Source organism: the organism of the source record quoted next, unplaced genomic scaffold (genome assembly GCF_019419815.1).
Source record: "Pyrus x bretschneideri cultivar Hongxiangsu unplaced genomic scaffold, Pyrus_bretschneideri_v1 Contig7, whole genome shotgun sequence".
NCBI classification, from domain to species: Eukaryota; Viridiplantae; Streptophyta; class Magnoliopsida; order Rosales; family Rosaceae; genus Pyrus; species Pyrus x bretschneideri.
Window position 1 is genome coordinate 7,866,740 of NW_025999809.1, and position 125,242 is coordinate 7,991,981.

Genomic DNA, 125,242 nt, shown 5'->3' on the forward strand with positions numbered 1-125,242 from the left:
CCGCCGAGGCACGGCCACACGCGCCGGCCATGCGCAGGCACGTGCCTGGCACGCTGACGGCGTCAACTGACGCTGTTAGGAATATTCCGTCAGTTTTGACAGATTCCGTCAACGGCGTCAGGAATATTCCGTCAAACTTGACGGAATATTTCGTCTTCTTCCCCGACGAGACTCCGGCGACGTCGCCGGCGCCGGAAAATCGTGAAAACTTTAAACTTCAATATCTCCGTCGTTTCTCAACCAAATTCCACGATTTAGATACCAAATTGAAACCTAGAACTAGAAGAACACAACCATACAACTTTTAAGGGCTAAAAACCACGAAATCTCACCTGCAAAATCGAACCAACTCCGGCCAACTTCGAAACCAACGATCCCGACATCCAATTCCTTCAAACGAACTACTCCGAGCCTCCTTGGGACCTCACCAAGCTATCTACACGCTTCATTTTCCCTAAAACGTGAGAAATCACGTGTGCATGAATAGTACCCCAAATCGGACATTGTGAAATCGATGTGAAAACGTTGGAGTTCTTACCTGAAAATGGTATGGTTGGACTCGTACGAGTCTCACGAGCTCGAATATGTACTTAGTTCCTTCGATAGGTGGAGGTTTAGTGTGCTTGTGTGTGTGTCCGTACGTTTTCGAAGAAAAAAGGAAGGAATGGGGCTCGGGACAGGTGCAGAGAAACAGGGAGAAAGGTTGTGGTGTGTGGGAAGGTGTGTGTGGCACCAAACATGCCAACAAAACCCCAAAACAAACAATAAACGTAACGAAATCGAGTTAGGGGCAAAACTGTCTTTTCACGCGTACGTTTTTGATATTTTCGGGACGGGCTGTCACATCGAATGTAACACCCTGAATATTTTAAAAATGATGTGGATATTCATTTTATTGTTTATGTGGAGGAAAAAAAAAAGATTGATTTTTGGTTATGAAATTCGAATGGGGAAAAATGTGAAATTCCGCTTCCAGCTTAAGAATTAATTATGTCATATAATTTTTCATTAAGTGAGGAATGACGAAAATGCCCTATTTGGTTGGCGTACTTATACGCGGACGTATTGTATCCTCATATAATTTATTGTAATTCTTGAAATATTTGAATAGAGGATGACCTTACTAGCGCATAGGTTCAAATGGATCTTAATTTTGAGTTAGAACAGAGAAGTTACGAGCCTCAGAAGTGGTGAGAACTTTAGACATGTTGACTTACTATTAGTAGTAAGTCTCTAAATTTGGTCAGAAAAATTAGGAAGTTTCCAGGGGAGGAAACTGACCCAAAAAGGCCCAGAAACTCCAACCCAGTTCGTGACCCAGTTGACCCTCGTGACATCCCATTTTCTAACGCTGATTCCGACCAACTCTGGTGAAGTTTTTCAACTCCACCACCACTATCTTGAAGCTTTTACTCCCGTCTACAAAATCCAACCAAGAACCACCTTAATTAACCACTGTATGTGGCAATGTGAGGCGATAAAAATCGATGAAAACCAATGGTGCTCCGGCCACCCTTTTCATTTTTCCGGTGAATCAGTAAAGCGATGGCCGATGCCACCACTTGGGTTTTGTAGCCTATCATCCTAGGAGTAAATCCCGACCAGATTTGATCTCGTTAGACCACCGTGGGCGACGAATCGACACTGGGAAGCTTTAGGCACCCACTGGCTTTATCAGCGGACTTGACCCTGTTCCATCCACTTTTGGACTTCGTGATAGGTAGAAAACTTGTTCCTCTTGTTGAGCTCTATCTTTTTGTAAATTTTGGTAGAATTTGGAGTTAGATGAAAAAGTGGGTTTCTGATCGCCGAAAACCACCACGTGCGGCAGCACGTGGGGGAGAATCTGTTTTCATAGATTTTGGACAACAGGACATCCTTGATGTCCTGAGCCCATATCCAAAGTCCGTTCATTGAAATTTGATACGATGATTCGAATATTCAAATTTTTTTCGAATAATTGTATCGTCGTACGATTTTTCATAATTGATGACAATTTAACCGTTGGATCGTCACCAAACTTTGAGACATTATAGTACATAATACTTGAGGACCTTAGGAACTTATGGATCGGAAATCTGACTTATGGATCTTCCCGAATTGGATTTGCAAGTTAGTAAATTAAAATGTTGACCCCCACTTGAATGTTATGATTGGCGGAGATCTGACCGTTGGATTGAAATGAAATTTTAGTATGTTGTTCTAGAAGCGTAAGGTGAACTACGAATGGCTTGATCCCTTCGTTTTGGGGTATGTAGGCAATCTAACGAGAAGGTTAGATGCAACCATAAATTAAACAAAATGATTATTATTTTTAGTGTGGTTAGTTAGAATTATAATTAACCATTATTTTATTGTGGCCTACCTATGTGTTTGGCTTCCGAATTAGAAATTTCGGATCGTTACATAATGTAATTTCATGGTTTTGGAAGATAACGTCTAATAAAATAATCCTTTTGCCCTCAATGATAGTAATTTGTGCCTCTTAAATTGGAGAAAAACTTGTGTAAAACTTAGCTTGCCACTAATTTTTTTGAGTGACACTCCACCACCACTCGGAACTTGCCATAAACTAAAATCGAAAAAAAGTAAAAGATTTATTATCTCAAACTCACCTCCTCCCTCTCTCCTTCCATCCCTTCTAAATAATAAACGGAAAACCATTATGAAAGGGGAGAGACTAAGCACGGTTGTTGTAGAGGGAGTGAGAATAAAAATTCACTTATGGAGCTAATCTTTGACTGATGGATCCTCAGTAGTGAGTGTGCCGATGGAGATGGATTCATTTTTGCATCTTTTAGTTTTTATATATTTTAATATTTTGAAACTTTTCAAATAAAGATTAAATTTAATGTTTAACAAACGGCACATACATTTTTCTCCTCCAACATCATTAGCAAAAACAAAAGAGGAAAGCCACCAAAATTTCACACAATCTCTTTTTAGACTTAAGCTAATAGTCAATAGAACTCAATAACAACTAAAAAATAAATCGTATTTAGTCAAACAATTTTTTTTTAAATGTAATTAACCCTTATACATTACACCACACACATAAAATTCCGACTTTGTCTCTTAAAAGTGCCAAAAAGACTAGTAAAGACCATTTTCACTTTTTAATGCCTATTAACTACAAAAAAAGACTGATTTTGTCCAAAAAAAATTGAATAAATCAGTCCTTGTAGAACCAAAACCAGAGAAAATCCCTAGTTTCCGACGCAACCAGTAGGCGGATGACGGTGACCACCAGAGAAGACGACGAATATTCTGTCAGACTTGACGGAATATTCTAACGACGTCAGGTTCCATTAACTGTGTAGTCGAATATTCCGTCAAATCTGACGGAATATTCCTATCTTCTGTCAGATTCTGCTTGGCGCGTGCCTGCGCGTGTGGCCGAGGGTTGGACGGCGCGTGACGGCGCATCCGGCCTCCGGCCGGCGAATGGTTGACTCATGCGGGTTCGTGACTTCAAGTAGAACATTTTCGTATATTCAAACCTTCCATTTGAGCAAACTATGGGGAGTTATTCATAGCTTTTAGTGTATGTCCTTATTATCTTATTATTATTAGTTGTTTCATATATATGGGAGCCTTACCTTGAGGACATACGAGGGCAAGCGAGGTTAGGGGGCTACGATCCATCAACATATCAGTGAGTGGGCATTTTGTTTATATATATATTGTATAGTTTCCACAAATGCTTTTAAATTGGTTTATGCACATTATGCCATGATTTATTTAATTCTAAAAATACTGTTATGTGGTTGAGATATATATGTTGTCATGGCATATTCATATAGGTTTTACTTGCTTATCTATTGATGCGAGTTTTATACGCGCACAATTTAAACCTTCTTTTTGTCAATTGTAGTAAGTACGTAAGTAGGGATCGTTCTGGACCGGGGATTAGGAGGGATTGTTAATCACTTGGAAAAAACGTAAAAACAAGTTTAAAACACTAATTAATGCGAAGAAAACAAAACTAAAAGTAAGAAAGACTTAGACTAAAACTTAAACAAAATAAAGGGGGATTGAATTTGGACGAAAATTGAAATAAAATGGATACTTGGAAACAAAATAGATTGTAAAGATGAATGTGACGGAAATGAATGGATGGGAAGCTAGCTAAGGGGTTCATCTCCACACATGTTATACTTGCATACAAAACGATTTCTAATTGCTTTTCAATAAACCATGAATTCTTAACGCCCCGGGTTAATTAGGTCCGCTTTAATTAACCGTCAAGTTTTCCTTAAGTTAATGAAATGATTGCATACGACAACCCAAAGCATTCCTCACAAGTTCCCTACATGAATTGCATAATAGAGATACAAGCAAGAATCATTAAGCATCATGAAAACTATAAGTGTTGACGAGGCATTCGTTACTATGATTGCATGAAACTTATGCCAAGAATTTGTTTAACGCGATTGTTTATAAGCAACCTCCACTACTTGTGAATATAAGTTCATAACTATTACGTGAAACTCACTTATATTCTAGCGTCAAATTCATGCATGAAAATTAAGCGTTCATTCTTAATAAACATACATAAATAGGATATCAATCAAATAGTTAAACGAATTGAATTCACAACTTATGAAACGTAATTAAAAGTAATCAAATCATATTGCAAGCATAAACATATATTTCGAATCACCCCCTAGCTAAGGGGGGTTTAGTTCCTCATACGTACAAAACAAAGAGAATTGAAATTAAACATTGAAATCAAAGAAACGCCTAAACATTCCAACAACTCAAACTTGAATTGTATGAACGTTTAGGCCCTCTTCTCTTCCTCTTCGTTGTAGCATAAGGTCTAGGGATAGTTGGTTGGGGGGATGGAAGTGTGGAATTATGGAATTGAAAGGATGGTGTTTGGATTGTAAGGGAGAAAAACTCACGGCTAGGAAGAAGAATGGATGTGTTTGAGGGGTGTTGTGTTGTGAATGAGATCATGAATGAATGAATGAATGCAAGGGTATTTATAGGAGTAATGGAAGGAACATGACAGCTAGGAGGTGGGTGGAAATGTGGCTGCATGTTTGGTGAATGATTATGAATGAATGCATGTGACTTGGCTAGGTTGGAAAGCTGGAAATCTGAAAATGCAAATGGGAATGCTGAAATGCAAAGGTGGCCACGGTTTTGAGTGTGTTTTGTGTTGGAAATGCATGTGAATGCATGTGAATGTTGTTTGTGTGAAGTGTGTGTGGGTTAAAGAGTGAATGGTGGCCGAAATAATGATGGAAAACAGCTAGGAGAAGTATGGAATGCATGTGAAATGTAAAGGGAAAAGCTGGAATTGCTAGGATGGTCGCGGCATAGACTTCTTTGGTGCAGAAATGGGTGTTGTTTGCATGTGAATTGAAGTTTAGGGTGAATGATGATGAATGTATGTGGATTAAAGAATGAATGGTGGTGTAATGATGAAGTGTGATGGCTGAAAATGTCAAGGGAAATGCATGTGATTGCACGGCAAAGAATTTCAGGATGCATGTGTGTTGGTGTGTTGTGTGATTGTTTTGTGGTTGAATGATTAAGTGGCTGAATTAAAGAATGGGAGTGCATGTGGCTTAGGTGGTGTAATGATGAAGTGGGAATTGAAAGAATGTGGTTGGAAAGTGGAAGGGAAGGCACGGCACAAAGGGGGAAGTGTTGGAAATGCATGTGATGCATGGCAATGTTGTCTTTTGGTGCATGTGTGTGTTGAATGGTGTCCTTTAATTATGGACGGTTTAGGGCTGTTAAGGGGAGAGAAATGGGAGTGAATGTGGCTTAATGATGAAGGGGGAAAGCTTGGAAAGCATGTGGCAAGGTTGGTTGCATGATGATGATGCATGTGATGATTTAAAGAATAGGTATGCATGTGAATTAGGTTGGAAAGAGGTGGGTGTGCATGTGAGTTGAAATGCATATGTTTAAATGGTTGAAATGTGTAGATGATTATGAGTATGATAAGTGATAAGTGTATGGTTATGATAAGTGATAAGTGAATGATATGTTAAGTGATAAATGAATGATATGTTAAGTGATAAATGAATGATATGTTAAGTGATAAATGAATGATATGTGGTGAGTGATAAGTGAATGGAAGTGATAAGTGAATGGTTTGATAAGTGATCTTCAATTTCGTCCATCTACTTGGCTCCATGGATAAGCTATCCAATCCATGCACAAAAATGCTCCAAATAGCCTCAATATGCACTTTCTTGCTCCCTAAGCCCTTAGAACCTGAAAACACACAAAAGAAGCATAAATGACTAAAATAACGAGAGAAACATAACGTAAATGCACGAGAACAAGCCATTTAAGTCGCATGAATATGCTCCTATCATCTATGTTATGTTGTTGTGAAATGCTAAAATAACCCTACGGGATGCGCAGGTAATTTTAGGTAAGTTTATTATGTTGTTTGGAATTGTTGAATCATTATGGCATGCTCATATTCATATAGTCTGCTCATCATTGCTACACCCAAGTGTTAGTGCTTAGCCCAGGGCCAGGCTAGTCTTTCACGTGTTGTTCACATTAGCACCGCACGTTCGCCTTGGATCCATGTAGGTGCTAGTCCTGTCGTACAAATTGCAATAGGCAATTTCGACTCGTATATGATAGTGCATAACACTAGTCTTTACTTGATTGTAGCACTAGAGCATATATTATTACACATAGTCTTGTCGTACAGGTCGCATTAGGCGACTCTGACTTGTGTGGTAGCATATATTGATGAGCAATATGTGCAGTTGTACAGGTCGCATTAGGCGACTCTGACTTGCGTGCTAGTATAGATTGTTGAGCACATGATTATATTTGTATTGTTGTTGAGTTATTATGTTGTGGCATATTTCTAGATTTTACTGTTGGCATGTATTTGATTTTATACCTATACGTAGTATGATTTTCTAGAAATTATACTTGTTTTACAATGAGGAGTTAGTATGTTTAGAAAATAAATGAATTTTACAAATCTTTATTTTTGTGCCCACTCACCTTTCAGTTTTTTGCCTCTCCAGGTCCTAAATAGCCAAATCACTCTGTGGCGTGCGAGAATTAGCCGGCGATTATGACATATCTTCATTTTTAACGTAGGAACTTATCCCATTTGTGTAATAAGTAGTTCTGTGGTTCGACTGCTTGACCCTTATATTATCTATGCTCTGAACATTTGTAGTTTATGGGTTCTACCCACTACTGCGCACTCACTTTAGAAGTTTAATTAAGTTCTTGTTACGGTTTTAATTTATTCACATTCTTACATCACTTACACTTTTGGTTACATCACCTTCGGGTGACGGCCAACATGGCTCAACTCTGGTCGGGGTGTGTCAGCTAGTGGCGGAGACATTAAGAGACTAGTGGAGGCATGAGGCCCTCTCACTTTTTTTTCTTAACACATGTGTTAAATAGTTAATTGTTTTGTGAGAAAAAAATAGGTAGGGATCAAACTCGCACCATGGTTTCTTATTTAGAAAATAAAGTATTTCAATTGTTTGAATACAAAGCTAAATATTCTAATGCCTCATAATTTAAGTTTTTAACTCTGCCCTTGCTTCATCCTTATATATGTGTGTATATATATATATATATTTTTTTTTTTTTTTGGAACAAACGATATTAGTTACACTAGGAGAGGGGTGTGATTAGCCTCGTAATGAGTTAGCAATAATGTGGTTCAAATTCGCCTTTGGCGAGAATCGAACCTAAGATCTCTCACTTACAAGTGAAGAGGAATACCACCAAACCGTAGTACTAAGTGGCCATTTTTATATTAAGCTCTTGCATTTTATATATGTTATATAAGGAATAAACAAATACAAGTTTACCTAAAATAGAAAAAAAATATAAAGGGTTTTTTAATGTTGAGTTTTCAAGCGACAGGAAAACAACTAAGCTCATTTTATTTGCGAGTAATGCTAGAGATACCACATATCTATATTACATTCTTTTATTTATTTTATGTGGCATAAAATCAATAATCAATTAGATAAATTCGTTAATTAACATGACATGTACACATCACTTATCACGTGAAATGGTACACAAATATGATACAAAAATATAGTCAACATAACATTCTCCTTTATTAATTTGCAGCAGCCCACGAGGGACTTTACCATTTTTATTTCTCATGAGCCCTCGATTGCATGCGTGTGCACTAGATTATAAATAGAAATATAAATACAATATTTAGAACATCCAAATTTTGTAGACAAAGAAACAACAAAATTAATTGGGTAAAGTACAAAAAATTACATCAACTATGGGTCGAACGACACTATCATTCCTCATTTTTTAAAATGACAATGTCATACCTCATCTTACAAATTTGTGACAATGTCATACCGTCCGTCAGTTTGTCTATCAATTACTCCGTTAAATAGTGACGTGGCTTAAAAAAATTAATTAAATATTAAAAACTAAAATTATAAAATCATTTAACAATTTTTTTTATATGGAGACCCACCCCTTATCCCCCTCACCTTTCCTCCCTCCTCCCGTCTTCCCCTAACCCACCCCCCAAACTCATCACCCTAAACCTTCTTCTCCACCTGTCTCCCTCGAACTCATCACCCTCACCCTTCTTCCCTATTTCAGTCCCCAATTTTTAATTTACTCAAACAATTCAAACTGAATTGGAATTTCGCAAATTGGGTGTGCTCTGTTGCTACCCCTTTGACACCTATACCTCGTGTATCCATCTTTTTCTTTCTCCCCTGTTCAAATCCCAATTGGAATTTCGCAAATTGCGTGTGCGCCGTGACGGCGTGCTCTTGCGTCCATGGATCGTTGCACTGCAGTAGAGGAATTAGAGCGAGAAAGACGCCAGACTCGCCGATCAAGGCACAATTATCAACCCGATTCTTCGCTAAAGCCCGAGCTTGGTCATTGTAGATTGCTTCATGGCAAACAATAGTGATTAAAGGCCGTCGACGCAGATCTTGGTCGTCAGCTGAAGATCCTCTGGTGAAATGCTCTCGATGATCTCGGTCGAGATGTTCTCCATCTGCAAAAACCCTTGGCATGGCTCTGGTTCTAGCATAGCCTCGGATAATTCAGAGGTTAGCGCGTTTTCCAGCGGCGGTAAGCTTGCGAGCTATTTTAATTCTCTTGACATGTCGCTGCTGCAGGCGGAGAAATCATTGAAGGCTTGGGATAGCTGGAGGTACTCCTCGTCGAAAGACGCAGATTTGCAGGCATAACTATGAGTGCGAAGGGCGAGCTCGCCGAGGCTCATGTCAACGACTAAATTGGTCATGTTCTCGGAGACAAAAGGCTCTCGGTGTGGGTGCGAGGACGAGGTTCGCGAAGTCTAGGGCTTGGAGCTTGCGGATGATGGCACCAACGAAGCTGCTGTTGCAGTGTGAAAGGAAGAGAGAATACGGAAGGAAAGGGAGAGAGAGGGGAGGGATGGTGGTTCTGGGCACGGCGAGGGAGAGTGAAGTGGGGAAATTAGGGTGGGGACTGAAATGGGGAAGGAGGGTGATGGTGATGAGTTTGGGGGAGACAGGTGGGGAGAAGGTTAGGGGTGATGAGTTTGCGGGGTGGGTTAAGGGAAGACGGGAGAGGGTGGGATCTGCGTTTGGGGTGAGGGAAGGCAGGAGGAGAGAAGAAAGGTGAGGGGGATAAGGGGTGGGTCCCCATGTAAAAAAATTGTTAAATGATTTTATAATTTTAGTTTTTAATATTTAATTAATTTTTTTAATATTTTTAAGCCACGTCACTATTTAACGGAATAATTAACAGACAAACTGACGGAAGGTATGACATTGTCACAAATTCGTAAGATGAGGTATGACATTGTCATTTTAAAAAATAAGGTATGATAGTGTCGTTCGACCTATAATTAAGGTAATTTTTTGTACTTTACCCAAATTAATTAGAAAACCATATACATAACCACCATAACATGAACTGAATGGTCTTAGACTGTCTAGGAGTGAAAAAGTCAACGAAAAAAAGAAGTTAAAACACTAATTAACCAAACATGAACTCCTACTAGTACACTTACACACTGCACTATATATGAATTCATTTACACAAGAAACGCCGTCGGATCAAAAGCAAGCTGTTGTACGACTGATCTAAGCTCATCCCAATTTTCATTCAAAAGATCGTCCTCAAGATCTTGAAACGAAAAATTTGAGAACGTTTCCATGTACGGATGCGTTGAATCAGGCTGCTGCATGTTGGAGCTCAACTGGCCTACTGCATGCGGATGCAATTGGTGATTTCCATTAATTATGTTGTTAGTATTGTTGGTATGATTTACAACAGGCTTCTTCTCCTCGTAGCAAATATCTGGAGCACCGAAACTGATGTAAGTGTTAGATTGATCGAGATGATCTTGTTGATTGGTAGCGAAATTTTTGGAGTTTGCGGTGTCCGTTGGATGACGTTTAGCTGCAGATAGATATGTCCAATCCGGGGTGTACTTTTTGTATGAAACGTTTCTCTTGAATATCCGACACAGTGTCCATATTTCCTGATACAAGTGAAACCATGACATTCATCAAAACATAAGCCTTTATATATGATCAAATGGAAAGGGAAAAATGAAATTTTTATTTTTAGATTCAGGGTTTGTCACATATATGTCTATTAATTAATCTTCTTTGTCAACTAAAAGATGATGAAAAGACTACTTAATCTTTATTACACAAAAAAAATGATGGGTAATAATGTAATTTCACAGGTTCAAATTTTATTGTCTTTTATTGAAGTCTCACCTTAAATAATATTATATATATAATCTTCCACACCCCCACGTTCTCTCTCTCTCTCTCTTTCTCTCCTTTTCATTTTCTAAAAAAATAGGTTCATACACATAAAGTGTGTAGACAAATACTAGTATGGACTTAACTAATTACTGGTTTATTACTAAGGTTCATTTCAGAAATTTTCTTGAACTCACTTGTAATTATATATAGTTAGTAAAAATATCATAATTAAACTGTGAATCTGAACTATTGAGCATGTTGATTTTTGCCTAAATTCTACGGTTCATGTTTGCAGTCTGAGAATACTAGTCTCGAGAGAAAGTGTTTCCCAGCATGAACAAAATTTTAAGTACTTTGTAAATGAAAAAGGGTCGAAAAAATTACAACTATTCAGATTTTCACTTACAGCTTCTTGTTGAGGATCAGTATTCATATTCTTAGTGTTAGAGCTTCGGTTCTTGTATTCATTCGAACTGGAGGGATTAGGAAGGCGAAACTCATGCATCATCCAATCGGTTTTGCTGCCTTTGCCTGCACTTCCACGGTAGTAAACCAATGTTTTCTTTAGGCCAATGCAGTCATGGCCTTCTCCTCCGTGGGAATGTATCGGCTTGTCGATTCCAGTTGCCTTCCAAAATCCAGAGCCTGTTACTCTGTTGGGTCTGATGCTGTTCTTGTACTTTCTCCCTCTTTTGCAGAAGAAGTACCATTCCTTATCTCCTGCGGCTTTTGCACACATAAATACTAACGTTAATTACAAATTACAGTTCACCCATATATATTTGTATACGAAAAATATTTATGATTGAAGCTAGCTAGCTGCCCTTAGTAAAGTTAAGCTTACATGTAAACTAAAGTATTACAGAAATTTTTTGCCGATCATAAACTATTAGTAACAATTTTTTATAGTGTAACTGTAGTAGTTAAATTAAAGAACTAGTACTGGGAAATAGTGCAACCAATATATTATAGGCCACTTTTGCTCGGCGTCTTTTGAGCTTATGGAGCAATTTAACCCAAGCCAACTTCTTCTCTTCTACTTTCTTTTCCAAGTACGAGAGATTTAAAGAGAAAATAGCAAAAATTAACTAGAACTTTATCAAAAATCAATTAATCAGGGCATATATATGTTCATACTTGGAAGATCCCAAGGATCATGCTTGTAGATATCAATTGATTTGATGAGCTCTAAGCTTATCTGTTTCTTCTGAATCTTCCGACGAAGATAGAAGTCTACAAGTTCTTCATCTGTTGGGTGAAACCGAAATCCTGGTAGTTGGACATCATCTTCATCATCAGTATACTGGTGATCATCCTTATTGCTAGGACTATAATATGTGCTATCCATATCGATATATCGATCCTCTTCAAGCTCGATCTACCTCTACCTCTACCTCAACCTCAACCGACCGGTAGTTAATTAATCAACGGTGTGTTTTTCCCTCTTTCCCAGTGCAGGAATCAAACGATGATATAACTGTTTGAAATATGGTGCACAAGAAACTTCGATGGTTTAGGATGAAGACTCATGGGCATAGCTTTCTGGATATTTATAAGCTTAAGAAAGTCATCGCAAATGGTTTCACTAGGTCAAGTCTTGAATTTTGACTCTGGCTTAAACCAAAATCCTCGCAATATTTTGTCTTAAGGTCACCATTTGAGACCAAATCCTCATATACACTACTGAACAAAGTTTGGCTACCAATGATGAGTAAGAACTCTTACTTAAAATTTTTAGTGTTCGAATTACATAGTTTTGTGCTTATGATCAGAACCGTTCATATTATGAATCACTCCGTAAAGATCATCTCTACTAAAGGTAAAAAATAAGGTCGTTTAGTCAATCAATTGTAATAAATACATAGACGATATGTAATACTGTTTTCAATTCCGTTCATCTGTTTTTTTACAGTGCGATGACTAAACAACTTTGGTTTTAATTGATTTTTTGTAGATACAATCTTATAATACAAACGGTTTTGATTATAAACACAAAATTTTATAAATCGACAACGAATAATTTTGAGTAGAAATTCTAATCATCTTTTTAAGAGCCAAATATTATTCTATATCACTTTTGGGGAAATTGAATGTACAGTCAGTGCTATATGCATGAATGCATCCACTTCTCTCACTCCCATATCATGGCATGTTCATAACAAAGTCGGCTTAGAGAAAAAATAATTAAAAGATTGTAGCTAGTGGTACTTAACTAATGCTGCAACATGCATCGATCTACAATGTTTTTTCTTTTTTAGGCGAAAATTTGATCTGTGTTGTAGAGGCTAGGGCCCATAAACTTATGGAGATTACATCAGTTTCTCGTCTTTTTCTGTATAAATAGTCTATGATAATTCAATGAAATGTTTATTGTTTATTTTTGTTGGCTAAAAAACAAGATTTCAAGGACCTTAAAATGCATCTACAATGTCACAACAAAGTTATATACGACCAACAATTAGTCATTATGGAACTCATCACACACACATATATGCACATATATATATATATATATATATATATATATATGCATACACACACACACACATATAAACACACATATATATTGAAAATTTGACATTACTCCTTGAAACTATATTTTTCTTAACTAAAACTCATCTCTTTTTATTTTCTTGACTAAAGCCCATTGACTAGGCTCTAACTAAATAAATTCTTTAATTAAATTTGACTTTTCAAATTGTGTATTTTTCGAATGCCTAAACTACCCTTATTAATACTTGGATTGGGTTTTTGGATCTGTTACTTGTTATATCCATTTAATTAATTATATTTATTTTACAAAATATTTCATGCCATTCATTGTATATTCAATTTATTAACTTTCAAATTGTTATAAGGTGCCGATTGGAAAATAATAATACTAATTTTGTGCATTAAATATACATGTTAATTTACCTGCAAACACAACAATAGACCTAAACCAACTTCGATTATTGCATATATACTCCAATCCCTAATGCACAAAACAAAAGCTATATGTTCCACACAAACAAAATAGTCTAATTTACCTATATGATTTATGTGCATTAGATTTCAAGTTTATTTAATTGCCTACAAGCACAAAGCCACAACATTCAAACATTATCTAATATCACTAAATTTTTATTTTGGAATAGGTGAATTAAAGTAGGTAAATTAGTATAATATTTTATGTCACATCCCAACTCCGTTGTAGCACAATATTGTCCGTTTTGGGCTACAATCTCATGAATTTGTTCTTAGGTTTCCACCCAAAACGCGTTATGCTAGGAAGAGAAGGGCATGTACATATAAGGCCAAGGACCAACCCCCACCCCGCCGATGTGGGATACTACATTTTATAAGTAGGTATATTAATTTATATGTAGGTAATTACATGATTCAAACAATATTATTTTTTTTTCGTACGAGATATGTCTATTTTTTTTAATATGATAAATTAATATATATATATATGTTACTAATATTTATGGTACAAGAAAGGTAAATATCTATATGGGTTTAATTGCTCATCATAATTAGGATGAGTAATAACATTTATTCACCAAATTAGGATTTTGTGGCATAAGCTGTAAATGTGTTGTAATAGTTGGTTACGTATTTGTCTACATGGCAGTTTATTTGAAATTTAAGTTTTATTTGAATATTTAAAATTAGGTGGGTTTTTGTTTGAAAAATAGGAGTTTCAAGGGCCTATGTCAAAAGATATATGTATGTATGTCTAATGTCTTTGCTATATATGTGAGCGGAAACTTAGGCCCTCCAAATAAGCAACGAACAATGCCGTTAAATTAAAGACTTTTTAACAATTGCTAAATAATCTGATGAGACAAGGGATATGAATTACATGCACACGTACATACATCTGCATGAACTACTTGTGCAGCTCTGTCATTCCAGTGAATGCATCACAGTATTATCTAGGTTGCATGGCTTAATTTTCCAAAATATGTATGGTGTGTGTGTGTGTGTGTGTCTATATATGTATACATATCCAGATTCTTTTGACTTTCTTCCTTACCGAAGAGATGAACTATATCCAATCTGTCCTCCTTCTATTTAATGTAAAATGAATTTTGTTTTTAACAAACAAGGTGGGAGAGTGGGCTAAGCCTTACAATGAGTTATCAATAATGTGATTTAAATTCGTTTTTGATGAGAATTAAATCTAAGACTTCTCACTTACAAGTGAACAAAAATACCACTAAACTGTAATAATAATAAATGGCAAAAATACCAAATATGAGCAAGTAGGGAGTCGAAGCTTCTACGAATTATGGATGGAAGAGATCAAAGTCCATAAAGGCAAAAACGAGAGCCACACTCCAGGTCAGGTTTTTATATAAGATGGGGAAAGTGCATAATTGGAAGGGCATGTTTGGATATTCTAGTTAGATTAATAATGCATTATTAATTTAGGAATTCTGGAGGTACGTACAAAATAGCAGTCAACTAGTTGAGACAGGCATAATTGAGAACTTGAGATCCATAAAATTGTTACAATGTTTACTTGCATAATATGGGTATCCATAAAATTGTTACAATGCTTACTTGCATAGTATGGGTATGATAAGGAATGGGAATAAGAGGAATGGAATAAGAAGAATTAGAGATAAGGAAGATCCAGTATGAGATAAACATCTCTATCATAATAGGATACCTTGAATTATCAGGTGTGCCATACGAAAATTCATGTGAATCCCACTTTTTATTCATTCATCAGGGTTTAGTAACTAAGTACTCATTCTTTACAAGTAAACTTGCCTTAAAGAACGGTAATTACGAATCCAATCATCAACAACCACATTATATGGTCATACTTGAATTTACGTGAGTTTTTGTTTGCGTTTTGAAAGTTGGTGGGAAACCCTGCCTCGGTAGACCTCGCATTCGCCATGTCAGGATTTAACTTGATCCTGACAACAAGTTGTACTGATGTACGATATTGGTATGGAAACTGGAGTGGTTGTATGAAATTAAAAAATTGGAAGATGTTGTTTGTCTTGAAATTAGGCTAAAAATTGAGGGGGAAAATATAATTTGTTCTTTTTATTACAATAACATGTTTTTTCTCACTATCTCTATTAATTAATTCAATAACAACAACAAAAAGTGTGGGACAAACTTGTTTCATAAAATTTGTTGGAGAACAAAGTTGTGAAGAAGCAAATTTTACTTTCTAAATTGCCACGTAAATTAACAAACTTGTATCTAAAAATTACATTTGTGGAGGCTTTTGAAAATGCTCTAACGATATTGCTAGAACGATATTAATATCCTCATTTTCTTTTAGATACTTGATATTTTGGATCACAATACATCAACTTTCATCAACTTAATGACAAAAATTTTGTTGAAACTCTTTGCCCCACCTTTGGTTGTATCGTAAGGTCCAAGTTCCCAAGTTGTAGAACAAGTGGAAAAAGAAGAAAAAATGACAAAATAGATGGACTCACTCAACTCAGCACGTGCTTTTGAATCAGAAGAAGGGGATCATAATTTACTAATAAAATATTATTGCTAATCTAAAGTATTTACAGATAAACCTATCCATGATAAGCCCTACTTCCCTTGTCATCAGGGTATCGAATGGACCTTATTCTTTTCTTTTTTCTGTTCAAATAAACACGAGCAATATTTCTAAAAGCATAGAAAAGACATTCTAGAAGAGTAGAAGGTGATTTACATTTGACCATTACAAGAAAAATGGAAGTCATTACTTCTTCATCAAACCCACCATTATTTGTAAAAATCCCCGTTTTCAGAGGGATGAAAACCAAAAGATATCCTAAATTCTGGTCCAACATACCAAAATTAATGTTCAAACCTTTCTGCCGGGTAGGTATTAGGGCATTGTCAAAAGAATTGTCCAAATTATTACTAACAATCAAAAAGGGTAGTAACAACATTTTTTAATTGAAAAAGCAATTTTTATGTGACATGACATGGATTGATAGCTCTCACCTTTGTTGCCAAAATTGACAACAACTTCAAATCTATTTTTAATTGATGAGTGAATTTTATTAATTTTACTATTGTTTTAAAACATTTACTATAATAGTTTAATGTAATAAAATGATAGTGGTTTAAAACCTAGTAAATTTTTTAGAGTTGTATACGAAAAAGTTCTTGGAGTCGTGGAGGTGATTAAGTGTGATAAATAGGCAAGTTTATATTAATAATCATTTAGTCTAATAATATTCAGTCACTACTTTATTAAATTACATAAACATTATGTATTGATTTTCAGTCTTCAATTTGGGATGATATAGATTTTGAACTCATTAATAACAATTGTTGGCTAAAAAAATACAGTTTACAGTATTTAATTTGACCTTTCCACAAGAAAAGATTGTCTGACCTTAATACTTTTGACTTGAAATCGTGAAGCCGAGCTAGACTTTAAGACATTAATTAGACATAACTTCAATCAAAGATATAATATAGAAACCTAACCAGCCGCCGGGTGGTGGCAGTGAGACATCTGGTCCTACAATTCAGGAATCATTGGACTAGACCCACAATTTTTTTTTTAAATTATTATTATTGAGAGCATGACGGAAGTTTGAAACTATTATAATAATTTAAGAAATGAGGGAGTTTTGAATTTGGATTGCATAGGTGAAGACTCAACATCCAATCTACTAAGATATCGGATCACATATGATTAGACCCACAAATCGTAAATGATATGAGTTCAAAAATGAATTTATATATGGATGCTAAGAATCGTAATATACTGCTTATAATAATAAAATTGTAGAGAATCGTAATATTATTTTATAAGCTAAACATTTGTATAATTAATTATTTTGAATCTATCTTTTTCAAGTATGACAGAGATGTAGTCTTTCTTCTTTGTAAGGACACAAAAACTGTCTTTGTCATGTATAATAATGCTTTGATTCTAAATTCTGAAGGCTACATATTATGATAAGGGTGTGATGTAATTTTCCCCAAACTAAGTGATGGCTTTTATAATTTAATCCACCAAAATCACTTTCTCATATTTTATAAAATTCAAAGATATAGAAAATTTGTGATAGAATCTAAAGGTTGCAATGGTTCGGTGGAAAGTTTTTTAATACATTCGATATTGGAGGAGATGACTAAACCTCACAATGGGTTAGTTATGATAATTTGGTTCAAATCGCCTTGACGAGAATCATACATATATAAGACATCTCATTTACAAGTGAAAAAGAATACTACTATACCGTAATATTAAATGACTAATTCGATGGTGGAAGGCATGCGAAATTAAATACTGTTGTGTGTTTTCATTTACCTTGAACTGTACATGCACTTACATTACGTTTGGATGAGGGAAATAAACTTGGAATTTTGGCAAAAGTTAGATTTATAAATTAACATGCACTAATTTCCTTTTTTGGGTTCATAAATATAGAAATTTAAAATTTCCGTGTGGAAAAAAAAAAACTTGGAATTTGAGAGCTCCAATTCCAAGTTTAAATTTTATGTAAATAGGTGACATTTCCAAATTTTCTATGAGGTGAGAGTTTAAAATAACAAATTCTGTATTCAAATTCCATTTTTAATTTCTTTTTGGCTTTTGAATAAAACGGCATTAGATTTCATTGAATGAGCCATAATAGGCTAGACAGTACAAGAATAGGATTCTTTATCTACAATAAGATCACTAATTAATAATAGAGGGAGGATTATCAATCCAAGCACAGTCAACAACGGAGTGGAGAACAAATCAAGATAGACGATGACCTATGGAATTGACTTGGCGACGGATATGGGAAGCAAAATTTGGACCATTTTTCAATTTATGCGTGTCATCCTTGCGCAGGAGCCATGCAAATCTTCTTTGTCTCGTTTCAATTTTATCGGATGTCCTCGAAGGTACTTCAAATTTCATCGTTCTTCTATGTTAACCAAACAAGAAAATTCACAAATTTTAGAAAATAAAATCCCGTCATTTTAAATTTTTTTAGTAATCTCAAATTTTCTCATCCAAACAGAGTGTTAGGGTTTCTACTTTCTACCAAATTCCTTTTAACCTGAACTTCTATTTAATATATTTTTTCTTCTTCTTTTGATGTAAAGCTTTCTATTCCAATTTATTTATTATATTCTACACACTGAAAAGGGATAATTTGGAGGTCCCTGAAAAAATTAGGAAAAAGAGTTGGATTGTGAAGCAGTTTTCGTTATAAACATGAGATGGTTTTACTAGGGAGACTAAATTTGGTGACAAAATTTGTAAACTAAGTGACTTCAAAATTGATGATTAAGTTATTACTTAAGCATGAATGAACATGCTCATTTCTATTGGTGACATATCATTTAATTTTGTCTATACATTTAGTCTTCCTAGCATTACTGTTTAGTAAACCCTATATATATAAATTGCATGAACTAACTATAACTAGGTTTGTTTAATTTACACATTTATTATTGATTAATTTTATGTTCCCTCTCAAAAAAAAAAAAAACCATAGAAAAAAAGTAAAGAATCAGCACATACGTGTGTGTGTTAGGAATTAAATTTATTTAGATTTTTTGAAATTATATTTCTAGCCTATATTTCTTATTCATGTTATGCTTTAATTAGAGGGTTAAACTGGTAATTTCATAGGATTTTGATTGACAATGAGTGTTTTATTAATGAGTAGAAATATACACGTCGCAGAATGAATATCATGCAATTATTAAATCATGGCTGCACCTGTGCAACTTACCAAAAGAAGAAAAAAAAAATATATATATATATATATATATAGCTTGTGAGGCCATCTCCAATCGAGGGCTGCCCAGAGGGCTCGTTTTAGCCCTCTGGCCCTCCCATAAATTAATATTTTATTGAACAGTACATGACCATATTTGCCTCCTTCTCCAACCGAGGACCAAAGGGCCATAGGGCTCGTTTTAGCCCTGTCACAAAAAACCGACTCCAACCGAGGGCCAAAGGGCCATAAGACCGAACATAATTTATTATTTAAAAATTACAACTTAAATTCAAATCCAACGGCTAAGTGACGTCAACTAGCCGTTGGATTTGAATTTTTCTTTTGCTATAAATAGGGTGGATATTGGGCTATAATTCACAAAACTTTGAATTTAATCTATTTCAATTCAAGTTTACAATGAATTCTAACTTTGGATCCTTTTTGAATTCCAACTGGGGGTCCTCATCCAATTCCAAATTGGAAGCAAAATGGGCGCAAATGAGACTAGAAGATGAGGAGTCTGATGAAGAAGTTCAAGTAAGGCGCAATAAACAAAACAAAGCAGCAGCCGTGGCTGCGGCCATGGTGTGTCAGCCAACTGAGGAACAACCTCAATGGGGTGGCTCTATTGTTGGTCGCTCTTACAAACCATGAAACAGAGTGATGTTGTATGCCAATTTGATGAACAACTACTTTAACCCCAACTAGGTGTACACAGAAGAAGATTTCAAACGTCGCTTCCAGATGAGGTGTCATGTCTTTGAGCGTTTACTTCGTGATGTCCAGCACGTCAATCTATACTTACGACAGAAGCGGGACAGAGCAGGGCGCCCTGATTTCTCACTTTATCAGAAGGTTACTGTTGTACTTCGAATGATGGCCTATGGCTCCCCAGCTGATTTGATAGATGAAACCCATGGTATGTCTAAGTCTACATGCCTTGATACTCTTGAATAATTATGTGACACAATTGTTCAGGTTTACAAAGATGAGTACCTCCGCGAGCCAAATCAAGAAGATCTGAATCGGCTAATTCGCAAAGCTGAAGACCATGGGTTTTCGGGCATGATAGGGTCATTAGACTGCATGCATTGGGATTGGAAGAACTGTCCCACCTGATGGCAAGGAGGCTTCAGCGGAAGGTCGAGAAAGCTAACTGTTGTGTTAGAGGCAGATGCCTCATATGACATATGGATCTGGCATGCTTTCTTTGGAGTCCTTGGATCCCAAAATGACATTACAGTTCTTGGGCGTTCACCCCTCTTCAATAACTTGACGAAAGGTAAAGCACCTCAACTTGACTACTACATCAACAACCGTCAATATAATATGGGGTATTACTTGGCATATGACATCTACCCAAAGCGGGCGACATTTGTCCAAACAATTTCAAACCCTAGGAATGACAGAGAAAAGTTGTTTACCTTACACCAAGAGACATACCGGAAAGATGTTGAGAGAGCTTTCGGTATTCTACAACCATGGTGGAAGATCATTAGCGAACCGGCAAAAGGGTAGAGTCGAGAAAATTTGGACTTCATCATGATGTCTTGCATCATATTACACAATATGATAGTGGAGGATGAACGAGATGGGTATATTGATGGAGAGTTCGATGACGACCAAGAAGATCAAGAAGGGCTTGTGCAAAAATATATGATGGGCCTAATTTGTCTTTCAATCCAAGAACTGGTAGTATCTCTATAAATGAGTACATGAGGCGCTATAGAATGATACGTTCTCGTGCCACAACAAGTACCTACAACAAGATCTTGTTGCACATCTTTGGGCCAAAAGAAGTATGAAGTAGACGTTTAAGTTTTATGTTGTTAAATGTTTTTAAAAATATTGTTTAAGTTTCATATTTTTAAATGTTTTTTTTATGTTGTATAATTTGTATGTTGGTTAATGTTATTTAATGTTGTTTCATATTGTATAATGTTGTTTTATGTTACTTAATTTAATTTAATGTTGTATAATGGCTTAGGAAGTTATAGGAAAAAAATATATATAATTAAAAAAAATATGAAACAAATTTTGTGAAATAGAAGTTATAGGAAAAACATAGAATTTAAAATAAAATGAAACAAATTTTGTGAAATAGAAGTTATAAGAAAAATTTTGTAAATAAAAAATAATAATAAATCTGTAAAAAAAAAAAAAAAATCAAATGCAACGACTAGCTGACGTTAGCTAGCTGTTGCATTTGAATTTTAGCTTAAGGATTCTTGTCGGTTATAACCGACAGGAATAATGATTTTTTTGGCCAGCCCTCTAGCCCTTTCAGATTCTGTGGGGCCCTCTCAGATTCCACGAGCATAGCCCTCGGTTGGAGACAATTTTCTGACTATTTTCGATCCTCTGGCCATTTGGACCGAAGATGACCTGAGTAAGATAATGCCAGAAATCAAATCATGGCTGCACCTGTACAACTTACCAAAAGAAAGAAGAAAAAAAAAATTTTGGTAAGAAGATAAAAAAAAAAAAAAAAAAAAATATATATATATATATATATATATATATATATATAGCTTGTGAGTAAGACAATGCCAGAAATCAAATGGAATCAAGCCAGAACGAGCAGTCAGTGTAGCCATCGACATGGATCAACTTAAACACTTAAACTAATTAGTTAAGATTAACAAAAGGAATTACTGTTTTAGAGGGTGTGGAATATATCTGTGTGTGTCTATAGAGAGAGAGAGAGAGAGAGAGAGCAGCAGCAGCCAGGAGGAATAAAATAAAGAAATCCATGCGGTTAGACAAGACAAGTTAGTAGTTGGAGAGTAGTCTACTCCTAGTGGCTTAATTACCAGGTCAACCAGACAAATTTAGTTTTGTATTATTGATTCTTAATTGATGTTTGAAAAATTGCATGGAATTCAAGGGAACTGGTGAGACTTTGTAGAGAGAGAGAGCCACAAACCATGTCAAAACTCAAAAGGAAGCAAAACTTGTGACTGCCGGTCGTCTAAAGTCTACAACAATCTTTATCTTAGCTTTGATCATGAACCGTTGATTTCAAATAAGGAGGAATATGCAGACCAAATTGTCAGACAAGTCGGCTGCTTCAACTGGCACATTTCAATCATATATTCATATTTTTTAACTTTTTTTTTCTTTTAAAAACAGTAAAAGAGTGGTTAAAAACTTACATACGACAGATATACCAAATATAGAACATAAAAACTAAGCAATACATGCTAAAAGAAAATATAATATACCCCTAGCTATGAAGAATCCACATCGGTAAAGACAACACAAGGGAAAATATTGCACCATCCTCTAATAATCTTGAAATTCTCGTTAAAGAAGCATTATTATGTGTCACCTCCAACTAACGTCAAGTTTTCTCCTTGTAGTCATTTACCAAGTGAATGAACCACAAAAAACCTTCGGCTCGTATCTTAAACAACAGCCACCTTACACTCTTAAGATCCTTGACCAAAAACCCATAATTACTACAAAGGCTTTCCTTTGTAGAGTGAGATCACAACCACAAACATGAAGGCTATCTTTGACAAAGCAAAAAAAGAAACTACAACCAGAGCTGGAGATTGTTAGAAGTAAGGTAAACATGAAAGGGAAGAAAGATAAGACAACAAGAGGGGCTGCCACCAACCCCAAACAAACCACAATGGCGGTGGTTTTTTCTCCTTTTCCTTAATTGCGGCCACATATTTTAAGAAAGATTGATCTGGGTATAAGTGAATGAGTCGAGTCCTAGTATAATAAGGAATCTCAATGGAATGAGGATGTTCAGATTTGAGAAATGAATGTGGCAAGATAAAGAGTGTGGTTTAAAGTCCTAATGGAGGTAGAATTGGCCGAGACCTGGTTAGATTTGGATAAAGAATCCTAATTCGAGTATAGTTGTGGTTTGGCCATGACGAGATTGGCTACTATAAATAAGAAAGGAGTGCATCATTCTAACCCCTCTAATTCAACACACAAACTGCTCTGTGCAAACTCTCGCTCTATGCGAAACCTCTCAACAACCTTGAGATTTTTTATTTTCTTTTTTTGCCAACACATCTTCAGTTTGGATAAACAGCACTGTGAAGGCAACCGGTGACATCTTTAATTTGGATAAACATCACTGTTGCTGTAGAATCAGCCGACCGCGGAGCACCTTCAGTTTGGATAAACAGCACTGCGTTGAGGCCGACTGGTTATCTATCCAATTCTCGGTCGAGAAGGATTTTCGAATCCTTAGTGGCAGAGGTTATCTTATTAGCCTTCTCAACGAAGTGAGGTGTTACAAGTTACTACATTCAGCACATTGAAAGCTGAATTTGATATTGAACTTCGCAGAACTAGCAACATTGTCTTTAGGCTTTAGAACTCGAAGGCTGAGACGTGTTCCTTCCTTGGTCGCAGTCGTAAGATCAAGAAGTCAATAGTATGCCCAACGCCACATCAACATATTTTAATCCTTGGTCGAGATCGGCCGACGAATTGGCACGCCCCGCACACAACCGAAGGACATAGTTAACTTATTAATTACTCGACCTGCGCGCCACGTAGGCTTGGTAATTTTTAGGGTCAACAATATGTTAATTACATGAACTAACTATAACTAGGTTTGTTTAATTTACACATTTATTATTGATTAATTTTATGTTCCCTCTCGAAAAAAAAACATAGAAAAAAGTAAAGAATTAGCACATGCATGTGTGTGTTCGGAATTAAATTTATTTACATTTTTTTGAATTACATTTCTACCTCATATTTCTTATTCATGTTCTGTTTTAATTAGAAGATTAAACTGGTAATTTTATAAGATTTTAATTGACAATAAATATTTTATTATTTAGTAGAGATATACACGTTGCAGAATGAAAATCAGGCAAAATGTGTTGTTAAATCATGGCTGCACCTGTACAACTTAATTACCAAAAGAAAAAAATATATATATATATATATAGCTTGTGAGTAAGACAATGCCAGAAATCAAATCATGGCTGCACCTGTACAACTTACCAAAAGAAAGAAAGAAAATATATATATATATATATATATATATATATAAATGTGTTGTTAAATCATGACTGCACCTGTACAACTTAATTACCAGAAGAAAAAATATATATATAGCTTGTGAATAAGACAAGGCCAGAAATCTAATCATGGCTGCACCTGTACAACTTACCAAAAGAAAGAAAATATATATATATATATATATATATGTGTGTGTGTGTGTGTGTATAGCTTTTGAGTAAGACAATGCCAGAAATCCAATGGAATCAAACCAGAACGAGCAGTCAGCGTAGCCATCGACATGGATCAACTTAAACACTTAAAACTAATTAGTTAAGATTAACCAAAGGAATTACTGGTTTAGAGGGTGTGAAATATATGTCTGTGTGTGTCTATATATATATATATATAGAGAGAGAGAGAGAGAGAGAGAGAGAGCAACAGCAGCCAGGAGGAATAAAATAAAGAAGTCATGCGGTTAGACAAGACAAAACATTGAACACCAAGACAAGTTAGTAGTTGGAGAGTAGTCTACTCCTAGTGGCTTAATTACCAGGTCAACCAAGACAAATTTAGTTTTGTATTATTGATTCTTAATTGATGTTTGAAAAATTGCATGGAATTCAAGGGAACTGGTGAGACTTTGTAGAGAGAGAGAGCCACAAACCATGTCAAAACTCAAAAGGAAGCAAAACTTGTGACTGCCGGTCGTCTAAAGTCTACAACAATCTTTATCTTAGCTTTGGTCATGAACCGTTGATTTTCAATATAGACCAAATTGTCAGACACGTCGGCTACTTCGACTGGCACATTTCAATCATATTTTCATATTTTTTAACTTTTTTCTTTTAAAATAATAAAAGAACAATTAAAAACTTACATACGACAGATATACCAAACATAGAACATAAAAAATAAGCAATACATGCTAAAAGAAAATATAATATACCCTAACTACGAAGAATCCACATCGGACCCATATGAAAGATAACGCTCTAGAAGGTTCAAACCTTGCAAGCCAAAGAACTACGTCTGCAAAGGCATCACAAGGAAAAATATTGCACCATCCTCTAATAATCTTGAAATGCTCATTAAAGAAGCATTATTATGCGTCACCTTCAACTAACGTCAAGTTTTCTCTTTGTAGTCACTTACCAAGTGAATGAACCACAAAAAACCTTCGGCTCGTATCTTAAACAACAGCCACCTTACACTCTTAAGATCCTTGACCAAAAACCCATAATTGCTACAAAGGCTCTCCTTTGTAGAGTGAGATCACAACCACAACCATGAAGGCTATCTTTGACAAAGCAAAAAAAAGAAACTACAACCAGAGCTGGAGATTGTTAGAAGTAAGATAAACATGAAAGGGAAGAAAGATAAGAGACCAAGAGGGGCTGCCACCGACCCCAAACAAACCACAATGGCGGTGGTTTTTTCTCTTTTTCCTTAATTGCGGCCACATATTTTCCCCCGAAGTTTCCAGATATAATACTGACTTCGACTCGTGGAGGACATCTTGTATTTTTTAATAGACCATATGCAGTGGAGTCTACTTAGCTTTTCCTCGGCTGCTATACTACATTAATATGATAGATTTTAGGTTTTTGTTAACTCTCCAGTTTTGGCTGCCTGAAAATAGAGAGTCGAAACCTAAAAACCGTTCTCCATAGTTTATTGTCTCAAGTGTCGACTTGGACGAGACTGATGCCTTAATTGTCCCGGCTTCCAAATGGGACGAGACAGGTGACTCATTCCGACTTCCGACTGGACGAGATCGGTGCCTCGTCCCAACTTTAACATCGAGAGAGAGTACAATAAACGATTTCTACAGTTAAATATTTTTAACTCCATCTTTGGTCAATCAAATTGTTTTGTAAATCCGAAAGTCTGCTGTGTTTGATCCTCCTTTTGCTAACTACACGAGAAAGTTTTGAGTACACGGCCCACATGCAGGCTGTGAAAGCTTCCTTATATTGCAGCCTCGCTCAAGAATCTCTCCAAATACACGGCGCAATTAATACAAAGTTCAGATTGCAATACAAACAGGAATGAAATGAATCAAATGGTGCAAACAGGCATCTATCACACCGGTCACTCAAAAGGATGATCAACTATATTATACAGAAAATTTCTCCGAAATTGCTTTTTTAAAGAGACAAATTGAGTTGCTAATGAAACAGAAAACCTGATCATATGTCAACTATTACGTTGTTGCTTTTCATTAGCAGGACATCTTAGCTAGAATAGACAAACCCTATGTTTCTAAGGATTGCCGAATCCGATTGGATAAAGCAATGTTGTATACATTAGTACATTTATGCGTACACACGAGTAAATTGACATTGAATCCCAATTTTCCTGGAGGCCTTATCTGTATATGGAACGTATGAAATCAGTTGAATGCTTCTATAGAAGACCATTGCCAAGTTCTTGCATCAGACCGCTATGCATTTAATACTTGTTAGATATCGCCTGAGGCTGCTCCACACACATGCCATGAATCTACAAGATATTCGGACGTACATCTTGTCCCACTTGAAGCCACAAATCATCTTCCCTACCTACAACTTCACTTCTTTCGTATTTCAGAAGTATCCCAAAGAAAATCTTTCCCCGCATCCGTAAAAATTTGATTTGATTTGGTTTGGTTTGTGAATTATGAAAATAATAATTAAATAAACATCACTTTCAAAAAACAATCACGGATGACCTTCACTCTCCTATACGTCGCCAGAGTATAGCCAAAGGTTCATTTGACTTCTGCACTTGTCCAGCTTCATGAACAATGTTGATCATTTGGCAACGATTACATCCACCCAAAGGCTAGGAAACAAAACATAAATAAATTAATGAGACAAAAAGAAAGGAAAGCCATCCATCTTAAAAGAAAAAAAACTTTAAGTAATAACTTACTGCGAAGTATTTATTCCCAATTTTTAGATTTCCCATCCATCTTCATATGGTTCACCCCCCGATAAGACGAGGTTGGGCCGAAATCTCATTGGATTGATTTGACCTGCTGCTCCACGAGCACCCTTTTGTACCTCTTCTGCCATCAATAACTGATTGCATGAAATTTCAAATATCAAGGAAAAAGGAAATTTTTACGCACCAAATGACCACAAAATTGAAAAGAGCATAGACATTATTAATTGTTTCGTATGAAGAAACATTTCTGTACGTGCTAACTTGGCCTCAGTTAGATGGGAATATGTAGTTAGCTAGCTAGCTCATGGAGGGGTTTAACCACAAATCAAAACTGACACCTTGCATGCCTTTTACTGTACAGTAAGAGGTGTTGGAGAACAATTTAGAAACAATAAAATAACAGAAATATAGAACCGAAATACTTATACTTTATTATTCAAAAATACTTGCAATACAGAATGCAATTATGTTATAGTAACTTGAATGAATTGAATGAATTGAAGGTAGAGGCTAGCGCAAACGCTATGTCATTCGAACAGTATTTCCGTCCCACTTGTGTGCTTGTGGTTCTACAACGTCTGCTAAACCAGGATACAACTACCAAATTCTACAACCCGCACTGGATTATAGAACTCTAGCGAATTGCTTTGTGTGTTTACTCTCTGGAAATTTTGTACGGAAGACAAGGAGGAAGAAACAGATTATTTTTTATGGAACTAAGGACTTTAGTTATATAGGCTCTTTCATACCTCTTCAAACACATTTTGGATGTATCTGAAGCTATACAACTCTTTCCAAAGAGTAGTGTCTGTTAATCAAAACGTTTTTAATTAATTTAATTAAAAACTTAATTCGAACAATTAGTGGCCCAAATCACAAATTAACATTAATATTATAGTATAATCATCAAGCCTAATCCACACAATTAGTGGCCCAAACCTCAATCCTCATTCCAAATGGCCCAAGTTATAATTACTCAGAAGAAGGAATAAGCCTATATAAAGGCTAGTGAAAAACCACTGTTGCCGGATGTGGGACAATAGGGGTCTCAAAACTCCTACAAGAGGTTCCATTACTACGTAAGAACATACTTGTGCTTACTCTCTGGTTGAGGTCAGATACGCTTTCCTCGGATATCAATAAGAACCGAGCTTCATTCGAAAAATTCAACATGTCCTGCGCCTCTCTGCACATGCTCATACTTTCGCTCTTATTCAGGCAATGGTTGTAATTCGAACTAAAACAGCGTAATAAAGTGCATGGTCGGCCAATGGCATTGCTGAACCAATTATTGGCTCCATTGTCGTAACACTGTACTTCATATCTAAGGGGAGAAAACCGACATAATAACTTCAAAAGCGTTGCAAAATGAAGACGATAACTGAAAACTCAAGGTAACTTTCTAAACTTCATAAGTATGTTGCATGAAAATCATTGCAATAATAATTACTCACAAAAATAAGTAATAATTTGACCTTTCAATAGTATACTACCCAGATGTGCCAATATAAACAAGAAGGTATACTAGGATGAGCATAAACGACGCTGTCTAACAGAGAAGCAATCAAAGAGTGATCATCAGCAAAGATTCTACAAAAAACGAATTTATTATACTTATCTTCCAGGAAAACCTCCACCAAAATAAAAAAAGACCGGATGATAGAAAAAGAGGCTCAGAGGATAAATATATATCACATTCTGAACTTCAAATATGTATTCTACAAACGTCCATAAAGGATTGATAAGCGTAATATGAACTGATCGTCATAATTCTAATAGTAAATTAAATGAAATCAAATTCCCGTACGTTATCATGAATTCTCAAGAAAATATCAGTATGCAAGACTGTTGTTTATAAGAGTTTATAAGAGAACATAACCCTCTATATATCTAATATATCGATATATGCATCTATATATGCATATGAAGCAACTCAGAAAGGAAAGACACACAGCCAGTGCGTGCATGTGTGTGTCTTACAAAAACAGAGACGTAGAGAGAAATAGCTTAATTTGGAACGACCCAGGAAGTATATAAATAAAGCTTTTGTATGGGTTCAAACAATCCTCATAGGTCATGTTCCAACTGACTTATTTTGCAACAGATATCCAATGAGAGATTGCCATAATCTTGAATGTCATGAGGACTAAATGTGAAAAAATTCAGCCAAACTGTTTGGACCCCCTCTTTCTCTTCCAAAGATGAGTGTTCGAATACATATCATTCAAAGGTGCTTGGAAGATGTGCGGCGGTAAAGTTCAAGTCAATTTCCTGTCAATATCTACAGTGTCCACTTAGAAATACCCGTTGGTTCTCCCTTGATGCAGTAAATTACTATTTTGACCCTTAAGTATTAGCTGTCATTTTTATTTACCATCTGTCATTTCCATTTACTATGCCATGCTGCTGCGCAGCATTGAATCATAGTTGCAGTAGCACCCAATTACTAGGGTTTTCCCATCTGATCCACGATATAGTGCAATGGTTCTGCCTCATGAAGGGATATGATATATGAAAGCCTCTTCTTTTTTAATTTCTTTTCTCTTTTATAAAAATTAACGCACCAAATTGGCCTCAGAGCCAGGTTGATAGGATGGCACTTTCTTAAAAAAACAATAGATTTCGTTATGGATGGAAAAATATACCACCTATAGGGACACACTTCATTTAATGCTGCTTTAGTGGATTCTTCCACTATGATGAAGCTCATTCAACAAGAAAAGATGGGTGCTATTGCTCAATTGGTAGTGATTCGTGATGATAGACGACCTGCAACTACTATACCCACAGAAATCCAAGCTCTTCTGAGTCAATTTGAGGAGTTATTTCTAGCTCCAACGAGCCTCCCTCAAAAAAGGCCAGTCGATCATCGGATTTCCTTGACCCCTGGCACTGCTCCCGTAAATGTGTGACCATACAGGAATGCTCATTTTCAAAAAAATGAAATTGATAGTATCATTCAAGAAATGTTGGATGCAGGTATAGTTCGATCAAGCAATAACCCATTTTCTTCTCCAGTTCTTTTGGTGATGAAAAAAGATGGCACCTGGCGTCTGTGCATCGACTTCCGAGCCCTAAACGCTGCAACGGTGAAAGACCGGTATCCAATTCCAGTGATTGATGAGTTGTTAGATGAGTTGCACGGTACCACCATTTTTTCCAAGTTAGATTTGTGCTCAGGGTATCATTAAATCAGAATGCAAACGGATGACCCTCGAAAACTGCCTTTTGCACTCACAAAGGCCATTATGAGTTCCTCGTAATGCCTTTTGGGCTGACCAATGCCCCTACAACCTTTCAATCCTTGATGAATGAAGTATTTCGCCCCTTGCTACGTGAGTATGTCCTCGTATTTTTTGACGACATCCTTATCTATAATAGAAATTTGTCAGATCATTTACTCCATCTCACCGAGGTAATTAAACTACTTTGTCCTAATGAACTGAAGTTAAAAAAGTCTAAATGTTTATTTGGCCAGTATAGTGTAGAGTATCTGGGCCATGTTATTACAGCACAAGGAGTAGCAGTGGATCCAAAAAAAAATTCAATGCATTAAGGAATGGTCTCATCCTAAAAAATGTGAAAGGTTTAAGAGGATTCTTGGGTTTGGCAGGATATCATCGCAAGTTTGTGCGCGATTTTGGTAAAATAGCTCATCCGCTGACTGACATGCTTAAAAAAGATTGTTTCAAGTGGACAGAGGCTTTGATAACAGCTTTTGAGCAAATATAGGTTGCCTTGTCATCTACACCTGTGTTAACTTTGCCGGACTTCAACAAACAATTTACAGTTGAGTGATGTTTTCGGTACAGGTATTGGGGCTGTTCTTTCTCAAGATAAACACCCAATTGCTTATCTAAGCAAGCCATTTTCTGCTGCTAACTTGGAATTTGTCCGTCTATGACAAAGAGATGCTTGCGATTGTGTATGCTGTGCAAAAATGGAGACCGTACTTATTAGGCCAGCATTTCAAAATCATCACAGACCACCAGACAATCCGCCACTTTTTGGATCAAAGAATAGCAACCCCTACACAACAACACTGGCTCTCTAAGTTGCTTGGCTATTATAAGGCAGGTCCCCAGAACATAGTCCCTGATGCCCTATCCCGCAAAGAAGAGATACATCAGGCATTCAAGCCATACATCAGGCATGCACAAAAGATCCTGAAGCTTCTAATATCATGGTCAAAATTCAGCAAAACCAACCTCATCCCAAGCATTATCCTCTTCATAATGGGTTTTTGTATTACGAGAATCACATGTTTGTACCTCAATGTTCACAGTGGCGTCACACCTTATTACAAGAATTTCATGTGTCGCTTACTGCAGGTCACTCGGGTTATTTAGCCACTTATACCATCTCCAATGTTTAGGCTAAAAGCCAAATTTTTAGCCCGGAAAATTTAGCTTTTAGCACAGAAACAGTTTTTTTACTCCAACTATTCTAGTCTAAAATTTTAGCCGGGAATTATTAAAGATGAACTTAAGCTATTTTTTTTGTTCAATTAAATTTTTTTTAAATAAATGTGTAGACTATCGTAAATTAATTTTATGAACATTTTAATCTAAAACAATTTAAATTCCGATAAATATTGGGTGGAGTCCACTCCGATTTCAGAGCTAAATTTTGGGGGGAATTTGTCATTGGCTTAGCATTTAGCATTTAATCCAAAATTTCCCCTTAGGTTGGCGTGGGTTTGGAGGGAAATTTTGGACGATAATTTGGCTTTTAGCCCATCATTGGAGTTGGTCTAAGCGAATTTCCCTCAACTTCATGTGGCCTGGAATCAGTAAGGATATCAAAAACTTTGTTGCCACTTGTGATACTTGTCAACGACAGTAGTATGAGGCAATCAAACCCCCAGGTCTTCTGCAACTTCTACCCATTCCTCAGGATGCTTGGCAGGACATCTCTCTGGATTTTGTGGAAGGGTTGCCAGCATCTAATCACAAAAATGCTATCCTGTTGGTCGTGGACAGATTTACTAAATATGGACATTTCATACCTGTCTCTCACCCTTACATAGCGGTCAAAATATGCTTCGATTGATTGTGATTCATCGTGATTCCACTTTCCTTAGCCAGTTTTGGGATGCCTTTTTCAAGTTTCAGGGTTCAATATTGTGTCGAAGCTCTGCTTACCATCCTCAATCAGATGGCCAAACTGAGGTACTGAATAGGACATTGGAGCATTATCTTCGTTGTTTTGTGGGAGACAAACCTTCTTCGTGGACCTCTTATTTCACATGGGCAGAGTGGTGGTACAACACTTCTTTTCACTTTTCAATCCAAATGTCCCCTTTTGAAGCCCTTTATGGCAGACCTCCACCCACTATCAGCTCCTATACTCGTAGATCAACTGCTGTTCATCAGGTTGATGTGGCCTTGAGGACAAGAGATGAGTTACTTTCTCAACTACGCCACAACGTACTATTGCCTCCAAATCGAATGAAGCAAAAAGCGGACAAGAACAGAACAGAACGTGAATTCAATGAGGGAGACATGGTATTTTTGAAGTTACAACCTTACCGCTAAGCTTCCATTGAATTTCGCCATAACCACAAATTGTCACCAAAGTTTTTTGGACCTTATAAAGTGTTGGCCCGTGTGGGAAAAGCGGCATATCGATTGCAGTTACCACCAATTTCTTGCATTCACCCTGTGTTTCATGTTTCATTCTTAAAGAAACAAGTGGGAAATTCCAGCCTTCGCACTTCTGTGCTGCCTTCCTGGAACTATTGATATTTCACATGAACCATATAAATACAGAAAATTCTATTTTAATCCTTGTCTAAGATTACTTTTTGAATAAAACCTTGTCTAAAATTAAAAATTAATTCTAATCCTTGACATTTAATTGTAATTTTTGAATATTAAATAGGTTGTGATAATTATTGAGTTTTTTGTTTGCAGGTTATACATTGATCTCCCATAAATAATAAAAATGTTATTTATCACATATTTTCATATATTTTTCATTGTGCGTAAATTTCTCCATATTTTTGTATATGCATATTACGTACATATGTATGTTTAGATACTATAGTTATGTATCGATACATTTGTACCGACACATTTATACCGAAGGTTATGTACTAATACATTTGTACTGAAACTTACATACTTATACTTCTATGCCTATGAGTAAAATAAGGTACCTAAAGTTATGTACTGATATATTCGTACCGAAACTTATGTACCGATATTTCCGTATCTATGAATAAAATAAGGTACCAAAAGTTATGTATAAATTGTTTTTATTTTGTTGTTGAATTTTTTCAATAATAAGAATTTGAATTTTTATTAAATTTGTATCTATTAATATGATTGGAGCACAAAAAAAATACATTTATTATGGATGGGTAAAGAATTTTGAATGGTAACATAAATAATAGATGTGTTATAATTACTTATATAGTAAGTTTTAAAAATAAGATCTTATATTAGATTTTGAAAGTTATTCAGGTTAAAATTTAAAAACAGTCTTTTGACGAAAAAAAAAAAAAAAATCTAAAAACAATCTTATTGAAGCTCTAAAATCTAAAAACCCTATTGGGGGTGTATTCAATTGGGGGATTTTGAGGGATTTTAGTTCTTTTAATGAATCCAGGGGTATTCAATTAGGATTTTAAGTGATTATTTGAAATTCTATGTATATTTAATCAAGATTTTAAGATAGTTTATTAAAATCATTAGAAATCCGGTTGTATTCAATTAGAATTTTAAAGAAGTTTATAACAGTCCAGGTGTATTCAATTAGAATTTGAATTTAAAGAATTTGGTAAAGTTGAGGAATTAGAGGGAAATTAGAGAAATTTTGTAATGTATTCTAAGCATCCATAAATCTCACCTCTCCTTATGAGATTTCGAGAGAATTAAATCAAAATTTTATATGGAATCTCTACAAATCAATTAAACTCTATAAAAATTCATGAATTTATAAACATATTAAAATTTCTCAAATTTTCGATTGAATACACCTCCCTAAACATCACTCACGAACACAATTCAGAACAACAATTAGCAATCACAACATTTCTTAATCTATCTAAATACTTTAAAAGATCAGAAAAAGATTGAACCTTCGAAAATACGATAAATTGGGAAAACTAACACGAAAGCAGCTAGAGAGTATACCCGTTGCTGGGCTTCCCTTACGATGTCACTCGTAGCAGAACCAGTATCACTTTGACTATCTACATACACATTACGGAACTTAACGAAAAAACAATAAGATTATACGAAAACTCGATTTCAACTACAAGGAAAACAAGATTATATTCCATATTCTGTTCCAGCAACTACATAACGATTTCTGACACCGAAATCAATCATTTTACATGTAATAGGATACGTGGGTTTCCATATGCATTGGAAGTGAAATCTTTGAAGATGCTTCCATCTGCAACTCAGAATACATAGTTGCACCAGCATGATCCAAGTACACAAGTCCTACATTTTCCAAACCCAACAGCATCAATAACCAAAACCAAATAATAGTTCAGTTCAAAGTTTGAATATTTTCACTTGGGTCAACTTAAAGGATTGAATAGTAACAAGTTTTAATCTCAGAAGCTCTGTTGTATCATTTTCCAGCTCAATTTTATAGGGAAACAAGCGGAAAGTAAAAGGAGGGGAACATAGAAGGGAATTAAAGAGATGCAGAACATCTAATCGTTTGAATTCGGTAGCTAGGATTTTGTCACTGGTTTTGGGACCCTTGGGGTATCCGTACTGCTCTCCAAACTCTTACTGATACGCTTCCTTGCTTGCCTCCATGCTCGATTCAACAGAGACTAAACGGTAAGAGAAATGCTAAGCAATCTCTCTCAAAGTGGATTTTTTATGGACTTGGCATCAAGTTTTATAATATTATCACCGAAATTGTGTTGAAAACACGAAGTTTTAAATCAAAATTTATAAACTAAATGATGTGGTTGTAAAATTATCAGAGACACGGGCCAAATACTCACTTCCTACAACACCGTTATTGTCTCCAACTTGGTAATTAATACCTGCACAATCCATCAGGTGTGGGGGTTTGTCACAAAAGGTGTTAGAATATTTAAACTCTTAGTTTCTTAGAAATACGGCCGATGTGAGAGATATCAACATCCCCCCTCCCCAATGTGTGATTCAATTAGTGTGTCACACGTGAGAGATCCACACATCGACAATCATGTGGAGCCAAGGGCCAAGGAACCCACCCTCATCGCACAGGGTCAAGGGGATCCACTCATCACGTGGCAGTATGAGCGTGCTCCCTAACTCTTATACCATGGAGAATTATCTAAGAGTCGAGGCAAATGCCCACTTCCAACAACACCGATATTGTCTCCAACTTGGTAATTACATTCTGCATAACTCGTCAGGTGTGAAGTTTTATCACAAAAGACCCTGGTGGTAGTTAGAGTGGTGAGGATATTGAAACTCTTCTTTTCTCAGAGATATGGTCGATATGGGATATATCAACAGTGGTTGTTGATGATTGGATTGTTACTTAAGTGTTGATTAACGTACTTATTTTCTATTTAAAAACATCATTTTGGTTTGCAAATTTGGTCTCTTTAGCATTATACTTTCTCAAACAGTTTTTGTGCTTTCAAGAGAGTTTTGTTTTTATTTTTTTGTTTTTGTTTTTTTTTGTTTTTGTTTTTTTTTTTTAACAAAAAATATTGTCTACACTAAGGGAAAGAGAGGGCGGGCTTAACTTCATAATGAGCTACTAATAATGGAATTGGATCCCCTCTGGATCCAAAGGAACTGAGCCCACTAATCAATGCATCTGTGCCATTAAAATTTGATCCAACGACGGCAAATAGGGGGCCCTCTAAAGTTATAATAATTGTACCCGTTGGATCAAATTTCAATGGGCCGAATTTATTGATCAGTGGGCTCAGTTCCCTTGGATCCAGTTCCAGTATAATCTAAGACCTCTTACTTATAAGTGAAGATGAATACTATTACACCGTAGTACTAAGTAATCTTTCAAAAGTTTTTGAGTGGTCTTGAAAAAGTTAAAAAAGTAAAAAGCTTAATTAGTTTACGCCACCTCAACAACATGTCCATTCAATCCAACCATTAGTGTGTCAAAAATACGATTCAATACATTAATTATTATAATATAAATGACTAGATACTTAAAAAACAATTTAACTAGTTATATTATAACTTTAGTATCACTGAAGCATATTCAATAATAGGGAAAAAGATCCTCGATCCTCTTTGTGGGGATTCGAGGGATCAATCAATCATGTTCGTTCATTGTATATCGTGTGGTCAGAAATCATTTAAAATTTAAAATTGAATATAAATAGTATTTAACAAAAACCGATTGCATAATGTACGATGAACGAATGTGATTGATTGATCATCCGGATTCTCACAAAGAGGATGCAGAGAGGATCATTTTCCCAATAATAGTGGTCAAACCCGTGGAAATTCATAAGTAAGCATAGCTAAGTTAGCTATGATTCAATAAATGTGGCCGCAGATTATTGTACTTTTCAATTACCTTAACTTCAAACTTTTTTTTGTCACTTGGACTAGATTAAAAATTTAATAAGCAGAAAATCATGTCATGTTGTTTAATGTTGGCTTGCATCTTTTTGTGTTTGTGTTGAATATCAGACCTATTCACTTAATTTTTTAAACTTGTTTAATCTATTCACTCGTTGTAATATTTTTGATGTGAAATACTATTCTTCAACACCTATACATGTCATAACTTATTAGCTTAAAAATATAAACGTTCTTAGTAACTATGTATAGTAATTGATTAAGTGAATTTCTCTGACTCTCCATCGACAAAATAAAAGATAATCAAGACAACTGAAATAACAAACAGTCAAAAAAAAGATAATCAAGGTAAATGAAAGTACAAAGATAAATATAAACCCTCCTTGTTATATGGATCAAAGGAGTAAACTTAATTTTGAATTGCACAGTCACTTAATGTGTTTAACATTACTGGATATCTTTTGCATGATCAAATGGTGGCATAATCAAGAGACTTCTTCCCGTCATGTGCATTGCTAAAGAAGTTATTCATATAATCCTCAAACACCACCTCACGATAACGAGCAACTCCATCACTTTCCACCACCTCAGGCAATGGCCCAATTCTTTCTGTTGCCTTTGGGATGGTAAATATTGGGACACTCTTGATTGGCCGCTTGTAGTTCGCACTCTGTGTTCAGCACTTTAGTACCTTCCATTACTTAGTATATACAACAAAACAATGTCACAAGTGATGAGATGGTTAAATCCATAATAATGAGCTTTTCTAGCCACACTCGTCAACCACAAGCAAGTGTAAGTTATTTTCTGCCAACTAAATCTCATATTCAATTAATTTTCAAAGTCATTTACACGTATGCAGTCGATTAAGATTAACATTTTTCATCATTTTTGACGATGAATTTCTACAAATATATAAAGTATATTCGAACATTCACAAGCTTTTTCAAGCAAAACAAAAGGCCATAATCTAATTAAATTAACTTTGCACGTCGAAGAAATATATTTTCCATGAAACAAACATATACAAAGCTTAATCTAATGAATTTTGTGGTTAACTAACCTGTAATGTATCACCAATGTTGATGACCAGAGCACCAGGGCCAGGAGTGATCTCAATCCACTCTCCTTTCTTTCCAGCATCCAAGTCTTCTTCAATTTTCACATACAAACCTCCAATTCCATATTGCAGCAGCACAGTTAGGGTGCCCATGTCTGAGTGACGCCCGACGCCGACAGTGAGCTCAGGATCAGGGCATTTTGGGTAATAATTCATGTTAACCCTCCTTAACCCAATGAGTGCCTCAAGTTTTGAGTCTTCTAGTATCACTCCAAGCTTTGTAATCAAGACTTTCACTATTTTCTTTACCATATCTATTGAGGTTTTTAGGTACTCAAGTGCAACTTCCCTGTAAATTTCATATCAATCATAAATTCATAATACGCTTAATCAAGTTGGAATTTTAATTTGTCAATTGTTAGAATTTGGGTACTATTTAAGAGGAAAATATTTTAGTCCGTGACAAATTATATGTTGTCAAAAGTGAATATAAACAAACTATTGATTAAATGAATTCTTATTTGAATTTGTGGTTCAAATTGGCAGCATATATATAAAAATAATAAGATCTTACTTGCATTCATTAGGCCAATAATTGAGAGCATCAGCATCAGTGGTATATAGCATGCTCAAATAGTCCTTCCACTCCAATGCCTTTTCCTTCTCCGGCACAAAGCTTGTCCCGTACTTCACATATGGGCTAGGGCTCACACCCTTCCGATACGCAGCCTTCTTCTCCGGTTCTTGTCCAAAGAAATCATTAGCAGAACTTTTAAGGGACTCTAGCGACTCGAGAGGCATGCCATGGTTCAAAACTTGGAAGAACCCAAGAACCTCAGCAGCATTGGCAATGTCATTTACCACTTGGTCATGATCGGGCCCATCCAGCTTTGACAAATCAATTGGTGGGAGCTCATGAACCGGTGCATTAAGCTTCACTATGCGCTCATGTGGTGGTTGTATGTATTGCTCAGGGACTTTGGACAAGCCTAAGTCCACCATGCCCTTCACACAATTGCCATCTTGAACAACAAAATTGAATAGTGATTTTCCGTCTTCAAAACTTGGAGCCATTGATTTTTTGTGTGTGTATTTGATGGTATAGGTGGAGAACTAGAGAGATGAATATTTGATGAAATGGATGGGCAAAGGGTGACATTAAATACTAGCTAGAAGATCATATGCTTTAGCCATCTGTCAGCTGGTTGACTTAAAATTTAATTTTTAGTATGCAGAAGGCAAGGTTCATGGCTTTCTGATTCCGATTAGGTTTGCATTTTTCTTTCTTTTTAGAAAATATAATTTCATTACGCTAAGATAATACAAACATAACATTGTTTAGAGTAGATTCAGGCACCGAGAAATGTCTTCTATTTCAAATTTCCAATTCACAAGTATTACAATAGAGAGAAAGTTGAATTAAACATGATAAAATACCAAAAATATATATGACAATATTTGAGGATTTCTTGTATATTCATTAATCTTCGAAGTGGAGTATATATAGGAGTTACAATTCGTATTACATACGCACTTCGTCAATGTGGGACAACGGAGTACTATTTATACTTTAAAATTTATAAATATATATAAATTGCAACACTTCCCCTCAAGTTGGTGCAAAGATGTCACGCATGCCCAACTTGTCAAGCGAGTTGGAAAACACACTATTAGACACAACTTTAGTAAGCATATCAGTAAGTTGATCTTAAGATCCCACAAAAGAAAAATTAATAATTCCAGCATCCAATTTTTCCTTGATGAAATGTCGATCAATCTCCATATGTTTTGTTCGATCATGTTGCATTGGATTATGAACAATCTCAATAGCAGCCTTTTTATCACAATGAAGTTTCATAGCACCCTTGGGTTTAAATCCAAGATCTCTCAACAATTTTTTTCAACCATAACAACTCACATACACCATGAGACATACCACGAAACTCAGCTTCAGCACTTGACCTAGCCACCACTTTTTGTTTCTTGCTTCTCCAAGTAACTAGATTACCACCCACAAAAGTGAAGTATCCAAATGTAGATCGCCGGTCAGTGATATAACCAGCCCGATCTGCATCTATATACCCTTCTACATTCAAATGACCATTTTTGGAGAAAACCAAGCCTCTGCGAGGAGACATCTTCAAGTACCTCAAAATACAGATTACTGCATCCATATGAGCCTAGGTGAATGCATAAACTGACTTACCACACTAACTGCATAAGTAATGTCAGGGCGAGTGTGAGACAAATAAATTAATCTCCCCACAAGCCTTGAAACTGTTCTTTATGAGTAGGAACTTGATCCAAAAATAAGCCCAGATGACGATTCTGCTCAATCGGAGTATCAACATGTTTGCAATCTAACATACTTGTTTCAGCTAATAAATCAAGAATATACTTCCGTTGAGACAGAAAAATACTATGCTTGGATTGTGCAACCTCGATTCCAAGAAAATACTTCAATTTACCTAATTCTTTCATCTCAAATTCAGTAGCTAGGTACTTTTGAAGGCGTTGTACCTCCTCCTGATCATCACCAATCACTATCATGCCATCAACATAAATAATCAATACAGTTAGCTTACCATTTCGTCGCTTTAGAAACAAAGTATGATCTGAATGACTTTGAAAATACCCAAACTTCTTTATTGAACTTGTAAACCTCCCAAACCACACTCTAGGAGATTGTTTCAAACCATACAAAGTCTTTCACAGTCTGCACATAACACCTTTTTGAGGAGATATACCAATACCAGGTAGGAGATCCATATAAACTTCCTCCTTAAGATCACCATGAAGGAAAAAATTTTAACATTAAACTGCAATAAGGGCCAATCCTAGTTTACTGCTAAGGACAGAAGAACACGAATATTGTTAAGTTTGGCAGCAGGAGCAAAAGTCTCCTAATAGTCCACAACATAGGTTTGAGTATAACTCTTAGCAACTAATCTAGTTTTGTACCGGTCAATAGAACCATCTGCTTTATGCTTAATAATGAACATCCATCTACATCCAACAACTTTCTTCCTGTTTGGCAACTAAACCAAATTCCAAGTGGAATTCCTTTCCTAAGCTTCCATCTCAACATTCATGACATTAACCCACTTAGGGTCAGACAAAGCATCCTACAATTTTTTTGAATCAATAAACTACATAGCTAACATTTGTAAGATGCATATGGTTTGGACAAACGATGAGTAAACACATAGTTTTTTTTTATAGGATACTTAGCTTTAGCATGCATTTTCGGCTTATATTGTACTTTAGGTTTTCCACGATTAACTCGTGGAGGCAACTAATAAGTAGAAGAATCATTAGAATTTACCTCATATGTGTCACCATCTTGTAGCAGCAGGCAATTGGACATCAAAAGGAAATTTGTCAGATATACCAACAACAGACAACTCGTTGGGCACATCCGACGAGTCATCAGTAGAAATAGTCTTGAGAATGACAGTTGACCGATCGCCATCTACAGCCGACTGGTCAATATCACACAGCATAACAGGTTTTGTCCCTAACGTTGCCTATAACACATCATCCTTACCATCTCTTTGAATCTGTACTTCTTACCCCCTTTCCCCCTGAAGTGGACAGTTGGAAAAGGGCTTCACAAAATACGGAACTTCCTCATGGAATGTGGCATCCATGGTAATATAAGTTCTCTAAGTCGGAGGATGATAACACTTATAGCTTTCTGATTGTTATCATATCCAATAAAAAAACATCGGAGAACACATGTATCAAGTTTACTCTGCTAATGAGAGTAGACATGCATATACACCACACACCCAAATACCTTCAAAAGAAGTTTGGATACAGAAACAAGAGAAACATGTTTTTTGTAGCACATCAAACGATGTTTGAAAATCAAGAACCCTACTTGGAATACGATTTAACAAGTACACAGCAGCCAAAATAGCATGCCCCCACAAATGATTAGGAATATATTTATCCAACATTAAGGAGTGAGCAACCTCCATCATTTGACGCTTCATCTATTTGGACACATAATTTTGTTGAGGTGTAAACAGAGTAGTCGTCTGGTGAATAATACCATGATCACAGAAAAAGCATGTCAAAGTGTGATTCACATATTCTCTTCCGTTATCAGACCTGAAGACCTTAACTTTGGTCTGAAATGGAGTAAACACCATTGCACAAAATTCTTGAAGAAGTAAATGGACATCACTCTTATGCTTCATTAAGAACACCCAAGTTAATCGAGTACAATCATCAATAAAAGTAACAAACCAACAAAATCCATTAGAAATAACCTTCGCCGAACCCCACACATCAGAATGTATCAAATCAAATGGCAAAGTAGCTTTAGAATCACTTATGGGAAAGGAAGCACGATGACTCTTAGCCATGACACATGTTTCGCACTTGAACTCTGAATCACTACAAGTACTATAAACAAAGAAGGAAATAAAATTGAATGATGGATGTCCCAAACAACAATGCCACAACCAAATTTGATGTTTATCATCCACTTTAGCACTTAAAACTTGATGATTATTTGAACTTGAAGCAACAATATCCTTCATAGTCAAGATGTACAAACCTCCAATTCTTTTACCACGACTAATTATCTTTTGAGTTTGAATGTCTTGAAAATAACAATACGTGGGGTAGGAGTGAGTGAAACAATATAAGGTATCATGTAGTTTTCCTACCTACAAAAGATTGCACTTAACATCATGAACAAGTAAAGCATGGACCAGTGATAAGGTCGGGGTGATAGAGATAGTGCTTTCACCCTTCACAGGGGAAGATGCTCCATTTTCACTAGTAATGTATGGATCACAAACATAGTCACGTAACTCATCAAACACTTTAGGGTCACTAGTCACATGATCAGTGGCCTCAGTATCAATTATCCATATATTTGTTCCACCAAGATGCATACTAACATTATGATTATATTGAGTCATTTAGCTAAAACACGAAAAATAAAGGCACAAAAGATACGCAGTGGAATTAAGACAATTTACCAAAACATTGTAGCAGAATCACTGTTTCGGCATTGTAGTAATGCATTGTTCATGACAATGTAGCAAGGTACTATTCTCGGTACTGTAGCATGGCACTGTTCACTTTTTCTTTTCTTTTATTTTTTGTTTTTTTTGTTTATTTATTTTTTTTTGGGGCACAATACTAAGAAAAATGGGCACAAAATTAAAGCACACAAGTCACCAAGAGCGAACTGCTTTGATGCCAAGTTGAATTAAACGTGATAAAATACCAAAAATATGTATGACAATATTTGAAAATTTCTTGTATATTCATTAATCTCCAAAGTAAATTATATATAGGAGTTACAATTGGTATTACATATGCACTTTGTCAATGTGAGACAACAGACTAATATTCACACTTTAACTAATATATAAATATATATCCCGTAACAGATTAAAATTAGCTAGGCTATGAACTATTCTATTACAATGTCTTGGTGATGGTTGCGTTTAAATTAACGAAACTGCCACAACATTCCTTTAGCTTCATCCACAAGGTGCGCATTATTTTATAAATCCTTCTCTAAACATAAAAGTTAATGTATGACATTTTGAGAATCGAATCCTGCTACAATAATGAAGGAGAATCCAATTCAATCTCATTTTAGCCAAGTGAAGTCGACAAAATTTCATGTTAGGAAGAAGTGGTAATGCCAAGGGAAGGGCAATGAAACAGATAAGAATGTAGGTAACATGAAAAGAACTAGCCCGTGGCACACACTCAAGCATGTAGTTACAAATTCCCAAATTCACATATGTAGGTTAACCTTAAAATATAGGCTTAAAAACAATCAAAACTCAAACAAAAAAAAAAAATGGAATTAGAAAAGAAGAGAAGAAGGTAGGATGTCATGAATTTTGGAGATGTGACACAATACATTTATGTAGTCAGTATGATAACTAAATAACAGTCAGAGATACTGTAATGACATCCAACGACCATATATAACCTGACAAGTGATTGTATTAAGTACTTCAATGTAGTCTAGCTACTCCAGATTTTGGTGGAAATCTTGAAATAGAAGATGAAAATTTTCAATCTAGTGAGGGGGAGAAATGGTAGGTTTTGCTATATGGTTATTGCGTCCTCGATTTCACAAAAAAAGAGGCAAGTAATGATTAGTTTAACGGGTTGCTTCTCATCATATTTGTTGCAGGAGTGAAAAATGCTTCCAAATAATTCCCATGGTTGTTTACCCCTGATATGTAGAATTAGTGTTACAAACATCAGGCGGTTTTTGGATTGTAGAATTGACATTTTTTGGACTTTAGAAAATGAAGAATCAAAGAAACCCCAGCTTTCGCTAAACCTCTAAAGATAATTAAAAGAAACCCCACACTTTCAACCCTTCTTTGTCCTGCTCCTCTTCCTTCCCAGCCCCTGCGATGGCCCAGATTCTCTACAGGGAACAGTGGAGCAACCCACCTTTATGGGTGGTGTGAATGGTGTCTTCGGGCAATTTGTTCATTGTTCAAGATATTACGCCTCTAATTTGGGGCTTCTTACTCAAACTCTCCCATAGTTTCGAATCAACCCTCCAACTCCTTACACTCGTCATTGCCATCCCTCCAAATTTAGCGAATCCCATCTCAACACTAGTACGCTGCTTCATTCACGCTTCTCTCCGATCGGAAACAATTATATGTTGTCACCTTACAAAGGTGACTTGGTGTTTACAGCACCAAACTTTTTTTTTGTTTCTGCGGCTGAGAAGGTGACAGGTAAATCTCCCTTTAGGGTTTTTAGGTTTTTCTGTGTGGTTATTGTGGATGCAAATTTCTTCCTTCTTATTCTTGGACAAAATTGCACATGCAAAACAAATAACACCTTAGATCAAGGCTAAAAGCCTCATGCGCCCACGATAATTTTTGGGGTTGGGGGGGGAGCTTTGGCCGAAGAACCTTTGATGCCAAAGTTAGAATTTTGAGGGAAAAGTGTTTGGAGAATTTAGCTAGAGGATTCAACTTAGGTTTTTGGAGAAAATGAGGTGATATTTATAGGGGTGACTTTGGGAGAGATGGGGACCGGCCACTTGGGTGGTTTTTTGGGTGCGATTCATAATTTATTAGCTAACTAATAAATTAATTGGGTAATAAATAAATTAATTAGCTGATTAATATAATTTGAAAGGAATGATTTGAGGGTTACCTTGCGGAGAAAATTTGATGAGGATGGATGAAATATGTGTTGAATAATTACCTATTTTGAGCACTTTTGACCTTGATTGAGTCATGATTGTCCACTGCTCACGCGCAAGAGTTCTGGTACTTGTCAAGGGTAATTTTGTCCTTTTTACCCTAGAATCCATGTGTCGCTTTCATATTTTTCTCGATTATTTTTGGCTTCACAAATGCCCCCACACCTGCTGGGCTGCTCGCAAGAAAATGCAGCAGGTCTAGAGATTTTCTTGCTTTAGGAAACATAGGATTGTTTTCTATTTTGATGTAGATTCCCTCTTTAATTGTAAATTAGATCCTTCTAGGAAAAGGAAATAATTTTTTCTCAAAGCCTATTTAAGTCCACCTTAAGTGGATTATTAAATCAACTTTAGAGAGCGATCTATTTTTCCTGCAAGAGAGAGAAAGATTAGAGGATATTTGTTCCCCCTCCTTTAGCAATCTTTTACATCTTGCTTGAGCAAAGGATCGTCTTTTGTTGCTTGCTTAGACTTCACATTGCTTCAAGGTAAGAAAAAATTAATTTCCCTTGTCTTCTCAATTTCTGGGAGCCTCGGGGCTTGAAATTTAGCTCAACGGGGGTCGAGGATGTCTGAAAAGAGTTTGGAAAGGTTGTAGCATAAGGGTTGCTATGGGGTAGCCTTGTGGTTTGGTGCAGCTCCTATCTCGGCTTGGGCTGAGAGTTGACCTGGATAGGGTGTTGTGGTCTGGGCTTGGTGTGGGCCAAGCTGGTGTCGAGCTGAGGAGTAAGGCGTGGGCCTTTTTATTTTTATTTTTTATTTTTAAGTTGGCTTGGGCCCGTGCTTGAGTAAGAAGAGGAGAGCAGCGAGATACAAGGCTTGGCTCGCCTAGTTCGGCTGAAGTCTTGAGCCTGTGTTCGAGAGGGGAGAGAGAGACAGAGAGCTTGGGTGGTGAGGCTTGTTTGTGTCGAGCCCATTTTCTTCCCTTTTTTTTTTTATTTAACAGGCAGCCGTCTAACGAATTCCCTTACGTTTTTGTAGGATTTCTTTAAGCATGTCTTCCTCGAACCATAAGAATGATGATGGTGTGCCGCCATTGCATCATCAAGGTGGGTCTTTGAGCAAGGTTGGCTATATCAAGGCTGATCACTTTAAAATTAGCTCTGATGACTCGTTTAAAGACTTCCTTGAGGCATAATGGATTGCCATTCCATTAGGAGTACGTGTGAAGCATGTCAAGAATGGTAGCAGCCGTGAGCCATGCAGTAGGGCTCGGAGGGCCATTAAGTTCCACCCCTACTACTTTGTGTTGGGATTTACTTTTCCCATGCCTTGTTTCTTCCAGGAAATACTTTTCTCTATGAAGTGTGCTGCCGTTCAATGTTCTCCGAACGCAGTCCGTGTGATGGTGGGGTTTCATAACCTAAGTCAGTTCTTTGACTTGGATCCGACTGTCAACGAGTTTTGGGACTTCTTTGACATAGGCTACATTAAGGAAGTTGGACAGCTGCGATCTGCCATAGGCTTTTTGACAATTTGAGCAAGAGAGATCATGGCTTAGTCAAGGCGACTTTGGAGATAAGTGGAGAATATGAGTCTGATTTTTCCCCAGAGCTGCATGTTCCAACGGTTTTCATATTTGGTAAGTAAGCTGCTTAATCTCTTAATTGCTATGTATTTTACGCTAAGCTGCTCTCTAATTTTCTGATTGTCTCTTGCTGCTTTTGTAGATTCAAAATTTGGCTCAACTCCTAAGACTTCTCCGGACATGAAGAAGGTGCATGTCATTCTAGGTATCTCTTCCGAATACCATGAGTGGTGTTGGCTACTCAGTCCTCTTCGTCGGGAGAAAAGTCGGTTACCCCCGAGAGATGAGGTAAAAAGAATCAAGGTAGAAGCGTTGGCTTACACGATCACCGTTATGGAGCATGCTGCAAATGAAGGTGGGAAAAAGATATCTTCCTTACCTGCCCAAAAGATGCTAGCTAAGAAAAAACCTAAGACTTTTTCCGCTGCTCGTAAAGATTTGTCGACTGCTCCTAAATCATCAGCTGCGCCCAAGCTCGTGATTAACTTGACTTCCTCCAAGGGCGAGAAAGAGGAGGTTGCTAGATCTGTGAGTGCGACGCCTGCTGTTCCGAAGGCTACTAGTTCAATTACTGACATAATTGCTCAGTGTAGAAATTCCTCCATGCCTTTAGTGCCGAAATTTGTACCAAAACGTTTGTCAGAGGCTAAGTCTGGTTCACCTTTGGAGAGGTTTACTACTATGAAGAGTGACAAGGTGCCCTCGCCTGCTAAAATGGCGCCAAAACCTGTTCTTTCTGTTGCTGAGACCGACTCGTTTGCTGAGAAGAAGGAGACTGCTTGTGCAAGCAGCTGTGAGAAATCCACCAAGTCTGTTTCTGGGGAAGCTGTTGAAATTTGCACGTTTTTTAGACCAAATTTGCTCGAGGACATGGATGTGTGTACCAAGTTTATTGATGGTACTAAAGGGGTTGTTGGCCCAAGTTTCTTCGCGAAGCATATGACCGAGTATAGGATGACTACTCTGCTGGCCATGATGCAGAAAATGACGATTGTGGCAGCCAAGTCTATGTTCCTTGATCAACAGGATACCAAGGTTGCCAAGAAGGTGTCAAGAACTGTGGCAGTTGAAGCTTACTCCTCAGCTGAGAAAATCAAGAAGTTGGAATCTGAGCTTGTTGCTTTGAAGGGTTCTAATATTTCTGCCTCCACTTCTCTGTAGCTTGAGATCGCTTGCCAAAAGATCGTGGATTTGAAGACTAGGCTTGATGAAATCCAAGTAAAGTATGAAAGTGCAGAAAAGGAGATCAGGTGTTACATACTTCATATTCAAAACCTTGAGCGTACTGTCTCTGAGCTTCGCTCCACTGCTTACATAAAGGATGAAGAACTGATCGCTACTTACAACTAAGTGATCCACTTTAAGAAGGTTGTTGATAGGCTTGAGCCTCAAGTGTTGGAACTTCAAGGTGCTTTGAAGATTAACGACAGTTTGAAGAAAGAAGTGGAGGAGCTGCAGCCAGTCTGTGTTTTTCTGCTCGAGGAGAATAATTAGTTGAATGGTGAGAAGTTTGGGTTCAAGGCTTCGCTTACTCAGAGTCAAGCCGATTTCTACAAGCTGGGTTACGTAGACTATCTCTTTGGGCAACCGTCTGACTTTGGGTTTTCCAGTAAAGACTTCAAAACCTTCTTTATTTCTCTGAAAGACTTACTCGCCTTTACTTTTGAATCTTCTATTGATTAAGTAGTCGGAGAGGTTGGTACCCAGGCTAGGGCAGCTGGGGGTGAAACGCCGGATGATGCCGCTGCTGAGAGCGTCGTGACTACTGAAGGTGTGGTGTCCGAGTAGTTGTGGGATGTCCAAGCTACTGAAGATTAAACTTCTAGGTAGCCTTTAGGATTTTCTATGTTTTCCTTATTGCTTTTGCTTTGCTTAAACTCCTTCGGTCTTTGCTAGTTGTTTATCAATTTTGCTATAAAATTTAATAAACTTGTTCCCTACGCTTTTTCCATCTTTGCTTCTTTTGTTCATGCCCTAACCTTTAGACTTTATAGACCAGTGGCATGCATGCTACTTTTCTATAAGCAGATAAGCCTGTGTAGGCTACGCAGCAGTATGTGTTGGTGTAGAACTTTGCAAAGTTGTTAACCCTAAGGTTGGCAGCTGGATACCTTATTTATAGAAACAGACAAGTCTGTGTACCCACTATGCTATTAGCCTTGGCCTTCTCCAATTTCGTAGGTTATGTGGCATGTATCACAACACTTTAGGATTTGGTGTAGATCGTTCTGTGCTTGGCAGAGGTGAAGCTTATCGACTACATAGCATGTCAGCAGTGGATAAGGCTTCGTATATGCACGCTAGCTTGTTTAACTTTTCACAAGAATGTGCGGTTGTATAAGTCTAACGTGGCTTCATTGCTCGAAGGGCAAGCCGTAAAAAGTATTCTAGAAACCGCAAGCACCTTAGTGCACTCAATAGTAGCTTTAGGGTTCTAGAACAGCTGTCTATTGGGCAGCTGCTTTATGTCCGCCCTCTGTCTTTAGGGCCCAGTTCCTTCAGATTAGGCCAAGAGACCCAAAGTCCTTCAGTTAGCTAAGCCTTGACAAAAAGCATTGTGGCTACTTCTAGGAATCCCGGTGCAAGCCATCGTGCATTTAGTTATACTAGGGCAACCCAGCTTATCCACGTCTGGATATTCGAAGTGTAGAGTTTATCATCTTGCTTTGGAGAGCAGACACATGTGGATATCAGGGAATTGGTTTACCTTCTCGCATTAGAGAGCATGATGGGTCCCTCGTAGGGTGTAATTCCAATTATGAGTCCTTAAGAAGGGTGCAGTCTTCTTTTGAAGTGTAGGGGTAATCAGTTGTTGTAAACATATAGTCAAACCAAGTTCTAAATTACTTCTGAATTCCTCATTGAAAAATAAGTGAAACAGACGAAAACTTAGTTGTAAAGTAGAGACTGCATAACAACTGGATAATCTTCATCTCACAAAGTGATGCCCGTTGAGCTGTTTGAGTTTTTCGGGGTTTGATATAGCAAGAGGTCACGTATGGTACTTTCTCATATTGTAGTTGTTCCAGTGCTTTTCGATCTTTTTGTCGTTCATGGTGGCGATAGTGTAATCACCCTTACCGCCTACTCTGTTGATCTTGTACGAACCTTCCCAGATAGGATCCATCTTTTTGGAGCCTTTTCTGTGGGCAATGATGAAGGATTTTCTTAGGACTCTATCTCTGGGTTGGAACTGCTGGATCTTGACCTTTTTATTATAGCTAGAGAGAAGTTGCTACTAATAGGCTGTGATGTGGGTGATGGTCTACTCGCATTTATCCTCTGCTAAATCTAAGCTTGCGGTTATCTCCTTACAATTATGCTCAATGATTGGCAATAGAATGCTGATACTTGGCACATTGACATTGGGAGGAATGATTGCTTCTGAACCTTGCTCGTCTCTTGGTGGTGCGATATGCCTATAGGCATTCGGGGAGTTCATTTGGCCATTTTCCCTTATTGTCAAAGAGGATTTCTTGGGTTAATTAAGGATCGTCTTGTTGGATGCTTCGGCTTGCCCATTACCTTAAGGATATATTGGCGTGTACATGTGCTGCTTAATACCATACTTTTGGACAAGCTTTGCCAAATCTTTACCCACGAATTACAGGTCATTATCGATAACAGTAGACTGAGGGATGCTAACTGGCAGATGATGTTCCTCCATATGAAGCGTTCTATGTCTGTTTGAGTTGTGGTTGTCATGAGTTATGCTTTTACCCATTTGGTGAAGTAATCGGTTGCCACGATCATCATGCCTCTACCTTTAGTAGCGAGCAACATTGGCCTTACCAAGTCGATTGCCCACTACATGAACAGCCAATGACTCGTCTGCGGGTGAAGTTCGTTGGCAGGCAGCGCTGGTACCGGCTTGTAGCTTTGGCAACAGTCGCACTCTTGTACTAATTCCTTAGCATCTTAGTGCATGGTAGGCTAGTAGAAGCCTACGTTAAGAGCCTTCTATGTTAAGGATAAGCCTTCGAAGTGATTTCCAAAAACGCATTTATGGATTGAGCTTAGAACCTTTAGGTTATTAGGAGGCGTTAAGCACTGGATATGTGGTCTAGTGTAGGATCTTCGGACGAGATGTCGTTCCACAAGTAGTAGCATGTTGCCTTTTATTTGGAGCTTTCTAGACTCCAATTTTTCCGTGGGGAGTGTGCCATTGACCAGGTAGTCTACAATAGAACTTTGCCAGTTGAGAGTTATATTAACATGTGACACTTCAGCTACCGGCTCCACCTCTATGATTGGCTTGTCTAAATACTCCACCGGAATAGAGCGTTTGAGTTGATGATCTAGGGCGGAGCCTAGGCCGGCTACCGCGCCTGCGTGGGTGTTATCTGCCTACGGAACTTGAGTGAGAGTGTAAGTTTGAAATACCTCAAGTTGATTGCGTACCTTATCTAGGTATTGCACCATCCTCCGATGTTTTTCCATGTACTCCTCAGTAGTCTAGTTGGGGATTAGCTGGGAATCAGAATGAATTGCGAGCTTTTTCACCACCAAGTCTTTTGCCATTCTGAGGCCTGCTAGTAGGGCCTCGTACTTTGCTTCGTTGTTGGATGCTTTAAAGCCTAAAGTGATTGCCTGCTCGAGCATTAAATTGTTTAGGGTGACAAAAACCATGCCTGCTCCCAAGCCATTGTAATTGGATGCGCCCTCGACATGCAAATGCTAGAAGTTTCATGTTGGCTGGAGCAGGCGCGGCTAAGGTGTGCTAGGCTACTTCTGGGGCGTCGTTGGGCTGCTCTGTTGTGTCGCCTAGGGTAGGCATAAATTCTGCTATGAAGTCTGCTAAAGCTTGGGCCTTTATTGCTGTACGAGGCAAGAAAACTAAATCGTATTGGCCAAGTTCCAATGCCCATTTCATCACTCGTTGTGAAACATTTGGACCACGTAGGATTGATCGTAGAGGATACTGAGTCATGACGATGATTGTATGAGCTTGAAAGTATGGTCTAACATTTAGAGCCAAAATTAATTTTTCAATCTTTGGGTATCTAGTTTCCGCATCAAGAAGAGCTTTAGAATTGTAGAATACCGGCAGTTGGGCCCCTAGCTCTTCTCGTATGAGGGCATGAGCTCATTGCTATTTCTGAGACTGCCAAGTAGATGTATAAGTCCTCCGCTGCCTCCGGCTTGGATAATAAGGGAGATGATGTGAGATATTTCTTCAGGTCTTAGAAGCTCTTTCGCACTCTTCATCCTATTTGTCTCGTTGTGCCCTCTTTATGGCATCATACTTAGTTATACTTATTTATTAAATGTGATTTATATTGAATTTTTTTATTTTTTTTTTTTTGCCATTGATTTGTGTTTGTTAATTGTGATTTGATTGTAGCTTGGAAACGTTTATGAAATGTGGGTTAATTCGTATGATTGATTAAGGTATGTTATGCCTTTTGGCATATAAACGAAATGTGTTATGGGTTAAGTTGTTTTGAAAGGTAAACTACGAATGACTTGATCCCTATTAAGGGTACATAGGTAGTTTAACGAGAAGTTTAATGCAGCCATAAATTAAACGAGATTAAATTTTTTTGTGGAAAATTGTTTGAGAAAGAAAGGAAGGTTAGTGTGGTTAATAATATAAAGGGTAACTAGTACACTTTTGGCCTACCACCAAATACAAATTCTCGGGTTGGGGCATTACAGCTTCTCTCAGTCCGTTGTGTTGCCTACTTTCGATGTGATGTGAAAGATGCTTCTTGCAGGCCTAGCCGCGAATCAACACTTCGCCTGGAAAGTTGCTCATGTTGATTATCAGAGTGTGACTCCAATCGTGAGTGTATACTTATCCGTGGGTTTAGTCTAGAGTGCATGCTCTTCTGCGTGCTAAGACGGGAGTATACACTATATCGGGGGCCTAATTGAGAATGTACACTACCTGAATGCTCGATTCATGGCTGGTTGAGTGGCTGCTTGCTGGGATGCTGCTGGAGAGTTTCTTTGTTTGCCCTTGTCCTACTTCGGGACACCTCATCTAGGGCGCGTTGGATTTCAGTGCGTTGCAAGAGTTAATTCACCAAGGTCGTCTATTGTGCAAGGGCGCTTGTCAACTCTATGACTTGTCGAGACAAGTGTTGTTCGCCATTCCGATTAGAAGAGCTTGGAAAGAATGCATCTCTTTGAGCAGTTGAAGTGCAGTAGGCTCTGGGTGGGAGATTTGAATTGGAGATTGTCAGATCCGCGGAGAAGCATGGTGAGAATGCTCCGGATTCAATCGTGGGCCCAGAAATTTGAAGTCGGGATGGTTGGAATAATCTTGGACTAATATGGGCTGCTTAGAGAGCCACGAGAGCAAGTTGGGTCACAAAAACAGGCTAGGGCATAAGGGTGGGTTGCTCGGCGTGTAGTGCACGCTGGTGCGAGGCTTGGGCTTGGCTTAGCAACACGTTGGGTTTGGACGGCAAGGGCCGGCTCGATTAAGGCTTGGGCCCTTGAAGGTTGAAGTGGCACGGCTTGGGCCGTGGCCTTGGCGCTGTGGTTAGCCACCATGGTGGTTGCCACGGTGGTGCCTCATGAGGGTGGTGCTGCTCCACTCATCATTGTGTTGAGCCTTGTAGATCGTCGCGGTCTTAATCCTTGAACGTTAGAATTTCTGTTCATCAAGGTTTTCCGAATCTCTTGGCATTATACTTTTCTTTTATGCAAAGGAATTTTAGAAATAAAAATTCCAAGAATAAGAACGTATGAAAGATCTACAAATAAGCAAGGAAACAAAAAACCTTAGATGCAAGAGTCTTCTACGAGTGTGTGGCTCAACTCTCAATGAAAGCACCAATTTGTGGATGCAAATGTCTTCCTTCTTGTTCTTGGACAAAACTGCACTTACAAAACAAATAACACCTTAGGTCAAAAAGCCTCACGCGCCCACGATGAAAGGGGGGCTTTGGTCGAAGAACCTCCAATGCTAAAGTTAAAATTTTGAGGAAAAAGTGTTTTTTTTTTTTTTTTTTTTTTTGTTTGGTAAACTTAGGTTTTTGGAGAAAATGAGGTGATATTTATAGGGGTATGGCTAGCCCCTTTGGGAGAGATGGGGACCAGCCACTTGGATGGTTTTTTGGGTGTGATTCACAATTTATTAGCTAATTAATATATTAATTGGGTAATAAATCAATTAATTAGCTAATTAATATAATTTGAAATGAATGATTTGGGGATTACATTGTAGAGAAGATTTGATGAGGATGGATGAAATAGGTTTTGAATAATTACCTATTTTAAGCACTTTTGACCTTGATTGAGTCATGATTGTCCACTACTCGCACATAGGAGTTCCGATATTCCTCGAGGGTAATTTTGTCCTTTTAACCCTAGAATCCACGTGTCGCCTCTACATTTTTCTCGATTATTTTTTGCTCCACAATCACTTTTGAGCCTTTTGTGTGGGTCTTAGCTTTTGGGCTGAAACACATTATGTGTAATTTTTTGTTTTGGATATGGATAAGAACTTTTAGTCATGCGTTGAATGCAAAAATGACGTCCTGTTTGTACTTTAGTCAATTTGCAAGGCGGTTGTTATTTTTCTCACCTACATCTACGAAGTCTTTGTACTATGGCCCTTTTGGACTTTGATCTAAAAATTCCCATTAACAAAAAAATAATAAATAAATAAATAAATAAAAGCTTAGCGCGTTGATGCAAATTAAGCTTTCGGTGGAGTGAGACAGCAAAGGCGCAGAGGAGTTGAAGGCATATGCACCACTCCCCACAGACAAAGCTGCATATATATGATGCGATGTGACAAGGCTCTTGAAAGAAACTCACATTTTATCTGTCATCATAAGATGTGCATTTAATTACCACTAAAATTAAATAATTCTTTCTTTAATTTAAAGCATTTAAATAGTCTGCTTTGAATCTTTAATGTGATTCAACAAATCAAACGTGTGACATAAACCAACCATGCATTATATTAAGAAGTTAACAACAAGACCTTAACTTTGTTTAGTTTTGCTTGAGAGGAAAGAAAACCACCGAATAATGCAACCTGCAGTACTTCAAAGTCAAGTTGATGTGCAATATCTAGTACAAAGTCAAATCCATGCAAGTCTAGATTCATCCCACAGAAGTAACCATCAAACGCATGAAGCTGATTAAGATCATTGGATGAAATACATTGGGTAATTACTAATTAGGGTTAGTAAATCGTGACTAGAACGTATGTGGAGGAATTTATCTTTGATCATATTGCACTAATAGTATAGTTTATCAGAATTTTCATTTTCATCCTTATAATGGTTACTTTTGTTATATTTTTGTCCTTTTAGTTTCGTTCTTTTTTCATTTTATCCAATCTGTCAACTAAAGTCAGTTTTCCATCTTTTTTGTGCACAAATTCTCATTTGAAAGAGCCAATTTGTGTTAATGCTAAAAACTGGGTGGTTAACAAATACCAATATGGTTGGCCCTTTGTAGGCTCGAGACTAAAAACTATGATAATTACTTGACAACCAAGATTAGGCGGTTCACCCTTAAAAACTTGGTTATGTTCACTATAGTGCTTGTATATATATTGAAACTTGGTTACAAGAAGTCTTCGATAGTAATTAATCTCTTTTCCTCTCTTGTGTTTGGCCATTTATAAGAGGTACTTACCCTTACTCAGTGAGCCTAAAAGGTCTTAGGCTCAAGTACTCCACTCTTCGCATTTAATGAACCAAGTACGTAGACATGACTTGCTAGCTGCTCCTCCATTCTTTAGCTGACACGTGGTCACGGGAGTGACATTTGTTTAGCTCTAAACGCATGTTTTTCTTGGGCCAACACATATTGAGCTCCTTACTTGGCTTTGATGAATCAACAGTACCATGTCCCAAGCGCTTAATCTAACAACCTTTACATCCCTTCATAGGCTTTTACCCTTTACTGATGATCAACACGTGGTTTGAGGTTGGTGCCCGAATAGGCATGCCCTTAGGGTTTCCTACTAGAAAGTTGCCAGTTTGCCAACTTGCCGCCAACGGTCGGAAAGTACTTTATGAGGCAGTGCTGGACTTCTTTGCTAGTTGGTATACCAAACCATTGAGTGGTTGTTCGTAGCGCTCGGAGTTGCCATTTTTAGTTCCATCGGCCTTGGTTTTCTTTCAGTTCTTTGGGTATTGGTCTTCTTTTCCATCTTTGGGCATTTACTGGGCCTTTCTCAAGTCTGTATGATTTTAGAAGTCGAAAAGGACTATGCGTTAACAACTTGAAATATTGTATTTTTAGTTCATTTGACGAATTGGAAAAACAATGCTAATGAAATAAACTATATTGGGACGAAAATGCAACAAAATAAAAAAACATGAATGAAAGGTGAAAATTTAAGTAAACTACATGTAGGGACTATCAGAGCAATTTAGCCATGCTCTTTGCTTTACATTTATGGTAAATATATAATTGATAAATTACTTACTAGTATTTAGTACTATCACCATCTAAGGATTATATATACGCCTTGGATGCCATTACAACATATCTGATAGTTAAATAATAATACTACTAAATACTTAAGTATCGTAACCAAATTCACATATTGCAAGTGTTAAAATATGAAACATGAGAGCTTGTGTACACCTGCCGCAGGGTGACTCTCACAAATTTGGATTAAAAACCACAAATTAGCTATGTCGCAAGTTAAGGGAAATTTTTCTAGCAGTGAAACACTTCAATATCATAAACCCTGGCTGAATCCTAAACAATGGGTCACATTTTCATTCCATTAATTAAATAGAGCCTCACATTAAGAATATTTGGTGTATTATTGAACCAATAATTCTATTTAAAAAAAATGAATTACTCCTGTATGTGTTAAATCAATGAAAGTTAGCTCTCCAGTTGTCAATTTTCAATATATATATGATTTTCTTGACCATTATTGGCTCATGATTGCTTACTAATATATGCAGATGCGCTAATTCGCTCCACTCCATATATGTCCACCTACACGTGCAGGTTGGTAAATTAACATTCCGGACTCCATAACCCAGTTATTCAGTACGCAATCTCCCCCTTGAAAGCAATAAAAATTAGGCAAGTTCATCGATTCCATGGTGGGCTCGTAGTTAGATTTGTATCGTACACATATTTTTTTCTATATATTATTTAAAGCTACACCTGATAATCATCTGTATGTTTTCACAAGCGTCTAATTCAGATTATTAGCTGATGAATCATATTAGGATTTGTTTAAGACTGCAGCACTAATTATTTGACTAATTCAATATCTTAAATTTGAAGACCTTTTAGTATTGCAGGATTGCCGTGGAAACTAGATAAAAAACACTTGGTGTCAAAGCACTCGCTCTCACATTGATGTTACTTGCCTGGAAAAATTATTCTATATTGATGAGATCAGCAAAGCATATTATAAAATAATGATGTTTGGCTAAAAAATTCCCACTAATCAAAGTGTTAGTTTGTGTGTTGCATTTGCAAATTTGATTCCCATCTTGTCATCCATATCTTATCAGTTGGAATTTAGTATTAGGGTTTTTATTAGCTTTCTGTAAAACCAAATAAGATCCCTGTACTATTTGTATGTAAAGCTCCTGGCAAGATCTTGCAATGGGTCACTAAGAATTATTATGACTCTACGAGGCAATTATAATAAGATTAATAGGAGACACCCACCTCTAGAGATACAGCTATAGCTTAGTTACGAATCAAGTTAAGACTAAGCTACCCAAAGCACAATCAACATGTATAAATATATATTTCTCCTATCATCATGATTAATATTTACGCAAGTTCTTTTCATCAAACATATAAGCTGCTATTCACACTTTTAATTTGTCATTTTTACTCTTAGAATGAGACTAAGGAGATAACATTTAGAATGAGAGAATAACATTGTCCAAAAATTATATAGTAAGGAGTCAAGCTGTGTCCGTACTTAAATATGATTATAGACAAATTACACAACATGAACATATCTTGAGCCATATGTCTTTTTGGGGATAGGAAGGGACCCTTTCTCAACCGTATTGAGAGCAAGTCCAGCGGTAGCAAATGCCTGGTGGACCGAGGACCTTTTCAACCCAATCCCCTCCCTTCCTTGCTCCAGCCCATGCAGGCGATTTGGCTAAGGGGGGCCCGTGTGATAGGGGAGTTGCAAATCCAAGGCCCGAGCACTTGAGGGCAAGCTGATGTAGGGCTGACATCAAGATGACGTCAGCCATATTATAAAATTAATAAAAATGTAAAAAAATTAATAAAAAATGTAAAAAATTTATAAAAAAAAATGTAAACAATTAATAAAAAAATCCGAAAAAATTAAAAAAAAAGTTGATTTAATTTTTCTATAAATATCTTATCATTATCTTTCACTTTACACCACAATTTTATATTTTCTCAAGTATTTTGGGTTGTAATTTCTTATTTAATGAAATGTGATACAACGAAACGATTAAAAATTCTATCCAAAATTAAAAATAAAATTATTTTTTTATTATTTTATAAAATAAAAAATACTAATATTTTATTGTCTATTGTTATGATTATTCAGTTTAAGGATAGAAATGCAAAAAACAATTACTGTTCATTAAAGATAGTTATTATTCACTGGAAGGGATTTAATAGGCAGTTGCCCTAAGGGCCTTCCAACACTGGAAGTGATCTGAAGTGTATGTGTCCTTATATATATGTTACTTGTTAGTTAAGACTATTAGTAGTTGTCCAACTATTAAAATTTACGAATTTATATAGTAGGACGACGAGGGATCATCATGATATGATGACTCGGACTGACTGTATATCATGTAACCAATGTTGACCTCATGCATGCAGTGGCGCAGTTTTCTATTATGCCCTTTCTTTCTGATCACCTCCTTCTCACATTTAGTAGAATTTACAATATTGCATGCTTTCACCTACTTCGGTGGAAAGAACCAGTCGAACCAGAAACAAAAGATAAAGATAAAACGAGCCAGGGTTAAAATAAATTCGACTTGTCTGTGTTGGTTGTAGTAGATAAGGTCACTTTTGATTAAGCTTTCACCTAAATTCATTCCCTTCCCGCCGAGAAGCCAAATGACTAAATTAATCAACCTTCAGCGCACCATAGGCCTTCACTGTTTCTTTTGTCCTGATCATTATCTAGCTTTCATCCTTGCCAAGAGTTAAGAGACCGGAACTGCATTTTCAGATTACATTACTGTGATTAATAAGACAGTGCGGAAGTTTGATGTATTTAGAGGAACTGCACTCCATATTGATTAAAACATGTTTGTTGACAATATCATGTAAGTCTTGGAGTAAGGAGACATATTGTCTTTTGTTAATCGAACGCAATCATCCTTTTCAATTTATTTTTTAGGGTAATTTTCATTTTACTACCTTAAAGTATCGTGATTTTTAAACTTTCATACATTAAGTTTTTTTCATCCCAATGTCATACCTAAAGTTACGTTTCTTTCCTAAATTCATAGTTCCGTTAGGTTGGCCGTTTAGAACTCTGTTAAAACTTGGACATGGTGCACACATGGACGATGACTGTGCATCCACGTGCCACTGTCGCCCCGCGTGGATAATTAAAAATTAAAAAAAAATTGGCAAAATAATAATATAAAAAAATCCCATCGTCTTCCCTTGTTGTATCACTCATTCTCCCTCTGCCTGACCCTAGCTAGGCCCACAGCGTGGCCAACAGCTCATCAACTTCTCTAAGCCTGAACCGTGCTTCTCCAAATTTGTCGCGAGATCAAATCTTCCGCAACATTGATAACCCCAATGTCGTCAAGTGCCACACAGTTCAGGGCAATTGGGCAAGGCGATTAGGTCATTTTTTGTTCTAGGTGGGATGGCAAAGCTATTGGGCAATGGTGATGGGACCTAGAAAAGCTTGTAGCCATGGAACTTGGAAAATAAGGGTTGGGCTTCAAAGATGACGATGAAATCAATGAGAGCAACCGACGACGACGACTCCTCACTCCTTCTCCCAACTCGCACCCATCATTCCCTCACCATCACCTCCCAACCCGACCCATCTCCCTCCTCTGATCCTTTCATACACAACCGGGATCTGGGTGATAGGCGACGAGTCGAGCAGCAACATGTGCGGGTCGTGGTGGTTCGAGATTGGTTGGGTGATTTAGGTAGAAAAGAAACAAGATGAGATTTGGGCTGTCAAGTTATAGCTTCCAGGTTCGTACTTCAAAGTGGTGAGCAGACAAGTCCGTAAAAATGGGCGTGGTGGTTTCAGCGGATTCCATGGACTCTCCAACAAGCAAGGTAGCAACAAAAGCATGGGATTTTTGGGATTTTAATTTTTTTTTTCAATGTCCACGTGGGCAAGGAGACAGGCAACCATGGACGTTTTCATGGTGGCCATGGTTTTGGGGAGAGAAAAGAGGATGGGGAAGCCATCTCGGATTTTGCAATGGCATATATCTCTTTTTAGCCAACACCTTCTTTAAGAAGAGAGAAGAACGTGTGATCACCTACAAAAGTAGGTCATCAAAAACACAAACAGATTTTCTTCTAATAAGGAAAGAGGATCGTATAACTTGTAAGGATTGCAAAGTTATACCATGAGAAAGCTTGGCTAATCAACATCGCTTATTAGTGATGGATGTACATATCAAAAGAGAGAGAAAAAAGAACAAGACTTAGAAGTGCCCAAGGACTAGATGGTGGAATCTAAAAGGAGAAAAACAAACCATTTTCAAAGAGAAAGTAATCACCTAATGCATGTGGGATAGAGAGGGGGAAGCTAGCCAAAGGTGGGATTCCATGGCTAGTTGTATTCGAAAAGTAGCAAAAAAGGTATTAGGAGAGTCTAAGGGCTTTGCTCCACACCAAAAGGAATCTTGGTGGTGGAATGAAGAGGTACAAACAAAGGTGAAGGCTAAGAAGGAATGTTGTAAAGCCTTATACAAGGATATGACCGATAAAAATGGTGAAAGGTATAGAATAGCGAAGCAGGAGGTGAAGAAAGTTGTGAGAGAAGCTAAGCTAGCGGCTTATGACGATATGTATAAGTGACTAGATACCAAAGAATGAGAGTTAGATATCTATAAACTAGCTAGAGCAAAGGAAAAGAAGACAATGGACCTAAACCAAGTGAGGTGCATCAAAGATGAGGATGGAAAGGTTCTTGCTACAGAGAACATGGTCAAAGACAGATGGAGAGGTTATTTTCATAATCTTTTCAATGAAGAACATGAAAGGAGTACTTCTTTAGGGGAGTTAAGTAACTCAAAAGAGTGTAGAAACTACTCATTTTACCGCCGAAACAGCAAGGAAGAAGTGGTTGTAGCTTTGAAAAAGATGAAGCATAGAAAAGCAGTGGGTCTAGATGATATACCAATCAAAGTGTGGAAAGCCTTGGGAGAGACGGGTATAGCATGGCTCACAGACTTTTTCAATAGGATTTTGAAAACGAAGAAGATGCCAAATAAGTGGCGAAATAGCACTTTGGTGCCTATCTACAAGAATAAGGGCGACGTACAAAATTGCATGAACTATATGGGCATTATGCTAATGAGTCATACAATGAAGCTCTGAGAAAGAGTAATTGAGCATAGAATGAGGCAAGAGACATGGGTTTCGAACAGCTAATTTGGGTTCATGCCAGGGTGCTTGACCATGAAGGCAATTTATCTCTTACGAAGATTGATGGAAAGATATAGAGATAGGAAAAAGCATTTACACTGGTCTTTATAGATTTGGAAAAAACGTATGATAGAGTCCCAAGAGACATTCTTTGGATGATTTTAGACAAGAAAGGAGTACGAGTAGCATATATCCAAGCTATAAAAGATATGTATGATGGAGCAAAGACTACTGTAAGAACTCATGAAGGATAAACTGAAAGCTTCCACATAACTGTAGGGTTACATCAAGGCTCATCCTTAAGTCTTTACATTTTTGCATTGGTAATGAATGAGTTAACGAGACATATTCAAGATGATATTCCTTGGTGTATGCTTTTCGCAGATGATATAGTGTTGATAGATGAAACTTAGGAAGAGGTAAATGCAAAGCTTAACCTTTGGAGATAAGTGTTGGACTCTAAAGGTCTTCGCTTAAGCCGATCAAAGACATAATATATGGAGTGCAAGTTCAATGAAAATGGAGGCCAAAATGAGTTAGGAGTGAGGATCGGAGATCAGGAAGTACCAAAGAGCGACCACTTTCACTACCTAGGATCTATCTTGCAAAAGAACGGAGAATTAGATAGAGACCTCAACCATAGAATACAAGCTGGATGGATGAAGTGGAAGAGTGCATCTGGCATGTTATGTGACCGTCATATGCCACTAAAGCTCAAGGGAAAATTTTATAGGATGGCAATAAGGCCAGCGATGCTGTATGGCACGAAATGTTGGACGGTGAAGCATCAACACGTACATAAAATGGGTGTAGCGGAGATGAAGATGCTTTGTTAGATGTGTGGGCACACGAGAAATGATAAGATTAGAAATGAGGGTATCCAAGTTAAAAGTAGGAGTAGCCGAAATTAAAGGAAAGATGAGAGAAAATTGGTTACGGTGGTTTGGACATGTGCAAAAAAGGCCTACTGATGCTCCGGTTAGAAGATGCGATTACGGGACAGAGGTTCAGGGCTGAAGGGATAGATGAAGGCCTAGGAAAACTTTGGAAGAGACTCTAAGAAAAGACTTAGAGTACTTGGATCTAACGGAGGACATAACACAGAACCGAGCGCAATGACGTTCTAGGATTCATATAGCCAACTCTACTTAGTAGGAAAAGGCTTTGTTATTGTTGTAATGTCCACGTGGGGCTAGATTGACATGTGGCACCTATTCATTGTCCACATGCATGCCACATCACAGGTTAATGAAGGTTCTCACGAAAAACTTAACAGATGTAAGTATCACACAAAACTCACTTTAGGTATGACACTGGGATGAAAAAACTTATATATGAAAATTTGAAAATCGTGATACTTTAAGGTAGTAAACTAAAATTACCCTTTTTTTTTAAACCAAGTTGTTGGGGTGCTAACAACATCATATATAATAAATTGTTATACATATTTTTTTACTATTGTAGGCATAATTTACTGAACAATTATGGAAGCCATAGAGAGAATGGGGGTGCGGCACACATAGAGAAGAGAGAGATGTGTAATTGTGAGGTGCATTCTATTCCACCTGATTGTGCCCTTGTTTATAGTAGCAGGGAAGGTTAATTCCTTACCCTAATAGGATTACAACTCTAATAGGATAATATCTAGTCTAAAAGATATGGTAGAATCTCATAAGGATATTCTAAATATGTTAGGATTTACATAGTCACATTCCTAATCTAATAGGATTGCAACATTCCTCATTAAGTGTGTAAATACTCAAACAAATGGTGTATCAGGTCTTCAGCGATGAAGTAAGTACAATTGATGAAGTCGTCGGCACAATGAGCGAATGTGAGTCTCAGATCAACGGAAGAATGCATAAAAGGTAAAACTCATAAAACCTTGCTATGGTAAAACCCAAGGTGGGAGAAAAACCCATAGGCTAAGGAGAAAAGTAAGAAGTTGCATTAAGTCAAAACTATACGTCTTTTGGACACAAGTAAAAAAGCTCACAAAGGTATGATCAGCCCAAGATGGGTGCCTCATCAAAACCTAATTAGGTAGCAAAATTCCAGTGGGAAAAATGCTTCTAATCGTAGGGAAAAAGAGTACATTAAGATCAAGTGAGTATACTTTTGGATACTCCTCTTGCGTTTGACAGAACTTCTAAATGAGAACTACAAGTATTGCATACAAATAATTAGGCATACCAATTCCTCGTTCAAACTTCTGGAAGGTTGACTTCGGCAGTGATGTCGTGTAAAGGTCAACAAGGTTGTCTGGGATTGACTTGCATGACTTCAATCTCCTGATGCTTTACTGATGTAGACGCAATATGTCTTGTCGTTGACTTTGTTGATGTATCACGTCTTGGTCGAGTGGATACATACGACATAGTTTTCATGGATCGTCGTTAGTACTCAACGATGGATGAAAAACAACAACTACTTCGAATATGCTCAACAAGAACTCCTAACCATGTCTCACGTGTGGTGTAGTGAAGTGAGGTGAGTCTTAGAATGATTCGAAGGTTTCTCAACTAAGGTCATATCGTGGACCTCCAAGATTTTGTGATATCCATAAAGGTAAAAACATAACCATTCAGGGTTGTGCCTTGTGTGGGTTTGATAAGTAACTAGCGTCAGCATGACAAACAAGGCAAGCATCATCTGAGGATCAAAGGGGTTGAATCTACTCAGGATGTGTTGGGATTAGCCCAAATTCGTAGTACTTTTAGGGTGGTGAAAAAATGTCTTTAATACCAATCAGTGGTTGCATGTAGGCGAATGCTGCATCTTTACCAATAGATCAACAGCGAAGGAGATGTCCTGTCTAATACAATAAGCTAAGTACAACGAAGTGCAAAGTTGAACTCAAATATGGAATTTCAAGTTTAATAACCTCTTCAAGGGTTTCATTTGCATATAGCATTTGGAAGATCATAGGTATACTCAAAGGTAACATCTTTAGGGTGTAGTTTGACTGGTAGACCAAAATGCCGTCAAAACAACACTTGAACTTTAGGTCAAGGTATAAATGAGTTCTCCCAAGATCCTTTCTCTCAAATTCCTTTTTCAGGTGCAGTTTTGTCAAGCTCTTTTAGAGTCTTAGTGAGATTCATGTCATTTATCATAAACTGTAACACTAACAATTCAGAATAAGACTTCATAGTTTAACACACAAGGGCATTTATTCATATCTCTGACTGCTCAAATAATCACTTAGATGGGTATACCACATCCGTTGGATTGTTTCAATCTATAAGTGACCGCCTCAAACGAGTTGAGAGGGTATTCCATTGTTTAAAACTATTTGAACTAGTCCATGTAATTCTTGAGGAACTTACATGTAAATCTCTGTACCTATATCCCCATGGAGAAACACTAACCATATTTCATAATGCTATTATCAATCATAAGGCGTTTGAGAAAAACCTTGCACCATAAGGCGTGCATCATATTGCACTATTTCATTCATCTCATTGTGCTTCCTTTCCCTTTTGTAACATAACAAGGTTGCCTTGTGCAGTGTAGGAATGATAGGTCCAAAACACACTTTGGTAAGGAATTTAAACCTAGATTGTGATTTTGGTTGTCCAATAAGTTCTACGTTGTCACCAATCAACGGAACACGATTCGATATCGTCGTTTTTCATTTATGTCGGTAACTACCATACAAGTGAAAACATCATCGATGATAATCTTATTTCAATTCCATTATCTCATCTAAACTAGTATACTGGACCAAGAACTTCAAGTCTCAAGAGTAATCCAGATAATCTCATGAGATAGAAATGATTAGAGACAACGATTAGTATGGATTCATTGTTGTGTCGTGACCTTCATCTTCTAGGGAAGTGAATCCTATAAACCAAGTGATATGTCGTGCTTTAGGTTAAGACAAATTGATTGGCTATCCGTCGGTGTACCAGACTGTTCAACAGGGATGGCACATCCTTCGGGGATGTTGACTCGACGTTCGTTAAGTAAGTCTATCCTTGCAGGCATGTTTGCAACTGGTATAAGATCTCGTCACTTTAGCTAGATCAGAGGAATGCGTCTAGAGCAACATTCTGAAAGCTAGAATTCATCACACTTTCTTTTCACACTTGAACGATACGGGGATCAAGATGTATGTGGACGAACATCGATGATGTTTGTCAATTCATCAACCAAAACCATAACTATTTATATTTTCCGTACTTTGGTTGGATTAGTCCACATATATTCCCCTGATTCCACTGTGAAAAAAGGTGATTTTGTATCTTGCGAGGGATGATGTAGAAAATGAAATTCTCCAACGAGCAGGCTTGGCAAATTGTGCTTGTAAGCACAAGATCCTTACTTCGTAACATCATTGTTCAACCTAAGTGTCCCAAATGGTCATGCCAAAGCAAGTAAATTGCTCAACCACCAAGTTTTTAGATCGGCCATATGTGGTGTGTTCTTAACTAGGAGACAACCTATTGCCCTAAATCAAAGCTTCAGGCTCATTTTTGGAGGTGGTGCAAAGATATTCCACTCTATTTTCTTCAATGGTTTCATTCATGATCATTGTTCTCTCAAATATCCTTAAGACTCAACGACGTTCTTCCAAAACAGGGAGAATATAAGGTCTCTTAAATGGTAATGCACTACCATTCATACAACGAGGAGCGTGCCAATGCTCTTAATCAGGTTAGATAGACCTGAAGTCGTTGATAGAGATGTGATTTTAGGTACAAAGTTAGTGTGCATAGTATCACATTCATCCAAACTATTAACTTTCCCACATTCATACAAGAAACATGATTCAATTAACTCATATTGGAGGACAATATCGATAAGATTATCCATAACTAAAACAAACACCAAACGTGAATCCAAGAACATAGAAAAATGTTCACAAAGTAAAAGGTTACTAAGGTGGATTCGACCAACATGGACATTCATGTCAAAATTTTGATTTTCTAACGGTGTTTGGTGGAGCAAAATTAGTCTCACATATTGTCTACTAGAATGGTACTCCTTAAGAACATTGGTAGGGGCACGAACAGGTGCATAACCAATGATCTATTCCATTGAGATGGCAGTAGATGCTGCAGGGTTGAAGTTCGGGAACAATATCCCTTATTCTTGAAGTTTTTTATGTCTTAGGTGCCAAGGATCACACGTCGAACATGATGCCACACCATGACAAGCCCTGATTATACCATATGTTGTAAAAAACAAACTCAAAATTGGATTGTGAGAGAGACAAATCCAACCTTAGGCTCAGTAGGCTTCAGCCGAAGCTAAAGGGGTCTGTTCGGTAGTCCTCTGCAGAAGCAGAACAATACCGTTCGATGGGCCCCAGCTGAAATTGGGAATCACCATTCGGTAGGCCTTGACCGAACTAGGTCAAGCCATTAGGTAGACTCCAGCCGAGCTGGGTTTATACCGTTTGGTAGACTATAGCCGAAGCTGGGTCTATACCTTTTTTTCTAATATTTATAGTAGTAATCAAATCCAAGAATTTGGTAAACTTTCGTTCTCTACACTATTGCTTCAGGAGTGAGTTAAAAACTTGGAAGGACAAGAAAAGTACCAGTCAAAATTCGATCAGATTTATAAACTTCAAAATCGTACTCATTCATGGACGTAATCATGGTTTGCTTCAGGCAATGTCTTACATGATCAGACAAATCGTATGAGCGAGCCAATGAGCCATGGAATCCTCGTTTGAGAGGTACTTCCGTTTATAATGTTTCAGGCATAAGTCTTCGAATGAAGAGCATGACGGAGGCTTATTCAGCTTTTCTATACCATTGTTGGCTTCAATGGTTTCTCAGCTTCTTGATAGTTAAGTGGAGATTTACATCTTGTACCTCACATAAAGTGGTTTATATTAGAAACGTCCAAATCAGGAAAATCAAACTTGTGACGGTTCGACAATCCACTGAATGGAGGGAATAAGATTGTGAATAGTGCTATAAGAAATAAAATATCCATAAGCATCAAAGTTAGATCATTCGAGTTCTAAGACATGGTTTTCATGAAAAAAAAAACGTCTGGTTTTCATGGGTGTATTTGTTTTATGAAAACTTCGGGTTCAAAGGCACTAAATTTGAAACTACAGGTTCAATTTAGTTTATGAACGTTTAGTTCATAAAAAGAGGGGTATCTGCAAGAACATAGAAGACAATAAACAATAAAGTGTAGTGAATTTGTGGATTACTTCAAGAACCCAAGTGTGAGTGCATCGGGATTATGAAAGATAGTCAACGATTCAAAGAAACAAAATAATTTATTAAATTGTTAATTGCCAAAAAGTGAACTTTAGGTCAATAATTTTGGATTAATTATCAGATTAATGGATAACTGGTCACTTTAATTAATTCAATAGATCGTAACCATTCAGGTTTAATCATAGAAGCAAAAATAATAATAACATTTGAGTTAAAACTATAGCCCAATTTGATGGGCTTAGGCACCATGTGGGGGGTAAGGCCCCAAAAGGGGTTTAATGGGTTACGGGTTGGCTGCAGAGCAACCCAATCATGGATGCAAGCCATAGGCTGTGTGTATGGGACAGGCCCAGTAGCAGAGCTGCTGGTGTGTGGGCCACAAAAGGCGCGGGTACATAGGCCTAACATGGAGCTGGCCTAGGATGAGTGTGTGCAAAGCCCAGCGAGGGCTGGCTTCGTTGTGGGCTGGTTGTAGGCAAGCCCAGCCACATAGGCTGGCTTTGGTGATCGCAGGCCAAGACAGATGGCGAGCCCAACAAGCAAAGGTTGCTGTAAACCAGTCGGGTCGCGTGTAGGCAAAGCCCAACAAGAAAAACTTGATGGCTTGATGGGCTGAGACAAGGACAGAGCACAACAAAGGCTTGTTGGCCTGCTTGAGTGGTCAGGGCTTTGGACCCGTGCATAAACCAACCCAGGCCGAGGCCTGGTTGCAATGCAATGATAGCAAGCCCATGGGACTGCTACGAGAGGTCCATGGCGTCAAAATGGCACTGTCCTAGCTATGGCGTGGCTTGGCAGTGTGGCATAAAGCCACGGCTCAGCCGTGAAAAATCCTAGGTTTTTTTTTTAATTCTAGGGTTAAAAACCCTAATCGCTTCTAAATTAATTTCGATACTTTGACTCACAAATTTCACATAACATAATTGCACATTGCATGAACAAATATATATATATTGACAAAATATATGAACACATATGCAATATCAATATATATATATATATATATATAATTGAAAGGAAAATATAAATATAGGGGCTTCATGCATCATGAGGAATGTTTTCATGCTTCAAGGTCATTTCAAATATCTTAATTTATTTTAAAAGAACCTAATTGGCAGAAAATAATTGAAAGCCTTAGTTGTAGAAGAAAGCTTCCTTCACAATCCTTCAGTTCCTTAACTTCTGGCAAGAGCATGCTGATAAGGTATTAAAGGCATAATTTACTGAACAATTATGGAGGCCATAAAGAGAGAGAGAGGGTGCAACACATATAAAGAATCATGATACTTAAAAGCATTTAAAATAAACAAAAATTACAAAATATGCCAATACAGCTGGTACCCACTTCAACTAACACTCAATTTCTCATAATTTCATATTTTGAAATAAATCAATACGGATCAAACACTGCGTTGCAGTCTCCATTTATTGATTTCGTTTTTTCCATCACTCACACGCTTCCTGCATGTTCCTTTGTACATTTGGATTCAGACACTACAAAGTAGTGTCCGTTTCCTAGTTCAATTTTTTACTTTTGGATTCAGGTGCGCTACAATGTTCTTTTCCTAGCTAGTTATATTTTTCCATCACTCACACGTGACCTACACTTCATATCTCGCTCGACTCCTAATTTTTACATTTAGATTCAAACACTATAATACAATGTTTGTTTCTTGGCTCTATTTTTTACATTTAGACTCAAACACTATAATGCAGTGTCAGTTTCCTAGTTCTATTTTTTACATTTGGATTCAGGCATTGCAATGTAGTGTCGTTTCTTGTTTTTTTTTTTTTTTTTTCTTTTGAGTTAAGCAGACTCCGCCATGTAAACAAAGGATAGTGATAGAATATACATGTTCTAACTATTTATAGGATTCAGATCCTCTTAAGATTAGTTCCTTAAGGATAGAAATCCAACAGCCAAAGCCTTTTCGCCCTCAACTCCTCTTTCTCCCTTGCACCGCCACACCCCACCGCTATTAACAAACCCCAAATTCAATTGCAGATCATCTGTGCTTTAAGTCTGATTTATTTTTTGCTATCCCTTACTATTTTAGCTTTTTATTTGTCATCTCTTTCATCTTTTTCATCTTTGAGATTCCTCTCTATAATTCTTCCATAGTTATGGAAAAGATCTCTGCAACCAGAAGACACTGGTTTGCACGACCCCTCTGTTTGTTGTTTCATTAACGTCTCCTGAGATTTTAAGGTTAGGGACTTGTAATTTAAGGATGTGGCAGTGCTGGGGCTGATTTTGGATAGGGTAAGGTAAGGAACCTGCAATTAAGGGTTATGGGTTGGGTGGGTTGTGGTGATGTTGGGGTTGATTTTGAGGTGGGGTTGATTTAATTTGGAATTGGGGGAATGGTAGTTCAAGGTTGAGAGCTTCAAAGTGAGGGAGAAATAGAAGAGTTGAGGGGAAAAGGGGAAAGATAAGAGATTTTGGCCATTGGATTTGTGTCAATGGATAAGATATCGGCTTGGTGGAGGATTCCCACAAAATTGATCCAGAGAGGATCTAAATCCGTATTTCTAACAGCTTAAGCCCATATGACATTCAAAGAGAGAGAAGGATATAAGAATCAAAGTCTAACTATTTATAATGACTTAAAGCCTATCTACCATTCATCATTGACCTATGCCTGATTAATAAAACTATATAATTTGATAAATGGCTTAATAGTAAAGTTTTTATTGACTTTTGACTAAATTACCTTTGAGTTAATGTACCTAAATGTATGTACCGAAATGAATATACTAAATATATTAAATGAATTAATGTACTTAAATGAAAATGACAAAGTATATCAAAATATAATGTATAACACAAATTAGTTTATCGAAATGTTTAAAACAAAATATATTATGATGAATGAAATGAAAATGAAAATTATAATGAAATATAATTAATACATTAAAATTAAGAAGAAAAAAATAAATAATTGAAACATCAAGATATAATTAATAAATGACGTCAAGTACCAGCAATTGATGACAGACGGACTTCTTTAAATTATCACTAAACAGAAGTCCAACCATCAATCCCACATCATATAATTTACACAAGATAGTCCACAATGATAGTCTCCACTAATATTTTACTTTCTATTTAGTCGGTTACAAAACACAGACGGAATCTATTAAAATCCAGAATGAAACTCCAACATGACAAATCTGTGTAAATTTATAGTCTAATAAAAGCTTTATATAGACGATGTAGGAAAAAGAAAATGAAAATTAGGAAATTGGGTAAATTACATTTTACCCCCTCAGGTTTGGGATCAATTTCAATTCTTTACAACATCTTTAAAAGAATTTAATTTCATACATTTACATATCATCTTATTTCAATTTCATACATCCATTAGAAAATCTGTTAAGTAAATCATTAAGTGATGACGTTGCAAATATGAGATCCATATTTGTGCTGAAATGGCTGCCACATTGTGCCACGTGGCAAAAAAATTAAATTTTTATGCATTATTTACCCTTTAAAATAAAAAATAAAAAAACAAAACAAACCCAGAACACCCATCTCCGTAACCCACTTCTCCATCTCTTCCCTCTTCACCTCCCATCCCTTCTCTCTCCCCTAAACCCACTCCTTCCTCTTCACCCCTAACCCACCTTTAGCTTCGAGGCCCCAGCTGAGACTTTCCAGAAGACGACGGTGTCAGAGATTACGACATCAAGCTAATCGCCGAATAGGTGTCAGAGATCATGAAAGGTTGGGTTGACCGGATTTTGGTACCAGTGAGGTGAGCTCTTCTGCTTCGAGCACTAGTCCTCCGACCCCCATATGTGCAACTACAACTATTTAGGGTTTTGGGTGCGGTGAGGGAATTGTGGAGGAGGTGGGGTGGGGGGTTGAAGGAAAGGTGGGGGTGAAGAGGAAGGAATGGGTTTAGGGATAGAGAAGGGATGGAAGGTGAAGAGGGAGGAGATGGAGAAGTGGGTCTTGGGGGTGGGGTGGGCGGAAGGGAAGGGTTCTGGGTTAGTTTTTTTTTTTTTAATAGGGTAAATAATATTATATTTTAAATGCATAATAAATTAATTTTTTTGCTACATAACACAAATGTGGCAGCCATATCAGCACAAATGTGGATTTCGTATTTGCTACGTCATCACTTAACGATTTACTTAACAAATTTTCTAACGGATGTATGAAATTGAAATAAATTGATAATTAAATGCATAAAATTGAAATGTTTTAAAGATGTTATAAGAAATTAAAATTGATTCCAAATCTAAGAGGATAAAATATAATTTACCCTAGAAAATTATATTATTGCGGTGGGGCTAAAGATCTTATCTAAAACGATGTTTTGTCCAACAAAATCTAGGGCCTCTTCTTTTCTGGGACCCTCCTATGATTTTCTGTCACCTACCCCTCTCTGTCTATATAACCTCCTGCCCGACTTCACCTCAAGCCCCCTCTCCCTCCCTCTCTCACACCCGTCAATATTTGGCCAATTAATCTACCTCCATTTTATTTTTTGTCAGTCAACAGTACATCTTGATTCTTTTGGTTATTTTTTTCCAATTGGTCCCAATAATTGTAATTGAACTGTAAGGGAAAACAAACCCCAACCCCGCCCCCGCGGCCGCCCCACCCACCCCCCCCCCCCCCCCCCCCCCCCCAAAGCTGGAAAAATGAAGGAGACTGGTAGAAAACAAGGTGCTTTGTCTCCATGCGCAGCATGCAAACTTCTGCGAAGGAGATGCGCTCAGGACTGTGTTTTTGCTCCTTATTTTCCAGCTGACGAGCCCCAGAAGTTTGCCAGTGTCCACAAGGTTTTTGGTGCTAGCAATGTCAACAAGATGCTACAGGTTCAACTCTCTCTATCTAGACGTACGTACGTGATTAGTTTGTGCAATATATACGTAGCATTATTCTTTATGGCTTCTGTGTCTTGCCAGATTCATGACATTTGGGAAAAATTCAATCTAAATCGTAGATTCAAATAAAAATTTGTTGTTAATGGGTCAAACCATTTTTTTATATAACTAAAAAGACACAACATAATATATCGAATTGTCTGGTAATATACGATTTATCTTATTTTGTATATTGAAGTTCTTTACAAAGAATATAGTAGACGGAATTACCGCTTTGGATAGGTAATAAACTTCTCACATAAACTAAAACTAAGGCAGTACTTACCTCAATCAGATATTTTTATGAAATTATTTCGAGAATGCTTTGAGGAACACCTTTAACTATGTTTGAGGTGAAGGATTTCCAAATCTTAAGGAATTGAGGTCAAAGCTATTAAGGAACTAATCATAAAATGTTAGATAAGGGAGATTCGAATTCCCCTCATGAGCATTACAAAGGCATATAAAAAAGATTTGTAAATTCCTACTTGAGAGTTATTTACAAAATTCACCTCACATGTCTTTCTCACGAAGGGCATTTCTTATCCCTTCTATCCACCAATTTTTGATCCATTCCTTAATAACTTAACCTCAATCTCTTGACAGTCAAAAATTCCTCACTCAAAATAATCAGTTCTCTTCTAGGCCGTCAACTCTAAAATAAATTAAAAAGTGACTTGAGAAGGACATTGCAACATGTCTTTTCTTGGTTAATTTCTTGTTTTGTCATCAGAACTATTGTAGCTAGCATGTAGGGTGAGTTGAGGGTTAAATTGTAGTACTAGATCCAAAAAGCATAAAATATACTGATATTATTAGTTTATCAGTTTTAGGAGGTAAACCAATGTTTGAGTTGTTGGCCATAGATTAACGAAGATTTGTAAGATCACAGCTGAAGGAGATGGCATGCATATATACCGGACCCGCATGTAAAGCACTTTTATTCTATCTCTTATTGATGTCTTATAATGATGAACCCCATACATTATAGGTAGCTATAGTAAGGGAAAGGGATTCTTTCCGGATTCTTTTTACCTAATTTTTCTTATCAAATAATTCAGACCCTTAAAATTTAATTCAACGGCTAAAGTTATTATAACTTTTAAAGTGAGCCTATGTTTTTAGCCGTTGAATCAAATTTTAAAAATCTGAATTGTTTGATGAGAAAAATTAAATGAACCTAACAAGTGGCAAGGAAAAAGCATGCAATGCAAGAAACAAAAAGGAAAAGTAATCATTCTAAAGAATTAAATTATCTCTAGAAAGTATTTGATAAGATGGCTAATTGATACCCCACTTGGAAAGTAAGGTCTTATGGAAAACGATACTCATCGGATCCCTTCTACTAAATCATTTTCATCAAATAATTCAGGTCTTTGAAATTTGATCCAACAGTTAAAGTTATTATAAATTTTAAAATGTGCCCTTATTTGTAACCGTTTGATCAAATTTTAAGGGCTCAAATTAATTGATGGGAATGATTTGATGGAAGGGATCTGGAGATGATTCATTTCTGGATCTTATGAAACAATTTTCTTCTTTCACTCCAACTATAAAAAGACCATTTCCTCAGCTCCTTAAGTAATTGATTTGCAGACGATATCTCCTAGAAATATTCGTATAGCTTCAAACTTAGAAATGTATTGTACCATTAGCCCTTTTCACGAACATCATTTATTTTTCTATTAAATTTAGGAGTGTATTAGAAACTTTATCTTAGATAACTAAAATGAATTTGAAAATGAAAAATGAGAAAGAAAAAAAAAACCTAAAAAAACCAGTTTTTTTTGTGTAAGAAAATTGAATGCATATGCATTTTTTTCATAGGTCAATATGTGATTGGTTGGTTGTTTAAGTCCAATCCACATTTCAATCTCCTACCAACTTTGAAATCGCATTGCCTAATATTTTAAGTTGCTAAAGTCCAACCATTTTCATTTTTTATTTTTTATAGTTCAAATTTCATTTTGCTTTTAAGATTTAGATATTAATTTATAAATTATCATTTGTTTTTCAATTTCTTCTAGTGGTTTTTTGAAGTTAAATTGAATTTCCTAATATACCCATAGATTTAACAAAAAACAAAGATGGCGTTAGTGAAAATAGCCAATAGTCAACACATTTTTAAATTGGATGACCAAAGAAACTAATATGAGTTCACTAAAATTTATGAACCATTGCTACAAATAAGCCTGTTTGTATATATATTGGTTCCATCCAAGGAAAAATCTATTATCTTGGTAGGATGAGTTGCTATTCATGCTATTACTTTATTTTGAATCTTTATCAAAGAATTTGATACTTTGTTACTATTTTAGGAAGAAAATATTCAAAAAAGCGAAAAGGATATGTTATTCCATTTCTTTCTTCCACCTTTACTCGGTTATAGTGGTTAAATACAGTTGAAAACCGCCGGTCGTTGATAAGAAAATTGATCATTCTTCTTCGAAAAGTAGTAATAAGCAACTGTTTCTCAAATTCATGAATCATTTGTATATGAAAGCAATTAAAAGGAAATTTTTTAATTGTAATTAGAATTTTGATTACTTCGTGATCAAGCAACAGAGAGCAGACACATGACGATAAAGGATAAATCTGTTGTCTGCGTAAGTATTCTGTTTGTCTTTTGTTTATTCTTTTCTTTATTTGGCTAAGTAAAAGCTATTAGATATTGTAATGTTTCAATAAAATTCAAAACATAAATATTACACAATCATAATGTCACGATGACATCTTATACTCGCGGCTTCTTTGAATGGCCATGGTCAAGTGCTCGTGGCCTCATGAAGGACCAAGAAGAATTGGTAATAAATACGTATGTCATAATATGTGTATGTCGCATGTACATACATATACAACTGAATTTAATGTGCTGATTCCATTGATAGATTGATTTAGATAAAACCTAGAAAAGAGCTATATAGTGATTTTTTTAATTATTTTAACATGCACATATTATAAATAATTACACTTTTGGTAATTTAAAAACAAGTTTATAGATAGGGGTAGATGTTTTCAGTACTAGATGGATGGTAATACTTCTGTTTTCTTGTGGGAATGCATGTATCTCACTCATTGCGAATGATGTATATTTATCGGTAAAATTTCATAATCAAAATCATTCATCAATTTCTTAATCTTCATTTGAAAATCATTCCTACGAAAAATCATTCGAATCAGAGGTCGTTTAGCCATTCAAATGTATAGAACAAATCGACAGTGTAGGTATCAAGTAACGTATTCATGATAAACTGTTCATTTATTTAATACATTTGGATGCCTAAATGTCCTCCAATTCGAATAATTTTTTCAAGGGATGATTTTCAAATAAAGATTAAGAAAATGAATGGTTCCAATTATGAAGTTGATACGGTGAAGATACGTTATTTGCAAATAATGAAATACGTACATTTTCCATGGAGAAACACAAGTATTGTCCTAGATGTGATGTATTATTTATATAATTAGAATACATGTTTATTGTGTGTGTGTTTTTTCAGCTATATGTTTGACGCCGCTTAACTTATTTCTTATTCCTTTTCCAATCAATGTCTCGCTTTATCGCAATATTTGATGTCAATCAGGGACATTGTCGAACAAAATCATACAAACCTTTTAGAGTGTGAAAATAGCTCACCCAAGAAGATCTTTCTTCTTTTCTTTTTCATTTTCTCAAGCGCTTGTCTACACAAATATTATTACTTCATAGAAGTGGCTAGGGGGCACTTGCGGCACAAGAAGGAAAAATAAAGGTTTGTAAGGGATAGGGCGCGGTAAAGGGGAGGAAATAGACCTAGACATTTAGAAAAGAAACTGATACCATGTAGAATTGAATTGAATTTGTAGATTTCATTCCCAGGATAAACTTCTTATATGTACATCTCAGGTGTTGGACTTCAAAGAATTAGGATTCCTTAGAGAATAGGAAAGCTGAATTTACATTTAATTACAATACATGTTGGACAAGGACTCTAGCTAGGGTTTTATTCTATCACATCTACTTTGCTAAGATTACATGAAGTTTCATTGACATCATTGATGGGCATACTTAGGAATTACCAGAGCACCAACGCAGTGATGCAGTGAGTTCCATGGTGTATGAAGCAAATGCAAGAGTCCGGGATCCAGTGTACGGTTGTGTTGGAGCAATATCATCTTTACAGCAACAAATCGACGCCCTCCAAACCCAATTGGCCATTGCACAAGCTGAGGTGGTGCACATGAGAATGGGCCAATTCCCTACTACCACTACTATTGCTTCAACGACTACTTGCTCACCAGACCAAAAGATGGCACCTGATAATTCTCATCATCATCGTAACCATCAAACGGCTACCACCAAGTCCTTTTTTTCTATGGACATAGTAGATCAGACCAATATGGGAGAGTCTTTGTGGTCATGCTAGCTCTACCTACCTTTATTTGCATGCATCTATGCCACTTTGATTAATTAATCTGTTTTGCTATAATATTCAATTAGCGTCCTGGGCTTGCTTCTGTCTGCCAGCTCCTTCTTTAGTTATACTACCTCTTTTTTCTCTTTTACTTTCTTTCATAGTGCATCTCTCTGTCCTTGACCAGGGATATGATGATGATTAATTAGTTAACCATATTGTAAATATGTCTAAACTTTGTAAGTATGAGTTCTACTTATAGTATTGTTAATATATATAGTGAAACTCTTGATGTGATGAATATTACTTTACTTTGTGTTATATATAAGATGTCATGTAGTATTACAATTCACTTGTGTTATTAAATGTCTATCATTTATCATGAACATAACTTAATATATAAATATGTATGTTATCAACACCTATATCATATATAATACGTGAATTATTATAACTTTAAGTGACGGTGTTACCCTAGAATTGGATTTTATTATGAGACTTGTTGGCTGCCTTTTTCAACAATATCATATATTTTATTTTATTTCATTCTAGGGGTTAAAATTTGCTGGTTAGTAATTAATTTATGACTGCAGATATATGCCAAGCATGCTTAACAAGTAACCATCTTAATTAAGCCATTGTAGCAACGGGGTAGTTTCACATCCTCTGTATACCTACAACTCATTAGTGCTAGCAATGAATATGATGACCTAGCTTGGACCCTTGTTTAATATTAGTAAGCAAGCATAAAACTGTATTTTCTGATGTGAGTTTGGTGTGTGTATGCGTAGTGTTGGTTTCCAGCTATTGCAGGAATCTTAATTTGTATCCCCACCTCATACAAATCAATTAACGAAGTATGAAATGACTAAATCTCTTTGTATCATTGGCCCCTACAGATGTCCCACTTTTAAATAATGTTTCAACTAAATTATGAAAGGAACATCACAACTTAATCTCCACATGAGAAAACAGTACTCAAATTAATATAGACGTGGAAGCAAAAATCTCGCACTATAGAAATCAAAGGAGAGATTCACTGTTTTTGAAACCAATGCGTAGTTCTAGTGGTGTCACTGAGTCATTAAATATTTGTCTCATGTTCAAAAATTATCCCAACTAATCAATAGATGTTTGTCATGTCGGACCATCTTTTTATGAGAGCACCTCTCATTGAAAAAGTTCATTAATGCATCACATTTGAGTATGAAAACTATCAGGTTCGGTGGATTACTGAACAGCAATATCAGGCTTGTTCTGGCCCAACTGTATTCATCAATCCATGTCCAAGTCCATTTAGCAGCTAGTTTTAACAATTGATCTCTTCGTCATTCGGATTTCCGAAGGATCCCCTCAACTGCTTGTATTTTAATGGACAAGCAAGCTTCCAATTAATCAGTTAAGTGGATCGGTCCAAAACAGAGAATAAACACAAACGTTAAATTTTAGGTAGGGTATTCCAACATCATTGTATTCAATTGTCATGCATCTAATTATGTTCATGAAAGAATAAGGGATAAAAACACCTTAGCTAGTTTGCATTTACAAATGTCTTGTACTCAAAATAACGGATTTGTTCAAGCAATATGGCATCATGTTATACATAATGTAAGGTTGTAAATGTGAGGGTGTTTCTCTACCCAAAGAGACAAACCACACCCGGTCAGTTTAAGAGACTTGATCTTTACAGTATCATATTAAGTAGAGAGTTGAACAAAAACACCCGTATGAAACGATCAAACCAACCAAATCAAACCAATCTCAGTGATTTTGCATTGGAAATTATTATTAGAAATATTATCAAACTACAACCGAACCACTACATGTTGGTTTGGTTTTGGTTTGACCTTTAGAAACCACCTAAACCGCTTATATTTATTTCATTTTTGGACTTGACATCTCCTTATTGGTTAATATCATTTACTATTTTATTTTATATCACACAATTGGAGAATATGACCTAGAAACTATACTGATTTACGTTTCGCATATTTCTTCAATATTGATCAATTCCATTTAATCCCTCCTCCTAAACCAACACTTTCTAAGAGTCCAAGAGGGTGTGCACTCATAGTTAGGCAAGTTGGGGGGATGTTGAGGGTGTTGGAAATTTTGAGTAGAAATTTTATTGTCCCACATTGGTCAGTTCCAAAAGGTTTCCTCAATTTATAAGGCTTTGTCCCTTATAGAAAGTGATTGGAGTGATAGACCTTGGAGACTAAAATTAGGCTCACCCTTGGGGTTGGGCTTTGGGGTGTACTAATTAATATATAATTAATTAATTATTTTCGGATTTAAATAATTATTTTTAATTAATTTCAAATTTAATTAATTAATTATTTTTTTTACCAACAGACTTCATCTGAAGTGTGAAAAAACGCAGAAAGAAAGCACCCCTCTGAGAAGATGTCTCCCAACAAATGCATATCTTCCTCGTACCTGTTACGAACAAGCATAATCATATTATATATACATCCATCTGCATGCCATTTAGAATACAAAAAAAATAATTCTTCTTCTATAATCCAAAACATCCTTACTGAGAGAACCACATAGAAATTCGCTAGAAGTCAAATTTTCCGATGCTGGAATTCTGACTTGATCGTTGAATCCTAGTGAAGCAGACGTCCGTAGAACTACAAGCATTGAGTAGGGACGAAATTTCTGTATCAAGGACATTGCGGTATGCAAGCCTCGATCTTCAATATTTCTGTTCAATATTATTTTGTTGTTCATACTTTGTTAATTTCCTATTCGCATTTATTATTTATTAGCATATATATTTTTATCACAGATTGTTGATATATATCCAACAGAGGGGACATAATAATGGAAAATATGTACTTAAGTTAAGACATCTTTGATAGACTTCACTATTTAAGAACGAAGTATAATGAGCATTTGTTGGCTTTATTTTTTAATCTATCAAGGTGCAACTTTTCTTTTTCTGTCTAGTGCTCGACTTTTGTTGTTACATTGATATAAATTGGGACATCACAATCATATCCTTATAAGAATCCACATCGACTAAACACAGTGAAATACATATATATATATATATATATGTGCTGTATTTCTATCATCATTTGGCCCCATAAATTCTGCATGAACTTGCGCTCCCCAAGTTCAGATTCTGTGTATTTTGATTACACACCAAAACTGGTCAACTACTATATTGTTCCTGCAATCCCATTGGACCTGATATCGCAGCTGCTGCAATTGTGGCCTCTTGCTAGTCTTGTGGGTCATCTATGGTGGCTATGTTGGCCATGATCACCGACTTATCTTTCTGGACAGTATTGAGTTTGAGCTAAGTCTGGACTTGATTCAGGAACCCCACTGCAATAGTTTATTGGCTTGAACCCACTAATATTACTCTTTAGCCTTCCCTCCCCTTCAAAGGGCAGAGGATTTTGATCAGTTTTCATGTAGTACTTGTTTTGGAGCAAGGCACATCTGTAGCGCATTAGTCATTAGTTTGAGGATTAACCAAAACTATACCAGCTCCATCAAATATATTTGTTATTCAATGCACAAGCTTTCCACCATAAAATATAAAGTTTTCCTACGTTGTGGTTAACTGCATATTTTTAAGTATGAATATGCGTCAATATATGGTCAATGTCGACCATTGGTTTTAGTACATATTCTGAATGTATGGTCGATATACATGATTGTTGTTATCAGCAAATTCAATTAACCCAGAATTGATTCATTTCCCGTAAGAATTTGAACTGCTATTATGAATACTTAGAGAAATCATGAATTTGTCACTGCGTTAAAACCCGAAGGAAAGTTGTATGATATTGAATGGGGTCACCTAATCAACATGATAACGTTTGCGTGACTTTGGGAGACTAGCTAGCTAGTGGTTTCTTACGATTGTAAGAATGCCTACTTGTGACGCCCCATTTTCCTTTTTTTACTTATCTCCATTCCTTTTTTGAGACAAAGAAGTGTGAACAAAGTAGCTCAAAAGACTCAATTTTTTTATCCTATTGCCTTTTATGTTCATGTTGACTTGTAAAATAAAAATAAAATAAAATAAAATAAAAAATAAAACTACCTAAAACTTGAATCTATACAACAAATTTCCAAAGGAGTTAGCCTTGCTTTCCTTCCTTTATTGACTTGGCCTGCCTTCAGATGCCAGGGCCAAGCAATTTATCCTTCGAGACAACTCATATCTAAACTAGAGAGAGAGGAACAAATTTTGTATAACATGTTAACATGCATATATCGACTCATTTATGAGACCAAAGAGTACAAAATCTTTCTACAAGATTCAAATTAACTTTTAAGAGGCAAAGGAGCAAGGTGGGAGTCAACACCAATTATCAGGGTTTTAATTAATAACATAAAATTAAAAGCCACAATATTGTGGTCCAATAGTATTTTTTTTTCAGTACTAATAAGTGAGAGATCTTAGATTCGATTCTTCTGAATGGCTTCAATACCAATTTTTTCTCCACCTCCTCAATATACTAATACATTTTTGTATAAAAAACAAACGAGAAGAAATAAATAAACTGACTACTTGCTTACATAACAGTTCAAGAATCCAAACGTTAGGATTGTTTGAAAACTATTTCATTTTTAGTTTTCGCTTATGTTTTGAGATATGAAAACGAAAATACAAGGGAGAAAGGAGGGACAAAGAAGGGTGGTGTTACGGAAGGAAAGATATAAAGAATGAATGAAATGTTGTAATATAATATATAGATGGCCCACATGAATAGTTTGTTACTTTGCATCCAACGAAAAATCAGATGGATTGTTATTCATATGAAGAAAAACGGATGGGTTACTATTCATGCACAATATTTCACTATTCATTTTAGGAAAGTTTGTAAAGTGAATAGTGTTGCTATAGTAATCTTTTGCCTATAAGATGAGAGCATACAGAGGAAGGAAAAAGTGAGAAGAAGAAGAAAGAGAGAAAAACATATAGAGGAAAGAAGGAGGAGTCATGGAGGAAAAGGAAGAGAAGGGGAAAGAAGGGAGATGCGGAATAAATTACCAATGAGCCAGGCTAGAGAGAAAAGAGAAAATAGTGAAAGTTGTTTTGTACACTTATTATTTCAGATAATGAAAGAAAGTACTACTGCTGCCCGAGGATGTAGGCACACTTGCCGAACCTCATAAATATTATGTCTTATTTACTTTATTCCACTGTACACATATTGTCGATTTTACAATACGTTATCAGCACGAGAAGCTCTTGTGTCGATAGAATACACAACGCCATAAATTCGATGAAGCACAACCTATCTCACATTTGTTGGCTGGAATCTCACAGATAAGAAAATTATTTCATTTCGTCTTCATATCTTTGTATGACTAATTTTCTTAAAGTAAATATACGTTTGGTTATATAACTATTATTATTATTGGTAGAAAATCTGATAGTCATGTAAACAACCTCTGAACTCTAATTTGCTGACCTTGGATTGAGATACTTTCTTCTTGAAGGTTGTTCGTCCGCACAATACCTATGACATATCAAATTTTCAGAATATTCCAATGGTGCAATCGTTGCAGATGTCTGAAACACCAAGCCAGTTTTCAATTCCGCAAAAAACTAGACAGCCATCTTATGAGTACCAAAACTCCTTTTTCAGTAGCTCAGATCAAAATTGTTTCTTCATGAAAGTTGTTCAGTATCTTCCTATCCATATCATACTAAACTTTGAGTCAAATCTAACGGTTTGATCTTCTTATAAGTTGCAGGCACTACTCTTGACTCCAAAACTTATGGGAACCATTTTGATTTTTTCGAAACTCACCGGAGGAGGAACACCAATTGGGACTTATTGTTACTATTACTTCCTGGGTAACTAAAGAGACTTAAAACCGTGAAATGAAAATAAAATAAAAAGGATGAAACAAAAGAAAGTGGCTGACAAAGAAAAAAAATAAAAAATAAAAGATGCAGACTTAATCGTTGTCTTTTCTGTTTTGGCATATTTATGTGAATGTTGCTGGTTTAAAGTCCTATCACAAATTCTATTTATTTACAGTGGGTGGAATTATTACCATTTACTTTAAGCTTTGATATTTATGCCCTTGTCACAAGTTTTATTTACTTAAGAGTAATTTATTTACCATAGCTAGAATTACTACCTATTGTTTTAATTTATTTAGTGTACTATATTTTATGATGAGTATATAAAAGGATCCGAAGTTCCTTGATCAGATTAGAACCTGAAGTTTCTTAATCCTGATCATATAAAATGATTGGACCTAAAGTTCCACCATTAAAAAAGATCAGACCTGGAGTTCATTGATCATCATTATATAAAAAAGATCAGACCCAAAGTTCCTTGATCAAATGAAAACCTGAAGTTTTTGAATCAATAGAGAGAACAATAGTTCCTCAATTAAATTAAAGTGACAGTCATAAGCGCCTTAGTCCATAGACTATTAAATGAAAGCCATAAGTCCCTTGATTCATGTAAATGACGACCATGAGTTCCTTAATCCGTGTACATATTAAGTAGGGGCATGAGTTCCAAAACTATGAACCTAAAATGATGTCGATATTGAGAATAAGTTTCGAGTCCATATGAATAATGTTTTGACCTGAAGTTCAAAATATGAATAATGTAAAGAACTTGAACTTCTAACATTTGGTATAGACATGTGTTATATGTGGTATGAGTTAATTATCGCAATTTTTATCATACCTAAATTTCTTCATTTTGGGAATAAGGAAATAATGAACTTAGCAAAACCCAATTTTGTGACCATTGACATCTTACACAAGAGATACTTTCATGAATTCATAATGCCTAAGAATTCATTTGGAAGTATATATATTAGAAAACATCTTTGCTTAATGGCTCATTGATTCATATTAATGGAACCAAAAGTTTCTATAGTTTCCTATATCTAACAAACTAAACCAGAAGTTTCAGGCATGTATAAAACCAGAAGAGAAAGAATTTTCCTATATACACACACACACACATACATATGAGTTGCAACTACAAAAACAAACAAATGGGGGGCCTTCACAAAGGTTGCTCATGTGAAGCCTTAGTACCTGGCAAAACACTAGAAAGGGAAGGCATCAATTGCCTTCAGAGTCTAGCCACAAATCTTAGGTGATCATTTTGAATTCGACTTTCGGATTCCTGCAACTGGTCGAGCTTCCTTTTCATGCTCACCGAGTAAATATTTGCAAGTTTATGCAACTCTTTATTCTTGTGCTTGAGCCCTCTAATCTCTTGTCTAAGACTTGCCACCTCAACCATTAATGTTTCAACTTGGCGAGTTCGAACAAGTAAGCGTTAGCCCATGTTGGATACAGAACCCGCACATTGAACACTGAAAGCTAAAGAGTCTTGAATGACCAATTCATCATACCTTTTTGAAAGTATTCTTTTGTCTTTGGGAGTGAGAATGTTCCTAGCTACTATTGTAGCCATTATATCATCCCTCATCACACAGTCTCCAACTATAAGAGGGTTATTAGAAGATAAGAAGAACGAACACCATATATTATCCTGAAGTGGGACGTGTGAATTTCCTCCGAGACTCAAATCTAAATAAAGGTTGGATAAGCAAGCCATTTTCAAAATGGATGAAACAAAAGGGTTGGATAAAGTGAAATTTCAGAAATACAACAAAGATAATTTTCACAGGCGGGTAATTTTCAAATCGTGCATGTTGGATACAATTGATACATTTATAAAATGAGAGACAACACAACCACTTGTTTAAAAAATCGAAGAGACACCGCTCTCTGAATTTCAAAAGCCAGATTTTCCTGAATAAAGCTCGTCAACATTTCTCAAACGCAATCTCAGCATTCTGGAAATCAAGGACAACTTTGTCAAAATATCTCTGGCAAAGTTAAAACGCGTAAAGTTCACTATTCTAACTACACCACTATTCCTGACAAGCATGGGTGACAAGGCCACATACGCACCACTACCTGCTATTGGAAAATCCTCATATATATCAACCTTAGTCCTCCATGGCAAGGCACACCTCCAAAACACCCAACTCATCTTCCTTGTCAAGAATGCATCTACAACAAAACCTCTCAACATATTCATTCTTCATTTTCTACGAGAATACCTCTTCAACCAAGTCCATCAAAAAGCCAAACTCAATTTCTCAGCAAGAAAATATTTTTGGTCGAGAAGTTTTACATCAGTATCAAAGTCTAATACTGTTTTTCTTCAAGAGCAAAAACATTTCATATCATCAGGGTCGAGAGTAAGAGTATCTTATATCATGCTATTTCCCTATCTTTTCCTTTGCCTTTACTACTGCCTACAAGACAAGGATAAAGAAAGCAATTAGTTGGAACCTGAAATCAAATTTCCGGTCAAGAACTAACTGTCTGGAACTTTTCCCTAATTCCTTACCTTGTATTTCTCTCAAGAAGTCATCTTCAACTATTGTTGGAGTCGGGCCTCAAGTCACCAACACCGCAGAATAATTGGTACGCTTGTTGGCTCTTTACACTGAAGCTGCCAAGCATGGATGAGTCACCAAGAAGTGATGGACCATCCAAGGGCAAAGATTGCACACCACCTCTACTGGGCAAAAGACTGAAGCAGAATGATCAACGATGAGTCCACAGAGGTCCAAAGGGAGAAAATTGGTGGCTGACTGAGTGAATGGAAGACCAACGTTCAATGATGGGAATCCTAATCACAACCCCAGCAAACTCTACCAGTTTATATCATTCACATGATGTACAAAAGGGTAATGAAAATTACTAATTGATTGCAAGTTACAGAGATGCCGCACAGATTAAAGTCTCAGTTAGATTATCCATAGACTTATCACTACTAAACTGTTGCATGACTGAAGATAACAGTTGCTAACATGGATTCAAGTTCCAAAAGGGATAATCCATGAACACGGCAATTTTAATATATTTATGCATGAAGCATGATTGATGTGTAGGTTCCAATTAGGGGTGGGTTGGTGACACGCCCTAACCCCAATATCCCCACATACCAAGGTAGGCATGTGATGGTCGACACCCAAAGGTGATGAAGCTATTTTAAACATGCATACAAATGAAATATATGTAATTAGAACGATTATACCAATGCAGGAACGTGTTCAGAGCATACAACTACTAAGAATAATATGGAAGGATTACTAGGAAAAGATACGAAGAAGGGAATGATATCTATACTGAAGAGACTCGAGGATACCTATGTTGTAGAGTCTTGACGTTAGGATCATGTGCCTCGATCCTAACTCTTAAGGGGGCGCAAAAACCAAAAGGTGAATAGACCAAGGTTTATAATAATAATACTAATAATAAGAAAACCATTTTATTTTTGAACATACTAACCCTGTATTTTGCCAACATATATATAATACTACGTATAGGTTTTATGAAAACCTTCGCATGCAGTGAAAAACATTTGTAAAACATGTACGTGAAACTAATGCTTAGAAATGGGAATATCATCGCCCGAAGGCAAATCCGTAAATCTTATTATACTATACTCTCTAGGGGTATCATAGTCGCCCGAAGGCATAACCATCATCAAAGGTGAAGCTGTATAACACTAGGTTACGCTAGTGAAGAAACCACGGTACATCACCTGAAGATGAAATTGTACAACTCTAAGTTATGTCGGAGAAGAGGATATAACATATCTATATGTATATGCAGTGGGTCCATCATCTGAAGGTGAAGTTGTACATCTCTAGGTTACGCCAAATAATAGGCATATACATATTACATCACACACCGACACTAACCCCGGGCTAGTGAAGCTGGGGGTACAATCATAATCTCTCACTACTTATTCATTGTGTCCTATGGCCATAGACATATCTACCCCTAGCTTTGTGGATGTGTTGTATGATAACTCGCTAGATAAGTACCGAAAACATACCTCAAGAGTCTTACATTAAATCCGGAGCTCACAAGCTCAAAATTTCATAATCCATGGTAAACCATACTAGTAAATCCATAACCAAATTATACTCGAGGGCCATAGGAATTCATATATGCAAATCCAATAATTCATAACCATTCGTAAAAACATAATTTCGATAGATCATAAATATTTCGTAAACCATAATTATAGAAATTCATAAGCATAATCTAAAACATACTCAAATTAAGAAATATGCAATACATGCTAGGCTAATATTTTATAAAAACACGCAAGTTATGAATGGATCCACTCATAGATATTTTATTGCCCAAGAGCCGCTCGAACTAGCGAGGATTGTGCCACTTCCCACCAACGCACCTAAGCACAAATAGAGTGTCATTTAGTAAAACTCTATCAAAACGGTCAAATTTGGGAAAACAAATACCGGATTCGGATTCAGGACGTCGAAATTAGTCTAGGAGGGGTCTAGACCAAAACCTAAAAAGTCAACGTTGACCAGTTAACGATCAACGCATACCGAAAAAGTCAACGGCTGGACCAGGTCAGGGTCGACAGTCTAAGGGGGTTTGGACCAGGTTTAAGGTTAGGCCGGTTAGGATTTTGGGCCTAGGTTGTTGGTTTTGGGTCATGAACTTGGGTCTAATCATTGGGCTGGGCTCAAGTAATAAGCTTTAGATTTCTGGGTTAGGACTAATTGGTTAACGACTTGGGCCAAATGATTGGATTGGGCCCAGTTGCCAGTTTGGGCTAGGTTTTGGGTTGTGGGTCAAGTTTGACCTATTGGCTTCACGAGTCACCGAACCCCACGAAGAAAAAGGTCAGGATTTCGACCTAGAAATTTCTCGAGCTCCGATCGAGCCCAAAACTCCACCAAACCTTGCACCCCAATATATCAATTTGAAGCCCGTGAAACAAAGAATCGAACCATACCTATCTCATAGCTTGCCGTGGCTTGAAAACAGCCGGCAAGTCTTGGGTTCCCTCACCGGAATCTGGGGAGAAGTTTCCACGATGTCTCTATGTAGTTTGTCATCCAAATTTACAAAACATGATCAATAACAATCACAAGGATAAAAGAAAGTATTTAGAATGTCCCGAGGCTTACCCAAACGGAAAAATCCGAGAACTCGTCGGAGTTCTCCATTTTCGATTTTTTTTTTATTTGAATGTGGGTCCAAGGATTGTTCCATAAGTTTAGGCTTAGGGAAGAATATAGGACGATGTGAGGATGATAGTGGTGCAGTCGTCGTGTTGTTTTACATGTGCATGAGTGTGTGTGTGTGGTACTCTAAGAGAAGGAGAAAGTTGCAGAGATGGAAGATGAGAGAGAAAGAGGGGTGGCTGAGGGGAGAGATGAGAGCTAAGGAGTGGGTAAGAGTGTGTCCCGGGGAAAAAGAAAAAGGGGAAGGTTTTAGGCAGAGAAAGGAAGAGAAAATTCTAGAGAAAGAGATGTCACGAGAGAGAAGACACCCCAGAAATGGGGAACATACCTGCCACGTGTCAACACCCCAATGGTCCTTGATAGGAAAATATCTTCAATTATAAAATGACCAAAATACCCTTATTTTTCCGAGTCCCTAAAATCTTTGTTTTAACTCCAATTTCAATTCCACTCATACCCACAGCGTTCGTAACAACAAGTACTACAAGCATATGCCAAGGAAACAAGTCTTACGTGACACGATACGGCAGTTAACAAAGTCATTTTCGTAATTTCACATTTTAAAATTATAAAAACCATAATTTTTGGGGACAGGTTGTTACAGTTGGAAAAACCGAAAATCGCAAAAAAAGGGAACCAAATACCAAATCGAAATAGAAAAAACCCGAACCAAAAAAAAAAAACTGAACCAAACCGAAGGTTATTGCTTCGATTTCGATTTCGGTGATTCAAAAACCAAACCAAACCGAACTGAACCTAACCGAATTAAATATAATTAAGTTTATTTATTTATTTATTTATTTATTTAATATTTGAATGTTTATATTCCAAGCGCAATTTAAGTTTAGACTCAAGTTTAAGCTTTTGTTTTAGGGCAACCATTAACCCATAATCCAAGTCCTTTTTCTTCTCCCCACCTAACCCTCTTCTTTCTTCCATTTTTTTCTCCCCATCCGACCCTCTGCTTTCTTCTTTTTTTTTTCTCCTCACCCGACCCTCCCTGCATCTTCTTTCACTTTGTTTCTTCTTGCATCTTCTTTCTCTTTCTCTTTCTCTCTCTCTCTCTCTCTCTCTCTCTTTTTTATTCCTTTACTTTCTTTGAAATGGAAAAACTGTAAGCAAAGTTGTAGAGCATAGTTCAATTTTCAAATTAAAAAAAATAGGTTTTATAAAAATACCAAACCAAACCGAAACTGAGCCAAAAAAAACCGAACTGAATAAAAACAAAAAAAAATGAACCAAACCGAACCGAACCAAAATTTTGGTTTGGTTTTGGTCTTGGCAAAAAACCAAACCGATTGAACAACCCACCCCTAGTTCCAATGACTTAACTCCCCAGAAGTGGAGATTAGAATTCCAAGTTTTATAACGTTCTAAAGGAGGTTATGATCTAAATTCTCAAACAATTCATCTAATAAGAGATTATTGTCCTAGAAGAGACAATGTAAAACGCCTGAAGAGGCAAAGATATCCAAAGTAATGAAATACTTATAAATATGCATGCGCCTGCATATGAGAATTATGGGAGCAAGAATTGATGATTACCAATGTTAATTTTGGTTTTACAGTAGCTACTAAATTCATCAATGAGTTGTATTGATATTGAGCCACGTTCTTTTATTTGTTGACTAAAAAGAAAAATTATTGGCCAAAATGGAGAAAGGCAATTCCATTACAATTTATTAAGAACGTGGAAAAATGGACATATAGTACAAATCGCCAAATGATGTTGAATCCAAAAGGTTACGTATGGGCATTTGTAATATAGTGAAATACACTCACATAATATGAAACAAGGTTTTCAATTGAAACCAGAAAGTGTAATACATTCCTAGAAACATGATTTCTCATTGTGAAGCTTGTTCATTTTAGTGGAGAATTATGCATGCCCAAAGCATATCTTCACAAGTAAATCCCTCAAGTATACATGGAAGCAAGTTGCTCTGTATAAATTCCAAAGGAGAATGTGTCATGAAGTGTAGAAAATCCCTGAAGGATTCAAATTGCTTGAAAAAAGCCTTGGAAGGGTAAAACATAAATTATGTACTAAATGCCAATGAATGATATAAATTGCCTTAATGAGTACTTTCATTATGATATTGTTGCAACACATTGAATCTCTTGCAAGAGTTGATATTAGATTGGAACTATTGAAGAGTCTAGAAATATTATAAAGTGTTGAAATGAATATTGTCTCAAGCTGCAAATCAAACAATATGCCAACAAAAATCTTATCCAAAATGTTTATGGTATTAAAAAAAACCATATAGATTGAAGATTATGAGTTAAATACTCAAATGATTAACCAATATTTAGACACTAAGAAAAATCATTCATCCTCATGACGGAAATGATGAATTGATATTTGGTCCAGGAGTACCATATCTTAGTGAGGTATGTGCCTTATTGTACTTAGCACAATACACTGAGTCAGATGTTACATTTCCTATGAAGCACAATACCAACATATGATATTAGAATGAAGTAAAGTTTATCTTTTGATAAGTCCAGGAAATTATAGACATGTGCTTTTTCTATTCCAAATAACACATTCATGGTCTTATTAGACAAGCAAGAATCTGAATATCTCTCTAACCTGCATACAAATCGCTCTCAGAAATGATTTGCATTTACATATGGAAATAAATTGATCCTACAACAATCAAGGAAGCAACATTCATTGCCATATCTTCATATCTCTCAGAAATACAGGAGTTTGGTTAAAACCTATGGCCATTAAAAGTTGGAGCGTGTGCGAACCACCTTCAGAAGCAAACACTTCAACTATCATGAATGATATCAAATTACATCAACATAGTAATCAGTCAGATTAAAGAATTTAAAATTAGGAGGAGATACTCATCAGAGGGATCATTCAAAACATATCAAGATTTTAACGAGGCGACCGAAATTAACGTATGGCCATCCAAGGGGGACTGTTGTAATATAATATGTGGATGGACCACATGAATAGTTCATTACTATTCATCCAAAGAAAAAACAGATGGATTATTATTCATATAAAGAAAAACAGATGAGTTACTATTTATGTACAGTATTTCACTATTCATTTGAGGAAAGTTTGTAAAATGAATAGTGTTGCTATAGTAATCTTTTTCCTATAAGATGAGAGCGTAAGGAGGAAGGAAGAAGTGAGAAGAAGAAGAAAGAGGGAGAAAAACATACAAGGAAAGAAAGAGGAGTTATGGAGGAAAAGGAAGAGAAGAGGAAAGAAGAGAGATGCGAAGGAAATTACCAATGAGCCAAGCTAGAGAGAAAGGAGAAAATAGTAAGAGTTATTTTATACTCCTATTATTTCAGATAATGAAAGAAAGTACTACTGCTGCCCGAGGACATAGGCAAACTTGCCGAACCTCCTAAATATTGTGTCTTATTTACTTTATTCCACCGTACACATATCGTCAACTTTACAACATGAAACAAAATGTTGAAAGTGAAAACAAATTAAAATATTTTTTTTTTTTTAGTTTTCATTTTGTGTCTCATCTCATTGCCTCTCCATTCGACGTCTTTCACACAACCCTTCCTCCAACTCTTTTATTTCTCTCTCATGTGACGAAAATTACAAATTAAAAACGAAATAGTTACCAAGGGGCTACTAGCTTGATTGGTTAAGTACATTCTTCCTTGCATCAGAGATTTTGAGTTCGAATACGGCCCTCTCCCAATATGACTTATATATAAAAAATAATAACAGAATAATTATCAAAACAAGTCCGATGGACTTTGAAGCTACGGACACATTAACAAATTGAATAATTGAAAACTTTGATTAGTCCAAAACAAGATGCCTAACGAAAGTGTGTCTGTATTTGAGAGTGTGATAATTATTGTTTTAAGTTTAGGATTAGCATTACGGTTTAGTTGTATTTTTTTTATTTATAAATGAAAGGTGTTAGATTCGAATTTTGGAATTGAAAGTTCAATGTCAATTTATTTTTCTTCTCTTAAATATATTGTTGTATAAAAAAAATATTTATAATTCAACATTGTGATTTAGAGGAAAACTTTGAGATTCAACAATTGTTCTGTGTTAGAAAATACTCTCCACACTGATTACTGATTTTTGAACTATAACTTGTTATGAGTGACAAATATATATTGTACTCATGATTTATAGTATACTAATTACGAAAATAAAATTGTGACTACTTAATGAAAAACTATGTCGTCAAGTATATATGTGGCCTCACTTTCCATGCATATATATAAGACGCATCTTAATCATTTTGCGACGGTGCAAACGCAAGTTTATCAAACTAAGTGACATGCTATCATTATATTTTGGAAATATGTTTCTTATCATTCTTAAGTGATGATGATGTTCGTCACTCTATTTATCATAGTTAGATGAACTTAATTATCAAGATTTATGTAGTGATGTTATTTAAACATATTCAACGATGATAAATAGGATGGTAAATATTATCAACACTTGAGGTGGTGAGCCAAATTACACCCCCAAATATTGTGAACGTGATCATACATTTTGAGACTTGGTGGGGAATATTATCATGAAAATAACACCACTAGGAAAAACTCAGAACTAGGTGAAGTTGACAGTTATATAAGGAAGTGAGGACTGGAATCAATAGTACCACTACTTTTCCACAATGTATAGTAGAGTAAAACACATAGGGAATGTTATTTAGTCAAACTACAATATGGTCTTCCTATTCAGCCCGCTGTGTTTCAGATTCAAATTATCTTCATTTTACTTAGTACAGATTAGTGTAGAATATCGCTTTATTATAATAATAAAAATTTATGTTGCACACTCCAAATTTGGACTATTAATAATTTTTGACATGTTGGGGGAGGGGAAATGTACTTGAGCACAAGGCCTTAAGTGCAAAAAGTGATTGAATCGTGGGTCCTTGCTAAAAATCACAGAATTCACCGTTCACCAAAAGTTGAAGAAAAAGAAATCTAGGCTTTTAGAAAAAACATAGAGAGAGATGAAAGACTGAATTCTCATTCGACTTATTATCACAATTACAACTGTAGTAAGCGATAAGCTTATATACAAAGGTGGATTAACGATTATTGGGACCCTCTGCTCAATCAGCATTGAAATATTGTAAATCAAGGAAATTAGGAGTAAATTGAATTCCAAAGATCAAATTTCCCTTGATATACCTGAGAATCCTCTTAAATCCCATGAGATGAACTGAAGTTGGATTATTAATTAATTGCTAACAGTACTATTGGCAGCAAATGCAATGTCTAGGACCTGAATATATATGTAAGGTATATATTGTAAAGCTCCTACTGTACTTTGAAACAAGCTAGGATCTAGAAGGGAATTCCATCATACTTGATCCATTTTCGAGCAGGACCTAAAGTGTAGATAAGGCTTGCAGTCCTGCGCGTTCCCATTTTGTTCAATAGCTTAGTGGCATACTTATCCTGATTCACCGACAAGTCCTGTTGCTGACGATGGACTGTAAGGCTAGGGGTGGTTTGATGAACTATTTCATTTTCAGTCTTAAATTTTTATTTTTTATAAAACTAAAATACGTTTGGTAACTATTTTTAATTTTTAGGGTTTTAATATACAAAATTGAAAACAAAAACTTGAAGGCAAATTTTGAAAATTCAATGAACTGTTTCAAGTAGTAACCAATCGAGTTTTTAGTTTTTCAATTTTCTAAAAAATAAAAAATTAAGACGAAATAGTTATCAAATAGCCGCTTAAGAAATAAGAACAGGATCCAAGATCATTTTACAGTATTCAAATTCTTTGAGTTTGTTCTCTCTTTCTTCTCTCAATGCAAATCCCCAAATTCTAGGGTTTTAGTTGAGAGATTTTCACAAAATTCCCTAAATTAATTAATTTGTTCAAGTATAATTTCTTTTTCTATTTTTGACAAACAATATGATAATCTACATTAAACTACAAGGATGTGGATTTAGACACAGATCTTTCCATGCAATGACGAATACTCACAACCAACTGAGTTACATGTCACTTGGATCTGTTTGAATATATTTAAGTCTTTAAGAATATTAATTAAACTCCAAGTCATAGTGGTGAGATCTACCATACAGTAGTGGATGCCTTTTCTAATTTTTTTTATTATTAGAGGCTCAGCCTGTGGAGTGTGTGGGGCATACATACTGAAGAATATTTGGTTAAATAGTAAGGAAGAATTAGAAACCTACATTATATTAAGGTTAATCAAATTATTGTGCACACGCCTTCATGTACGCGTACGCAAGGATATGATCGATGCCACGCACTAAACTTTTCCGAGCCATAAGAAAATAATGTCCGTGTGCTGGATTGTCTATATATAAGCATCAAATTAATGATGAAAATTGTCTTAAACGGCAGAAGGGTATATACTAGAACTCAATGATAAATTATGAGCTTTAATATCGATCGACCAATTAATTTTACAAATATTAGCTAGTTAGATCGTACAATTCTACGATTAATTTTACAAATATTAGCTAGTCAAATAGCCGCTTAAGAAATAAGAACAGGATCCAAGATCATTTTACAGTATTCAAATTCTTTGATTTTTTTCTCTCTTTCTTCTCTCAATGCAAATCCCCAAATTCTAGGGTTTTAGTTGAGAGATTTTCACAAAATTCCCCTAAATTAATTAATTTGTTCAATTATAATTTCTTTTTCTTTTTTTTGACAAACAATATGATAATCTACATTAAACTACAAGGACCTGGATTTAGACACAGATCTTTTCGTGCAATGACGAATACTCACAACCAACTAAGTTACATGTCACTTGGATCTGTTTGCATATATTTAAGTCTTTAAGAATATTAATTAAACTCCAAGTCATAGTGGTGAGATCAACCATACAGTAGTGGATGCCTTTTCTAAAAATTTTTTATTATTAGAGGCTCAGCCTGTGGAGTGTGTGGGGCATACATACTGAAGAATATTTGGTTAAATAGTAAGGAAGAATTAGAAACCTAAATTATATTAAGGTTAATCAAATTATTGTGCACAGGCCTTCATGTACACGTACGCAAGGATATGATCGATGCCACGCGCTAAACTTTTCCGAGCCATAAGAAAATAATGTCCGTGTGCTGGATTGTCTATATATAAGCATCAAATTAATGATGAAAATTGTCTTAAACGGCAGAAGTGTATATACTAGAACTCAATGATAAATTATGAGCTTTAATATCGATCGACCAATTAATTTTACAAATATTAGCTAGTTAGATCGTACAATTCTACGATTAGTACGAAATACCCTCTTCAAATTAGCTCGTTACTAGCTATAACATTGAAACAGCAGCTAGCTAGCTAGGTTTCACTATGTCAACCAGTGACATAAGGGAAGTACCTTAGACTTGCCACAGCCTCTTGCAGCCAATCGTCCTCGTCATATTTCTGAAAATTGACGAGTAAATGGTAATGGGTTATTGGTTATTGTAAACAAAAAATGATAACTAATTATTGGATGTGTGGGTTAATTTGCATTTTTATGCATGCATTAATTATGATATTGCATTTGCCTGGCATAATTATATTTTTTAAAACCTACCTGGACTGCACCACTACTACAGAACGGTTCTGATCGCTGATCTTTGCAAGTTTGTATATTGCTCTGAGTCTTTTTCTGTGCTATTTCCTCATGATGATCAGTGTTCCTTGCAAATCTCCCACGAACTCGGACCCTTCTATCAGCTAGGGTTTTGCGACAAGCATACTGTGCATACATAGAAAAGTAATTAATAATGAATTCTTAAAACATGGTATTTGCATATATATTTGCTTATAAAAATGTTCTGTTGTTATACTGTTTAATTATATTGTCAAACTGTGAATTTAACACATTAATTAGTTTTTTTTTTTTTTGTCTCATTTTGTGATTTAGATTCGCAGTTTAGTAATTTAGTTTCAATGTTAAATATATTTAAATCTGTTGTACCTTAATAGTTTTGTTGAAGTTCCTTTGGTTTCTTTTCTTTAAATATCTGTCAATCCTTTCTTTCCTTTCTTCTTCTGAATACCTTCCCACCTTCATTGTAGACTGATCTTCAACTGTAGGCACCTGCTGATTCTCTTGATTAATTGCCTACACACAAAATTTACACAACTAATATTCTACAGGATCTCAGTTAACCATATATGCACAGCACTACTTTGCACCGATATACGTACTAAGGATCAAAAAACAAAAATATAATATACAAATTCGTTATGATAAATATGATCAGGTAGAAATAGCATACCCAATTTTCTTGACCAGCAAAGCTAAACGGCTTGAAATCGGCTGACATGAGTCCAGTAAAACAATCCTCCCCGAACTGCTCACAGATATAAGGAAGGTTTAATTCTCCACCAAAATTGGGAGTCCCTCCAATTACATGCAACCCCATATTACCATATTCCGAATATGTACCAGGGACAGCAATATCTTCCGATAATCCTAGTAGCTCTGGGAACGAAGCTGCCATAACAGACGAAGAGATGTTGGATTCTGGTGACACCACATCAAAATTAGCCGCAGCATTGCTACTATCACAAAACGGTACCAAGCTTTCTTCACATGTAGTACTAGCACTCCACACAGTTCCACCTAAAATTGCAGTACTGCAACCATTTTCTCCGTTCACCACCGGAATTGGGTGCCCGTAAAAATCAGAAGGGAGTGAATTGTCATTGTAGAATTGATGAGGAATGGAAGCCATGGACAAGAGAGCTAGCTGGTGAAGGGCTAATAAGGAACTGAGTTTTTTATGCACTGTGTTAGTGAGGCTTTGAACATATATATAGCAATGGTCGATGGGATAGTAGCTAGAGCACTGTCTTTTTGGACAAGTTGTTCACCCGTACAGTTTCGGGCAACTGACTGGTGTGCTGCTGCTTAGACAAAAATAGCTAATCAACATAGCTAGCTCCGTGTAACTGTCACACTTAGTTTACTGTTAGATTGTAAGCGCGTAAACTTTTGTTGTTTAACTGTTTAAGGTTAAAGACAAGTTCTAGCTAGTGCTGTTAATTAATTAACTACACTACGAATTTGGTCAAGATGCTATCTACACATATGTGGGGGATAAATTGCACTTCTCCTGTTGGTACAATCGATAGTTTTACAAAGTAATAATAGTCTTTTCATATAGAATAGTGAGGAGTTTTAACCCATGTGGTGATTAAGAACACACCCTAGGTTCAACATTAGATTCCCGCCTTACCTAATAGTAGCTTTTACTAGAAAAAAAAAACATGTGGAAAATCTAATACTTAAATCAAATAAAAATAACAAATTAGATTAAACAGGGTTGTGTAAGAAAAAAATAAAAAGAAAAGTATTTTCATATTTTCCATATTTATAGTGCTGCATACTATTCTCTCCAACCGCACTTTTTAAACACAAAAATGTCTTCTGTTACTAAACAAGTCAAGTCAAACCATGCATGGCCCTACACTCAATCAAACACAACCTTATTGCTTTGAGTTCTATTAATAATAATGAGTAATAATAATAATGGGTGTGTGTAACTGTATATAAAAACACTTTGCAATATATATATTTACTTTAATTAAGAAAGAGAAAGACAATAATAGACAGCAAAGCTGGTTACATTTCTGATTCCAAAATCATCATCTCCTTCTTTCAAACCATGCATGGCCCTACACTCAATCAAACACAACCTTATTGCTTTGAGTTCTATTAATAATAATGAGTAATACTAATAATGGGTGTGTGTAACTGTATATAAAAACATTTGCAATATATATATATATATATATATATTTACTTTAATTAAGAAAAAGAAAGACAATAATAAACAGCAAAGCTGGTTACATTTCTGATTCCAAAATCATCATCCCCTTCGTTTCTTTTTTTGTCAAACATCATCCCCTTCCTTTTGCAATTGCTTTATTTTTCTTAACAGAAAATCGTTAATAAAAAGGGACTCTCTGTCGAAACTCCGGTTTTTATGACCTAACTTTTCTGTATTAAAAGAAAAAAAACCCTACTTTTCTTTTTGTTAGATTTGTCCCTTAAAACTTAAACTTGCATAAAATGATATTACAACAAAGCGTCTTAGCGAGGAATACACAAGCAAGAGAATTATAGTTGGCTCACCCCCAAATTGCTGGCTCGTGCGTGCATGCCATATTCAACAATAGGAACAGAACTACACAACCAAGAGAGACTAGGAAATAATATAAGGAAATTTTGTTCATTCTACAAGAGTTTTAGTTATCCTTCCTTGAAGGTTAAAATAGTTTTTTGAAGAAGCATATATATGGTCAAATATCATGGATAGGGTGTTTGGTTTTTATAAATGCGTTCAAGTTCGAAACTCTCTCTTCTTTAAGTTTTTGTAATAGTTTTGAATTCTTTCATCTTCCATTAATAATAATAAAATTTAAAACAATAAAAAAAATGTTTTGAAGAAGCATAGAACGAAAAGTTGGCTTGAAGAGACCCGATAAAGAGAAATAGAGGGCCTCATGTGAATACTATTCTTATACTGTTTAAAGCTGTCCAACCTATAGGTACTACTAAAGAACTGACCTACTTATACGCTAAGAATCTAACACATGGCATGTATGATTTTTGCATCAAGAAATCAAGTACAACATATATGCCTGCCTCAAACTTGATCATTCATTTACACACCAAAATATAACTAAACTGTTTCACTGCTTCTTATATGTAAAGATTTATTCCTGCATAATCAATAAAAAAAAATGTTGTCTGATACATATATGAACATATCTCTGCAAACATGATCAATTTTTGATTTATTAAAAAAGAACAATGGGAAGCCTAGTATTTTTCTTTTCCTCGTACTTAGGAAGCTGCTTAGTTTAATATGAGCATGGGTTCATTCATGTTTTGTTTTAATCACATATTTGGTAATGTTCTTGTTGTTCTTTATTTCTTTGTTTTAGGTAAACGAGTAAACATTGCATGTGAATAATATATATGTGATTAGATATTGGAATTTACCCTATGTAAAATGGCAAATATATATATTGCTCCTTATGTTCTTAAGAGACATTCTAATGCTAGGAATATATATCCCAATCATATCTTGGACCCAAATTACAGCTGTGTAACAACTCGAATAAATCGAATTAAGGTTTAAAAAATGAAAAATCCTGCCAATTAAGCCTACCCAATAGTATAAAATAATAAAATTAGATGTTCATAAAGTTTATTAGTTTGGCGGAGATTGCTTAATTTTCCTCTCATAAAATAACCATGAGTGCCCAAGCCACAAATGCTCGTCATTATACAGGGCATGGTCTCATTGGCATTCAAATTTGATTAAGCTTAATTATTTATGTATAAAATATAAGATAAGGATATTTAGCTTAGGTACGAACGCCGGCCTATGGAATTTGAAGATGGAATAACCATATTTTCTTCTGTAAGTCTATCATTCGTGTGAGGGAAAAGTCTAAAAGAAAGTAGAATATCTAACTGAGAGATCTCATACTTGATTGACATGAATGAATGTTATTATCAAATTTATTTCTAACTGTGGTCTAGTGGTAAGCATCCATTTACTTGGCTTTTAAACAGAAATTTCGTAGAAGCATATTTTTAATAAAAAAAGATTAGGAACTTTCATACACACTCATTCCCTTTTTTCCTGATTTCACAGCATCCTTTACTTGGCTTTTAAACATTTTGGCAAAATGTTGATGGTGGTGAAATGTAGCAACAAAGATTGTCACTCGGAAACAGAAACCAAGCACTGCTTCGATCTTCTTTTTTATTCTTCTAATGAAGTTCTGATTTTCTAAGAGGGTACGGTATCTGGTTCACCATGTCGTTGAAAGATTCTGGGCTTTCTTTTCATACCAACTCCAGTATCAAATAAAATATGGAGAAATCAAAAGGGATCACAAGTTGGGGGACATGTTTGGTTGAGAAACATTTTTCAATATACCTGAAACACAAGACGGTACACCTATGTCGTTCTCTTATATCGTATCACATTGTATACTACCCTGCATTTTGGATACACATAAAAACTTCTCGTTCTTAGAAGAGCATTTTTGGGTACCAATTTGTGTGGGTGCAGTTTATCTCTCACTAGCTATTTGCCACAAAAAGTGAAATTTGAGATAGAATTGAAGATTTTGTAGGCGGTAGTAGTGCATAGAATCAGGTCCTCTGGTAGAACTTTCCATGCCATCAACAGACGAGATTTGCCTGCAGACCCCTACACCCACTTGCATGTGAAAAACTGTTCCTCACTAAGCAACGTTCTCACTCTTCTTTTGATTGAAATCCACACACAGTATTGTCCAAATTTTGATGAGACGTATAGAAGATCATAATTCTTAACCCTCTCTCTAAAAAAATAAAATAAAGATCTTATGAGGCCAACCCCTTATTTCCTAGGGTATATAAGTTAGTTGAAGAGCATCTTGAGTAGATTAGATAAACTCACTTTTACGTCCTTTTCTTTTCGCAAATTCCCGAAATCAGCACACTAAGTGTGGCCGGTTAGGAAGGAGAAAATTGAGTGAGCCAAATTGAAGTAAAAGTAGGCTTACTTTTCAAAAGTTAAAATTAAATTTAATGTTTTTATATTGATTAAATTGCAAGATGACATCAAACAGTGTATAAGATAACAAAAAACCAAAACCAAAAGCACAAACTTCACACAACCCCAAACAACCTTAACTCTAAAGCAAGCTCTAATCCTAAATCATAAGCATCATTGCCACCACAAGAGCCTTGCCATCAAGCCGATCACATCTAGTCAAGAAACAATTGTAAAACAAGGGCAGATATTGAGAAAACTCAAGTCTGCGACGAACTAATAACTACGCATAAGAGCAAATAGCAAAGGATCCTTGTATGATAACAATGACCAAAGAAGTAACTCGAAAAACAGCAACAAAATCCTTCATAAGCGGAGTGTGGTTTTAATGATTAGGGTTTAGGGGTTTTCTTACCCAAATACAATTAGACCAATCCAACATGTTCATGTCGGTACAACGTGCGTGTCGTTCGGAAATGAATCCAAAGGCAGATTTTCCTGGGAGCATAAAATCACAACACAGCATTTTTTTCTGTTTCCCATCATTTACCAGTCAAGATCCTCCTTGCTCAGATTTGTCCAGACTTTACCGTACAGGATAAATCCCTTTCCAGTCTCAATTGCCCCCTCTGATTAAATGCCATCGCACCGCTTTTTCTTGTTTCGTATTCCCTTCCAAGATATGTTTGCGACCAGAATGATTTTACAAGAAACTAGGGTTGGGAGGAGTCAATCGATAGTACAAAATCAAAAATGCATCTTGGAAATTTGATGGATAACCCTAATCTATTGAAAATTTTGAGATCTATTGAAAGATATCAAGTCTAGACCCTAGTTAGAGCCCCCGAAAGCTTCCATTTTCTCCTCATGCACACCCATGTTTACGAGCTTATGGACCGAAAAAACCAAAGGACAATCATGAGAAAAATGGTGTATAAATATTATTTCTCATCAATAAAGTTACGGGTAAACTAAATTTGTAGATGAAATTTTATAAACTAAATGATATGAAAGTTGATGAATTGATTAGGACTTAGGCATTGACCAACGTACTCATTTCTATTGATGACACATCATTTAGTTTGCAAATTTTGTCTACAAATTTAGTCTCCCTAGCATATTACCCTAAAGTTATTCGAACAATAGGCTACACTTGAGCCTTAATTTAAACTACCAGGCGACCAACACGAACTTAAAGACATTAAGAGAACACACAATTCTAGCCAACTTAGTTGCGGCATTAGAAGTATTTTACATGCACGCAACTAGCCAAAAGCTTGCGAACCCCAGATTGTGGAACAGTGAATAACACTTTATTCCCTCTGTCTCAATTTTACGGCATGCACTCATGTTCTCAGTACTTTAAGCTTTGTACTTGGCTTAATACGAAAAGCAGACAGAAAATACCGCTAATGCACGCACATCTTGGATCATATAATCAACTCAGGGCTAAAAAAGAACATTACATCAAATTATCACCACTGGATCACGACATGGATTCGAGATAACCAACCATTCTCAGGGCTAAAAAGGAACATTACATCAAATTATCACCACAGGATCACGACATGGATTCAAGATAACCAACCATTCAAATCTAAGTAACACTCAAATCTAATAGCTCCACACAAAATGTTCATGACCAGTTAAAACGTCGAGTGTAGATATTATGCTATGCTCTTGGAAAATCACATACATCCCAAGTCACTATAGCTGTTCAAGGAGATAAACTATAGGAGTTGCTTTTCCCAGTTTCTGTGCCACATTGACTAGGAACTTATTCTACAATCTACACTGATCATCAATCCACTCGACAGTTGGTAACAACTCAACATTTATCATGCAGCTCAGACGCATTATGCAGCATAATGGTGATAAATGTGACTGGATATGACGATGACCAAACAAAACAAAGACTAAACTTGCACAGCAGTTGAACTAATTTAAGAAGCCACATAAACTAGTTAGATATTGCAATTTTCAATCTAATAAAGAGGGCTCCAACTTTACATCCAAAGTCAACAAATGACAACCGCAAAATGGTAATGCCAATTAGTTCTGTTTCAAATGAACAAGCAGGTATAGTCTGAACGATAAAGCAATTATTTACATAGCATACCTGCATTCCATGACATTCTCAAGCCTACAAAACCTTACTCTAGTTTGCTGGAACTCAACTCGATGTTGATTACATCTCAAAAATTGATATGCCTCAGAGGACAACCCATGGACCTTCCATCCAAAGGAGCAACGTAGCCAAGAACAAGCTCAACCCACAGCCTAACAAAGGAATCTGCGAACAACTTTTGCACAACCTGTCAAAAAGAACTTGATTGTTCACTTCATTGACAGGGCCCAATGATGAACTCAACATATGGGATCATTCAGAAGGATAAACATCGGTGGTGTACTTTTAAAATAATGAAAACTCAAAGGCATAAAACCCATCAATTATGGATTTCACGACTTAGAAAAGTCAAAGATAACTGACTTTTGTTATTAAGGGCCCATACATTGTCTATCGTCACAGGTCAATTTGAGGCATAAACGGTGTGCCATCTCATGCAACTCATAACAATGATGTCTGGAGCCTCATATTGTAAATTTTACATCAATATGGCTAGCATGTGCACACATAGATATGAAAGCAGAGAGAGAGAAACTAAGGTCAGACATACCAATTATTATCAGTACCAAGCAACTGTATTGTAAATGCTAGTGTATATTGCGGTTAAGCAGTCCTTGGAATGATAAATAAAGATCTTTGTTATCAGTCCCGAATATTTCTTCCGCTTTCCTTAAAGTTTCCTGAAAAAGATGTGCACAAATTTTAACTACTTTGGTAAACAATGGTCTTCTAGATGTTTAGTTGTATCATTTGGTAAACCATCAAACAGTTGACTAGTGCTTTACCTCTCTGGTTTGCTTATGAGCATTTAGTTCCTTGATGTTAGCCAGAAATGCACTGAACTGCTCATATGATAGACGGCTCCTGTATTGCACTATATTTAGATCAGTCTACGAAGGGCCAAGTTACTATAGTAACAGATCAGTAACAGTACACAGGAATTGCATTAATTGTACCAACCTGGCTTGACGAAAGAACTCTTTTCCGTCAATTCTAGGAGTGCGCCCTACCAAATTTGCAATGCAGAAGATGAAGAGTTTTAATTCCAAAAGATAATTCAACATAGTAGAAGAGAGTGTTCATATACTGTTATCAACAACTGACTGTTGTACAGACAGACGCAGAAATTTTTACTTTTGGAGTAAGAGGGGGGAGGGGTTGGTTTCGAAACATAATCGCATATTTGTGGCAAATGATAAAACAGGCCACAGAGAACCAGAGATTCCCGAATTCAGATGAAAGAATGAATTCCAAACCTGAATGTGAACGTCCACGAGGTGGAGAGTTTGCTGCTGATGACTGCTGGCTTGACGAGTACCATGAAGAAAATGAACTCCGTTCTTTATAGGCGGGTTTTTGGGGTGATGTGGCACCAGAGGATTGCTGAGGAGAAGAAATGGCAGAATACCCTCTAGGTGACCCACTTGTGGAAATAATCTTTGGAGTTCCAGTTGGAGTAAGCCGCGGAGTGATATATGGAGTCATAGAAAATCCTTGACCAGAATTCTTCAAGGCTGTCAACGAAACAGTTGGTTTCATGAGTTTCGGTAAAAAGAATAACTGAATAATATTTGAATCTGCTACTTCATAATAACAAATTGAGATAATTTAGGTAGAAGTACTCGGAAAAAAATTCATTAATCAACCACCTCATGGTCCTCATATGTTCATATGTTCTTTTCTAATGCAAAAAAAAAAAATATACCTCGCAAATGTTTTTTGCAATGTTACTTGTTCTAACAGGTAGCACACAGGCAGGATAGAGGTCCATGGAGGGAAGAGTCAGATTATATACCTTCATCAGTTGCTCCCTTATCTGTGGAACTGCTTGAGGAATATTGTCCAGTGTAGACATTTGTGTCCTCATCTGTAGCAGAACAGAGAAACAATCCACATTAACCACCAAATGAAAGGAAATACAAGAAGCAAAATTAGAACCTACACCATTGTGGGAAAAAATTGCTAAACATCATTGATTTATTGCAGAAAACTATAGAGCACTTGATCAAGTCAAAGATACCGTACCCTTTTCAGGATATGCCTTAGGAACTGTGCCAATATCAACAGTTTCAGCTGGCTATAAAACGGAAAATATAGCGAATGAGTTGAATAAAGAAAACATAAAAAAGAATACAAAGATCCACATGAAAACCTCCATCACTAGAAGAAAAATAACAGACTTAGATTTTCAAATATATAATAAGAAACCATAAGCGGTTAAGCTGAAGTGCTTACGGATCCGTTATCTTCATTCAGTGACTGCATTAGTTGTCTCTTAAATGTCTCCAACTGTTAACAGGATAAAAAAAAGTAAGTGCATCGGTTAACAGGGATAAAAAAAAGTCAGTCCATAGGTTAACATGCTACCAGAATGAAAATACATTTGCAGTATAATGATAGGTGGAAGGATGAACGAACAAGGAAATAAATTATGAGTTAGCTTCAATTTCAAAACAAGAATAGTGCATACATTAGGATATCCTTGAACAACAAAGAAAAAAGCCTCGTCCTTTAAACAAATAACAAATCGCACCTTTGCTAAATCACGGCTGAGCTTTTTTGTAGTCAATGCCAATGAATCTCGTTCCTTGGAAACCTTCAACTTCATGAACAACAAGAACATAACAAAGTCACAACTAATGCAAGTTTGTTTCAACATGAAACTCAAAAGTGATGCACCATTCATTGCTGAGGATATAAAGTTTACGAGGAAAAAAGAATGCTCAAATCTTGAACAGTACTATTGTTTTGTTTCTCGAGACAGTAATACAGCAAAAAGATGCATCCACCTTACTGACTGTTACAACAAGTTGATGTAACTCTGATAAATGCATTAGTAAATTACTATTTCTTCAACAAACCAAATCCAAAGAAACTCATGTGCATGTTTATTACAAACAATAAATGAATTCTAACAATTCCGACCAATTCACTCCGCAACCAACCAACCAAAAATTCTGACCGGAATCAAATTCAGAGGCAAGGTCTTACATTTTGCAGATACTAATTTTTTGGTCGAAGACGACTACTGTGATAACCCTCAACCCCTTCCTTTCCCCACGCCCAAAAGACAAAGAAAGATTAAATTTTCTTCCTTCTCTTAAATTTCGATCAATTTTCAGCAGCCAAAACAATACATAAAAAACACAAAATTTTGGGGGAAAACTCCTAAATTTCAAATTCAAAAGACAAAAGCAGATAAATTTTTTAAAAAAAAAAAAAAAAGGAAAATTGGGGATTGAAATGCTTACATTCTCATCCAGGGCAATTCTCAGGCGAGACTCAGCCTCGTGGTTGGCGTGCTGGAGGCGGGAAACCCTTTCCTCCAGCTCAAACACAACCCTATCTTTGTCCTGGAGCTTCTGCCTCATTTTCCCCATCTCAGACTCCAGCTTCGAAACCCTAGACGCTATGGCCATGGACGTAATCTTCCGCGCCAGATCCAGCTGGTCGTACGGGTCGCTCGGTATAACCGATAAGATCTCGTCCGGCAGCTGAAACTCCAGCCCCCCATCACCTCCACCACCACCGCCGACGACGACGCCACTTCCACTGCCCTGCGACATAGCTGACTCCTCCTCCTCCTCCGACTCTCGAATCTTCGCGCGGTGGTTGCGGTTGTTGGCTTAATTCGATTGAATTTTCCTTCTTCAAATATCACATTGGGCGCAACTGCAATTATTATTTATTTTTAATCTCATTTTATTAATTTTGAATAAATTCCCACCCTCCGGCCTTTTCTTTTCTTTTCTTTTTTTATTTATTTCTTAAATTTGTTTCCTTTTTTTCAGCACAATTTTTGCCTTTTCGGGGTCGCCGTCTTATTTCGAAATTTGCGTGGGGTTTCCCTCCAAAATCCAAACAAACATTAGGCTTGAAACACATAAGCCCAATAGTATCTGGGCCCAATAGTATTTGGGTTAAACAAAGCTTTTTATATTTTGGCCCCAAATTAAAACAAACTTTATACCCAGACCCCTCTCTCTCTGTCTCTCTCTCTCTCTCTCACTGTTCCAATTGCTTGGGACGTAGCTCGAAAAATCAAGTGAGTTCTTCAGACCCCCCATTTCAATCGTAAAATTTCCCGCAAAATTTGTGTTGCTTACCTGTTGAGGGTTTAGGGTTTATCTTATTCCTCATTTCTTCTCCTTCTCTGTCGTTACATCGCAGAAGGATTACAGGAACAGCACTTCAATCTTCAATCAGCAGCTTCAACGAAGGAAATTGAAAGGTTTGTAAAAAAACCCAACTGTTATTTTCGATTTAAAGGATCTTTTTTCAATGTGAGAGGTCAAAGATATAGTCTTTTGGGATTTTTTTATTGGGTTGTTAGAGTTTCAATCTAATATCAAGGTAATGAATTTTTTCGCGTTTGCTTTCGATATGTAAGTGCTCAATTTCTGTTCTCGAATGAAAAATTGAAAACATATTAGGAAATTAATTATCGAAAGCGTAAGTTTCGGATTAAAATTGGCCCAATTTGAATTTTTCGGCTATATGTAGTGTGATTTGCATCAGTAGGTTTTCAGCTTAGCTTCAATTGTTATCGAAAAACACGGATTGAAAAGTTTGGTTGAATGCAGTGAGAGACCATGTCAGTGCTTATAGTGACAAGCTTAGGAGAGATAGTTGTGGATTTGCATACGGACAAGTGCCCTCTGACTTGTAAAAACTTCTTGAAGCTCTGCAAGTAAGTCTATCTTCACTCCTAATTACCGTCTAATCAATCGTGTTAAACTTTTTCAGTTTATATTGTGTTGATTGAGGGCATGTCTTTGTTATTTCAGCTAAAAAGTAAGAAGCTTAGCAAATAAATTAATAGTTATGGCCTGAGTTTCCTTTTTATTGGGTCAAATTTCATATATTTTTTGAGCAATCAACAATCTTTTTTACTTCAGCTATGGATATATGAGCTTTGAGAAAGTAAAAGTGGGTTAATGTTGATTTCTTTTTTTTTTTTTTTTTTTTTTTTTTTTTTTTGTTGAGGATATTCCGATATTTGTTGAGTTTTGAGATTCTACTCGGCCATGTTCAATTACTAGGTTATAATGTGAATTGCTTACACATTTTCACAGATATTTGTTGATTTCATAAAGTATCTTACTTGCCTCAGAATTTTTGGTACACCATTGTTATGGTTCTTTGGAATTGAATTTTTATTTAGAACCTAGCTTAATTATGAATCAGTGGTTTTGTAGTTTTTATTTCTATTTTAGAATATCATCTCATTACTATTTTTTGCCTCTTTTTTTTAACCTATATATCGATTCAGGATAAAGTATTATAATGGGTGTCTTTTTCACACGGTTCAGAAGGATTTTACTGCACAGACTGGTGACCCAACTGGAACAGGTTCTGGTGGCGATTCTGTCTACAAGTAAGGAATCTGCACACTCTGTTTCGTGCTATGCATATCTCATGTAGAATCTTTTAGTTATGCTGAAATATTTAAATGTTTTTCTCTTCTGTCTACACTTGAACTCACCTTGCACCATGTTCTACCTTCAGATTTTTATATGGTGATCAGGCACGCTTTTTCAACGATGAGATTCATCTTGATTTGAAGCATTCTAAAACAGGCACGATTGCAATGGCTAGTGCGGGAGAGAATCTCAATGCTTCTCAGGTATAAGATTAATGCTTTTCTGGTATAAGTTTGTTTTCCCTGCATTAATCTTATTGAGAATAGGGTTTCATTTAGTTGAGTTGTGTATTTTTTAAAACTTATGCTTTTTGGATGGTGAACTTTTCATTTTCAATAACATTGTGGTGATGCACTGATTACTTTTTTTTTCCAGTTCTACTTGACATTGCGTGATAATCTAGACTATCTTGATGGAAAGCACACAGTAAGTCTCCGGTCCCATCTACCAATCTTTTACTAACTGTATGTCTTGGAATTTTGTTTACCCAACTTTGTCAACTATATGGCATATACGATAGTTTTTCCAGCCTAAATGTCTTCAAGAATATAATGTATAAAAAAATTAGCAATATTTCTTAGTTGCTACATCTGGTTGATAAATGCTGGGTAGTAGGAGAGGGATGTCAATTAACTGATGCACTGACTTCATGTGGAGAATTGAAATTTTTTATCACCTTCCTGTGCATAGGTGCTTATGAGTTTGTGTTTCATACATGAGTATACGATTTTTCCTGTGCAATAGTCCTCTCTCTGATTGATGGGTTTACATGATTATCCTTCCTTGTGCGTTTATATAGGGTGTATTAGATATATCTATGATAGTAGATACCGTCTTCCAATAAAATAAGTAAGCAGATGGTGTATGCATGTCTGGTGATTATTTATTTTTTCTACCCCTAAATAATCCAAAAGAAAATGGATAATTATAGTCTTTTTGGTTTGGTAATTTCAAGTATAAGCCAAGCTACATCTTCTCCCCTGCCTTCTGCTAGTGGGGATTTTTCTCTTTTGTTTTTTGTTTGATGTCCGGCATTACTCAAGGAATGTATGTTATTGCAGATTTTTGGTGAGATAGCAGAGGGGTTTGAGACATTGACAAGGATCAATGAGGCTTATGTGGATGAGAACAACAGACCCTATAAGAATATCCGGTCAGTTCCTGTTTTTCCTTGCATATATTTTTCACTTCCTGCTTGTCTCAAGCTAGATTGACACTGTCACATTTATTTGTGTTAGCAGAATCAAACATACTTACATATTGGATGATCCTTTTGATGATCCTTCACAACTAGCTGAGTTAATTCCCGATGCCTCCCCTGAAGGAAAACCAAAGGATGAGGTAGAGTGACTAATTTCCATTGTTATTCCATATCTATCGGAGACTGTGATAACCAAAATGAAGATGAAGATGAGAAATAAATTGCTTATGACACTTGAAATCATGGTTGCGGATCTGTAGCATAAAGTTTGTTAATTTATAACCATTCCCAAAAGCTTAAGCTGTTTGGATACAAGCTAACCATTAATATACATTAAAAAATTAACAATGGTCTTACTCATCTCCCTCCTGACTAGGTTGATGATAATGTGCGGCTTGAAGATGATTGGGTTCCTCTGGATGAACAACTAGGTCCACTAGAACTTGAAGAGCGTCTTCGTGCCAAAGACGCACATTCCAGTGCAGTTGTACTTGAGAGTGTAAGCACCTCAATCATAATCCCATTCTTCTAGTTTCAGAGTGTGCTGTTGTGCAATCACATGTTAATCCTCTTTTGCCATTTTGCTTGTCATATCTGTATAACAGATTGGGGATATTCCTGATGTTGAGATAAAACCTCCCGACAATGTGCTCTTTGTTTGTAAATTGAATCCAGTCACTGAAGTAAGTAGTTCTCTTCTTTTCCCAGACTCCTCTTTCATAGTTTTAACATGTGGAGTGGTGCGTATAATTTTTGCTTTGGTACTTTCTATGCAGGATGAGGACTTGCACACAATTTTTTCGCGTTTTGGAACTGTTCAAGCGTAAGTATTGATCTTGTTTGTTAATTATTAGTAGGCTTTGGGGTTGGTGGGTTATGGATTGTAAAGGTGTGTGTAATGATATGTGAATGATGGCAGGGCTGATATAATCCGTGATTTCAAGACTGGAGATAGCTTATGCTATGCATTCATAGGTGAGTATTATATTTGATTCCTTATTTTTCTGTTTGTAGTAGGAAATACACTATCTCTTAACTGTTATGCTGGAGAATGTAGGGTTTTAGCACCTTTGTTTGATGAGTTCCAACAAAATTTCTGTCCTTTTAAATTCTGTTCACAATTTAATGCTTGACCATAAACCTTAAGTACTATAACGCTCTTTGTCCTGCGTTTGTTCTTTCTATTTAATCTCCTTTTAAAGCTTTTGAATGAATATTCACATTTCTGAGGACAAAACCTAATCACTATGACATTTGTAATGCCAGAATTTGAGACCAGAGAAGCATGCGAACAAGCATATTTTAAGGTACTGTGATCTAATATACATTTCCTGCTTCCATGCCTGGCAATCCTAGCTGATGCTCCGGCCATTTGATTCTTATTTTAGTTATTAGCTGTAGTAAGTAACAACTTCTATAGAGTTCATTATGATTGAAATCTTGTAGTTATGATCATGGGGAAAAGACAAACTTTGTTGCCCTACCAACAAACCCCTTGACATTTTTCTGTTTTGCTCTATAGATTTAATATCCTTTCTGTTGCATTTCCACGTGTATTTTTAAGGCACGCTCAGATAGTCCTTTCAAGTTAGGATTGCAAAAATTCTTGTTGCAGAGCGTATGTAAATCTTGCTGAATATTTTTGGCTTCTCATATGGATGCAGTTCCTTTAAAAAATAGAGTGCAATTATTTGAATATATGCTATATATGAACCCATCTTGCTTTTCTCGTCTTATATGACTTCTTTTTGGTAGATGGATAATGCTTTGATTGATGACCGGAGAATACACGTGGATTTTAGTCAAAGTGTTGCAAAACTGTGGTCCCAGTACAGGCGCAAAGATCAAAAGGGCAAAGGTATAGATTTTGAAGCATGCGGAAAACATTTATGCTTGGTTTCTTTTTGTCCATTTTTTCAATGTGTGCTCAGATGAAGCTTGTTTAATCACCTGCTATTCATAGGAATGTTTTGTACATCTTTCTGTATGCTATTGTTTTTCCTGTTCAGTATGTGTTATTGTTCTCTCGTTCTTTTTTTATTTTTATGATTATCATAATCAGTTAGGCCTACCTGTGGCAAAATTGAAGTGGACCTATGAAAATCAACTTAGCCAACATATGGACTTGTTTGTTGTGCAGTGAAATAAATAGCATTAACTTCATATGTCATAGTTGTGAAAAATCGATTGTAGAAGTGACATCTGTAATAGGTTGCTCAAGTGTGTTTTCTTGCATGATGGAATATCCTTCGGGGTCCATATCCAGAAGTTGTTTCATTCTTAGAAAAGTTCAATGTATCAGCCTAGTTGTTAGCGGAAAAATACAAAACAAAATTATGTAAACTTCTAAATTTGAAATGACTTGGTAATATCTTGGATCAATCATTGTTTTAAAGGGGTAAATTTCATGCAACGTATATTTGTTTGATAACTACCTGAGTGAGTAACAGTTACTCTGCTGACAGATCAAAATAGATGAGCTTGTATGCTCCAGGGCGCCTAGATGGTTTGGAGTTGGGTTTCTGGTCATGATTTTATGAATAAAAGAATTCAAATACGGTAAATTAAAGAGGAAATTGGATAAAATAAATGTTTTAGCAAATTCCTTGGATGTCTTTTTGTTGGAAAGAATTTGCTACATTATCATTGGTTTTAGTAAAATTCCTGGATTTATTTTCAAAAAGGTGTCCTGTATTTGAAATTGTATTGAATTTTTTATCCTCTAGTTCGAATATGTGGGAGTTTATCAAGTTTTATTTTTTGTGGCTGTAGGCAAAGGGTGCTTCAAATGTGGTGCACTTGATCACATTGCCAAGGATTGCACTGGTGATCCTGCCAACACACAGCAACCTCAAAAGTACATATTGAAGGATGATAATGGACAGCGTGGTGGCGGCAAGAACTCTAGGTTGGTAATCTTGCATGCTCTCTCTCTCTCTCTCTCTCTCTCTCTCTCTCTCTCTCTCTCTCTCACGCACATGAAAAACATGTTTTATATAAATATATTTCTGATATGAAATGGTTCTTGTAGTTATGATATGGTATTTGATGGAGACACTCCGGAAATTCCAAGGCAAGAAAAGAGAGGTCAAGGTCACAATAATGACTGTGGAGTCGAGAAACAAAGGATGAATAAGCAGAGTTCCGAGGAACCAAGGCATAGGGATCGAGAAAACAAAGACTCATGTTATAGGGATAGACACAGTGACAGAAGTAGAGGGTACAGAGAGGATTCAAGTCAAGACGGTAAAGCAAATCGATCCAGTGGAAGTAGAAGTGGTCGAGATCGTCTTGAAGAGGGAAGGGATAGAGATAGGCATAAGGACGGACAAAGAGACACAGATGACAAGACAGATCAGCGTGAGAGCAGAAAGAGAGATGCAGATGATGGTATCTATGCAGACAGGAGGGGTGAAAAAGATTACAGAAAGAGGAGTACAGACAGTGATAGAGAGAATCACAAGGAGAGGCAGAGAAACATAGATAATAAGGTCGATCAGCGGGAGAGTGGAAAGAGATATGCAGATGATGGTGAGAGGGGTGGCGTAAATTACAGAAAGAGGAGTGCAGATAGTGATAGACTAGTGGGACGGAGTAGTGACAGTGGAGATTATAGAAAGAACAGCGTAGAGAGGAGGGATGAAACAGACTATAAAAAGAGACATGTAGATGGTGAACGTCGAGACAAGAGAGACGACCGAGTCCATAAGAAAAGAAGTGCAGATGTTGATGCCCATGGAGGTACAAGGGAAAGAGAACATAGACGGCGATAATGACATCTTGATCCCGAGAAATGGCACGAGATGTATAATTTTAACCTCCGAATGTTGCTTCAGGACGTGTTTTTCCATTTGTAGCAGTGTACTTTTCTACCAAACAAGTTATAAAATTTTGGAGTTGGGATTTAGGTCTGTGTCTGAACTTTTGAATCAAATCACGGGGGAAGAATGAAATACCATAAACTTTTTTTACAGAGAAAGGAAATGGTGTCTGGTATTAAATTTTTAATCCCTGCTATTTAAAATTAAACGGGGAATAATTATTAGCACCGTAAAAATCATCTCGCGCTTCCTTTATTTTGTATTCAGGGGAGTGGAGTGCAAATAACTTTTTGAAGTGCAAATAACAGCTCTCGTTTACCAAGTTTGAGCAGAAAAATAACGTTGAACTGTAAAATAGCAAAAGAACAAATATTCATTCAATTCCAATGACAGGAGTTTCAATAGATATAACAACTGAACTGTTTAGACAGAATATCCAAAAGGGTTTCTTCTCCTACTTTTACTGCTATGATTCTACAATAAAATTAGCATCATCTAACCTATCGTACAGAGTTTACATCCAAACTTGTTTAGTAAGACATGAGATTCAAAGGGAACCTTTTAGCTAGAGTCCTTTTGGGGCTTAGATCAGCCTCTTCGATATTTCTGAACGGCCGAGGACGTAGTATACATGGAAGTAGGTCAAAAACATCAAACGATCTCCCATGATCATCACCAAAGAAATTGCGATAATCTTGGACGTGAACAGAAATTGAGAATTGAATCAAATCCTCGGGGCAAGCAGCGGACGTGAAGTACAACTTCACACATGATTCTCCTGTGAATGCCTTTTGTTATCTCTTTCTGTGTGTCCAACCCGGCCCACTCTGTTACGATCATCTGTATAATCACTGTGATTGCGGTGATTACGGTGATCATCTGGTGGGCTTCCTGCCTTTCTCTTGCGACTGCTTGACTTGGGTGAATGAAATACTTGTCCTGAATCAAGTGCTGATACCTCACCTTCTTCTATATTGTTAAAATGTGGTCCATCTCCATGTTCTGGCCTATTCGAGGGCTTCGGCCAGCTTTGCCTCCGGTCCCGCTTGTTTTTCTCACTCCCTGAAGCCAGTTCAATACCATCTTCCAGTTCTTTCTCAATCAAATCATCCTCATCCAGAAAATCTGTCTTTCGAGTAACATCAGCAACAGCTTTCCTTCGTTTCTCAAGTGCTGCCCTTACCTTGTCCTTGTCAATTTTTTTTATAGCTTCCTGAGGTGATCGGCCGTGTGCACTTTGCCTATTATCCAGATTTCGGCCAAAATGTTTGTCCTTTGGTTCCCGTCCTTCCCTTGTTTCACCTTTCCCAATATTGCTTTCTCTTTCTTGACCATCTTCACTATGTCCCTCTGATACAAACCTCGATACATGAGCTTCACCCACCTTCTCCTGGTGCGGTGGCGCTTCAGGGGGTTGAAGTTCAGCATCCATATTCTGCTCTGCGGCACTTTTCAATTCAGCATTTCTGTTGTCATTATTTTGACTTTGGGTTGTTCTAGCAGGTCCACCATTCTCAGCATATGACTGCTCAGACCCTTGCCTCAATGCTAGCTTTGAGGTCCCAGGTCTTGTAGCTCCAGCCTGCAAATGACTGTTGCCTGTTGCCTGTTCATCATTGCTGGTCGTAGGTTTTGCAGAAGCCTGATGAATAGCACCACTCACTGAACTTCCTTCAACGTCATTGGAAGGCAGTAACCGATTTTGTTCATATAGTTCCAGCATTTGATTGCTAACCTCTGCAGAAATAATTGTCAATTAGAACTCATATCAGCATAATAAAACTCATACCACCATATTCAAAAAGAATCCTAATTAATAATTTAGACATGATCATAAGAATTTTACAAAGGTAGGAGGTGGGGAGAGAAGGAGAGAATTCACTACTCTCTGAAACATTTTCTCTGTCTTATTGATTGGTTTGACACTGATTGACACAAAGAATAAAAGGGCCAGAAGTAATGGAAGAGTGAAGAGTGATGGAGTATATTCATCAGATGAAGAAAAAGAGGATGGCAAAGGACAATTTTGATTGCTCTGTAGCATCAGTAATTGAAATAAAACAAGGACACCCACCCTCCAATTGGCGTGGGGTGACATCAAACTCTTGCCACCAGACCTTCTCGCCATCTGATGGAAGCTTTACTTTGAGGAACTTAGCAGCAAGAAAAATGGCACCAGCCGCAATGTGGTGAGGCTTAAATTGCAAGCAAAGTGATGTCCGAAGTCTGCATGCCACATTCCAAGTTCAAGCAAGAAGAAACTGAAGAAAGACCAAGAACAAGAATGACAAATGAACTAAGAGATCCATACCCATCATTTACAAAATTCCACTGCAACTTGGGCAAGGGCATTTTGAGCTACTTTGAATTTCTTTATTGCCTCAACCAGGGGTTTATACGGATGGTGTACATTAAAATCGAAAGCAAGGGTTCCAAGAACAACCCTCTCTCCGAGTAAAATTAATTCTTTCTGCTGTTCATATACCTCCTGCATGATCGTTGCAAATGTATGAATAACCTAAACTGTTACAAAGAATAATAGAAACGTAATTGCATTACAAAACAAACAATAAACTAAATATTGGATTTGGATAGAGTGCGCATATCTGGGGAACATCCAAAAGTATGTTCTTAGGATAAAAGAAATATTAAGAAAATGGAAAAGCAATGTGGAGGTGAGAAGTAGATAGGAGGAAAAGCAAGTTGATTTTCAATCTAGGTGATTTAGCAGCTGACTCCACATTACTATTGCAACATGGGTATGCAGAGTCTTTGTACTTAACCTATAGAGGTAAGTAGGCACTTGGATATTGTATAACCTGAGGGCTGACTGATAGTAAGCAGCTGCGAACTTAGGGGAAATGATAAAGAAGAAGAATAATGGTTCACATATCAGGATTATATATAAAAACAATGAAGCCCTAAACAAGTAAAATCAGTAACATCAAATAAATATTTTTGATTGATAAAGTAGAGCAATGGCAGGTACAAGAACTAGAGTGATAAGTTGATAACTACCTTTTGCTTGATTCTATGAACTGCTGCGGGATCCTTTTTATAAATAATTTCATATGAGACAAGAATAACATCTTTCAGCGGCCTGGGAGTTTCTTCAACCTTCCCAGCAAGAAACATACACACCGTTGCGATGGTCTGCATAACAGTATAACAGAATTTAGTGAAGTGAAAAAAACTTCCCTTTTTTCGATATTAGAAGTCATTTTCCTATTATTTGTTAGATGAGAACTCTGTGCATTTCAACTTAGAATATGACCTAAAGTCAGATGTTTAAGTATGACCTTAAACCTTGCTGTTCATGTCAAGTACTTTCAGGAATTATAGCAATACCCAACATAAGAAAATCCCAGAAATATGAAAAGCATAATTCCAAGCTGACTCAGGTTTTCATTCTTTTGAGTCACTCACAAATGACTACCAGTAAGAATATACGTGGGGATAAACATCTTACTTCCTCATTGGGTACCACAAACACTTGTGACTGCTACACACACGCGCACACACATAACATCAAAAGGACCCTATTTTACAGAATATGACTTGTGAGGGGCTGTTTGAACAGCCTCTCAAATCCTGACAGACGAGATGCTTTAAGGGGCCTCTGTGGGTGTGTTAGTGTGTATGGGCCACATGTTAGTGTGTGAATTATGAAACAGGCACACAATGCATTACATATAAGTTTAAAGATAACTTAGATATAAGAAACTGTAGGGGTTGGGGACCATCAAGGTTGCTCATACTCACCCATCTATCATTCTTTGCATGGGATTGGCAAAGGAAGAATCGGTGGCAGAAAATTATGGCCGTCGCAATTGTTACCTGTGGTCTGCATAAGAAAATGTTCAGGATCAGAAATTATTATCATAAATTACGTGGTAGAATTTAAGTCACAAAAGAAAATGGTATTAAATCTACTATTCAGTAGGAGAACTCTAATGATACTCAGTTCCAATAACGAACATGCTCGTAAAGTTCAATACGGAAATATTGAGTAAGATTGAATTCAATATTTCTGTTTTAAAAGTTAAAAAGCATTTTGTAAGGAAACTAGTGCTAGTTATAGAAATATTCAGTGCTGATAACTAGCCCTTTAAATCCTACCTAATTTTTTGTATGTACATACTACATATACAGAATATAATAACCTTCTGCCAGGTGTCAGAAAACACAATTACTGACTTTGTCTGGATAACTAACATTGTATGATATAAATATTATTCAGGCACTGAAACAGCATAGTTCTCATCCAAACCCAAAGCTAGACCCTTAGCAATTCCCTTTCAACAGGGTATAATAAAGGGAGATGCACAATGGTTTACATAAAAACATAGAATGACAATCAAACAACAGTAACACTATTAGTTTGAAGATAAAAAGTGAGGGAAATGAAATTTATGGATAAGGCTTGCTCACACTTTAAGTCTCATCCCCAGGTCTTGTAAAAAAGTACAGTATGACTTGCGCAAATATGCCTCTTTTTTTAAGTCAATGCCATCTCGTTTAGATGGAGAGTTTTCTTCAATTTCCTTCCTGGAAAAGTACCAATTGGCTCCTTCGTCTGGTATGTCATGAGTGTGTTTATAGGAACCACCTTCACTCATTCCATAATTAGAGGAATCACCAGACAAGAAAGAAGCCATATATACCCTGTTCACCACTTAACATAAATGGCATAGACAGTTCATTCAGTTCAGTGCCGAAACTGTGAAGACTAAATCACAAATTACAGAATCTTCCTGCCAATAGATCATCAACATAAGTCAGGAAAAGTATCGTAATAGTATCACAAACTTTAATAAAGAAAAGGCAAGATCTGAACACGTGTAACTTTTTCATAAAGTAGGAGGCATCTCAATGGTATTATTCTTCCAAGTTTTGTTTATTAGCATTACTTGTGTTTTGGATTTCAAAAGCAAACCAAATTATATGGAAAACGAATTTCCAGGATCAAACTAACTATTCATCCACTTCCAGGATCAAAATAACTATTTACTTTCAGGAAATGCAAAAGAAAACCAAATAATTACCACACAACAGAATTATACATAAATTCCTTATCACTAATATTCTCTTAAGCTTTACAGAGACCTACATGTACCCAGAAATAAAAAATACAAATAAAAAAACCCATTAAAGAAACCGTGTACTAGTACATTGTCACCTCGTTCAATAAACAACCAGATTAAAAAAATAAAAATATTTTTAAAATTACATTCATTAAATTTTTGTACTAGTGATTAATAAATTAAACCCACATAAGGATATAAGTTATGTCATTATATATGGCTGATAATCACTCGGGCACTATAAAAAGAACCCTAATTTTTCCAATTAGCGAAGGGAAAAGGAAAGAGACACACACAAGTTCCGCCGAAGTCAATTACTTTTCTAATCGAAACAGAAAAGACCCGATATTTAGTTTGCGTAAAGTAGCAATCAACCCTAAATTTCATATAATTAGCTTAAACAATAAACAGGGATCAAATACTACGATTCGTGGGGTCGAATTGAATTGTGGAAACAGAAAAGAAGGAAAAAACAAAGCTAAACGAGGAATTGTTACCTCGAATTGACGAAGACGAAGAGCAGTAGGGCAGGAAAGCTGGCGAATTTTCCCAATTCGAATTTCGAAGTTAGGTTTTCGTAGTGTGGAGCAAGAGCAAGAGGGAGAGGGAGGTCGATGTTTCAGTGTTTCGAGGGCCACCCTTGGGCTTTCCTTTTTTGTGTCTTCTGTTTTGGTTTTGGTTTTGGTTCTGGTTCCTTTTTATTTACTTCCTCTTTTTTTTCCACTTCTCGTTGCTCTTTTTTCTTTTAAAAAGAATATTTGTTTTCTGTTATAAACTTGTTGTTTACGTGGATAATCTTAAATTAGATTTAATTCTAATTATTATTTTTCATATGGACTTGTATTCCTCGAACCAGAAGGATTTCTTATCTCTCTTATTACTATAAATAAAGGTACTGCGTATCGAGATAACACATCTTCTACATATTCTTCTACACAACACTATAAACACATCTCTCTCCAATCTTTCTCTCTTTCTGCCACCAGCCCCCATTTCCTTGTCAAACAAAATAGGCTACAACATGTTATCAACACACTTCTACCATTGCGCTTAGGAATTTGACATGGAAGTAGTATCATCATGCAATCAAGTTTTTTCAAAACAACTGTTTTTATCTCGATATTTTTGTAGCCACGAAAGCATGAATATTCACCATAATACATGACTCAACTTTACGTTTTTCGAATTTTAGATTCTACATAAATTGTATATGCATTATATCCATAATTGTTGAATTATGTGAATTTGATATTGCCATGAATTGCTTCAAATATATGTTCATTCATTAAATTATATATTGAATATGAACTGAATTAATTGAAAGAAAAAAAAAACTCGAAAACTGCTAGGGTTCTTCGAACCCATAACACAAGCCGCTAGCCCAAGCCTGTAACTTCTATGGTTGAGCCACGCTGAGCAGCAAGACCATATGTGTTATCGCTGTGGTTTAAATGACCATTGGTCTTGTGTTTGCCGAGCTCCCCAGAAGGTTGTAGCTGAATATCATTCTCGTCGTAAGAAGTTTGAATCAAACTTCGTGCAAGTGGATGAACCAGAGAGTACCAAGATGAAAGTTTCTAACTTTCAAGAGGTTATTACTCCTATAGAAGATTAGAATCTTAGACATAAACTATTTTTCTAGTTGAAATTTAGACATTGGGGCCGAATTCCACCTAGTGGCCGACCCTCTTGTGTTTTTTGGTTTAATTTTGAACATCATTTATGTTTGGATTATTTGTTGGTGATTTGTTTTCGGATATTAAGTTTTTAATTAACTACTATCCTTGAATACTTAAAATTATTTTGAATGGATGTTTATTTTAAGAACTTTTATGCATGTGACCGATTCAAATTAATTTTCATTCTAGGTATGACTAGTGGGAAAGTTAGTTGTCTGGCAGACAGTGCAACCACACACACCGTTTTACGTGAACGCATCTATTTCACTAACTTCATACCTAAGAATGCACATCTGACAACCCTCTTAGGCCCATCCAACCTGATTGAAAGATACGATAAGACGCGTATAATGTTGTCCAATGGTACTGTTAGATCCCACATCGCTTAGGGAAGAGGATCATCTATGCCTTATATGTACATGCCCACCTCCATATAGCACGAGGCCTTTTAGAAACTCACTATCTTCGAGTTCCATCGGAACTCCAAAGTTAAGCTAGTTCGGTTAAAAGCATTCCCAAGATGGGTGACCCACTAGGAAGTTCTCGTGTGAGTTCCCAGAAACATAACCGTGAGGGCATGGTCGGGGCCCAAAACGGACAATATCGTGCTACGGCGGAGTCGAGCCCGAGATGTGGTGGAGCCTGGGTTGAGATATGGCAGGTACAATTTTAACCATTAATCCACTTTATTCTCCCCGTTCCGGAAGAACATTGTTTAGTTTTAAGGACATTAGAGATAATAATTACCACGCTAAAACCTATGTTGAAAACAAAGTTGAATTTATATGCATAACTTCCTACGAATACGGCCAGAAGCGTATCCCGAGTGGTATGTATACTACGATCATACACCCCACAAAAAGCCACTATGTGGCCAGCCCTACCTCTGGGACTGCGCACAAAGTTACACTTTGGCATGATCGTTTAAAACACCCTGGACGAACAGCGATGCGTTGTATCCTCATATCATCACACGAGCATCCATTAACCTAAAGTATAGGTTCGATTCAAGGAATCGCATGTCAAACCTGTTCTATGGAAAAGCTTATTATTAAGCTTTCTTATGACAAGATTCATTCGAATCCTCTTAGTTTTCTACAAAGGATTCAACAGGACATTTGTAGACTGATTCAACCTTCATGCGGACCATTTAGATATTTTATGGTTTTGGTTGACGCCTCCACATGTGGTCACACATGTGCTTGTTGTCCACAAGGAATGCTGCATTCTCCAAACTATTGGCTCAAGTTAACAAACTCAAGGATCATCACCCTAATTATCAGATTAAATCTATTCAATTGGATAATGCTGGAGAATTCACATCTAAAACTTTTGATGACTATTGCATGTCAATTGCAGTTGAAGTTGAAAATCCAGTAGCCTCTGTTCACACCCAAAACGGCCTGGCAGAGGCATTCAATAAGTGCTTACAAATGATTGCTCGATCATTGGTCATACGTACCAAGCTCCCAATTGCTTGGGGCCATGCAATATTGCACGCAGGCCTGTTGGTTCGCCTGAGGCCTGTTGCGATCCAACCATATAGTGCCCTTCAGTTGATTACCAAATACGAACCCAACATATTGCATCTGCGCGTTTTTGGTTGTGTGATCTATGCGTTGATTTCGCCGCCCTTACGTACAAAAATGGGGCATCAGCGAATGATAGGAATCTATGTCGGATATGATTCTCCTTCAATCATTCATTACTTAAAACCTTTGATAGGTGATCTATTTACCGCTCGTCTCGCGGATTGTCACTTCTATGAAACTGTTTTCCCATCGTTAGAGGGAGATAAGAACGTTAACGTTCTTGAAGAACGATGCAAATTATCGTGGATGACTCTCACTTTGTCTCATTTAGATCCCTGTACCGCTCAATTTGAGACTGAAGTGCAACGCATATTAGATCTTCAGAGTATAGCTCAAATCATGCCAGATGCTTTCACCGATCTAGCGCGAGTGGCAATATCACATATTCTAGCTGCGAATGTGCCTGCAAAGATGGATGTACCAAATGTACGACAAACTTCCCTCTTGGAGGCTCGAGACACCAACTTTGGTGATCCACATACATTAGCGGCTAGCCAATCATCTACCCTTACACATAAGCGTGGCAGACCTCTTGGTTCAAATGATTCACACCCTTGGAAGAGGAAACCCAGGGCACAGGCACATGAAAAGCCTACCGTGAATCCAACTGTCACTTACTTATTCTAGATTACGGAAACGTCCTAGAAAAGACGAATCCACCTCTTGATAATCATGAGATTTCGGTCTATTATGCTAACTTAGATGATGTGTGGTGTAGAAATAAGATGATCATCGACGATGCATTACATATGCAGTAGTTATTGAGATTATGTTAAGCAATGACATTGAACCCCTTCCATTGATGAATGTCGACATAGAATAGATTGGTCAAACAAGAAACAAGCAATCCAAGTCGAACTTGATTCGCTTACGAAGCGTAAGGTGTTTGGACATGTAGCTCATACTCCTCCACATGTGAAGCCCGTTGGCTACAAGTGGGTTTTTGTTCGGAAGCGTAATGAGAAGAATGAAATTGCTTGTCTTGTTGCGTAAGGCTTCTCACAACGCCCCAGGATTAACTATGACGAAACTTACCCATTATGGATATGATTACTTTTCGCTACCTTATCAATTTGGTAGTTTTCGAAAAACTGAGTATGCAGTTGATGGACGTAGTAACTGCGCATCTCTATGGGGATCTTGATACGAAAATTTATATAAAAGTTCTTGAATGACTTATATTGACTAGATCAAATATTTCCAAACCCCAGAACACGCTCTCAATTCGGTTGAGGGGTTCACTCTACAATTTGAAGCAATCTGGAAGAATCTGGTATAATCGTCTGAGTAAGTATTTGACTAGTTAGGGATATGTGAACAACAAACTATGCTCTTGTGTGTTCATTAAGAAGTCACATTTCGGTTTTGCAATTGTTGCAGTATATGTCAATGACATAAACCTCATTAGAACTCCTGAAGGGCTCGCGAGAACTGCCACACACCTAAAGTCGGAATTTGAGATGAAAAATCTAGGAAACTTGATATTGTCAGGAAACTTGATATTGTCTTAGTCTCAAGATAGAACATTATTTGGATGGAATCTTAGTACATCAAACGAACTACACCCAGAAGGTGTTGCGCCACTTTAACAAGGATAAAGTGAAACCTTCAAGTACTCATATGTTCGTTTGATCGCTAGATGCAAAACGAGATTCCTTACGTCCGAATGAGGATGTTGAAGAGATTTTGAAGCTTAAAGTTCCTTATCTAAGTGTGATATGCGCTTTATTGTACTTAGCTCAATGCACTAGACTCTACATCTCCTTCGCTGTTAATCTTTTGGCAAGATACAGTAATGCACCAACACGCAAACACTGGACCGGTGTTAAAGGAATTTTCCACGACCTTAAGGGCACTGCGTATTTGGGCTTGTTCTATCCCTACAGATCCTCGAGTGATGTCGCACCCCTTTATCTCGAGTTAATTCTCACCTTGTTGGTTATGTCGACGCATTATCTGATTCGCACAAGGCATGTTCTCAAACGGGTTATGTCTTTACCATTGAAGGCACCGCAATCTCTTAGATGTTAAATAAACAGACCTTAGTTGCCACTTCGTCTAACCATTTTGAAATTCTCGCCTTACATGAAGCAACTCGGGAATGCTTTTGGTTGAGAGCAATTGTAGGCCATATTCGAAGCTCCTACGATCTTTACCCCATTGTTGATGTCCCGATGACGATCTATGAAGACAACGCAGCATGTATTGAACAGCTCAAGAAATGTTACATCAAAGGATATATTATCAAGCACATTGCGCCGAAGTTCTTCTTACATTAACAACAAGAGCATTAGAAGATTGAAGTCACGTAAATCCGTTCACAAGACAATCTGGCTTACCTCTTCACCAAATCACTACCAAAGGTGACGTTTCAGAAGCTTGTTCATGGAATTAGTATGCGTAAACTTTCTAAGTTGTAACTTTGCTAGTTCTCTTAGGAATTATGTCAAACTCAAGGGGATTATCCTAAAGTATTGTTACTTGATCTTAATGTACTCTTTTTCCCTACGATTAGAAACATTTTTCCCACTAGGTTTTTGCCACCTAACTAGTTTTTAATGAGGCAGCCACCTTTGAGTTGATCATATCCCTGATGACATCCCGTAGACATTTCATTTGACTTTACATTTCTCACGCATTTTTCCTTAGACTGTGGGTTTTATCCCTACTTGGGTTTTTACCATAGCCATAGGGTTTTTTTGTGAGACTTACTTCCTTAAGCAAGTTCCTACCTTATTGAGAATAGTGTGTTCCCAGAATTAGTGCCGACGAGTCGCCTTCCTCAACTTCTACATGATGCCGAATCTAATTGAGTATTTACACACTAAAGGGGAAGTGTTATAAACTTCTTGTTTAAGTGTGATTGTGTAAATCCTAGATTATATTTGATTCTAGTTATTCTTTCTTATATGAACTTGTATTCCTTGGACGAGAAGGATTTAGTCTCTCTTTTATTACTATAAATAAAAGCACTGCGTAGAGGGAAATAACATATTCTCTACACAATTCTACAAACACATCTCTCTCTCCAATCTCTCTTTCTGCCGCCGGCCCCCTTCCATTGTCAGATAAAATAGGCTACAACATTTTCCCATTTATTTATACTTATGCGTCTATGGAATTTGATAGACTTTGCTTGATTCTCAAATCAAAGTATATTTAATATAGAATTTTAGTGTACAAAATAAAACGTTTCATGACAATCACACGTTTACGCCGCGTCTAAAAGTTTGAGCATTTATAGACATGAAAATTTCGATGGTCAATTCTATTTGATCACCTGATTAGTCGAAAATGACTAAACCAATTCATGAGGTGGCACATGATAAGACAAGCAATCATAAATGACACATGTTACATTTGAGACCTATATCAAACAAATCAACAAACTGAAACAAATTAACCTAAATTTGATCAAATTGTATCAATTAAAATTTAATTTTTTAAATTAAATATTTTGATTTAATTATGAGCTAAATTAAATAATAAATTCATATTAAATCACATCAGAAAATCAATACCACAAGTGGTAAAATTCATAATTGTATTATAAAAACCCAACTCATTTTGAAGAAACGGATTTCAATGAAAGGAAACAAGCTCAAGCCATAGAGAAAATTAAAAACTCTCTGCCCAAAACAAATATCAAACACTTAAAAACACCCTTGTCTTCTTCATTGGGCTCGTGAAAAATCAACAAGCACAATAAATACATGTGTTGATTCATCCACCACTAAAATCGAAAATCACCAACCACGTGACACTTATCGTGGTCCCGATTTGTTCAAGATCAAGCCTCGACAACCGTTGAAAATCACAAGCCCGATTCAAGATCAAGTGTTCATCACCTTTGAATCAAATTCTACTTTAGAGATCAGATCAAAAGAATATTATTGTACAAGATAAATGACATTGATTGAAACCCTAAACACTCGTTAATATAACAATATAAAAATTTATTTCGTACACGTGTTCTTGTTTAATTCGTTACAAAAAAATTGTGTTTTTTCAATAACTATTGTGATAAAAATCCTTAAAATATTAGACGGCAGATGAATACAAAATGTGCGAATAATAGTA

General features: G+C 36.5%; 6 protein-coding genes, 1 non-coding gene and 1 pseudogene across 8 annotated transcripts; 2 read left to right on the plus strand and 6 right to left on the minus strand.

Moving 5' to 3' along the window:
• Positions 1–9,853: 9,853 nt before the first annotated feature.
• LOC103936938 (transcription factor JUNGBRUNNEN 1) lies at positions 9,854–12,251 on the minus strand. Its single transcript, XM_048574237.1, has 3 exons — positions 11,862–12,251; positions 11,131–11,450; positions 9,854–10,489 (listed from the first exon to the last, which is right to left on the minus strand). Exons 1-3 carry the CDS (start codon positions 12,070–12,072, stop codon positions 10,040–10,042), a joined length of 981 nt encoding a protein of 326 aa, XP_048430194.1. The 5' UTR covers positions 12,073–12,251; the 3' UTR covers positions 9,854–10,039.
• A 6,246-nt stretch (positions 12,252–18,497) lies between these two features.
• On the minus strand, positions 18,498–18,600 carry LOC125472628. Its single transcript, XR_007254546.1, has one exon. It is a non-coding gene; the product is annotated as a U6 spliceosomal RNA (small nuclear RNA).
• Positions 18,601–37,324: 18,724 nt separating this feature from the next.
• LOC103936940 lies at positions 37,325–38,989 on the minus strand (annotated as a pseudogene).
• Positions 38,990–71,835: 32,846 nt separating this feature from the next.
• On the plus strand, positions 71,836–76,964 carry LOC125472381 (LOB domain-containing protein 4-like). The gene is made up of 2 exons (XM_048573724.1): positions 71,836–72,221; positions 76,322–76,964. Exons 1-2 carry the CDS (start codon positions 72,045–72,047, stop codon positions 76,673–76,675), a joined length of 531 nt encoding a protein of 176 aa, XP_048429681.1. The 5' UTR covers positions 71,836–72,044; the 3' UTR covers positions 76,676–76,964.
• Positions 76,965–94,818: 17,854 nt separating this feature from the next.
• On the minus strand, positions 94,819–96,728 carry LOC103940733 (zinc finger protein CONSTANS-LIKE 3-like). Of its 2 annotated transcripts, none has more exons than XM_048574139.1 (4): positions 95,948–96,728; positions 95,644–95,766; positions 95,257–95,421; positions 94,819–95,102 (listed from the first exon to the last, which is right to left on the minus strand). In XM_048574139.1, exons 1-4 carry the CDS (start codon positions 96,404–96,406, stop codon positions 95,031–95,033), a joined length of 819 nt encoding a protein of 272 aa, XP_048430096.1. In that variant the 5' UTR covers positions 96,407–96,728; the 3' UTR covers positions 94,819–95,030. The 2 variants fall into 2 exon arrangements, with proteins under 2 accessions (XP_048430096.1, XP_009349169.3); XM_009350894.3 differs by having other exon boundaries at positions 94,821–95,102; positions 95,644–95,790; positions 95,948–96,674.
• Positions 96,729–102,203: 5,475 nt separating this feature from the next.
• Positions 102,204–106,018, minus strand: LOC103940734 (uncharacterized protein At4g15545-like). Its single transcript, XM_009350895.2, has 10 exons — positions 105,614–106,018; positions 104,896–104,964; positions 104,598–104,651; positions 104,388–104,439; positions 104,158–104,229; positions 103,619–103,876; positions 103,323–103,368; positions 103,148–103,226; positions 102,913–103,042; positions 102,204–102,549 (listed from the first exon to the last, which is right to left on the minus strand). Exons 1-9 carry the CDS (start codon positions 105,926–105,928, stop codon positions 102,950–102,952), a joined length of 1,038 nt encoding a protein of 345 aa, XP_009349170.2. The 5' UTR covers positions 105,929–106,018; the 3' UTR covers positions 102,204–102,549; positions 102,913–102,949.
• Positions 106,019–106,320: 302 nt separating this feature from the next.
• On the plus strand, positions 106,321–112,893 carry LOC103940735 (peptidyl-prolyl cis-trans isomerase CYP59-like). Its single transcript, XM_048574287.1, has 16 exons — positions 106,321–106,407; positions 106,533–106,593; positions 106,946–107,052; positions 107,635–107,739; positions 107,871–107,988; positions 108,161–108,211; positions 108,847–108,938; positions 109,027–109,126; positions 109,363–109,485; positions 109,592–109,669; positions 109,763–109,809; positions 109,906–109,961; positions 110,253–110,293; positions 110,742–110,844; positions 111,759–111,894; positions 112,018–112,893. The coding sequence occupies exons 3-16, from the start codon at positions 106,955–106,957 to the stop codon at positions 112,757–112,759; spliced, it is 1,890 nt and encodes a 629-aa protein (XP_048430244.1). The 5' UTR covers positions 106,321–106,407; positions 106,533–106,593; positions 106,946–106,954; the 3' UTR covers positions 112,760–112,893.
• Positions 112,894–113,162: 269 nt separating this feature from the next.
• Positions 113,163–118,580, minus strand: LOC103940736 (cyclin-T1-3). The gene is given in 8 exon segments (XM_009350902.3): positions 113,163–114,544; positions 114,882–115,033; positions 115,119–115,138; positions 115,140–115,295; positions 115,826–115,960; positions 116,570–116,651; positions 117,239–117,561; positions 118,389–118,580. Coding segments are annotated over 7 exon segments (1,746 nt in total). The 5' UTR covers positions 117,466–117,561; positions 118,389–118,580; the 3' UTR covers positions 113,163–113,570.
• Positions 118,581–125,242: the final 6,662 nt, after the last annotated feature.

What these genes read in the sequence shown, in the direction of transcription:
- LOC103940735 (XM_048574287.1), top strand. Translation starts at nt 106,955, where the DNA reads ATGTCAGTGCTTATAGTGACAAGCTTAGGAGAGATAGTTGTGGATTTG. An exon ending in AACTTCTTGAAGCTCTGCAA is followed by an intron (nt 107,053 to 107,634) that starts GTAAGTCTATCT and finishes ATATCGATTCAG; the next exon opens with GATAAAGTATTATAATGGGT. An exon ending in GCGAACAAGCATATTTTAAG is followed by an intron (nt 110,294 to 110,741) that starts GTACTGTGATCT and finishes TCTTTTTGGTAG; the next exon opens with ATGGATAATGCTTTGATTGA.
- LOC125472381 (XM_048573724.1), top strand. Translation starts at nt 72,045, where the DNA reads ATGAAGGAGACTGGTAGAAAACAAGGTGCTTTGTCTCCATGCGCAGCA. An exon ending in ATGTCAACAAGATGCTACAG is followed by an intron (nt 72,222 to 76,321) that starts GTTCAACTCTCT and finishes GGGCATACTTAG; the next exon opens with GAATTACCAGAGCACCAACG.
- LOC103936938 (XM_048574237.1), bottom strand. Translation starts at nt 12,072, where the DNA reads ATGGATAGCACATATTATAGTCCTAGCAATAAGGATGATCACCAGTAT. An exon ending in TGATCCTTGGGATCTTCCAA is followed by an intron (nt 11,451 to 11,861) that starts GTATGAACATAT and finishes TGTGTGCAAAAG; the next exon opens with CCGCAGGAGATAAGGAATGG. An exon ending in CTGATCCTCAACAAGAAGCT is followed by an intron (nt 10,490 to 11,130) that starts GTAAGTGAAAAT and finishes CACTTGTATCAG; the next exon opens with GAAATATGGACACTGTGTCG.
- LOC103940733 (XM_009350894.3), bottom strand. Translation starts at nt 96,406, where the DNA reads ATGGCTTCCATTCCTCATCAATTCTACAATGACAATTCACTCCCTTCT. An exon ending in TTGCTGGTCAAGAAAATTGG is followed by an intron (nt 95,791 to 95,947) that starts GTATGCTATTTC and finishes TTTTGTGTGTAG; the next exon opens with GCAATTAATCAAGAGAATCA. An exon ending in ACTTCAACAAAACTATTAAG is followed by an intron (nt 95,422 to 95,643) that starts GTACAACAGATT and finishes ATGTATGCACAG; the next exon opens with TATGCTTGTCGCAAAACCCT.
- LOC103940734 (XM_009350895.2), bottom strand. Translation starts at nt 105,928, where the DNA reads ATGTCGCAGGGCAGTGGAAGTGGCGTCGTCGTCGGCGGTGGTGGTGGA. An exon ending in TCAGCCGTGATTTAGCAAAG is followed by an intron (nt 104,652 to 104,895) that starts GTGCGATTTGTT and finishes TCCTGTTAACAG; the next exon opens with TTGGAGACATTTAAGAGACA. An exon ending in TCGTGGACGTTCACATTCAG is followed by an intron (nt 103,369 to 103,618) that starts GTTTGGAATTCA and finishes CAAATTTGGTAG; the next exon opens with GGCGCACTCCTAGAATTGAC.